Below are 144179 nucleotides of genomic sequence, written 5' to 3' on the forward strand. Positions count from 1 at the left end.
GCTCTGTCCAACAGCCTGGGGTCCCCATTGCAGCTTACACTTCACCGTCACAGCTTCACAAGTTAGCCCCTCAAGGCATCTCTTCATGAAATCTCCTGGCCTTGGTGCCTCCCCGCACCCCCATCCAGAACCTTGGTGCAAACCCCCATCAATTTGAGATTCCTGCATTCTGCATGATTTCAAGACCAGCATCATGTGGATGATGCCGAATTCTGATATCTGCTGGAGCTTCAGCCTAGTCTCCCTGAACCATCAAACACAGCCTCTGTCTGAATGTTTTCGAATGTTGTTGCATCATAACATTCTGGAGCTGTCAGTGAGTCGGGGGAGGGGGCTTGTCCTTCATGCCCACATTTGTCTTGTTCCATTTCGAAGTGTGTGGTTTCTCTTCAATGGTGTTTATCTCTCTAACAACTGCCCCTGCTGCTGCTAGCCACCTTGTCTGCCAATTTTAAGTAAACTCACTTTCCTGCTAACCTGCATGTAATTTTATACCTTTCCGATATATTTTTGCTTTGAATCCCCACCTGGAACTTGGCTAACAGCAGAGAGCAGCAACCATGCCACAGCCTGGATACTAGGCTGTCTTGAGATTTCCTTCACCAAACAACTTAATCAATTACTTTTGAATTTAGCACCATTCATGTTTTCAGGATATGGGCCAGAAGTAGTCAGACACTTTGACGTAACGTAACAAGAATGTCCTCTAGTCCGATTTCTGAGGGACTCCTTGTTTTTAGCTGAAATGCCCTAGGCCTGTCCTTCCTGATCTGTATTTCTATCATCATTCTGACCTTCTGAACTACCAGCACAAATGGCCCATTTGACCCCGTGCAAGGCTTTGACCCCAGCTTTCTAGGCTTCTCCAGTCTACAGCTTCATATTCTCCCACATTCCTCCCTCAAATCATCAGTTCAAAAGCCTACAAGCCCCACAGCCATGTTTATCACAGCATAAACACCATTTCTCAGTTAATTTCCTGAATTAGTTACTCTGCTCACTGTATGCTACTTACGACACCTGACTGAAGAAAGGATGTATTTTGGCTCACAGAAAATGTGAATAGAGCTGTCCATTATGGAGAGTGTGTGGTGGAGTTCATGGCCGCCGCAGTGTTGTTTCCGAAACTCTCCGAGCTGTAGCAGGCTGAGAAACAGACAGCGGAGGTCAGCTGGTAATCCTCCAGGCCCGGGTCTTCCAACCTCATGCTCAACAAATGCAAATAGAGCATCAGGTGAGGGTCAAGTGTTCACACTCTAGCTCATGGAGGACATATGACATCTGCAATACGACACATTAAATCTTTAATTGTTTTTATTTCTGGGCCTAGAGATATGGGGTACCACACTCTCTCCTGATGCTTGGCAGAGGCAGTAGGCTCAGCTCCCACTCAGTCGAGTGATCACAATAGGAAAGAACTGACACTCTATAGTGTGCTGAAGTGTTAAGCCCTCCTGTGCAGTGGCCTAAGTACTGTCAATGCTTTCCAGACATTCACGGTTGCCCACTTCTGATGGGTTTGTTGAAAGATAGGAACATCTGCACACACTACCCAATGCCTACCCTCAGTATACCATCTCTGCTTCATTTCAGAGGCCATTGTACCATATCTAGGGTGGCAAGGAATTGGAGACAATGTTGGGACAGGACAGATTACATTGGAAGTGGGGATTCTTCCCAAACAAATTGGATAACCTCCTCATGCTGCCCCTGAGACAAAGGGAGCTGCCTTGTGGCTGCCCAGGATGACATTCAGAAAAGCTTATATCATTTTTTAAAAACAATGTCAATAATCACAAAATCCTCCAGAAAAAAAGGGAAATGCTGATGCAATGCAGGGCACACACCCAGCATGCTGCCCTCATACCCCTCTGCTCTTCGTCTTACCACGTCCTGCTTAGCAGGAGTCTGGGGCTCCCCTCTGTCTCCTCCAAATGAAGCTCCTCTCGGCCTCAGCCTTTCCTGGGAGCTCTTCACACCAGAGGCTCCATTTCCTACCAAGCACATGGTCTTTCTTAGCTTCTTGGAGTCATCCTCACCACCTTTGTCTAGGCCCAGATGTGCCCACAGACGATTAGAATCTAATAGATTACTGTCCAGAGGTTAGTGACCAAGGGACACTGAGAGGTCTAGAAGGACGTGGAAGGACAGGATGGCGCAGTTGGTCTGAAGTACTTTTGTTCTATCTAAGGTACAGTGAGAGGACCACAAGAGTCACAAAGGCTAACTAAGGTTTTTATATAAAAAAAAAAAATCGATGTTTTTGCAGGGTTTTGTTCGATAAGCATCCTTACCCTGGGAGCTTTCTCTTCTGTGAGTCTTAGCCCTTAAGGCCAAAGGACCCAGGAGAAGGAAGCTAAGAAGCAGGGCGCTGGGCAGTAAGGATGAGGACCAAACTTCAGTAGATGGGTAGTATGGAACCTGATTTCTGAAACCATGGTGGAGCCATCACTGGCTCCTCAGGGTTTATACAACCTTCCCAGAAGGGGATGTGCAAAGAAGCTGGGTGGCTTCCAGAACACATCCCTTCATGGACCTTCTTAACCTGAATCCCAGAGAGGAGTCTCTCAGAAGTCAGGGGTATTCAAATCCACCAGGACGGAGTGATTCTTGTGACCGGGCCCTCACACTAGCCATGCATGCTGCATGCACTGGGACAGAAGGAGCGATAGGCTATGGGAAATGCTCTCAGTGGTTTGTAGTTCACAAGCACAAGTGTGCCCAGGAGCTGGAGAAAGCAGAGTGTGGCCCTCAGGGATGCTAGAGGTGGTGTTGTCAGAGGTCAGAGATCGGGAGAGTTAGCACTAGGAAGATGACTACACATTGAACCCCATTTTCACCTCAGAGGGTGCATTCTCCACCTCACAAGGATGTTACAAAAATTAAATGAGACTGTTTAGAGCAAAGACTCAGTTCAATGCATACTAGTCAACCTTAGGGTGGACCCTGAGCACCCATTTAACCATTTATGAGTTATTCATAAGCACCCACTCTAGGGTGTGAGAGAGCAGAGGCTGGGTATCTGTACCCCAACACGCTTCTAGTCACTTCGCAGTTTGTGTATCACACTCGCTTCCCAAATTTACTTGGAGGGCACATCCTCCAAGCAAAATCAAATTATTTTTCCTCTCATTTTCTTTTCCCTCTTCTGTTCCTTCCTTATTCCTCCCTTCATACTCCTTCCTTTTCTTCTTTATACCTCCTTCATGCCATCTATATCCAGCACAGACAAAACCTCACAGCCATTTGGTCCAATCTAAAAGCCACGCGGATTTGAAGGGCAGATCCTGCCCTCTCAGCCCTGGACATTTGTTGAGCATCTGCTGTCTGTGGCCCCACTATGGGCAGGGCTTGCACCATCTTTGATTCTGGAAGAGGCCAATGCCAGAAACTGGGAGAGGAGTGGGAACAGAGAGGGCTGTAGAGTCAGGAGGCAGGGGACTTCTCTTTAAGAACCAGCTAACTGTACAGTTTTCAAATTGGAAATCACCATGGAGGGCTTTGAGCATTCCCAAGTGGCAGCTGCAGAATATTAAGTTGGTTGTGGTGACATGTTTATTGTCCCAGGTACACAAGAAGCCTAGGCAAGAGGGTTGCTCAAATCCATGAGTTCAAGAGCAGATTTGACAACATAGCAATATGGCACAGGGGGACCCATCCCTGTGCAAAAAAAAAAAAAAAAAAAAAAAAAAAATCCAACAAATGATTCTGATCAACACAACGGCAAGTTTGGCTAGACTATGGCAAATCCCCTAGCATCAGGAATATCAGGAATAGTGGCCTATGTCTGTAATTTCAGGACTCAAGAGCCTGAGGCAGGATGTATTCTGATTTAGAAGCCAGCTTGGTCTACATAGGGAGTACCATGCCTGAACTACAAGAGTGAGAAAACTTCGTCTTAAAAAAAAAAAAAAAAAAAAGTACATCTGCTCTTTCCTGAAGACCCGAGTCCCAAGCCCACTAACCTTAAAAAACAACAACAACAACAACAAAGGAAACCCGTAAAGCCATGAGGCATAGTGATACCTGCCCCCCCCCCCAAAAAAAGGATTTGATTTTAAAATCCTGTCCTTGGAGAATTTTTCTCAGAATAGTACACCTGGGGCCACACTCTGAGAGCTGCTGATCAGGCCAAAGACCCTTGACTAGGCGGGAAAGCTGTGACTGAGCAAGGCCATGCTGCCTGTGTGAACTCGCCACTGCTTACCTACTTAGCCCTCTGCATGGCCTTGGACTTAACGCTGAAGTCTGAGGTCCATACTCATTCCACTCCTCGATCGCCTTTTCTTGCCTTGATCCTTTCAGCCTCAGCCCTGCGGATGAACTTCTCAGAACAGTAATTTTGAAGTAGAGTGGACTGAGGGCCACTGGGAAGCCGGCCCTTTAAATCCATCCACCCAACTCCCGGATGGAGGTTCTGTGTTATTCTTCCCCATTTCGTGTGGACTTTACCTGCGCAGAAGCAGACTGCACCCCGGCCTTTTCCAGCCTGTGGCAGTGCTGAGAATCGTCGGTCAGGGGATTCTGCTCCACAATACTGAGGGGATGGAAAGGCAGGAAAACCAGGGCCCATTGGACGTGGCAGGGGCTTTAAAAACAGAAAAATTTGTTTAGAAGAGAAGCCACTTCTGAGAATTTAGTCTTCTGAGATATTTGCAGAGATACCAGAGAGAGGATTGTTTCTGCTTAACAGTTACATGTTAAGCAAAAAAGTCAAACACGGCTGAAATGCTCATTTAATGAAATACTTCGTAGGTTTAAGGAGGTTGAAAGTGCTGTTTGTCCTGTCTGGGAAGGTCTCCAGGATCCACTATTGAGTTACAGCCAACTTCAGAGCTTGTATGTGTGTGCGCGTGTCTATACACACAGTAACACGGTATTTGCTTCCGTGCACGTCAGAGTTAGGAGGTTGCAAAGAAACAGTTGCGAAACCAGGACGGGTCTGCGGGAGGCGGAAGTCTCACCCTGCGGTCTGGGTGCCTTGTAAAAGGTGCCCCATCGCTTTTAAAGGGTGCCCGATCACAGGAGAGAGGCCCCTTGCCGGTTCCAAGCATAGCTTCTGCTGGGCTGCAGAAGGATAAACAGGTTCTCCCTTCCCCACTCCCCAGGGTCGGGTGTTGGGGAGGGCCCTTTCACTGGGTACATTTTTGGAAACTCTCAAAATGCATATTTGAACAGCCGTGGAGAGTGAGGCTGGGCCCGGGGAGTGAGGGCCGGGCTCCCATCGCATCGCCCAGTTATTTCAGCTGTCCCGTGGGTCCAGCATGCTCCACTAAGCGTGGCGACAATTTGGCCGGAATAAAAAGCAGCAGATTCAAGAACTCATGAGGGTGGGGGCTGGGGGGAAGGATGAAAAAGTAAGCTTTGGAGAACGATTTTCTTCCTACACTGTAAAAACTCGAATGGTTGTGGGCCTGGGGGTGGGCAGAGGGGCCAAACAACACCTTTGTCTCAAGCCATCCAGGCTTCAAGTCAGCCTTTCTGGCCTGCACGAACTATTGAGGCGTTTTCAGCCTTACATTCTGGCTTTCGGAGCTCATAATATCCGAATGAAAAGAACTGGAGGTTTAATTTAGAATTCGGACAAAAAGCCCAGACACATGCGCCTCTCTGAGAATGCTTGGCTGGGGGCTGGGAGAGGCAGAGAGTGACAGCACATGTCACTGGCCAAGGCACTAACGCTGTTTTGGAACTTTGATTGAGGGGATTCGTTCTGATTTTAACAAGTTTGCCAAAAAGACCTTCAGCTGGGCTGCATATGAGGCCCTGCTATTTTTAATATAAATGTAATGTTTTTAAATCCACCGGAGGTGTCCTGAACCAGATTTGGTCGTAAGCAGCTGTGCCGAAATTGTAAAATCTCACCCTGGTGTCTGGTTTAACATCTGGTAAGTCACAGAGACCAGTTTCAACTCTCCAATAGTAATTAAATGTTTTCTTTAAAAGAAAAAAAAAGCAGCCCAATCATATACGGCTGAATGCATTATTAGCAGAGTATTTTGATTCACAACAAGCAAGGGCAGGAAGAATCCAGTGAGAATTTTATAGGTAGTTGGGTACTTTTAGTTACTTTTTCTAAAGGTGTTGATCAAAATAAGTACATGTTACAAGGCAAAGCATCTTGGGATGGGGTGGGCATGGAGGAGCATTGAGAGACCGTAATTGCTACTGAGGAGAATTACCTCTTCTTTGATGTCAAGCCCTGGCTTTCTTTTTTGTTTCAGAAAAGAAGAAACTTCAAAAGCCGTAATTTCAAGACATTTAGTAGTCACTAATATAGGTAGTAACTTTAACTGTTCTTCAGTGTTGAGAAAGGAAAGTTTCAGGGTGAGAATGTGCTGGAAGGAGGGAGGGAGAATTCAAACATTTCTATATTTTCTTCCATCTCACATTTAAAATTTGAATAAATGACAATAAGCGCTGCTTTAAACAGAACCTGAAGGTGGCCCCTGCAGGGCTCATGTATGTCTCAGAGGAAGCAGTTCAGGCACTGTATTTGAAACATGATTCTATTTTGTGTTTCTTTACATCTCTTAATGGGATATGTTGAATAACTGGGTTATCCTAATGGCTTAATGATTCTGGAATCACCACTGGCCACAAAAATTGATAGATCTTATCAACCAACCTTTCTTCCCCCTGCTACTATGTCAGCAAGGTGGGACTAGTAATTTATGAAACACAAATTTCAGTTTGTTGATGGTTATTTATTTACTCCTTTGGTAGTCCTGACCAGAGTCAGGGACCGGGCTGGGACTTGCTGTGTAGACCAGGATGGTCTCAAACTCACAAGAGTTCTGCCTGCTTCTGCCTCCTGAATGCTGGGACTCTGTGGATTATTTGACAGTAACTTTTTCCTTTTATCAATTCTTGCTGAAGTATAATAAACATAAAGGCAAAAGGGCATGGACAATAACTATCTAGAGCTTGAATAATGTTTTGAAGTTGGCTACTTCCACTCCTTTTGAGACTATAACCCAGTGATTATTAATGGCTTTACAGAGTTGTGTAAAGATTGGCATAATCAAGTTTCAGAGGCTAATGACTTTCTAGTTATATGCTCTAAAAATAAAGGAACAGGTGAATTCCAAGAAGACTTTTGAAATAGAGTAAGTTCAGGGCCCAGCCTCAGTTGTCACACTGACTGTCTTAGTCCTTCATGGAAGAATTGAAGACTGTGGAGGTTGCTTGCATTCCATCACTATGGTCCCCCTCACTTTCCTTCTGGTGTGAAGAGGAAAGCTTAGGGATCTAGGCAAACAGGAAGATGCTCAGGCCAGTGTGAGTTCAGAAAGCGTGGATCTCAGAAGTCTAGCTCATGACATAAATGATAGAAGCGTACTCACTCTGAAACCAGTGAGAATGGACATCTGAACGAAGCAGATGTCTCGAGATTATCTAAGATTCAGAAAGCCCTGCTTACGGTGGTCGGGGGTGGGGATGACATGCCTAAGAAGAGCAGTTGTCCCCAAGGAAGGAGGGAGCTTTGTTGTTATTTTTGAAATATGGTCTGAGGATGACTAAAATTCACTATGTAGCCCAAGCTGGCTTTGACCTCACCGTGATCTTCCTGACTGCAAGGTTACAGGGTCGTTAGTGATGGATTTGTCTAGCATACTGTTCTCTTTTCTAGACCATGTTACTGCTGCTTTTCACCAAGTGGGGTGGCAGAGGCATACAGCTTCCGGGATCTGTTCCCAGAATGAAGAACATACAGAGATGGAAAGGAAGCCTCAATGATGTGATGGGCTGCTTTGAGCTCTAATGTGCTTCTGCTCACTTGCTGGGAGAGTATGGGTGCTGAATCATGCATCTGCTTCCCTGGCTGTTGACCTAAACGGTATTTGCCAACATACTATGATTTCAGGCTATCCTGAGAGCCAGATGCACCCCGGAATTGTTTTCACTTTTGACATGTGGACCACTGCCGTCTTCCTAAAGATGGACTTCAGAGCACGAGGTAGTGAGAAAACACCAAAAGGAGATCTGACCCTGGCAGAAGTCCTTGTCCATGTTATGTGGTAAGTCACTCATCCTTATAGGTCACTTAGCTTGAGAAAGAATGCAATGAAAATGCCCTTGTTGTGCATGGGTACATGGAATGTGCAAGGCAGACATTGTCAAGAGCTCTGGGTGTGTAAGAGCTCTGCTATCTATGAGGGTAGTTCCTCCCTGTCTCTCTGGGCTCTGAATTCAATTTCAATTCGTTTTATTTTACGTGTATGGGTATTTTGCTTGCGGGTATGGTTGTGCATCACATGTGAGTCTGGTGCTTTCAGAAGCCAGAGGAGGGCACCAATTCTCTGGAACTAGAGTTAACAGTTGTGAGCTGCCACATGCTGGGAAACAAACAGAAAGAGTAGCCAGTGCTCTTTACCAGTGAACATCTCTCCAGCCCCTCTCTGGCTCTTTCAACTCATCTAGGATGCTGGATTTTACCTGGACATTCTAGGACCTCTCCAGCAATTCCTCCCTGGGCTACTGGAAACTGTAAAGCTATCTGTCATTCAGAGAGGAAGACTCATCCGGAGTCCAGGCAGGCAGCTTACAAGGTCTGCTTCATGATTCTAGGATATGCTACCCACACTACAGCTCGAAGAAAGACTCAGAGGCAAAGCAGCTCTCCTAGCAAGAGAGGACTCAGTGCTTTCAGCCTAGGTTCCTCTCGGGTCTCTATTTAGGGCCCGCTGTCCTTTGAACCAGGCAAAGAAGGCAGTTGCTGTAGAGTGGTCCTCGAACGCTCTTTGTCTTTCTCTCTGATGCCAAACATTAACTGCTAGCTACAACAGGACCACCTGCAATGTGTTAGTCATTAAAAAGGTCACGTCACTAAACATTTTAAACTGTGAATAGCTTCAGATTAAATTAGGTGTAAAAAAAGTCATTTCCTCTCTGTGATAAACTCAGACACCTGCAGTAGGGCTCAAGTTTACCAGGGACATAAAGGGCCTCTCCCACTCACAGACCATTTGGAGATTAAAAAAAGGGAGGGGGCGCATTTTGTCGGCTATCTGTCTTCATCTGGCAATAGGACTCCTGGGCTTGAGAGCTGTGGGCACAGCTACTTGAGATGTTGTGACTGGTTAGATGGGAATTAAAACTGTCATTTGTGTTTACTTCACTGAGCAGTCTGTAACTTGTTGGAAGGGATCTAAGAATTCTCTTGCTTTCATTTCCCATGTTTTATCTCATTTTAATCTGTTACAGCATTCAGCATGTTATCAGCCCCCTAGATTGCTCGTGGCACCCATCCTGTGCAGAGGGAGGGCACCTGGAGGCTGGGATTGATTGGCATAGGTTGACCAGCTGTGGACTGGGTACTAGGTAAGCCGGGTGTCAGCTTTCAACTCTCAGTTTTCCCATCTCTCCCACTCCAGGCAACCTCAGAAAGCAAAGAAGTATTAGCAGCTCCACTGGACAGTGGAGAAGCTCAGGCATTGAGCCTCGGAGCCACTGATCTCAATGCTCCTGGGTGGAAATCTGGAAACCTCCTGTGAGCCCCAGTGTCCAGGTCTCCAGCCTCTCCAGCCTGGTCCACAGCTTCCTCTTCACACACACAGAAGTGCTTTCCCACTGCCCTCAGGATCTGCTCCTCACACAGAAGTCGGAGTGGGACGTTTCGAGACTTTCACTTGGGTTACATCACTTCCTGCGTAGAAACCAGGAGGTCTCATTGTAGTTAAAAATCCAAACTCCCTTCTTGACCTCATGCTTCTCCTCCTTCCCCACTTCCCTTTCCTCTTTCCAGCCAGTATACCCACTTTCTATTACTTGGCCCACCAAACCTGCTCTCTGCTTCAAAGGCTGTCCTCACAGGTGGGTGATGTGCTACTCCTGAAGGAGTCAACTCAAACAACATTGCAGCAGTAGCCTGCCTCTTTCTCACGCTCTGTGGTGGGCACCCTCGCCCTCTGTCTGTCATATTGTCCCCGGTAGCCTTCGAACTTGCTCGCTCACTAGGATGCCTTGCTCATTGTATGTTCTTCCCTAGGTTCAACACTTCTTCGGGGGAATTTGTCTTGATCTCTGCTGTACCCACGGTGCCCTCTTGGTGTCTTGTCTAAGGTTGGTACCTACTGAATGAAAGAATAAATGAACCAGTGTGCTACAGAGTTGAGTTCAGCCCGAGCGGCTCCATGTTGGGGAAACTTTTTGTAGCCTAACAACAAATGCCGTCACGTTAGCTACTGATACCAGGTACGTAGCAGGGATCACACCTGCTTTATAAGATGTCTGTTGAATTCTAAACATGACTATAAACATTCTGGAGGTATGCTCAAACCGGCCCCTTCCACACCCAGTTCTCACACATGGCACTATGTCCACCGCAGTCTTAACCTCTCCCTGCTGGGTCGTCAATATGCAGGTGAACCTCCATTCATAGACTGAAGGTTTCTCTGAGGACCTCCCAGCACAGTGTACCTGCCTATAAATGATCAGCCTTTCATTAATTGTGATTAAACACTTGACCGTTATAGCCTTTTGATTTAGAGAGACTAGTTTCTCTTCTCTCTCTCTCTCTCTCTCTCTCTCTCTCTCTCTCTCTCTTCTCTCCTAGTGTTTGCTATATATATGTAAGTGCTATAGGCTCACAGTGGATACTCAGTATGTGTTTTTTTTGCAACCAAACGTGGCTTCTCTTCCTTATTCTGGTTCCTGGTTTCAGAATATTTTAGTCCATCACAGTGGAGAGAATGGGACAGTGAAAACCTGCAGTAGCCTCTCTGCACACCAGCTGTAGACTAAGGTGGGGGGACAGGTTTATACTCTTCAAAAGCTCACCTCTAGGTTGTGTTCCTCCAGCCAGGCCCCACCCCCAAGAAGCTGTAGAAATTTAGGACACAGTGTCACCAGCTGGGAACAAGTGTTTAAACCACGAGCCTGTGGGGGCCATTTCAGACTCAAAAACACTATCAAAGTCATTGGGAACTCAGAAGGGGAATTGAGGAGAAAGGAAACATTTTCTAGTAATAGTAAGACAATCTACCTCAATTTTCACATAGCTTTGGTTAAAAACTAATCACTTGTATGGAAGCAACGTGAACTTCATTAATAGAAGAAACAGTCTGAGTTAACTGTGGCACAACCCTAGGATAGAATACTATCAGTTCTTGTAAAGAATGAGATAATTGCTTACTGACCTAAAAAGATTCCTTTTTTTTTTTTTTTTTTTTTTTTTTGGTGGTAGGGTTTTTTTGTTTTGTTTTGTTTGTTTGTTTGTCTGTTTTTGGAACCAGACACCAGCCCTGTGGCTTTACGTGTGCTACTCAAGCACTCTACACTGAGCTTGGTCCCTGGTTCTCCTATGGTGCAGTGTTGAATACAAGAGAAAAAACAAATGTCATCTGAAGTGTTTTATGTATGAACCTATTTGTATAAAACAAACATATTCATCAAGTAGAGAGAAATACAGGGAAAGATACACACCAGCTTATTAAAATATGTCATCACAGGCAAGTGAGAAAGATTGTGGTCGAAGCCAGTTATTAAATTTCCTCTCTGTGTACTTACCTTGATTTACTTGTTACAGTAAATGTACTGTTTTTGAATAGAAACACGTTACAAAGAACAGAATTCAGTACGGTGTAACTGGAACGGGCCACACAGTCCAGGCAGAGGACACTGTCGGGGTCCTCAGTGACTGGCGAGTTAACCTTCTTCTCTTGCTCCATATCCCCTGGTGGGCTCCGCTCTTGCTCACAAATCCAGTTATTAAGAATAGATGGCAGGCTGCTGGGGACTGACCCTAAGGCCACAGTCCAAGAAGAGAGCTCAGAGAGAGCCCGTTCCTTGGGGTGATTTATCACAATGCCGCTTTGTAAGACTGTAATATTGGCTGCAACATAAATTGTGCAATAGGGGAAGACTGAAAGAAATGATGACATACTCACTTGGAAATATTCCGAAAATGGGAGCATCTGGTACTTTATAATAGCCTGGAAAATGTTCATTAAAAAGCACAATATAAAAAAATCAGCTAAGTTCTGAAAGTACAAGGATATGAAAATGGTCAGTGTAACATGAATTTCTAAAGGTCTTGTAATAAAAATCATGGAGCCAGATACTGTGGTAAATGCTGAAAGATCATTGACAAAGGAACAAGCCACTGCCACGTCTCACCTCGCCAACTCCACGAATCCTCTGACTGAACACCTCTGAGTCCTCCGCTGAAAGTTCTCCAGCCAAAAAGGCTCTAGGCAAAAGGGCTCCAGCCGAAAAGGCTTTAGTTCCTGTCTCCTTGCACCTTAGGTACCTTTCTCTGCCTAGCCATATCACTTCCTTCTTAGTGCTGGGATTAAAGTCATGTGTGCTTCCCAAGAAAAGGCATGAGATCTCAAGTGCTGGGATTAAAGGTGTGTGATTCCCAAGTACTGGGATTAAAGATGTGTGCCACCACTGCCTGGCTGTTTCTCTCTTAGACTGAGTCAGTCTCATGTAGTCCAGGGTGGCCTTGAACTCACAGAGATCCAGACAGATCTCTGCCTCCTGAGTGCTGGGATTAAAGGTGTGTGCCACCACTGCCTGGCCTCTTCGTTTAATCTAGTGGCTTATTCTGCCCTCTGATCTTCTGGCAAATTTTATTAGGGTCCACAATATATCACCACAGGTCAGAAAAAATAGTGCTATAAAGAGATCTATCCAATAGATTAAAGCAATTTACAGTGGTACTTAGAACCCCTGGCATCAAAGACACAGATGGTAACTGGAATATGCCGTACTTCTGAGAAAAGCGCTTGCAAATGTGTGAAATGCTAAAGAACATCAGTTTTACATTTATCTTGTAACTATTTCAAAGGTTAATACTTTGGCCAATATTTTCAAATAACCGCACAGTATCAAGTCTTTGTCGCCTCCTCTCTCTACCAATTACATCTCAAGAAGGAGTCTGTGCACCTTGGGAAGAAAATGTGAAGGTTTTTGTTTGATTTGTAAACTTGGTCCATGTCTTGTGATGTCTCAGGGGAGGTGATCTCTATTAGTCCTAAATGTCACCAGTCAATGTAAAATCTAGATCAAGTTGTTGAAAAGTTTATTTAAAGGCAACTTTAAGAAGTTGGCCTATAGACAGTTGTAGGCAGAACACCGAGCTAAGAGTTGGAAGGCCTTATATGAATGTATGTATGTATGTATGTATGTATGTATGTATGTATGTATGTATGCATGTATGAATGTGTGCATCAATCCATCCATTCACTCACATGTATTATGTGCAAACCACTGGGCTGGCTGTGGGTATATAAACTTAGTAAAACAATCTGGCTTCTTCCATCAACAACAGTGTCTGAAGGACTGTGACTGAACAAAGGAATTTTGGGGTATGGAAGAAGGTAACTCCAATTCTCTTTAAAACAGTCTGTTGGACTCCAAAATAGAAGCACTCCTGAAAACACCAGCCTGCATCATGCTGGCTACTGGAAGTCAAAATCAGGCAGTGGCTGAAAACATGATTTATGGTGTTGAGTCAAGTCTCAGCCCCATCAGGAAGTGTGTGACTTGGGGCAAATTAATGAACCTCTGTAGGAATGATTTTTCATACTGGACTAAAGAGATAACAGCATTAGGAATCTCATCAGGCAAGAGCTGGGATCCCAGTAGAAGCTGCACATTCAGGCTTTGGTGGAAGACCTGATCCCGAATTCCAACTAAATAAACCCACAGGAGCTTTAGCACTATTAAAGAGCATCCTGACGTCAGCCATTCCAACTAGCGCAAGGTGGGCGTTAGGACACTGTTACGTAATATAGCAGTTCTCTATTTCAGCGCAGAATTTTTCTCTGCAAAGTTTGGACCTAGGTTCATAAATATGTCATCATGTTCCTGTTCATGGAATTCCTGAAACATTTCCGGACTGGCCTCTGGAGTGAGTTCTGTCCATGGGACTGTGGGTGTGTGAATAGTAGGGATCTTACTCATGTGGGAGCCTTTCTGCCCTCCCGTGATGTGACTCAAACTGAAGGGAGGTTGTGGGGCTTCTGTCTGCTCCCAGGGGCCCCTCCAGCCAGGGCTTCCTGACAGCATTGTGGTTTGAGCTGTCTTCGCAAATAACCACTCATTTCTCAACTGACGCCCTGGGTGGCTGCGTCCCGGCAGGGCTGTGGGAACAGTGCCTGTGGAGCAGAAAGAGGCAGGAAGAAGACCTGGCAGGGGAGGGAGGCAGCAAGGGCACCTACTGGGCAAAACTGGGATGATTCCTTTGTTTTCCAGCCCAGCAGGAGGTTGTCTCAGCTGCTCTGTGCCATCCTAGGTAGGTTCTATTCCAAGGAACTTCTGAATTCCTGTAGTCCTTCCTGCCTACCCTGATCACTGATCACCAGAGCTGTAAATGCACTTAGCAGCAGAAGGCTGTATTGAGTTCGAGATTCCCTGCAGGAATCAGTATTTGATCAAGCCCGATTTCATCCTCTACATATAGGAGAGGCTGAGATACGGTCAGATGAAGAGGTTTCTCTGCTTCTGCACACCTAGCATGAGCAGGAATCAGAGTCAAGTCCTGGCTGTAAAGGGTGGGGTGTAAGGTTTTTCTCTGTGAGGTACTGACTCCTGTTAAACCCTGAGTCATCAGCAGGGCTCCTGAGCCAAATGAGACCTGAGAGGGCATCTCCAAGGACTTGAGTTCAGAGAGGTTACCAGAGTTCTCCTGTTCTGTTGGTCTGAGTTGCAAACGAGGAGCCTCCTCCTTGGAATTGGCTTCTTGCCTAGCACGGGACAATAGGAATTTTATTATTTTGCTATCGAGACAGAGGATTTTCCATGGTGGCTTTCTCTGATCTTATCCAGAGGAGCACGGATGAGAAACAAGACAAGGAAAAGATGAATGGAAGAACAGGCCAGCACACCCCAACCCTGTGTCTCCTCCACCCCAGCTGTCCAGGATTGGTCCTACTGCGTCAAAGCTAGTTTTCAGCTCATCCCGGGCAGATAATTCCACCAGGACCATGGTTTCCTAAACTACGGATTCTCATTCTATATACGGTCACATAACTGAACATTGGAGTTGTGAAAAACTGGCCAACATTCAGACTTCTGGGTATATAATGACCAAAAATTCAAAACTAAGCAAGCAATGAATTTGACATGTTCTTGTCAGTGCTTATCCGTGTTGCATCACATGACTTTATGTCTTGGTCTGAACACATGGGTACACTTTGCTCTACACCAGTGGTTCTCAACCTTCCTAATATGACCCTTTAATATGGTACTTCATGTTGTGGTGGTGACCCTCAACCATAAAGTTATTTCATTGTTACTTTATAACTATAATTTTGCTACTGTTATGAAGTGTAAAGTAAGTATTTAATAATGCAGGATATCTGATATGTGATTCCCCATGGGGATCATGATTCACAGAGTGAGAACCACTACTCCACATAGTCATACACAGAATACCCAAAAGCACTACCTAAAAAACCTTGACTCAGATTCAAAATTATTGTGTGTTTTAAATTGCAGTGTTAGGGCTGGAGAGATGGCTCAGCGATTAAGAGCATGGGGCTGCTCTTCCAGAGGACCTGGGTTCAATTCCCAGCACCCCCATGGCAGTTCACAACTGTCTGTAACTCCAGTTCCAGGTGATCTGGCATCCTCACACAGATATGTAGGCAGAACCCCAATGCACATAAAATAAAAGTAAACAAATAAGAAAACTGCAGTGTTTTCACCATAAAAACTTTTCAGCCCTTATAGACATAATAGTTTAATCATGAAAAATGAAGACTAGCAACAAAACTTCCCAACCGTCCTTCCTTAGCACACACACATCAAATATGTCTGTTTTGGACTGTATTGTGTTAGAATGTTTGGTTTTCAAAACTGCCACTTGCGGTGTTGACTTGAGTGTCATAGAAAGTCCTTACATGGATTTTGGTTAGGATTAGTACAGGACTTCCAACAAGTTCCAAGATGGCCCTGAATTTACTTCTACCACTTTTTATTTTGTTTTTATGTGAAGCTGTAATCTCAGCATTGATGATTAGAAGCTCAAAGTATCCATGAGATCTGAAAATACTGAAGATATTCTACAGCCTACAATATCCAATATTCAGCCAAGGTTTAATTCTTTTTTTTTTTTTTTTTCTTTTTCAAGTCAGGGTTTCTCTGTGTAGTTTTGGTGCCTGTCCTGGATCTTGCTCTGTAGACCAGGCTGGCCTCAAACTCACAGAGATCCGCCTGCCTCTGCCTCCTGAGTGCTGAGATTAAAGGCGTGCGCCACCACTGCCTGGCTTCCAATGTTTAATTCTTATGAAAATAGACTCATCTATCCCTTTAATACAAAAATTTGCTTTTGTCTTTATTAAATGGTAAGACTATCTTTATATCAAAGACTGTTTTAAAATAAATCTCTTTGTGATTTATTAGCAGTGTATGTTTGATTTTTATAGCTATTTCATATACTTCTATATGTGAGGCCACATAAAATTTTTTGCACGAAAGGAGACATGAGTAGACAAAATTTAGGAAGCCCTGACCTAGCCAATCTTCATGTGAATATTCTCAAGGTCTATGGTCTAGCAGGTTCCCACATGCTCAAGATGGGTTTTGATTAAAGCTTTGGCCTCAGAAAACAGTAGGTCCAAAGCCACATGGGGGAGGACCAGGAGCAGGCCAGCCCAAGCTGACGAGAATTTAGGGTTACTTAAGTAGAAGCATTATCAGCCTTGGCGAGTGGTTCTGAAAAAGGATAGAAATTGGGGTACACATGCCCAGGAACCACCATTTTGGACTCCAAACTGTTTGGTGTGGGCCATTTGGGTGTGAGAAGTTAACTTGTGAGTGAGGTGAAGCTGGACTTGCTAAGAAACAACAAGAGAAAGGGAGACAAGGAATGGAAGAGCAGAGAGGAGACATCTATTGGTGAGGAAAGCCATTTGGCTGGAAGATGGGATGAAAACGGCTGGCAGACATGTTCTTCTAACTAGCCAGCTCAGAGGAACTGGAACGTTTAACAGTTAGCTTTAGGTTTTGTGTTGTGCTGTGAAGTGATGTCCCTGTTCAGAATCCCTCCCCATACGTGTGCAGGTGTGCATGTGTGTCTCTGTGTAAAATCTGTTGCATTTAGTTGCAGCTGTATGAGTGGCATTCGGGGGAAATCACGATAATGGGACGGAATAGCTTGTGGCATCAGATCGGAGCCTTTGGAGGATACTGAAGCCCTGTGGCTCTTCCCAGGAGTCTGAGTTGGGAGGACAAGGGTTGGGTCTCCACACCTCAATTCTATCCCACAATTCATTGTCAAAGGAGAGGCCATGAGCTTGGGTAAGGCCACTTTCTTTAGACAATGCCAATGTCTCTGCTGGGAGCTACCACTACCCAACATGCCTCAGAGCCAGGAGAATGAGGGCGTCCGTTTCTTACTGGAAGGTGGGGTCTGTCCCATGAGTTTAGGACACCTGTCACAGACCATGGAGAACTTGAGGGTGGCACCAGCCATGCCTTGCACGTTCTAAGTGCATGACCTGAACCCCTGCATGGGGTGCCCAGCTGTGAAGCTCCTCTCGGCAGGGGTTGATCTGGCTGGTAGCTGCAGTGTCCACTTGGCTGTGTGAAGAAGGAAACACAGAGAAGCCTCAAGCTGCCATGTCGCTTTCCAGAGCACAAGCTACCTTCTTTGCAGGTTGCTTCACCTTCAAGGTGCCTCTAACACAGTCTTGTGGAAAAGATTTGTCACCCCTAGGACCCCGTGTACACCTCAGGACTCAGCTCTGGGCATTCTCTTAACTCTGAGCCTTAGGTCTGTATGATTGGGGCCTCAACCTTGTGACACGTGGGCTGGAGAAACATCAGCAAACAGTCAACCTTAACCTTCCCGTCCAGAAGATGGCCGTGCACTGTTTTAAATATGAAATGTCCCCCACAGGCTCACGTGTTGGTCTTGGCCTCCACCTGGCGGCACTATTTGGTGAGGTGGGGCTCAGTTGGAGGGTGTAGTCCACTGGGGCCATGTCCCCCAGGACACAGTCTTGTCCTGGCCTCTTCCTTTATTTACTCTGCCAGCTTTATCATCACAACAAGGTGAAAACTTTTCTTAGCCATATGCTCACATTGCTATGGGGTTCTGCCCGAGTACATGAGGCCAGGCTACCATGAACTGAACTCCTTGAAACCAGGTTTGGAAAAAAAATCAACCCTCTTTCTTCCCTCCCTCCTTCTCTTCCTCCCTCCCTCCCTTCCTTCCTTCCTTTTTTTTTTCCTATTGTTCATGCCACTGTTCTGGTCACAGTGATGTGTAGTAACTAATGCACCACGTGGCCATGCTTCTCCCTCTGGGCAGCAGGTACGTGCAGAGCAGCACAGCCAAAGCCTACTGGAGTTTCTTCACCACCACCTTCTCCTTCTTCCCTGTACCACCACATGCAGCTTGTCCCGTGTGGTTGCCTCTGCCTTCCATGGCTGACCTATTTCTCCTCCTCAGCATCATGGAAGTCCCTTGAAGTCAGTGAAAATAAATGTTTCATTTGATTTTTTTCTTCTTTTTTACTAGCCAAATCCCAGGGTTTCTGGACCCTGTCTTTCAGTTCTTTCAAATAAAACTTGAAGCAAAGAATAATCCCCTCTACAAAACCTATCAGAGTTTCATTTTCTCAGCCTTTTAAAAATGTGTTCCAACTCCCGTTTGAGCCCCAGAGCCTATTAAAGGTGCACAGTAAGATGCAGTGTCCTGTCCTCACTCATACAGGTCCTCTGTGCCAGCTCACTGCCCATTAGGCTCCCCAGCTGCTTCCCAGTTTACTCCAGCTCATGATCGGAAATGTTTGTGATGTAAGCAGTGGATAAAGGTGGCCTTGTCTACTGCCTTCCTTTCCTGCTCTAGGAGGTGTAGAAGAAAATGGACTTCAGATTCAACAGCCCTGTAGGTCCCTCTTCACACCCTGAGAAGGAAGCTCAGCAAGGAGAGTCTTAGATGCGAGCTGCAGCATTACCCTTTCTGGGCTGCGTTAGAAACACGTGGCCTATAATTATAAAGGTTTGTATAAATTTACAATGTTTTTACCCAGGCAATGTTCTAAGGGATATTTATGTATAAATATGGGATGCATACATATTATACATATGTACATATGTATATGTATATATGCCTTTATATATTTATGGTGACTACTGTAACACGTATACATTATGCATGAATACTTAGACAATAGATATAAAAATAAATAACATAGTATATCAGAATAGATATGCAATATAGAAATGTTATGTATATAATTGTGTTCATTTACTCTTTTATAACAATCTTATAAGCTGTCTTAATTTTACAACTAAAATACTATATAAATGTTACATAATGATATAAATGTTATAGAATGATACAGATCACATAGTAAAGCCACTTAGAATGCTTAAACATCAATAATAAGTACGTTTTAATTCCTAAGAATCCTCTTTGGTAATTTTTGTGATGATTCCTATGTCTCAGATGAGAGCATGAGGCCAGAGGGCTGGGTTGTGTAGCTTGCCAAGGTCACTCAGCTGATGTGAGGAAGAATGGGAGCCGTCAAGCTCTAGAGCCTGGCTCCAGCTACCTGCGTATACCATCATACATTTTGTGAATACAAGCTATGAGTGTATGTATGTGGCTGAGCACACGCAGAAAAACTGGAGTAAAAAGGAGAAGGGGGCAGTGTGGTCAGCTGAACGAGGAGGCTTGGGATGCCCTGCTGCTGTGTGTCTGTCCTGTCTAGGAAAGAGCTGCTTCTGTTCTTGCTTCTTCATAGCAGAGGCCTGCACATGATTCTGAAGACAAACGTCTCAGTGGGTTCAGGCTTAGTACTCACCATTTTCTCCAGGAATCCAGAAATTGTGCAGAAAGTTCTAGAAATGATATCTTCTGGGTTTTGCATGGTGGGGATAAGCTATCTTCTGCTATGGTACTCCAGAAAGTGTCTGGTAGGCTAACAAAGATGTGTGTCATTAATTGGGTTGACATACTATGCAGTCAGGGCCTCATGTTTTTGATTTGGCTTTATTCTTGAAGCTGTGATTAGATGGCTGCATCTTCCATCTCCTGCTCTATGTCAAGTTGAAGCCTAAATCACACCTGCTGAGACACCCTGGAGGCACCAGATATGGACAGTGGACCGTAGTGCCTACCATGTCTCTTTCATTGCTCATTCCACTCCGGGTCACCTCATTTCAGTGTGACCTTTGGCACCTTCTTAAATTCCAGGTTGTGCAAATATTGGTTTAAAAATGTGTCATAGGCTTTAATGGGTTTGGAGGATGTCAGAGAAGGCATTATATTACAGTTAACCATGCTTAAAATGAACAGTAGGATCTCACTGTCTAGACTGCCCTGATTGGCCAGGAACTGTGTAGATCAAGCTGGCCTTGAACTTGCAGTGATCCTCCTACTTCTGCTTCCTGAGTGTTGGGATTGTAGGTGCAGGTCATCGTGGGTGGCCCTCACCCTTAGAAATTCTAAGTGTCTCGCACTGTTCCATCCTTTTCTCTGTTTACTTCACACACACCATGTCACCAGCTTCTCAGACCCTCTGCTCCCATTTCGGGAGATCAGGCAAGACCTTCTGAGCTCACACAGGCATTTGCCTTTTGCCAAGGAGTAATTTTTAAGAAGTAGATTCAGTACTCTCCTGTGAAGGAAGTCTGTTCCAACAATGTCAGGGCGCAAAACTGTAACCTGTAAAAGACGTAACACGGCAGAGCGGGTCACTGAGGCCAACTGAGATCAAAAGCAGTAGGGCAGAGCTGAACACCCTCCGATGGCTTCCAGGCAGACTGAAAATCGGGCTTCTTCTGTTGGCCAACCTGGCTCTACAGGTGCGGCTCCTGAAGCCTCCTCAACTTGTATTCCTTCCCTCTCTGGTCCGGTTCCTGATGTCACACGTTCTGTGCCCTCCCCACTTCTCGACACCCAGAGTACTCTTCTCCAGTAGTACTCTGCCCCTGGGCTGGCCCATCCTCATTCCTCAAGTCTCAGTGGTAGGCTGTCTCTCTCAGAAAGGTGTCCCCGACTGCATTGTCAGGAAGACAGCTCTGCCTTCTATCACCTGGAGGTCCTCTGTCTCCTGTCACCTCTTCTTCCCAGACTGGAAACTTGTATCTGTTTGTCCACCATCCTCCCAACTATAATACAAACATTTTGAGGGGAAGGGTCCCAGATGTCCTATCCCCCACCCTCTCCTTTCATAAGACAGAAACTCAGAGTAGATCCTGCACATAGGTGGTCCAGGGTGAGTGGATGTACTGAACAGGCCAGGGTGAGCGGATCTAAGTTTGTTTTCTTCTCTATGCATGTGTGCATGTCCCAGAAACACACACACGTTCTCTCTCATCCGCCATCTTATTCTGTTCATCTCAAAGTCTCCCTCCTGACCCCCCGCATCTAGAGACACCTCCATCCTGACCTCAGCTGCACCTCACTCAGCTTTGTCTCCTCTGGAGTTTTGCACGTCTAGATGAATGCTGCAGACTCTGCACTGTGTGTCCCCTGTCACTCTGTGCCACGTCTGTATTTTCATTATGGCTCGGTATTCCATGACCTTACCATGTTTTCTTCATTCTGTTGTCAGTTTACATGCTTTCTTTCTAGTTTGAGGTTGGTATACCTACACGCTGCCACCAACTTTTTCACACATATTTGGTGAGTACCTATGCTCAATACTGTTGTGCATATACTTAGATGTGGAGTTACTGAGTCAAAAAGGAAAAGAAAAGAGAGGAAGAAAGAAAGAAAGAAAGAAAGAAAGAAAGAAAGAAAGAAAGAAAGAAAGAAAGAGCCGGGCGGTGGTGGCGCACGCCTTTAATCCCAGCACTCGGGAGGCAGAGCCAGGAGGATCTCTGTGAGTTCGAGGCCAGCCTGGTCTACCAAGTGAGTTCCAGGAAAGGCGCAAAGCTACACAGAGAAACCCTGTCTCGAAAAACCAAAAAAAAAAAAAAAAAAAAAAAAAAAAAGAAAGAAAGAAAGAAAGAAAGAAAGAAAAAGAAAGAGAGAGAGAAGCCTGTGTTTGACTGTAGTACATGTGGTTGTGAATTTCCAACCAGCAGGATGTGACACTCCCGTGTTTGCCTTTGAATCCCTACCATGCAGGCATGTCGGGGGCTTTGAAGATGAAGGTACCTACTCTGTAATAAGATATCCACTCCGTGGAGCCTTTTTGTGGCTCCCACAGATAGTCCAGGCCCACAGCTCTGTCGTAAAGCTCTGTGCAGCCATGACTCCCATATGCTCCCTCCCACCACTTGACTTTTAGCTAGCTAGGCAAGCCCAGAGAGAGGCAAAACAATCACTGAAGACTTCATCTGTGTCGTGAGGGTGAAACCCATTATTATGAAAGCGTTAACCTCCCCTCTCCTGGGCAGAAATAGCTCCTTCTGTCAGGGGATGCCTTACTTAAAGAGCCCCGTGGTTTCAAAGAAATTGTGAAGTTTCAATGAGCCACCTACCCCCATTGGTCCCCACCATGCAACGGCTTTTATACTGTCCAACCTGTGGACTTGTGACCTACATCTCAAGTACTCATGGAAAATGTCCCATACCAAAAGCTGTCCCCAACCTGCTTTCCACATACAAGAAAAGATAGTTCCAAGCCAGCTAGAAGCTCTCCATGCTTCTCTGTAATTCGGAGATAGGAAGAACAAGGACCTGGCTTTTCCTTGAATTTTCTAAAAACTTTCATTTTTCACTGAAGGATGGAGACAGGTCCTCAGAGTAAGTTTCTTTGGGCAGGTGAGGTGTTCAATTACTAAGCCAAGAAATTCAGATCGGATCTATACATTTTATGCAACATGAAAGAGCCTCATGCCAGTGGCCTCCCATTATCCCCTGGGCTTACTGTTAGAGCTCTTTGCTAAGTCTTGCGTTGTTTCTCCCTCTCTGATAAGGGGTATCACTAAAGTTCCTCACATGGCTGGGTTGCTCCTCAATGGGATGAGGCCACCAGACTATGCTAGACAAGTTATGAGTAGAAGTAAGGTTATTTTGATCTTGGGATGGATCCTAGGCCCTCATGCAAACTAAGCTCATGTTCTACTCCTGACCCTTTCCAGATAGGAGCTGGCCTTTGTGGTCTCCAACCCTTTAGAGCTCATGCAGGTGGAGACAACAGTTCATTGTGGAGATGACAGAAAGGGGCTGCCTCTGACCATACGGAATGGCACTTCGTTGTTTTCTATCTTAGCCAGAGTCTCAGTCTATATTGTTGATCCAGTCTGTGGTTTACCCTCTCCCCTACATTTAAATATGTAAATATGTCCTTGCTTGCTGTATTTGAGCCTCTAAGTAACCAAAGCCTCAAGATAGGGGTTCTTTCAAAGAAGTTCTAACAAGGAATGGAAGATGCATCAGTTTGCATGGTGGAGACAGTTGGGGATGGGTGTTCTCAGGTGGTAATAGTAAGTAGCATGCATTTGATGAACTCACTACCGTGCAGTAAGTGGTCAGGAATTGACAAGTGACCAACATGTGAAAGGAGCCTGGTGTCATCTGGGCATGCTGGGCAAAGGACGGCATGAAGACTACATAGACTTGATGAGCAGAAGTGGAGGCACTGGGAAAGTCCAGGACTCGTTATTCACACCAGTCCTACAAGGTGGTTTCTCACTCAGCTAGCCACCTAGCAATAAACTGCCTTTTAGGCAGAGTAAGGCACAAAAGGGCAGGGAAAGATGAGCACCTCCAAACTATCGATCCTGTGTGTACCACACAGTCTTCCTGCACAGGATTGTGAGGGAGGAGAGGAAAGAAGGAAGCAGATGGAAGGGGAAGGAAGGGAGAGGGGGAAGGAGAAGACCATGTGGGGATGGAAAGGTATAGGAGAAACAGCCCATCAAACCCGCCCCCCCCCCCCAGTCTAATCGCCTTTGAAATCTAAGAAGGTTCCGTGTAAGAGATTCCTAGGAGGGGCTGAGTCTATGCCTTCCTTGCTCCCTGTTTGGTGCTCAGTGTAATGTTGGCGTGGAGGAAGTCATCAGGCAGCTGGTGAAAACGGATGAAGTATTCTTCACTGTTGAATTGACAGTCGAATTTTCCGGTCTTGTTCCAAAGCCTCCCGAAAGATCTCCCACGAATGTCCTGGTCTGGGAACAACCATTTTCTCCTGAGCCCGAATTTGTGGTGTACCTATGTCAGTATGTCAGTGAGCAGCATCATTTAGTGTTATAGCATCTATTGGCCAGATCTGGCCGAGTGCTACCTCAGGACATCAAGTGGTGATGTTGTGTGGCCACAGTTGTTGAGACCTTCCTCTGCCTTCCTGTGCACACTCACGGCCTCAGACGGAGCGAAGAGCACCTGAAGTCCCTGGGGTGGGTTATGTGGCTTCTAGTTCCAGGTCTATTCCATACTTTCCTTTCTTGCAACTTTTTATTTGCTTCTCTATAAAATAGGAAGTTAGGACGCCGTTTTTTAATAGACCTCCAAGTTGATGTTGCTCAGCACCATTAGATAGAGGCCCTTGCAGTTACTTTCAAAGGGGTAACCTTCAATGGTTCCTTCCAAACGGTTCTGTTGCTACCTGCTTCTCTCCCAGAAGGTATTTTTAGGTGTTAAATAGCTAAGTCTCAATCCCTGTCGCACTGAGATTCCCTCAGCAGCCATTCTACCTCACACAGGACTCTCCTGCTTCTTCTCTCATGGCTGCTGGGGCCCACTCCAGCCTTTGGCTGGCATCTTTGATGAAGCGGGATTCCTTTCGTCTTTTTAGCTCCTCTTCACGTGTCTTTACCATCAACTTAAAAAGGCTGGCATGGGGATTTCATTAAATAAGCTAACTTCTTAAAATTGTTTTGTGATATAGCTCCAAATTCCTTCGGTGTGTTTGTTAAACTCCAAGGCAATATTCTTGGCTCCTGTCAAACTCATGACTCCAATGCTTTGGGAATTCCAAGAAAGAAAAACCATACACACAGCCAAGTGGAGCCCCTGCTTTGTCCAAGAATACCCAGGACTGTGTGGTAGAAAGGGCAGGCGATAAATCCTTGCCAAATACTGAATAAATCTGAAAAGACAACACACTTGTTCACCTTTAGGGGTTTAGAGAGAGGTTTGTGATGAAAGAGACAAGGTTATCTTTTCTCCCACTTCTGCGTGGACCTCTGAAGACACCCACCTCCTTAATCTTTTCTTTCCTAAACGTGTTTGCCCTGACAGATAATTTCCAGAGTCACCTCAGATTTCAGGCAATCTCGAACCCTTTCATTTATCATTAAAGAGTCTTGCTCAGGGAAAGTTGAGATTAACCATACAGACAGAGGCTCTAGATTTCTTTCCCAGAATTCCAGTTTCCAGCCTTAGGCTCCTGATGGGAACTTTGGGCATGGTGCCCATCCCAGTGTCTTGAGCAGAAGTGCTGAGCACCCAAGATATGCAGTGTGAGGTCATGCCCTGGCAACATCCGAAATGGACCCTTCTGGAAAGCATCATGAAATTCATGACCAACTGTCATCATACACGAGAGGAGACGAGACTGAAAGTCAGAGCTTGTGGCACCTGCTTTAGTGTGGCTCCTGCTTTGGAGACTGGCTCCCTGATGATTATCCATGTTGCCTCCTTTGCCTAATATCTCTGTGCTCGAATCAAATATTGATATTTTGCAGGTGCTTCTCCTGTAACAATAACTGCAGTTCAAATTATGTTCCTGCATATGTCAGGTATAGTAAGTCTAATTTAATCTTCATTACACATGGCCATATTGCAATTATACATGCTACCCAAGTGTTAACACATATTTAAACCTGCTAGTCCTCTGTCACTGATTTACAAAGAGGTACCTGAAAAGAAGCAGATGTCATAATTACACGCTTATTCAGCTCATTTTAAACTAAGTCTCAAAGTAAATTACAGACGAGCCAGGCATGTCTTGAAATTAATGTAGTGGTAGGACACTAATGCTGTGATCCATTATGGTTTGTCAATGTGCCGTACTTCTGGAATGTGCGATAAAATTATATTAATACTCTACTAATGAGATTAATGAATATGAACATGCAGGAGAAGAATGGAGTCCTTTGTTCAACTATTGAAAAAATAACATATAGGTAATTAAAAAGAATTAATCAAACCATGTACAGCCTCATTTATATTAAATTAATTTGTCTGGTTTCATTTCTAATAATTAATCACTTTTTACACATTGCCAAGCACTTCAGGCAGATGAAGGCACTACTGAAGGAGTTGTGATTCAGAATATTTAGAGCGATCAAGGTGGTCCCTGTGGGTTCATATTAATTAAGGTTTAACAGTTTGGAAAATTGTAGCAATATTTTATGATTCATGTAATTAAACTCTGTAACAAAATGTCACAACTGCTAGTTACTTCTGCGCCTGTGATTTATATCTTTCCCCCCTTTGGAAAGGAAGCAGCTGAAAGGAAAGCTTAAAAACGCCGACACAGTCGATGGGAAAACAAGCTGGTGGGTTCAGTTTGGACCAAGGTCCTTCACCAGGGGCCAGGCGCACCCTTCTGCTTTCAAATTCCATCTTGGGGTTATGCAAATCAGGCGGAATCATTTGATCTGACATATGGTGAAGTCTCCAGGGTTACTTCTGTCACATTTGCTTGGATACAAACAAAAAAGCGAGAGCTGTGAACTTCCTTCCCAAACCGAAGGGGGTGGGTTGCCACTCCCAGGGATGGAGGCCCAAGTAGAGCCAGGACACAGATTTCCGGAGGGAAGGCTGCCGATACACCCAACACCGAATTGCTTGGTCCGTCTGCTTACAGCAATCCTAGACACCTTGTGCCAGGCCCTGAGTAGAAGGGTAGCCGTGACTGTCTCTGGTAGCATCTGACTGGGCATTTTTTGTCCAAGTGCCAGGGGACACTGAATCAGCAGGCTCTAACGATGCATGCTCCCATTATTCAGCTAACCAGACTTGTCCAGGATATGTATGCTGGCCTTTTCCTTTCTGCCTCTTCACAATCACTCCCCACTCATCTCCTGGAGTATGCTTTCCAGGATGGGAGTGTGGGGGTGTGGGACATCTCTGTCCCAGCCAGTGAACCATGCTGGACTCTGCCAGGCCTGTTGCCAGAAGAAGGAAGACCTACGAGAGGACAGGGCTGGTTGGGGTCCTTCCTTAGTGTCGTGCCCCTGCAGCCGCGCTCCCTCTCTGGTGACCACAGGCCCTGTGCAGCCTGTCCTACAGCTCCTTCCCTTATCCTTAGATGCCAATGGATCCTCACCACGTCTAGCTTCTGGGGGTCTCACCGTCCCTCATAGGTCTCTGCACCTCATTCTCTGCTCTATAAAACACCACCAGGAAAGTATCTTCATTAGAACGAAGTCAAGCCTGGACCCAGATGAAAGATTCCTGTTCAGCTGGCCTAGAGCGGGGCCCAGTGTCTGTATTTTGTTCTCTCTCTCTCTCTCTCTCTCTCTCTCTCTCTCTCTCTCTCTCTCTCTCTCTCTCTCTCATTACTCAAGGTAATCTCCCCCCCCCCCCCGGAAGACAGAGCTTCACTGGGAGCCGAAGAAGGCTAAGCAATCCTACCAATGCACTCAGCACGTTCCAGCTTCAGAGTTCTTTTAACTACATGGATTTGCTGCATCCTTATACCAACTGACTCTTCAAAACAGTGGCATCACCATTCTTGCATATAGACAAAGCAATTGAGGCAATAGAGGGCAAGCAACTTGCCAAGGTCATAGAGCAACTAACAAATCTAAGACTGTGTTCAGAATCTAGACTTTCAATCACCACACTAGGCTGCAAGCAAAAGGAAACTGAGCAAGCAACTAAGATATGTTTTTTCCCCAAGCCACTCCTTAGAAAAAACTGAAGTGTGAGCCTGTGTATTTCTTGATCTACACTTACATTTACTTGTGTGTTTACTCATTCCAAAACACTGTGAAGAATAGTTATTAAGTTGAAGGCCTTTACTGATATCAGACCCTTTCTACAGAACAGGAGAGGAAAACTGAAACAGGGGGCTGACCACCTGGCTCAGCAGCTAAGGGAGCTTGCTGCCTTCCCAGAGGTCTTCGGTTCAGTTCTCAGCACCCAGTTGGGGCTACTCACCGCTGCCTGTGACTCCAGTTCCGGGTGCTCTGGCGCTCTCTCCTGGCCTCCTTAGGCACCAGCATGAATGGGACACACATTCACTCAGACACACAGAGAAACATAATTAAAATGATTTTTAAAAAGAAAGACGAAATGTACAAAGTATATCCATAAACAGCTGAAATGGGACTATCACATGAATTGGGTATATTGTATTGAGGGACTCCTAGAAAGTAAGAATCCTTGCTAAGAGGAGCAGGGCTAAGTTTTACAATCAGTGGACATCTGAGATGACCCCCCAAAAAATGAAGTCCAATCATTAGAAAGCATGACACATGCTGGGCAGGGTGGTGCACACCTATATTTCTAGTGTTCTGAAGATAGAGGCGGGAGGATGGTGAGTTCAAGGCTAGCCTGGGCTACATAAAAACCAAGAAGGAAAGTATAGTATATGGTAAGATCTGACTAGATGGTTCCTAGGGCAGAAAGGCTGGGTAGAGGAGGAACACCATGCTATTAAGGATCACCTGTCCCAAAACGTTGTATTTCAAGTTATCTTTTTAATATAGAGGAGTCAAAACTGTTTTGACATAAGAGAATGCCATGGTCCCAGTGAGGCTAATAGAGTCGTTTCACCAACATGTAGAATTTGTATTGGAATAAGCCAAGGGTCCAGAGTCAGTGTCATCCTTCAAAAAGCTCTCATATTAGGTGAGAGATGACTTGAGGCAGAGGCCTCCATGTGCAGAGAAAGGGGCTGGCCATTGCTGAGCAATCTGACTGGATGGATTTGTCTCCTCTTTGGACCACGACATGGAGCCTGGCTATTAAACCTCCGGTGTGTGGTCTGTAACAGCGTGAGCTGCCTGACTCTGCCAGGGCATTTGGGAAGCTCTGCTCCCTCTCAGTCTACACTCAAATTGGATTAACTTGGAAATGAGAAAGACCATGCTTTTTTCATGTCTGGGAGCAGATGCTGGGAATTTTGGGGCTCCCATGGGAGAGTACCACTTCCCCCCAGCAGCAGCCACGGTGTTACATGTCTGTAAAAAGCACTAATTGGGAACACTTTGTTTTGCTTATTGAGTGTGTGAGCCCATTGTTCCGCCTCAGAACGAAACCCATCCACTTCCTTTGTGGGTACCAACTTTGTTCGTAAGTTGCCATGGCAGAGGGGCTACTAATAGGAAGAGATGCAAAGCCAGCTTACAGACAAATGATGATAAAGTGAAATCTTTACAAAATCATCAAAAAAACGAGGCAGGGCCACGTGAGCTGTCTCTCCAACATGACAGAGCTAAAGAATCTGCCAAGCTTCCAGCCCAAAGCGCCCATGCACATTTATGATTTAATTCCCATTTTGACATCAATCAACACATATTAATAACTTCAGTCAGAGAAAGGAAGGCCCTGGGTGTGCTTTAGGCTGACATACCTACATCGAAGAAGCGTGGCTTTGATTGCCAATTAAACTCCAACAAGCTCCACCTCCTGCACTCATCCACCCCATAACTTTGCCTCATATCTCAAAGGGCACTCAAGGGGCCCTGTCATAACTGGAGTTTGCTATATTATCTCAGAAGCTGACACCAATTTCATTAACCCAACCAAATCTGGTCTGTGGAATTATCAAGTCTTTTAGCTAGAAGATGGGTCCTTATGGGTCACTGGGTCCCATTCCCTTCCTCGCTGCCTGACAACGTCATGTGTACATTAGACAAAAATTTCAGTGCTGAGAAGGTGCACCAAGGCAACCTATGGGGTGTGCTAAAAAAAAAATCCATGGAGTTTAATTCAAAATCTCAGCTTAACTTCAAATAAATGTATGTGTGTGAATGTTAATATATGCATATATTTAACACCCACTCAGGACAATTTCCCCCTAGAGATTTTTGACAAAGACTGGAGATAACTAGTGGGGTATGTGCATGTAGTGGGTACAGGCTAGGGAGGAGGGGAAGCATCCTGCACTGTCAGGGAAGCTCCCACAATGAGGCTGGCCAGGCCACAGATGTGAACGGTGATGAGGGTGGGAGAGAGTGAGGCATCCATCCGTATAGCAAGACTCACAGAAACACCATGGCATTCTGCACAGTTTGAGGAACAATTCCCTTCCCCATGCTTGACAGAAAAATGCATGGTTCTCTTGAACCAAAAATGTGCTTTTCATTTAGTCCTTGCTCTGCTGCTTGGAAAGATGCAGATTTAGCTGAAGTTCGTCTAATGAGAAAAATTCTATCAAGTATGTGAAATAAATCTATGAAGTCACTTTTTGAAGTAGCATCTCTCCACCCAAATCCTTCGTTTCTTTCCACATCCCCTGTAGGCCAGAGTGTCCAATGCTTTCCATAGCGTTTTTTGTAAAAAAAAAAAAAAAAAAAAAAAAAGTCACAAGGTGAAAAATTAACAGCCACTTAGAAATTTTAAAAGATGGGAAAGGGCAGTAGGAAGAATAGAAGTGAGAGGAAGCCTCCTGAGTTTGAGAGCTTGGCCTCCAGGAAACAGAACATGGTTAGATGTGAATCTAGACAGGGATGAAGGGCTAGGTTTCTGTTTATCTGTTAGAGACTGGGTCTCACTATGTCGTCCAGTCTGCTTGAACTGAGTCCTAAGTGCTAGGATTCTAGGTGTGCACCATCTACAGAATTTCTAGGTTGGGTTTTTTACCAATCATTGACATCTAAGACTAACACGGTATTGGGAAATTTGTAGGCACCCTATAATCAATCCCTTATTGGAAAGAAGGGGGAAAAAAAAGAAAAGAAATAAGGGGAGGAAGGGGGAGGGGAGAAAGAAGGGGGTGAAGGAGAGAGCCTTCGGAGGGGATTCTCATAAAAAGGGGATTAGGAACAATAGGCGGACCTCCAGGAACACTCTTTGTCCCTTTTAGAAGCCACAGTTCTGAGGCAAACAAGGCAAGTGTCAGGGAAAACAAGCCTCCAGCACACTGTGAGGTGCCGCTCCCTCTTAAAGGCCTCCCGGCTTTGAGGCCTTGACTTCTGTTTATGTGGCTGAATTTCTTGCTGCCTCTTTAAGCTTACAACATGTTTTGGGGCTTTGCAACATGCAAGTCTGTTATTAGAGATTCTGTTGAATTATTCAGGGCTAAATCAAGATGCGACGACACCTTTTTTTGAGACAGAAAATTGGCAAACACTCTCTAAGATGCCTTACAGCCAGATTTAAAAAAAAAAAAAAAAAAAGCCTACAAATTCTGCTGCAGCTGGTGTATTTACCATGAAATTGATGATGATAAAAAAAAAAAACTGTTACCTGCATAAGAATGATACCTCACGTTTCTTTGTCTCTAGTGTCAGCACGGGCTTTCATCAACTAGAGTTGTGCACATCTAAGTCGAGACCCAAGGGGTTAATTCTCTTCCTTCGTAGCTTCTGAAACACAAACGGGATAATGTACCATCAATATTAGAAATCAACATTAAGTGAAAAGATCTCCCTCCCTTTGACTTTCATTACAGGCCCAAGAATATTGAAAACCACAGCGACCCAAGGGATTGTGTCAAAATACACTTGATACACATCAAAAAGAATTGCATCAGCAAGGCTGAAAGAATCAATTGTCTTCGCTTCCAAAATGCTGACCCCAAAGCAAACTGCAGTGAAGTTTCTGGAAAGCCTGGGAATACAGTGTAGGTGTGGCGCTCTCTAACTGGTCCTGCCTTGATAAAAACACAGAGACAAAGGTGCCTTCTGCAGGCTGATGAGCTATAGAGGGTGGAGGAAGCAGGTCCTTTGGACTAAGCTCCTTCATGGAACCTTTGAGCCAGTTTTCTGGCTCACTAGCCCCTCCTCCAAGTTATTCCTGCTACAGCCTGATCGGCCACATCACACCCAGATTCCCATACTGCATCTCGACCTCTAAGAGGATGTTATTAGGAGGTGGGGTGCTGGGGAAGTTAATTAGTTATGAAGGTTCTGCTTTTGTGAAATGTTTGAACACACTTATGGGAGACCCCAGAGAACCCTCTAGGGTTCTTCCATTTGATGCAGCAAGAAATAGGCCAACAACTCTACACTCTATAGACTAGGAAGCACGTCCTCACCTGACAGGGAATCCATTGGCTCTGACCTCCAGAATTGAGCCATAATTTCCGTGGTTTATGAGCCACTTCAACCATGCTTGGTGACAGAATCCAGGTGGACTGGCGTATCCCTTCCTGGGCAAGACTGGGCTTCAAGCTGAAGTGCTGAGAGTCACATATGTCAACAATAGATGCTGGTCAGCCATCAGCAACTGTAGGCTTCCTTCTTCCCAACTCTTGATGGAGATGTCAGCTAAAGGCTGCCTTGATGATTAAGGTATTTAGAGGTATTAATGGTGTATCTCTACTGTGAGGTCATGGCTGTCTTCAGCCCCTACAGTATGCATACACTCCAATACTGTTAGACCCATGCCCAAAGTTTTAAGGGTCTCCTCACACAGAAAGCATTTAAGATTCAAAACACAGTCATGTATCTGTTTCTATACTTCAGACGGGCTGAATTTGTGGCTGTAGAGTTGAGTGTCTTCATGTGTACAAAACGGAACTGTTTTTGAAATGAGAAGCTTTGAAAAGTAAGACAAAATTTGTCTGCACTCTTATTGCTCATTTTCATTTACTTCATTATCTGTCTAAACTTAGTAAATAACTGTACCTCCCCACCTCCTATATCATTTCCTAATGCCAGGAGAGGATTGCAGGGTGGGTACCCCTTATCAGTCTTTCCACAGTCTTAGAGAGCTATGTGTAAAGTTGCCCAGAGCGAGTCAACACCTCAGCCATCTGATCACACTGTGCTTATTTTTCTAGAGTCTGCAAGTGCTTAATTGTGCATTAATTTATAACCCATGCTCTAGTACTATTTATAAATTTGTTCATTACTATGTCGTTGAATTAGTTGTACCAGAAATCCAATTACAGTAGCCTAAGCAATAAGTTCATTTGTTCATGTAATGGTATGTTGAGAGGTAGGTAGTCCCGAGCTGGGCAGAGAATCACCAGTGGCTGACTAAGCTTTGTCTATCTTCTGGCCTCTATTTCTGGTAAATGGTTTTTATCTTCATATTCAAATTGAAGATACTATGATTTGGGGGAACGGAAGCAGCATTGCACCAAGAAAATGAAAGCCCCGAGAGCCAAAGAGGAGAAATGGCCGCTCTGCTCCATTTGGGAAAGGATGCTGTCTAGTTGTTTCCGCCCGTGTGTCCTTCAGCAGAGTTCTGTCATGTGGCCACCTCAGTCCACAGTGTAAACGGAAGGTATTTTTAAAAAGCCCCTGAACGTTGTCCTGTGATGACATTAGGATTCTAGTCATGAGGAATAAATGGAGGTAGATGCTGGGTGACGGAAAGCATTTACCATGTTATTTTCCTTGTGAATATTTCCTGTTCTGGGTCTGAGAAGGCATACCTGCCTGCTGCTTTCATCATTGCTTCCTTTCCACCTTTAATGGTACAATGCTGAACACCAAATAAAGAAAAAGGAGGACAAAAGCAAGAGAGGAAATCGGAAAATGAGGGAGGGAGGGAGAAGGACAAGAGGCGATGAATAGAGAAAGAAAAGGGAGAAGTGAAGAAAAGGTAAAATTAGTGAGTGGATGAAATGGTTGTATGCATTGATCCAAGTGTAGACCAAACACCGTCCACTACTTGATTTGCAAATAAAGTTTTATTGCTACACAGCCAAGCTTACTAGGTCTCTGGGTGCCTTGACAATAACATCCCAGAAGAGTAGCTGTGGAAGATGCACCCATTCCAGATCATAGCTGCAGACCTATCATTGACAGTTGGTTTCTTACGTGATAGATCGACATGAGAGTAAATAATGTGGCGATGTGGATGAGGAGGGACCACATGAGCTGGGTTCTTTCCTCTTGCCCACTTTTCCTGGGTCCCTGGCCTGGTCTTGGGCCTGCCTCCTCACCCAGCCCAGCCTACTCACAGTGGAGCAGCCATGAGAGCAGGTGTCCTGGGATTTATCTTAAAAAGAATATATTCATGTTGCCTTGAAGAGCCTCATCTCTCGGTAGGCCTTTGGTCAGATGGCTCAAAATAAAATAAGATGACAAGTTCACTAATCTCATTATGGTACTTGGAGGGCACTGGCTTTGCTGGCATTGCAGAGCTGGGCAAGAGGCAGGGCAGTCTGTCACCAAGGAGCTCAAGAGCCCATCCAGATTTTGCCGGCTAGAAGAGGAGGGGGTGTGGCCAGGGTTGTCCCTGCTACTCTGGGCTCTTTGGTCTTGAAGCAGGGCAGACTTCTGGAGGCAGATGGAGGTCCCAGCAGCTTACAGGGCCCTAGGGAACTGTTTTGGAAGAGGTCACTATGGCTCAGGCTTTCAGTTTCTCACCAGACCTGCAGGAGGCAAGCCCTAGGCAGATCTAAGCTGCATGGGGACACACAGGGCTACTTAATGACTTGAGCTCTCCTGCTGGGGTTTACTGGTCTCTTGCCTGCCTGGGTAGGAATGTCCCACTGGGTCTCAGACTCAGCCCTGCCCTTCTTTGCTTGTCCTTCACATTAAGGCTAAAAATTCAGATACATTTATTATTTAGATACATTTTCATTTGGAAACCAATGACAACAAGAACCGTGGCCACAGCCAGCAAACCTGCATGTCTGCCTTCCCATCCTGTTCACATCACCAGCTCCTCAACTCCGCCCGCCCCCCACCAAAGGGCAAAGGCCAGGCTGCACAAAATGCCAAAGCAGCGTTTTATAAATAAACCTGCGTCCAAACGGCTGTCATAAAACCCTGAACCCCACTCTGATTGAGACATTTGGACTAATTACCAGGGAGCAGCAATGACGGGCCTCTTCTAATGCTGTTTATTACCGACCCTCCTTATGGAGACTCCCTGGGGTTAGTTTCTGAAATAAAGATTTAATTTGAGGGTAAATCAGAACAACAAAAAATGTAGCTCATTGTAAACAATAGTATCCTCAGCCCAGCTGAGTCCATCAATATAAAAACAGAAGTCCTCCTCATCCTCCACGAACTGTAAACACGGTAAATGCTATTTATTGTGACTACATGTGTGTGGCCCAGCGTGAGTGAAATGGGGAATATTTTCGTGACTGAGAGACATAAACATCCACTACTGCCTCCATCATTCTTCCCATTTTAAAGTTATAAAATCCAAATATTAATTTTAATAGAAAAGTTGGGAAATTGGAGCCTGCAATGTGCACTGAAGTCATCAGAACCACACATGAGTCAGGAAGGGACGTCTGCATTCCCAGGAGATTAGAGGGCAAGCGGGGTCGAGACGTGCTCCGTGAAATATGACATATGTCATAAACAGAGGCTTAGGTCCCAGGGCTCCCTTCTCAAGGCAAGCCCTGCCCAGTGCTCTGTCGACGAAGGAGCGGTTTTCGGTGAACCTGCTGTCCCTCATAAGAGCCACTCTGACAACCTTTCATCTGGAACGTGAAAAAGAAGTGGTTCTCTTGTCACTGAGTACCAGTCACAGCTGGCTGGGGGACACCGGAGGAACACATGTGTTTGGGCTGTTCTGGAGACAGCTCTGAATTTGGAAAAGATCAGGTTCTAGACGAGATCAGGAGCAAGCCATTGCCAGCTGCCCATGTGTTCTCTAGTAGAACACATGATCACAGGGGTCTTGCTGCTTTGGGCTGAGGGTGGCTGTCCACATGTATCCTCACACCTCCAACTGCAAAAAGCACGTGGTTTAGTGAACCTCAGCATTGAAGGGGGTCATCATCACCTTGGAGCACCAGATAGACCCGGAAAGTTGGGGTTCTCAATCCACCGTGTGGCTAAGTCTAGCCTTGACTTTGAACAGATTGTTCTGTAGTTCATCATTCATCAACACCAGCCTTCTCTACCTTCCAACCTCCCAGGTTCTAGAACTGAAGAGATCGAGGTACACCAAAGCAGCCACAAGGGCAGAAGTTTCAGTGGGAGTCATTTTGCTCTCGCACCCGACTGGGACATTTCAGCCATCATAATGGTGGGCAAGCTTCACAAGTCGGGCTTAGAGATGCTACCAACCATCCCCAAAGTGCACAGGATAGCCCACAACAGACAACCCCAGATGACATCAGTGGCTGGTTGAAAATTCCTGCATTGCCACACAGAAATGAAGCACAGTCACTAATTCTCTTGACAGTTTTTAGTCTGCCATATGCAAGCAAGTGCATTTGATATTATTCTAAATGAACATGTGTTCTTGATACCATTATGTTCCCAAAGAGAGGCCATGGTTCTACCATTCAAGAATTTCCCCCCCACCACACTGCATACATCTGAATGAGCACTCCGTGTTTTACCTACTCCTATCCCAGGAACTCCACGGAATCTCAATGAAATAGCTTAGATGGCTACAGCAATGTTTAATGGCTATGAATATTTTTAATTAAAATGTGACTGGACTATCAGCCCAGTGGAAGGGAATGAGGACTCTGGAATGGAGGCTTCAAAGGATGCAAGAGGGTGTACTGAGGCAGAGTAGCCAGCAACTGACTGTGGGCACTTACCAGGGAAGGGGGATGTGGGTGGAAGCCCACTAACACCTGCTCTAAGCATCGAAGGCAAAAATGGGTGAGCTGACCACCAGATTTCATTCAACAATAGGAAAGCAGTTTGTGCCAAGCCCAATGTTTGCAATGCAGTTTGAATGGGGCATGGAGAGGTTTAAGAGAAAGGTCCACGAGCACATTTTAGCTGTGTCTGTGGAAAGGAACATATGCCCAAGCACATTTTAGCTATGTCTGTGGAAGGGAACATATGCCCTAAGGTGGGGCCTCCGTCCTGATAGATTTGGAATGTGACCTGCTCAAGGGTTTGATTGCTTTTCCCCATGTCAGATTTTATTACTGCCATCCATCTACATTCTACACTGAACACCGACAGAACCGTTACACTGTGCCGAGGCTTTGTTTAAAAATGTACTTGCACAATTCACTCTTTTCTTGCTTGCATTTATCCACGATCCTCTTTGAGTAAACTAAACGAGAGTTCTCAGGGTTACAAGAGAGGAGGCAGATATGGGATATGATAATGTCTAATATCTGCCGGCTGCAAGAGGAAATGAGTCATCGGGATAACATAAGCAATGATAACTCCGCTGAATATGACTAAGATGTTAAAAATAAGGTGTGTTTACAAGCAAATAAACTTCCTGAAGCCTCTGCTCTTCTCCAGGGAGATGTGAGAGGAACAGACCATGGCATCCCATCAATTCCAGTTTTCCACTTGTCACATGTGGTCGTGCTGGCTCGTTCTTGGTGGCCTTGTTCCAGGTACACAACCAAGGATATGCCCACTGCTGTGGGAGGATCTTGAGACAGACGCTGCAGGACAGTCTCATCACCGCTGCCCTTGGTTCTTGCTTTTCTACTAATTCCTAAAGATCCCAAGCCAAGCTTCCTTGAGGTACAAGGCTTCATTTATATTCATTAGCATTTGATTCTCCTTTCTGCGTCCTTCTCACCGTCTCATTATTGAATTTCAGGACACTACCAGTAATCCCTTACTCATCAGATCCTGCTAACTGATTAATGAAAACCTATGAAAGTACTCTGAACTTGAATGGCTGTGCTTTATAATGACTCAACATTTCTTCTACCCATAGCCAGAGCATAGTGAGGGTTTTTGTTCTTGAACCCCACAGCTGTAGAGGTGATGGGTAAAGACTTTGGACAGGAAGATTTCTGTCCATCTGGAATGTGGTAGTTTTCTCCCTACTGTGGATAGCCCTTTGGTATACGTCGCCACAGCTTGCTACATATGCAACCAAGGATATGCCCTGGGAGGATCTTGAGATGCTACAGGACAATCTCTATGACATAGAGGGTGGGAAGATGCAGGTGAGTACCAAAGACCACGTTGGAACCAGAGCCTTCAGCATGAGCATGTGAATGAAATGTGGCCTGTGAAATCTGGAGACGCTCTTAGGTGATGTTGGCTGACAGGTCACCCACTGGATTTGATTGGCTGAGGTCTGGATTTGTGGGTGTGGGACACTAGTGGAGAAGTAACTATAGAAACCTTTCCCTGGTATGTGACCTCAAAATCGATGGCATCTTCTATTTGTACATTACAGCTCAGGGAAAAACTAAAATTGCAGCAGGAGTGAAGCAGAAATCTATCTCTTGAACTCTAACGCAGCCAAAGTTTTCCCGCGTTTTGGAAATGTCTCACTCCCTGTATGGAATATCATAACGGTGGTAGCACCAAGAACGCTTTCTCTTTCCTGCAGTCTCCAGTGATGCAGCAACGCTCTCTTGCATTTCCAGGCACATTCATAAGGAATTGATTTCCACTTGGTTTGGGAAGCAGACTGACTGACGATGAAATGGACAATGTCCGTGGCTTCCCAGCTGGCTGTCACAGAAGACCTCACAGGAGGAGACAGGACTAACCACATGAAGCGGGCATCGTGAAAGGAATTTGAATACTAAAGATTTACTTGTTCTGGATCAATTCTAGTGTCATATAAAAGTCTGAAACGCCCTGATTCATAAATGTGGCCTCCGTGGACTTCTGTGACAGTCATCCTACCCTTTAAAAGGACTCTTTGGCTTCTACAAGCATCAAAGATCAACTATGTTTCATTTCTACCATCCCTTTACAGTCCTGAATTGCAGCAAATGCATACACATACCAAATAAGCAAATAAATGAATAAATAATCCAAAATACGTTGTGGGAAAAAATTCTCTACTTCCAAATAGTAAGGTGGGTGGGAATCCCACCACCAAGAAGTAGGCACAATATGCAGCTGGTGAGACACAGAAAAAACTTTTGTAGCACAACAGACTCCTTGCACACTTAAAGAACACAAGATAGGATTTCTTATCCCATTTTCTCTGCTTCCGAATTCAACCAGTAAACATGAGTATTTTCAGCTGAAACACCTGCAGTTCCTCTCTCACCAGCTCTTGTGGATGCCTCTCTTCCTGTCGTCTTCATTCAGGGACTGTGGCTTCGGCATGACAGCTGGGTATAAAGGATACCCCGAACTCAGAAAGTCCCTGTGGCAGTGGTAGGAAGACTGGTGACCGTAACGGCTCCTAGGCCCTTCTTCACAAAGCTCAGTAGTACTCAGCGTCAATGATGGGAAAGGATCTCAGGAAGGCTGAGCTGGGGCAGAAAACAACTTGTCAAACATGGCACCAGTCTAGACCCACAGGAGAATTCAATCTGTGTAGATTTCTTCTCTCTGATAAAATTTATGTGTTGTTATTACTACTATTAGCCATCATATGTCAGATACTGCCTGCTCTTTGTGCTTTTCATGGGTTATCTTTAGTACTAAAACAGCACCACTCTTTATATAAACATTTCTCCTTGACAAATGATGGCATTTGAACTATGAAGGTATAACTAACTAGCCTCCAACTACGTAAAGAATAATTTGGAGGACTAGGGCTTGAGCACGGACTGACAAATACGAAAACTTTCACTTTTAAAAGCTCAGGAACCTTTTAGTTTTAATATAGTGCTGGGGAGTCAACCCAGATCCTCACTCACACTGGGCAAGTGCTCTGCCACTTAGTGGAATCCCTAGTCCTTGCCTCATTTTATATCAATGAATATATATTTTCCCTCTTTTTAAAAGCAGTCAATCTATTTTTACATGCATTGGCTTTTGCCTGCATGTATGTATGTATGTCTGTGTGAGGGTGCCTGACATCCGGGAACTGGAGTTACAGACAGTATTGATCTGTGATGTGGGTGCTAGGAACTGAACCCGGGTCCTCTGGAAAAGCAGCCAGTGCTCTTAACCTCTAAGTCATCTCTCCAGCCTATATTTTTATTTTTGAAATTAAAACATAATCACATAATTTCCCCATTTCTTTTCCTTCCCTAACCCCTCCTGTGTATTTCCCTTGCACTCTCTCAAATTCATGGCCTCTTTTTCCTTAATTCTTATTACATACAAAGACACACACACACACACACACACACACACACACACACACACACACTACATATTCTCAAGTACATGAGATACGTACAACCTCTTAGTTCATATAATTATATATACATATATACTTAAGTATATATAAATACAACTTGTTCAGTTCATATAATGATCTCTCTATATATATATGCTATATATACTCTCTCTATACACTTTCTCTCTCTATATATATATATATATGTATATTTATCTATATATCTATCTATCATCTATCTGTCTATCTGTCTATCTATCTATAATCTATCTATATATCTATCTATTCATAACTGACTGGCATTAGATAACCAATTGGGGGCTTTTCCTTGGAGAAAACTATTTCCTCCACTCTCAGTATTCCTTAGTTTTTTGTAGCTTTGTGTGTGTGTGTGTGTGTGTGTGTGTGTGTGTGTGTGTATGTGTTTTTGTTTTTTTGTTTGGTGTGTGTGTGTGTATGTTTGGTGTGTGTGTGTATGTGTGTGTGTGTATGTTTGGTGTGTGTGTGTGTGTGTGTGTGTGTGTGTGTGTGTGTGTGTGTGGCGGGGCCCGTGACATTTTCTGTATCTGTGTCAGCATTGTCTATTAGTGTCTTCCTTCTTCAGGTCTTGTTTAGGCAGCCTTGTTGTTAAGACTTCATGGATGAAACTTCTCTGATGTTTCTAGGGTACAGTCTCACAGCACATTTCCTGTTCCTCCTCCTCTTCCAGTCTTCCTGTCCCCTCTTAGGGGTCCCTGAGCCTTAAGTGGAGGAGTTGTAGAGGTATTTGCTGGGGCTGGGCTCCACGGGCTCTCTTCAATTCATTTATAATAGAGTTTCTGGGGAAATTGAATTTTGAAAGCTAGTATAAAAACCCTAAAACCTTTTTCTATTTAGATTGATTTATTTTAGGTTTATAGTTGTTTTATCTTTGTGTATGTATGTTCATCAAATGCATGCCTGGTGTCCAAGGTGTTGGATCCTCTAGAACTGGAATTATGGACAGTTGTGAGTCAGGAATTGAACCTAAATCCTCTGCAAAAACAAGTGTTCTTAACTGTTGAGCTGTCTCTCCAGCCCTGTCTTTTTTCTATTTAGAAGGTAACTCTAAGGCATTGCTTCTGAAGAACTGGAGTATAAAATAAAGTCCCAATGGATTAGGAAGAAGGGAAAAGTACAAACAAGTACCACCAGTGCTTCCAGGAGATGGTTCGGTGGAACACGACCCCCATGGAGTCACAGCAGTGAGCAGAGGTCGACAGAGCTTGTCAGAACCCCTTTTGTCTGACTCAAAAGGAACTCAGGTAACAACCACACTGGAGAGAACAGGTGTGTGTCTAGGGATGGGCTTCAGTGACAGAGAACCTGCCTACCATGTGTGAGATCCTAGACTCCACACCCAGCAGAATAACAAATGGAACAGCCGCAGAGGGTAGAGAATTATAAAAATCCAGATGTTCTAAGGAAGCCACGAACACACTTAGAACGGAAGTAAAACTCCAGTGCTCCGACAGCAGCTCCAAGGGACATGGATGTGCACAGTATGGATCACCATGCACAGGGTCAAAAGTGACAGTGACCAAGACTATGCCTCCCCATTGCGGGGTTTAAAAATTCCGCGTGCCACATAAAATCAACCTACCAGCAAAGACCTAATGGTTTCTTCAAAGGACCAAAGGTAAGCTCTTCTCAAATTTCTTTGAAACTTTTAAAGCCCTGGGAAAATGTCACAAAATCTATAGCTATTGGAGAGTTCAAAGACAAGTGTAATGTAATACTTTTTTTTAATCCATCTGAGTTCTTTCATGAGGGGTGGGGGTAGGAAAGAGATGTTCTCTAATATGGAAGAGTTCAGAAGACAAGCTTCAAAGTGCTTTTCCCTTCTTGGGAGTATAACCCCAGAAGTCCAGAGACATACCCCAGTGAAGATGGGCAATGCATCAGCAGAGATACTGCAGCTGGAAGGGACCAGCGGATCTCCCCGTGGGATGGCAACTGAGCAGCTCCGCAGTCTCTATACAGCTGAGGGTGTTCTTCACTCTGGCGGGCCTGTGTTCCCCTGAGCTGCGCACACTCAGGCCCCTAGCTTCTCAGAACTTAATGTCCACTTCTCTGTTTTATACAGAGAAAAGCCAAAATTGAAGTCTCTCTTAAGGCATGATGTACACAGCATACAACTGGCTCATCCAAATGGATCAATCCAGTGGTTTTTAATGTTATCCACAGAGAAGTGTACTATCACCATGACTCACTTCCAGAACATTTTCATTTCCTCCAAAGAAAACCCCAAAGCGCTCACTCTTCAACTCCTCTTCCCAAGTCTCAGCTGCAGGCAGCTAACAGTCTGCATTCTGTGTGTCATGGCATCTTGCATCCGCTTCCCTCAACACGATGCGTTGAAGCAGTGTGGCATGTGTGCTCTCGAGCCAGTCTTCTGTCACCGTGGTGATGTGGACACACTGCATTTTGTTTATGTATTTGACAGTTGTGGGCATTTGGGGTTTTCCATACACAATGATTCTTGAGCAAGTGTTACTATTTATCAGAGCAGCATCTTGATATAAAGTCATCATCAAATTCCCCTTGTAGACAACCTCACTCAGGTAGGGCCCACCACTTGTGCAGATAACAGGCTTTAAAACTGGATAGAGGTACAAAGTCAGCGCAGCTGTTTGTAGTATAGATAACAACACTTTCGGTTTTATGTATTGCCGATGCTGCAAGAGATAGTCTATATTAAAGATTGCCTTGAAGACAAAAGGCACATTTTCACGACAGAGTGAGCTCTGTTATACTTATTATGAAAACAGAAGCTTTCCTCTGCACTGTCATTGACCCATCAGTGGAACAAATTGAATACCATGCAAACTTTACATTTCATCCTGCACTGTTTGTTTTTAAGAAACTGAATACAGAAAAGTGTAGCTAGCTAACCCAAGCTATAAAGCAGTACAGAAAATACACACATGTACATGGTCAAACATGCACCAGCTTCTTCAGCTCCTTGTGATACCCACCCGTGTCTGATATTTGAAATTTCCATCACATCCTGGGGCACTGTCCTTCTACCAAATCATAGAGAGTTGTGCAATCTTCCACCATCCATTCAGACATACAGAATCCATGTCGTTTTCAAGGAAAATGCCCTACCCACTGTGGAATTTATGCTTTTCTTAGCCTTTGAACTTGTGGAATTGTCTTGAGGTTTTACTAGATTTCTATGGTGTGTATTTTTAAAAAACACTCTGCCAATGCATCTGAGTGGTGTACACCCCCCCCCCCGTTTTTCTGTACAGCCTGCTGTTTACACTGTGTAATTTTGCATAGTGCAGTGACCCTTAGAAATAGGTATGTTGAATCCCAGCAGGATGCAGCTTTACATGGGCTACCTCCCAGAGACCAGGAAGAAATGGGTACTAAGAGAAGTCAGTCCAAGTCAGAACTTGTACTAAACCTGGGAAATGCTTCCCACTGTTTTCTTTCTTAATGCTTTTGCAAAACAAAATCGATTTTAGGAATAAAGCTCTCCTCTCGAAGTGCCCCGACAAAGTGGAAAGAGAACCTGTTCCCGAGACTTGCTGTCTTTCGGGTATTTGATTCTGATGAACCTGGGAACTGTAACTGGGCTGAGAAATAGAAGACATCAGTTTCGGGCAAAGCAGGAACCCCCTGCCTCTCCATCCACAACCTCTTCAGAGAGATATGATGCAGAGAATTGAGAAGGGTACTTTGCATGAGGAGAAGGTTTAATCAAAATTGAATGCAGAAATGGAAAGTGAACTACAGAGATACCGGGATGAATGGTGTGTAGGGACAGATATGCTGGAGACAAACCCCTAGTGGTTAGTGTCTGAGTGTACACTTTAGGTCAACACCAGCATTCCAATCCTGAACAAGCCGAGGGGACAGTGTAAAGCAGTTACAAGCCAGCAGGGAACCCACACAGTTTTTGTTTCTCACTGTGCACCAGGGCCTTCTAATTATCGCTGCTATCTGTGTGCTGTAAAATAGCTTATCAGTTGCTTCACTTTGCAGCATTTTGTCTAAAGCTCTTTACTGTCATAAATGCACTCAGCTGTCTGCCAACGTGAAATAATAAATAATTATTATGTGAGTGACTGATTTACTTGGAAAAAAACATGAAAGGCCTCTAAACCTGGAGTTTCTTGCTCCACATAATGTGCATGAAGGAAATGAGCGTCAGTAATCACTGTCAACACTCTCTTGTAACTAAGAATTGAATCATTTATCTGTCCAGCATGTGTAAATTATCATCATTGCACTCCTCAGGAATGCCTGATGGCAATTTGTGTTATAAAATAATAAGATATGAGGGCTTAATAGAAATCACTTCTTGTTGCTCTACTTGGGAACACTGGACTTTGGCGTTGGCAAGAGTCACATGACCTACCCATTCTGGTGCACCAGTCAGCTCTTTATCACAGACACCGTTGTTTATATATCTTTTCCTTACTTTCTCTAACCCATCTAAGAGCAAAGAGTTTACTCATTATATTTACCAGATGACCTTTCTCTACTTGCCTCAAGGATACTTTCCTTTATGACCAACAAAGATAATGCCAGGAGCAAATGAGTTCTAGGCATGAATAATTGTAAATGTTCTGACATCCTCTGGAAATATTATCGGAGCCCTAAGTTGCTCTATATCCATCATGTCTTCCGGTCTGACGTTAAACACTCAACAGCCGATGGAGTGTTCCCAGTTTCTTAGTTGACTTGACCTTGAATCTATATAGACTTTTGGACACTCTGGAGAAAAGGCTTTAGGAAAGAGATATGTACATCTGTGGAAGCGCTAGTGTGAGGTGTGACTTCATCTCTTTGTCCTTGTGGTGATTTTTTTGTGACTGAATATTCTGTGCAGAGGAGAAAAAAGTGTTTATTGACCAGACTAAAAGGGACTTTGCACTTTGGATCATAGGAAGGTTTCTTTAACAAGCTCAGAATGCCAGCTAGAGTCCAAGGGGTAGCCACTGGAGGTGTAGGACAGTGATCTGGAGGCTGAGGAGGCTGAGCACTTACTGAAGTTGCTCGAAGCAGTCTGCTCATTGCTGTAGATGCTATGTCCTGGAGCCAGAAAACTCAGGGAGCTTTAGGATGAAGTCCTTACCCTTGGGAAATGTAATTTGGTAGGTGACACGTGTTGGTCCACAGGTAATTTTTGCAAGGTAACAGTGATGCTTTCAAACAGTTTCCCTCACACCCAGGACTGGGCAGATGGCTCAACTGTGAGCCCATGCAAGCCTGAATACTGGAGTTTGCATCCCTAGAATGCACATTAAGAAGCCTTATGCAGCTGGGTGGTGGTGGCGCAGGCCTTTAATCCCAGCACTTGGGAGGCAGAGCCAGGCGGATCTGGCTGTTAGAGGCCAGCCTGGTCTACAGAGCAAGATCCAGGACAGGCACCAAAACTACACAAAGAAACCCTGCCTCGATAAAGAAAACAAACAAACAAAAGAAGCCTTGTGCAATGGTGAGTGTCTGCAATTCCAGCACCTGTATGTCATGGGAAGGAAGACAGGAGAGTCACTAGACACTTGAGGCCAGACAAACTGAAGTACACAGAACAGCAGCAGAGACAAGAGTGACCCTGCTTCAGCAAAGTGGAAGGCGAGAACCGGTTCTTGAACTTTGCCCTCTGACTTCCACACCCAGGTCATGGCATATGTAAGCTTGCACATGCATTCTGCCTCAGGAGTGTACAGAGAGACAGAGAGAGACAGAGAAAGAGAGAAACCATAAAAATTTAGTAAGTAAAATAAAATAAATCTTGCATATGCATGCTGCCATAGGAGTGTATGCACACAAAAAGTTAAATTCTGTTAAATCTGTACTCATGTAAAATCTCTATAGAACTTTCTTTATTGACCACAGGCTAGACACAACCTAATAATCCTTTATTTAATATACTGGAACATACCACAGACTTAGAATATCATGCTATGTTCAGAAGACACTCATTCATATAAACCACGTGTGCTCCCCGACTCCCGCCACCCATGTATTACTCTATTTAAACTTTCGGCTTTATTTCTATTTTCCTTTTTACCTTTTTTATTAATTCTTTCAGAAGTTCATATAATGTATTTTGATCATGGTCATCCCTCCCCCAGCTACTTCCAGATCCATTCCAAGATCATCCTACTCAACCAACTTGATGTTGTTGTTGTTGTTCTGACCCATTGAGTCCAATTTGTGTTGCCCCAGAACTCTTGGCGTTGGGGCTGCCTTAGAGCATGGTTGACCTACGAAGGATTGCATGCTTCAAGAAAACCGACTCTCCCCATCTCAACAGCTACCACATTCCAATAGCTCCTTAGTTAGGGGCAGGACTCGGTGCCCACCTTCACTGCTCCCTTGCTGGGAGTTTGTCTGGCTTGAGCTTGGGTATGTAGTCACATGGTGTGAGTTCATATGTGCAATTGCCCTGTTGTGTCTGAAAAGGAATGTCACTGTAGTCACCCACTGCCTCTGGCTCTTACAGTCTCTCTGCCCCCTTTTCCGCCACAATCCCTGAGCTTTGGGAGGGGGTGTGTGTGACATGTATGACAGAGGACTCTGTAGTTTCTCACTCTTTGCACTCTATCCAGTTGTGGGTCTCTGTGTGAATTGCTATACATTGCCAAAAGAAGCGTCTCTCTAATAAGGGCTGGAATATGCACTAGTCTATGGCTGTAGTGATCAATCATTAGGAGTCGTTCTAATAATGTGTCCAGTTAGCAGAATAATACTTCTGCCACATTATTTCCTTTTTTATTACATTGTACTTGGTTCACTTATCATAGTACATGCCATCTAATATACCATATAGTATGTATTTTGTCATATTTTGATTTTTTTTTTTTGAGACAGGGTTTCTCTGTGTAGCTTTTGTGCCTTTCCTGGGACTCACTTGGTAGTCCAGGCTGGCCTCGAACTCACAGAGATCCGCCTGGCTCTGCCTCCCGAGTGCTGGGATTAAAGGCGTGCACCACCACCGCCCAGCCATATTTTGATTTTCTGATTAAAATTGATCAGAATTGTCAACTTATCATTAAAATAAGTGAAAAATCAATTAGAGTTATTATTTGTCTGTCTTGTGCTGCATGTTCTTAGATGCTAAAAGGGGGTTGGTGTATAGAAGACATTAGTAGTATAATTTGGATGAATGGATATACTCACGTAGAATTATCCAAATGATATATTTTCAATAATTATTTGAAGTGATAAAAATATGTGTGAAGCACCTTCCTTTGTGGACTGAGTGTCACAGATGGACAGGTTTCACAGAGGACCTGAAGGAGGAGTGGTTGGAGACTGAGAAAACATGTCTTCTTTGGGACATACTGAGGTATATAGGTTTCTAAGTTGCGGGGAGGACTTAGCTGTGATACAAGCCCTTCAGGAAGCTTTAAAATATTTGGAACATTTTACCTATTAAGACTATTTTTAGGAACTATGATTAAACCTGTCAGGTGACCCAGTATGAGGCACTTCAAAGGAAGAAGAACGTGGTAGCAGACACCAAGGGGCTATGAAGATAACCTTTCCTTTGCGTGTCCCAGTGTGACTTAGAGTTAGACAGTGGCTTAGGGGTTATTAGAGATCTCAGGAGAAATGAGGAAACCTGTTCAGATCAAAGGAGGTACATGACGAGGTGATGATAAGGGGGCATGTATCTGGAGGAGAACCCACTGTAGACCTAAGAGAATATTCCAGAGGAAACACCCAGTGGCCACCTTCCTTTTAAAGTCCAAGCTCAGGAATCAAGTACGGGGCGAGCAAACAGAGTGCTGGCTAGAAACTGAAGGGAAGAGAGAAGCTCGTCGGACCTGGGATTTAATATGTGGTTTGGTGCAGAGGAAACGTGACTTTCATTGTCTCACCACTGCCCATTTGTCAAACCCTGAAAAGATTCACCCAGCCGGTTCTTCCTTGCATTGATCTGGGGCTCCGATGAGACTGTGTTCCTGCAGATAGGGAACAGCACCTGCAACATCCATTTAAAGTGTAGGTATACATTCAAATGCTCACAAGGGATAAGTGGCCATGGGCATAGGCAGGGGTAAGGAAAATACTCTTGACCAGTTCCCCTAAAGCACATCCTCCTTCTGTGTCCCACATCACTTCTGTGTCTGGGTCACTACTTTGGCAACTTGCTCACAGAAAACGATTTCTTCGCTTTAGAAAAGTCAAGTGTACCCAAACCATGACAAAATCCCTTTACTCTGGTTTCCATTGTGGGTTTTAAAAGGTGTACACCCAGTCACCAGAAGGTACTTTCTAGGCAACTCCAACTTGTAACCAGGAATGGTTAATGACGCAGTGTTTCTAGATCTTCTGAATGAAAATTCAAAGTGGCATTGAGAAGCTGGAGCATTAAAACTATTGACAGCCAGGTGAGGTTTGCCAGAGGCCTGAAAAGGCTAGTTCAATGTCCGTCCCCCCCAGTAGTTGTATAGTACATTGTATTTTAGGATCAAATTTAATAGATGAAAACATCTGCCAAAGTTTGACATTAATTTATGGTAAAATTCTCAAAAAACCAACACCAGAGGGGAGCTTAATAGAATGCAGCTATGAGAAGCCCTCCAGTCTACCAGAGAATGAGTGTTTGCTCCATCAGCCCAGGACATCAACCATCATCGCTCCTATCCAACTTTGTTCTGAAGGCCCTGGCAAATTCAGTAAGTCTAGAAAAAGAAATAGAGGGTGGGGTGATATTGTGTTCCCCAAAATATTGTGCACCCTAATAAACTTATCTGGGGTCAGAGAACAGAACAGCCATAATATTAAACATAGAGATTAGGCAGTGGTAGCACAAGCCTTCAATCCAGAGGTAGAGATCCGTTTGGATCTCTGTGAGTTCAAAGCCACACTGGAAATAGCCAGGCATGGTGACTCATGCCTTTTTATCCCAGGAAATGATGGCAGAAAGCAGAAAGGTATTTAAGGCGTGAGGACCAGGAACTAGAGCTGGTTAAGCTTTTAGGCTTTTGAGCAGCAGTTCAGCTGAGATCCATTTGGATGAGGACTCAGATGCTTCCAGTCTGAGGAAACAGAATCAGCTGAGGAACTGGCGAGGTGAGGAAGGTGTGGCTTGTTCTGCTTCTCTGATCTTCCAGCATTGACCCCCAGTACCTGGCTTCAAGTTTGATTTTATTAATAAGAACTTTTAAGATTCATGCTACATCAGAGCACTCAAATTGGAAAGAAAAACAAAACTATCCCGATTCAACAGACAATATGATACTCTACACCAGCAGTTCTCAACCTGTGGGTCAGGACCCTCTGGGGGCCACATATCAGATATCCTGCATATCAGATATTTACATTATAATTCATAACAGTAGCAAAATTACAGTTGTGAAGTAACAATGAAATAATTTTATGGTTGGGGGTCACCATAACATGAGCAACTGTATTAAAGGGTCGCAGCATTAGAAAGGTTGAGAAACAGTGCTCTACATGGAAAATCACAAGGAATCTATAAGAAAGGTCCTAGTACTAACTAACAAACAAATACGCCCAGCAAGATTGCAGGGGAAAAAAAAGATCAATATGCAGAAGTCAATTGTGTTCCTATATAGTAGCAGGGAATGAATATAAATAAAATGCTGAAAACATTATCGTCAATATCTCCCCCAAATGAGTCATGTCTACCAACTGAAGGACATGTGTATAGACTCTTTATACTAAGACATCTGGATGCACTCAGGAGACCCAGATGCTGGGACTGGAGAAATGGCTCAGTGCTTAAGAGCATGCATTGCTCTTGAAGATAACAGGATTTCTGTTCCCTTCATAGGCTTGACACCTCACGACCACCTGTAACTCCAGCTCTGGGGGACCCTGTTTCTGGCTTCTGGCCTCTGTGAGTACCTACATTTCCCCGTACATCCCCACAGACACACATATATGTGCACACACAAAATAAATAAAAATAATAAAATAGAATGTTTTTAATAAAAGAAGACCCCAGTGAGCTAACAGACTGCATGCATGGAGCTGTCTCTCATAGTTAAGATGTAGTGATCTATTAGCCCCACATTGACTCACAGGCTTAAGCGGACCAGTGGAAATCTCAGTGAGATTTCTTACACTCACACACCCTAGCAGATTCTGAAACATATAAGGAAGGCTTAGTGAGATATAAGAGTTGAGACAGCTTTAAATAAGCACGAAGTTGGAGGACTCACTATCCAGTTTTGACACACAGTAACACTGGTAAAAGGACAGACACAAAGGCCAGTAGAAAACCCAAAGCCCAGTGACAGGGCACAGAGGCGGCATCAACTAACTTTGAACTTTGGGTAAAATCCAATCACTCAACCAATGCTGCCGGAAAGAAGACATCCATGTGCCAAAGATTCATACAAATCCCCTCTACATCTCACATAAACACAAGCATTTGCAATGGGTACAGATCTACGTGGAAACACAAACAGATATAACCTGGTAAGGATCCCTGACCTGGAAACCCGGGGCCAGAAGGACTTCAGGGTTGGAAGAATTGCATGATAAGGTCTCTTACATGGAACCTGTGTCTAAACAAAAAACACACGTGTGCTTCACCTTTTACCCAAATATGGATGCTGAATGTGATTTCACAGAGTATTGTGAGGGTGCTTCCTTTCTGACTATAACTCTCCCCAAGATATCCATAGTGGGAATGTCCTCTTGTCACCGCTCAAAAATCTGTAGTTTGGAACATTCCAGGTTAGGCATGTTGAGCTTAAGCTATGGAACTCTTACAGGGGAACACAGAATGGACTCTTCCTGACTTTGGTTTAGGAATAGTATCTTTACTATTGGACATCAAACATGCAATACATGAAAGAAAAGGTTACCAGAGAAGAAATATTAGACTGGATCAAAATAAAACACATTTGCTCTGAGAACAACGCAACGAAGAGAAAAAGATGACAAGTGACAGGCCAGCAAAACACAAATTATAAAGTACATATGCCACAAGAGCGTGTGTCCACGTTATACAAAATACTCATAGAATACAACAGTAAAGAATTAATAGTCCCGCTTTAAAAGGAGGCAAGAGTCAAACAAACACTTCCCTGAAAAGGACCTACAGCAGCAAACAGACACTCAGAAAGAAGTTCAATGCCATTTGTCATTAGGGAAATACAAGTGAAAATTGGAAAAGTGTACTGAAAAGATATTAGAATGATTAAGATTGTTTAAATAACAGTATCGGGAATCTATGAGGGTACAGACAGGAGTTTCCACATGTTGCTGGTGGGAGTGCACAATGGCCTGGTTGCTCTGGAGAACACTTGTGTGGTCTCCACAATGGTTTGAATGAGAAACATCCCCTCCTAGGCTCCTGCACTTGAACAGTGGGTCCTCAGTTGGAGGTGCTGTTTGGGGAAGTTGTGCCAACTTGCTGGAGAAAGAATGTAACCGAGGTGGCCTTAAGGCGTTGGAGCTTCGCCTCACCTCCTGCTTCATCTCCCTCTGCTTCCTGTGTGAAGAAGTGTGATCCGCTACCTTCAGACTCCTGCTCATATATCACCTGTGGCTTTGCTGCCCTGTTATGGTGGACTCTATTCTTCATGGAACTTCATGGACACTGTCTCCTCTAAGTGCTTCTGATAACTGTATTTTATCAGAGAAACAGAAAAGTAGCTAATACGGCCTTTTACAAAGCTAAATGTGTACTCATTACATCTCCCAGCAATCCTGTTTCTGTGTATTCACGCTAAAAATATAAATAAAAAATGTGTGCAAAAAACAGTATTGAAATGTTTATTACTTATTCATAATTAACATCTCACTCCACCCTTGCTCCCCTAACAGAATACGCAAGGGTGGGTAATCTTTAAACAGCAGACATGTCTTGCCTCACATTCTGGAGACTAGAAGTCTGAGTTCAGGTCACACCAGTGTGGTGTCTCTGAAGGGCCTCTGCTTGTAGCAGGGTTCTCCTTGACAAGAGGAGAGAACAAAAAGAATACACACTGCCTCGAGCTTCCTGCACAAACCCCTCAGCCCATGTGTGGAGGAGCCGCCCAAAGGCCAGGCACATTCAAGGCTCCAACTCTTAATACTGTTACATTGGCAAACAACAGCTGAACTTGAGGACTAGTGCACTTGAACTGTAGAAATCATTTAAGAAGTCTAGAATGATCTGGTGTCATTGTTCAGTGGTAGCGTTTTTGCCTATCATGTTCTGAATGCCTTGGTCTCTACCTCTACAAGAAATAAGTAAATAAACTGGAAAGGGCCCCAAATATTCTTCAGTGGATGAACAGATAAACTGACTATGCAACACTGATGTAATGGAATACTACAGAACAATAACAAATACGTAATGCCCTATCCATACCAAGCATACATATATACACACAAAAGTGGTGTGTGTGTGTGTGTGTGTGTGTGTGTGTGTGTGTGTGTGTTAAGTGCATGCACATGTGTGTGCCCATAGGCTATTTTTTATTTTTCTGCCATCCAGAAAAAGGCAAAACATAGTCATGAGGGTCTTATTAACGGTTTGAGAATTTAGGAACAGTGGGAGTCAGGAGTTGAGGGACTTTAGTACAAAGAGGAACCATAGGAATCCATTGGGATTTCACGTCTCTGTATTCTGACTGTGACACTCACCTGGAGTCTACGCATGTGTCAAAGCTCATAGAACTATACACCAAAAGGGCGAATTAAGTAAGTTTACATAAACTTACAATACTAATAAGCTAACTTTTTAATAGAAGAAACGCTGAATCAAATTGTGGCAGAAGAGAAATCAGTTTGCAGTTACTGATGTGGCCAAACAGACTGTACCTAAGACTTCATTTGACCCAGTTTCTTCAAACAAGGCCCAGAGAGGGAAAAGAAATTGATTAGAGTCACACAGCTCTTCTACTGGGGAAGTCAGACCCCTAACTTCTGGGCCTCTATGGGATTTACTTCATGTAAGTTGTATGTGGAACTGTGTCCTAATATACCTAAACGAGACCTGTATGACTCCGGTACAAATTATTGAGGAAGAGAAAAGAAGGCAAGAAATTAGCCCCATGATAGAAGGGCAATCTCCTTAATGCTCAGCGTTTATAAGGAACATATTAAAAATATAACCTCAGCAAACCCTTCCAGTACAAGAAGGGGGACAACAGATATAGCATGATTTAACTGTTGACATAATTGTGTCCAAAAAAATTAGCAATGTTCCAGGGAAGGCTGTGGGCCCTGATGGTCCCCAGTAGACCCTTGTCCACACAGGGATGCTATTGATTTTGAAACAACCTCGCACATGATAAATGAGAGTATGCTTCGGAGAGGATTCGGTCACAAGAGCCCCCAGATCAATCAGCTTGTCAACAGGCAGACGAAATTCAATTTTTATTCTTAGTAACTCTTATTTGGTGGCAGACCATCGTTTCTGAGGAAATTGCTTCACAAAGGCCGAGGGGCAGGCGTGAGAACATGGAGAAAGATAATCTTTTCAAAGCATGCTCCCAGTGAAGACTTGGGGCTTAGGAACGGGGGACGGAAGTGTGGCTTGGTGACAGCAGTAACCACAGCCTACCTTCTTTGCCCAACAAAACTAAGCAGGGATAGTTTCCTTATTCCACACAGAGTGGGGTTTTCCTAAAACATCCAGGCCCCAGGCTTTTTAGAGGAGACTGGATGGCCCAAGATTAAGCTTAAAGGACTGTACTCTGCGATCTTACATCATACAAAATTGCAACTTCAACTGCAGGGTTTTTTTTAGAAGGTTGAGTGTCAATAATTTTATGTTGTTGAATCATGTAACTTTTGTCTTTTTTTGCCATGTCTTAAAAATATGAGACATTTTTTTTTTCATTTTTATAGCTCTTCAAACTCACCTAAGAAAACAAATCCAAAGGCCTAGGGATCTTGACTCCAGGGGCAGAATTCTCTGCCATTGTCCCTTCCTTTGCTGCAGGTGACTGAGACATCTGTGTAAGGAGCACACACCCGGAGGGTACATCAGCCCTCTGATGTTCTCATGGGCTGGTAGGGTGCACAGTCCAGAAGCAAATGGAAGCATGAACCGAGAAATTGTAAGTGTCCAAAGTAACACACAGCTGATGTTCAGAAAGAACACTGTGTCCTCAGCACGCCACAGAGACCTAAGGCAACACCAGGGATGCTGGACAGCCTGGGGGGGGGGGAGATTCTGTTCAATACCACCTGTGGGTGGGTGAAAGTCAGCAGGTAAAGAGGAGGCAGGGTGGAAAGTATTGCTGAGGAATAGCCATTTGCTTTGAGCATTACATGAACATGGCCACCATGAAACAAGGATTGCAATGACTCCTTTGTTATGGTTAAAAATAAATTAACAGAACAATATAGTGACCTAGGTCTGAGGTAACAGTCACTGGACTCTCTAGTAAGAGGAAGGCAGATCCCTGCCATTTTGATCTCAGGACCTTAGTTGCTTGTGGCTTGTGGTCCCAAGAGGTGCTAGAGCAGACAGGCCAAAAATGTTTAACAGAAAGCAGGATGCCATTGACATAGGTTTCATGAGCTCCTCATCTCTGCTGAGATGGGATGCTTCAGTGACACCGCTGCCTTTGAGTCATTCATAATTCTGTAAGTAACACCCCACTCATACTCCTGTAGGTAACCCCAATATCACATTGGTTCACCAGGCTGGACTTGTGGATAGAGTAGTTTCCTTCGTCTGACAATGTCCAACCTGGGGTGAATAGACATTTACTCTCACCTCCTCAAGAAGAGCTGCACAAAGCGTGTGATCACTCCAAAAGAACCAGTTACATAAAGGTGTTGGGACACACAGCTTGATGTGGTATGCAAAGGAAGGTCCACATGCTTAGGAATTAGAAAACGCGGAGAGAAATGCTATAATCAGTGAGCAGGCAGGTCTGTGTCCATCTGTAATGTTCAGATGCCTCTTCCACCTCAGGCCCCTGTGGGTGAAAGACCAAGTCTGAGACAAAGCTTTCCTGAGCACTCTCTTTCATTCAGACAAAGAAGATGAAAAACAGGGGCCAGAGGGGTGCTCTCTCAGACTGTTGGTACTGCTATACCAAAGCCACATCTTGGTTAATATATAGGAAATAGAAATTATTTCTTGTGGTTCTGGCTGATGTCACAGATCAAGGCATGGGCAGGATTAATGTCTGAAGAGGGCTTTGCTATGCATTTCCCAGATGTAGCCCCATCCTCTGGAGTGGATGAAGGCTGAGACCACACATGACAGAAGAGCAGAAGATTGGAAGGGTCTAAGATAGCTCCATCCAGGCTTCTTAAAGTCTCTATCTATTCATGAGTCAGAGAATTGTCTGAGTGTGAAATCCCCCACTCTTTCAGGCATTTGCTCAGGTCCCATCCGATGACGTTATGGAAGATTGTGGAAACCTTAGGAGGCGAGAGACCTAGATGGGAAGTAGGTTGTTGAGGTTATCCCCTCTTCCCATTTCCTGTCTCTGCTCCTGTACTGTGAGGTGGACATCCTCCCCCTGGACGTGTTGCAGTCTCTGGGATATCCTGCTTCAGCTCTGACCCAAAGTAGTGGAGCTAGGTATGTTTAGGCTGAAACCTCTGATGCTGTGAGCCAAGATGAATTTTCCATTAGCCTGTTTCTCAAGTATTGTGTTACAGAGATGGAAAAATCAAACCCAAGAGTTTTCTGACACAGTCAGTTCCCCAGAGCTAGTACCTGATAATCCCATCTCACAGAAGCTAAGTTCCAATGCATGAATGTCTACGACAGCAGCCACTCTGCAACTAAGTGCTAGTCTTCCTCCAGAAAGAATTCAGTCTAGGGATTCCATCCCAAGGGCTTCTGGTGTTTTCTCCCTTCAGTGGTTCATGCCTTAGCACCCAAAGCCAGATGCTCCACAGACTGGCCATGCTGTGCCCCTGCTCCACCCTCACTCCACATTGTGTTCAGTGCTCACTCATCAGGGTGAGGTGACCCAGGAGTCCCCATCAAGACACCAACAGATCCTATACTGGGGATCCCAGGTTGGGTGTATCTAGTTGTGAGGGGGATGGATGTGAAGAAGTCATCAGATATTTTCTTCACTTATTTCAGGTAAAAACAGAATATGAGGACAAAGGAATGCTTCCAGGAACCAACAGAGGGAGAAATAGTTCCCCGAATAGGAAGAGCCTGTTTGGACCATTTAGGAAAGAGGTATGTTCTGCTGACTGCAGTTGGGGAAATATAGTGAACTTGTAGAAACCAGCCACCGGCTAAGATCAACCTTCACCTGATTTCTTTGAGCCTCATGTAACACGGGCAGAGAAATTCCATCCCAAACATGCAGCTGATTCACATGAGACACAAGGCCCTGGATTGCTCTTCCAAGTCTTTTAATATCTCCTCTAGTTAATGGCATAGCACATGTATTTGGGGGTTTTCTTTGACTCATTTCCTAAGCTGTAGTAAAGTTCAAATTCCAACCCCCCTACTCAGTCTTCCAAGTGTGGGGATTGCTGTTAGATACCACTACACTGGCTTGAAATATCTTTTTCCCCTTAAGGTTCCATGATAAATCTTTCCAGAAAAGACAAATGTTATATTTTCTTATCATGATAGAAATGGTTCAAAACTGCACTGGTCAGATCAGTTTGAAGGAGGGGTAATGAAGAAATAAGTTATTTTCTGGATAACTTGATGAATATGCAAAGCTAAAATCACCTCTAATTTTTAATGTCACTTATTTTATAGAGAGTTTATAAGACAAAAACAAAACAAAACACACAAACAAAACACCAAAATATAACAAAACACATCCAGACAATGTGCCAAATTGCAAAAGTTATGAACAGTATCACCCTTATCTTTGCTTCCTCCTTTGGTGTCTATACACTGGCCCCCTGTGACCAAAATACCCATGGGGCAAGAGGCTAGCTGTCAGAGTCCTGCTATCCTAGGTCATATTCCAAGCACCTAGGATTCTGATGAGCCTTGATCAGTCATCCCCACACCAGATTCCTAGGCTCTGTTTCCTCCTGGGGGAGGTTATTATTTTTTTTCTAACATGAATGGTACCATCCAGAGTGCCCATCCCTATGCTAATCAGAGCTCAGGGGTGCCTCTGATTTTGATCTGACACAGTTCGAAGTGGAGATCTCAACATCTGTATTCACCAGCTCCTGATAACATGGGCAGAGGCTGGCATTGTGGGAGGAGGTGGGGGAGAGCTCCACAGGCTGGGGCTGAAGGCTCCCCCTGGAAGAATAGTACTTTGTACCGTGCAACTCAGGAATTGAGATATGTATTTGTCAAGGATAGCACACAAGTATGGTATGGTAGCTTGTTATGCATATTAAATACTTAAGCATGTGGTCCCTTTTCTGAGAGCATCACAGACTGTTATAGGTAACAGGTGAAGCTCCAGGGTCCAGGCTAGATCGTCCCTAACTGTTATTGGTGGCACAGCTATCTCCAAACACTGACAGTCACCAAACAAGAGTGGCTTATATACTTTTCTGCCTAGCTTCAAAATTTCATGTTAAAAATTCTACATACTCTCCTAAAGGCATTCAAGTACAGCGAGCATAGCTGGAAGATCTGATGATACATGTGGATAACTATTAACATACATGTATGGTGGACCCTCTATAACTATGTTGTTCAACATCTCTGAATTGCACTCACTTCAGATTGAAAGTATTCAGAAAAATGTATCTATATTGAATATGTACAAACTTACTTTCTTATAACCATTCCCTAAATAATATAGTATATCAACTATTTTAACAGGGTAATTATAAGCAGTCTAGGGGTGATTTAAAATACATGGACAGATGTGTAAATACTGCCTCACTAAATGCATGGTGCTTTGTACACTTTAGTATCTGTAGGGCAGAGTCCTAGAACCAGTATCCCAGGGATGGGGAGAGACAACTGTACTTAAGTCCTTGAGATATCATCTATGCTCCAAGGTTTTTTGCCTGAAGAAAGGGTCCATCCCCGGTTGAGTTCTTCAGTCACTAGCAGGCTTCAGGGTCAGGAGTGGGTAGCAACTGCACCATCAGCAACTTCATCACCTGACAATGGTTAGAGGTGATGAATAGAACACCTTGTATGATGAAGTGACACACAAAAGAACAGCATCAACAGTGCTCAGAGCCACTTCAAGATACGCGAGAAACTTCCAGATCTAGACAGACTTGGAAGAAAGATAATTGTGTCAGAGCTTCAGATTCATGTCTCACCCAGAGTCCAGTTTTCCCACTCCAAATTTTCCACAGTCTTTCTGTTCCAAATAGCAATGGAAGGATGGATGCTGGATGGCACAAAAGGAGAAAAGAAGTCACAAGAAACCTCCACCAACCCATAAACTTTGAGGAAATCCTACATTCTATTCCGGTTCTGTGGGAAATAGGCTACATATCTCATTTCAGGGCTCTGTTTCAACATGAAAAATGGCCTTCATTCTTTATCCATTAAACTATTAGTATGTCCTAGCATCATGGGTCTTAATAACATTTCCTTAAATAACTGTGAAAGCCTATTAGTTTTATTTATTCTAGAAAAAAAATGAAAAAGGGACATATAATATATTGGACTCAGGGATCAAGATAATTAAAATTGTAAATGTCAATAACAATATCTGACATTTCTTTTCAACAATAACCAATTATTTTAAGCATTCTCCCAATAGCTATTAAATTTATCCCCACAAACCTCATGTTTTCACATTCAGAATACCTACCAGAGATCATTTATCCCAGCCCCTTCCATTAGTCTTTGGATAAATATATATTTGGAACACAGTATGGTTTATGTTTGGTTTAATTGGAGTATCTTATTCCATGTTGAAGGCAATATTAAATTGCATTTAGGAAAGGGGATTGTTATATGTTAAAACCAGAAGAAAACTGTGCATCTGGAATATTTTAGTTGTGGGATACGTAATATCTTGTTCTTCCCCAAATTCTGCCGGCTGGAAACCAAACTGAACAATTTTAGGAAATGTTTCATCTTCTGTTGAAATTTGAGGCATAAACAGAGTGGATTGAAATTGCATGTGAGATACCAACATCTATGGGGACAAAGGGACTGGAGTGCTGTGATGTACTGGTTAGCCTTCCTATCGGTTTGATAGCATACCTGCTGGAACAGCTTCATGGGGCAAACATTTATGTTGGCTCATGCTTCAGAGAGCTCAGACCATAGTTACTTGCCTCATGCACTGGAGCAGAATGTTGGGGCACAAGCGTGTGTGACAGACAAAAATAGTTTGTTACGGGATCAACTACGAAGCAGAGGGAGAAGACTGGGAACCTGGGGTAACCTTTAAAGGTGCTTCTCCAGGAACCAACTTCCTCTAGCTTCAGTGACCCTAAAAAGAACACCACCCATTGGGGAACGAGCAGAGATGGAAAATATGAGCTGGCAGAAGGCACTTTAACCATTCAAACCAAAACGTGCTCCATATCTGAAGAGTCAGGGAGCAGATTTTGGAATAGGTGAGACCTTGAAGAAGTTTCTATTGAAAACAGCCCAGCCCGTGGTGGATGAGTACAAGGTGCAGGAACAACAGAGGCCATGTCCACTGTGCGGGACGATGCAACAACTCTGTGGCGGGGTGCAGGGCAGGCCCCTTTTGGCTATGCTTTTCCTGGTTAATGGTTGAGTAGAATATGTTTTGGGATCGCCACTAGTTTTATTTTCTATTGTTGTGATGAAGATCATGCACAAAACAACTAACCAAGGAAAGGGTTATTTTATCTTACAGTTCACAGTCTGTCACGAAGGACAGGCAAGGCAAGAATTCAAGCAGGCACCTGGAGGCAGGAACTAAAGCAGAGATCATGGTGGAATACTGCCTATTGGCTTGCTCAGCCTGCTTTCTTATACATCCAGGACCACCAGCTGTAACACGATTCTTAAAAGGTCTTATTAATAAAAAAAACAAAAACAAACCCAGAGTCAGATATTAGGGTGAACGCTGAAAGACCAGAGAGACAGACCAAGCCACTGCCAACCTCACCTCACCAACAGCTCAGTTGATCCTGTTTACACAAATCCTCAGACTGAAAGCCTCTAAGTCCTCACCCCTGAGGGTCTCAGTTGAACTGCTGCTTAGTTCCTGTCTCCTCATGCCTTATATACCATTCTCCACCCAGACATCTCACTTCCTGGGATTAAAGGCATGTGTGCTTTCCAAGCAAAGGCATGAGATCTCAAGTGCTGGGATTAAAGGCGTGTGCCACCACTGCTTGACTCTGTTCCCAGTGTGGCCTTGAACTCACAGAGATCCAGATGAATCTCTGCCTCCCAAGTGATAGGATTAAGGGTGTGTGCTACCACTGCCTGACCTCTGTGTCTAATCTAGTGGCTGGCTCTGTCCTCTGATCCCCAGATAAGTTTATTAGGGTACACAATATATTGGGGTGCACAATATATCACCACAACCAGCCCAGGGGTGGCATTACCAGTGGTATTTCACAGACTTGCCTACAGGCAAGCATGAGGGAAGCATTTCCTCATTGAAATCCTCTCTTCCTAGCTATGTCTAGCTTTGTGTCAAATTGACAAAAACAAGCTAGCACAGAGTCGTTGAGAGGTTGTATTAGCTTCTTTTCTGCTGCTGTAATAAAATAACCTGGCAAAAGCAACTTAGGGGAGAAAGGGTTTCTTTGGGTTTGTACTACCCGAGAGGATACAGACCATCATGGCAGGAAGTGTACTACCCGAGAGGATACAGACCATCATGGCAGGAAGTGTACTACCCGAGAGGATACAGACCATCATGGCAGGAAGTGTACTACCCGAGAGGATACAGACCATCATGGCAGGAAGTGTACTACCCGAGAGGATACAGACCATCATGGCAGGAAGTGTACTACCCGAGAGGATACAGACCATCATGGCAGGAAGTGTACTACCCGAGAGGATACAGACCATCACGGCAGGAAGTGTACTACCCGAGAGGATACAGACCATCATGGCAGGAAGTCACAACGATAGGACCAGGAAGCCATCTCTCTCCTTGCATTGTCAGCTGGGAAGCAGAAAGGACAAAGAGTTGGGTCAAGCTGTAAAACCTCAAAAGCTGCCCCCAGTGACACATTTCCTTCAGTAAAGTTTCACTGGTAGGGTTTTACAACCTCCTCAAACAATGTCACCAACCAGAGAGCAAGTGTTCGAAGCACATAGCCTCTGGGGATACTCCCCATTCAAACCCAAACAAAGCAAACACACTACAACAGCATTGTGGGACCAACTGTGGTCTCTCTCTTTGAACTGTGAGTTGAGCTTCCTCCGTCACAACACTATGATGCTTCAAGCCCAAAGCACAAGGACAATCAATCAGCCATTGAAACCACCAAAACTGTAGGAGAAAACCAACCTTCTCTCTTTTTGGTTGAGTATCTCAGGTACTTCATTCCAGTAACAGAACCTACTAACACGGTACACATGTTCTTATCCATGAGTTACCAGCACACTTGACTAGAATGTTAGCTCTCTAAACACATGGCACAATTTTTGTTCTTGTTAGTATTTCCAGAACTTGGTACAGTGCCTGGGGTACAGTGGATGCCACTCAGTATTCACTAGGTAAATGATGAAGGAATGAATGAGAGAGATTTTTATCTCAGGCATATCAAAGACTAAAATCTCAGCTGCAGTTTTTTTTTTTCTACAAAGCTAGCTCCTTTGAATGAAGTGTGGAAATTTTGAAGTATGTGATACTTCTCTGGGAGGAGCAGCTGGAGTAGTGTTCTAGAAGTTGGATGGAAGATTGTTCATATCCCCTTCTTTGGGGTTTCCACTAATGTCACATGACCAAGAGTGTCTGTTTCAAACATCAAAGAACTGATATTCATTTTAAAGTGCCTCTTAGAGTCAAAAAACTCCAAGAAAGAGGAAGCTAAATAAACCTAGAATAAGAAAGGAAGGAGGTGTCTACTCTCTCCTTGATGCAGTTTACCCAATGATGTGTACATTGCCTTGTCCTAATGATGACCTGGAACTGTGCCTTTCATCACACCCGTCTTCATTTTAAAAATAAAATGGCCTTCAAAGACACGAAGTCACTTATCCAGGATCATACTGTCTATTTGCAGCATCTGCTGACTCTGTGGCTATGGTGAAGAAATGGAAATATTTCCATGGTCACCTGATGATGTAAAGGCTGCCATGTTTAGGCTGAACTCAGTGGGGACTGAGGCAGAGCATGGAAGTTGTCCACAGTCAAAAGGAGAAAAGTGACATATGCATCATGCCACTTTCTGAACTTTCTGCTCCCATTTACCAGAGGACCCCAGCCCTCAGGCATGTCACCATCAACCAATAACGCTGGCTCACATTAAAATAAGTTCAGTGATGCCTTTAATAAAGAGACAACCTCCTAACTCCATGAACTTCCAAATCTTTGTGCTGTCTGAATAGGGACACAGTGACAATCACATACATGTTTGGGTATTGTCTTCCTCTCACTGAGGGGACCAAACATGCCTATAGCGACAGTTTTCCCAGAGGCCTGATGTTATGGTCAATCCTTGTACAATCTCTATATTCTGTCTCCTCTATCCTCTACTTCATACCCCTGTGGCCCTCCCTGGTGTAGGAACATAACTCATAAGAGAAATATTAACATTAGCTGTTTATCATGGAGCTTGCAAAACAGAAAAGCAATAAAAGTGTAGGCATGCTCACTCAATTACCGTTGAAATAGATATCACAAAAATTATTCAGTGTCAGAAATCTAATTTTGTATGATATTTCTATATATTTCCATTGCTAATTTTTCTTCCCTCCAGTATTAGTGAATTAATATGCTTCAAATGGCCCTGAAGCTACCCTGAAAAAAAATACTACTTATTTAGTTGAGCTCCCCAAATCCATTAGACAAATTTCCTTTACAGCAAAGTGTTGATGAATGAAATGTCTCATGCTAATGTAAGAATAATCAATTTAGAATGCTTATGACAATTAACAAAGCTGAAGATACGCCTTGAAGGCTCCATGCTTTGTCAGCCCTGATTTGGATTAAACTTGTGCTAATGGGATCATTTTTCTTCCAAAAGGTATTCTTTTTAGGCAGACCTATCAATTAATATGAATTATGCATGTATAAAAGTACTAATGTCATTAATTAGACAAATTAATTTTTATGATTCAGTGGGTAGACTAACACTAGATTATATGTGATAACTTTCCCCACGGCACAAGCAGATTTGAAGTGAATGAATAGTTTATATTTGTGTGCTTTCCACAGACTCCGTTGGGATTCATCAGGCCACCGTGGGTGGGAGATAGTTGAGATGCTGCAGATTCTTGATGTCTTATCGGCTGATGGGCCATCCCAGACCACAGAGCCCAGATTTCAATGGCAGGAAACTGCACAGCAATGCTGCTCAAGGCCAGGGCGAGGCTCTCAGACTGTGAGCGTCTATTCATTCTCTTCCCTCCGTACACATGCTCTTGTCCCAGAGAGGGGAACAGAAGAGAGGAGAGAGACAGAAGGAGGGAAAGGAAGGGGAAGGGGGGATGAGGCAGGGAGAAGGAAAAGGAAGGAAGAGAAAGGAAAAGGGAAGGTGAGGGTTATAAGTCCAGAAACGAAAGAGTGGACTGGAGGCCATTTTCCCAATACGGCTGCTATGGCTTATTAAAGCTGGTCAATAATTTTTTTCTTTTTCTGAAAAGAAAGCATGATTTTAAACACTCCATTTTTCTTAACCATTCTAAATATTAAAGTTCTTAGTCAGTCTTAAATACACTTGGTAACAAGTCCTTGGCAAACTGTAACTCATTCTTAGCTCACTAAGAGTGATTAACTAAGGGCTCTGATGCCCCTTGGTGTTGGTCACACTTGGCTGGTGTAGTATTATCTCCGTGCCCTGGGTCTGAGTCCTGACTCCCTCATCCAGAATTCACTACATTCCGTCACAACCCACGAAGCCTTTTCAGTTCTCTAAAGCATGGGATGATGAGCATCTTAGGTGGCCCAGGATTTGTGGGGTGAATTTCTATGGTCAGATGTGTGTGTGTGTGTGTGTGTGTGTGTGTGTGTGTGTGTGTGTCACTTCCACACTCCTGTTGAAACTGAATCCCAAATGCAATCACATTAAGAAATTGAGGCTTTAAAGGGAAGTTAAAGCATGTGGGCTCCTCTGATGGATGGGATTATAAGAGAGGCTTCTGGGGCAGGTGAGAGGCTCAGCAGCCAAAAGCTGTGGTGTACAAACCTGATGATCTGGGCTCAGTCCTCATAAATAACAATGAAAATAAAGAACAAATTCTCAAAAGTCGTTTTCTGACCTTCACACGTGTACTACAGCACACATGTGTCCACACTTGTACACGCACATCATACACACTCATATGTGTACATGTAGCAATAATAAATACAATTTAAACAAATAAAGCAGGTTTCTGAGAGTGGAAGGTGTAGCTCAGGGGTAAAGCCCCTGCCTCAGAAGTGTGAGATGATGCAGACAAATACAGCAAAACAAAACAAAACAAAACAAAACAAAACAAAACACTGCACAAATAAGAGCTCCCCCAAGCACCCAGCTTTTCACCCTGCCATCTTCTGCTGTGGAGGAGGCCGCAGCCAAGTCTCCCTTGGAAACAGGTGAGCTTCCTCTGCATTATCACCGCAATGAGCTGGACAGTCTCCTGAACTAAGAGGAACAAACTCCGCAGTCTACCATGTTTTGTTAAAGTAGCCCAAATATGCCAGACCTTTGCTCACCTTCCTTATCCATTCTGCACTGTGGCTTATGGGAACGCACAGTGGCCCCCGCCAGGAAATAAAGCCGAGATCACATTTACTCTTTCTGTTCCTCTTATCCTTTTGTCCCTGGTTTTGCAGGAACATGCATCACGGGTCTTATTTTAATTTTGCAGTAGGGATAAGGATGACATTGGTGACATGCCCTAGAGTCAATTCAATGAGTCCTATTTGGACAAGGCTAATAAAAATTACAGTAAGGAAAGGCAGTGTTCCAAAGTTGGACAAAAGTGATTAAAAGTTTCAAAGGGATCTTCCTGCTTGAGGTTCACACAGTTACTGACTGGAGTGTGGTAAGTTCCCCATCTATATGGATCACAACACAAAAACAACAAGTAGTCATTTAGTGACAGATGTGATGTAGACTAAAAACATAGGTATCACAGGCATGTGAAAGTGTGGGGGCCCACAGAGGCTCCCTAGTAAGACCTTACTCAAGGTCAGAGAATCTGAGCTTGCCTTACCCAGCAGGACGGCATGATGGGATGATTTGACCATGAGCATGGTTACCAGGTGTTTTGAAGGGTCTACTCTTGGCTTTACATTTTGCTTTGATCTTGAAAGGGGGAGGTCTTTTGCCTCTCCCCTTGGCAGTGTATAAAAATCCCATTAGAATAAATCTCGAGGCAACTGGGTGTTGATGCAGGGCCATCCCGAAGCTATTCTGTTTTTCTGTCTTTCTTATTATCTCTTTCTATCTAATACCTCCTCATTCCTCTCTCCTCCTCGCAAGAACCCTTTGACAGGTCAGAGCTGGACTCCGGCAGATTCCCACAGGAAGACATTCATCACATACTCTCAGTGTCCTTTCTTATAGTCCATAGAGTTTATGATGATCATGAAAAGCAAGTCCTTCTAGGATAGAGTTTTGGGTTCAAATCATGAATCAGCCTCATTCTAGCTGGTTGTCACTATTGTGGGACTCCCACATTGGAAAGCTTTGAGGCTTCAGTGAGATCGTGTATGAGTGACAGTATAATACATTACCTGTTCCTTTGTTAGCTGCAGAAAGGCTTCAAATGTAACAGAGGCTCTTAGAAGAAAGACTGCCTTTCTGGGAAAAGGCATTGCTGAGGAACTGAATGGATTCGACCTTCACTGGAAAGATGAGACACAGTACACAGCCCTCTGCTCAGTTCTGATTAGAATATAAACATGTTACTGTTGTAGGTAGGTTAGAGGATGCCAATGGAGCATGGCCACATTGTCTGGGTTCAAATCTTGTCTGGGTTCAAAAGTAACTAGACAAGAATAAGAAATGAAAGGCACCCACACAGAAAAGCAAGAAATGAAATCATTCCCGTTTGCTGATGGCATGACTTTTTAGTTCAATATGGTGATCTCATGGGAGAGTAAAATTGCTAATAATCTGGATAGTTCAGTGACAGTGGACTAAATCTTCAAGGAAATGGTTACTTAGCAACAGGCACATGCGTGTATGCATGCTTTCCTCCACTGGCATATACAATTTGGGGATTACTCAAACCCATAGGACCCTCACTTTTGTAATTAATCTAAATATAAAAAGTTTCTTGTGGTTTTTAAAGTGATAAGATAAACACTTTTTATCCATGACTCCAGAGAATCATGGATAGGACCAGCAATTTCCCTCTCCTCCTTCAGGGAGTACAGAGTGGTACCTCTGCTCCCTTCCTCAGCATCTTGAGGACATTACTACTTGGCAGGAAGATAAGGCACCTGCGCTAACACATGGACAACTTAGGATGGTGAGATCCTGTGCATGTGACCTCGTGCCTGGGCCATTTCCATACTCCAGCCAGCTTTATTGTTTTCTGGAAAACGTCAGAATCAAGGAGTGATTAAGACTGTGGTCTTTGCAAGTCTCAAACAAGACCCCAGCTTCATCATCTTTATGTAGTTGCTGGCAAGTAGCTTTATACTCCTTCTCCATCTGTGCAATGGGGATAGGGATGAGAGTCAAGTTCTTCTGATAGATGTATTGAGCAATGACTGTCTTGTATCAAAGCAGACTTCTGTAGGTTCTTGAGACCCACAGAACAAGCCAGCCTCTATTCCCAGCTCTCATGAATCTGCTCTTGCGTTCTAGTACAATATTGGGAGGATGAGATGATCCCTGTAGAAAGTCTAGCACTCTGCCTGTGACACAGCCACTCATCAAAGGCATTAAAGTTCACGGATGTTATTATTGATCACAACACTGCAGCTCTGAGCACATAACACCCTCACCCGCAGCCTCCCACTATTAGGACTCAATCACTCAAATCCAGGCTGACTTGTTCAAATGTTTTTTTTTTTTTTTTCAAAAGCTCCAAGGCTAAGTATTTGTTAGCCATTTCACCCTTCTCTGTACCTTCTCTGGTGATGGGACAATTTGAGGACCCCCTTAAGAACTTAATAGTAGGAGTTTCTTGTCTCCAAAGCGTTCGATGAGCTGTGTTCTAGGTGAAGAAATCATATATATCAAAGAAGACCCTCTTTCTCTGTCTTTGTCTCTGTATCTCTTCCCCTTCCTCCCTCCCTCCCTCCTTTTACCCTCCCTCCTTCCAGTCCCCCTCAACACCCTTGCTAGGAAAAACCTAGGAGTGCCATGCCTTGACACATCAACTAGGGTTCTTTGATTCCAACCGTCAGAAACGCACTCACTCCAGCAAACACGAAGCAGAGCGAATAGCAGTGAAAGATGGAACGGTTCCCACAAGTGGTTTTGCACAGCTGGGACAGTTGTGCTGCGACAAAGATCCTGCGGTCACAGCATCGGGTCTGTGTCTCCTCCTGTTTTCCCCTCAGATAAAGGTCGCATTTCCATCCATAGAATCCATCTATGTCTTCACATGTGGTAGAGTTGTTACCATGACAGATATCTTATTGTAGAGATATTCCAGACTTTTTTTCTGTTTTTACTATTGGTGGATATTAAAGTGGTTTCTAGCTTGTATAACTAGGGATACTGATGATGGCATTCATATTCACATTTTGTTTGTATCTTAGTGTGTTTGTTAGGTACATATCTATTAGTGGGATGTCTATTTTTTATTTTTATTTATTTTATTTATTTTTTGGTTTTTCGACAGGGTTTCTCCATGTAGTTTTGGTGACTGTTCTGGATCTTGCTCTGTAGACCAGGCTGGCCTCGAACTCACAGAGATCCACCTGGCTCTGCCTCCCGAGCGCTGGTACTAAAGGTGTGCGCCACCACCGCCCAGCTTATTAGTGGAATGTCTAATCTTAGTAGAGATTGCTAAAGAGTTGCCAAGAGTAATTGTATCAGCCACTGACATCCCAGTGCAGGAGAATAGCCTTGTGTATTACATCTACAAAATCTTCCAGAGTCATTAGGTGTTTCAATGTCAGCTACTCTAGTATATATAGACCAATCTCATTGTAGTTTTAATTTGCGTTGTTGCTCTGATGATGGTTGGGGTTCATTCTTGTGTTTGTGAGGTGACCTTTGGATTTTTCTCTTTCGCTAGGGTGCTTGTTAATTAAAACTCTTCTTATATGCTATGTGATCAGATTGTCCATGATACTGACCTGAAGTGCTTGACTGTTCCAAAGACTACCCTGTGTTATGGATGCATGGAATGCATGGATGGACAGGAGCATCTTCCCCCACATGTCCCATGCCTCCTTTTCTTAATTTAAAAACTCTTATCCATCAATCCTTTTGCCTTTAATGTTTGTGCTTTCTTGTGCATTTTAAACCCATCTTAGCTTATTCCAGAGTCATAAAATTATTCTGCTATAATATTTTCAGGAAAGTAGTCATTTAATTTTCTAGACCTAGGTCTATAATCAACCTGGAATGCATTCTTGCTCCATTATAAAAAAGAAACCAGTTGGGCACCACTTATTTTAAAATGTGGGAAGATGATATAGTGGGTAAAGCACCCATTGCCAAGCCTGATGACTAGAGCTCAGATGCCCAGATCCCATGGGGAGCTGGGTGCAGTGGGGTCCCATCTATAATCCAATCCAATCCCATGGGGAGACAGGAGAACCATTGGGAGCACATGGACCAGGGATCCTGGTCCACTCATCAGTGAGCAATGAGAAAGCCTATCTAGAACAATGAGGAAATCAAGGACCAATGGCCAAGGCTGCCTGTGACCTACACACAGACACACAGACACACACAGACACACAGACACACTTTTTCTACTGCACTGAAATTTCACATGTGCCTACTAATGTGGGTCTGCAATTTGTGTGTGGAGGGTGCTCAGTTCTGTCTTACTGTTTAATTATCTATGAATGAAAAAATTCTGAACTCTCTTAATTACTTTACTTCTATGGCAAGAGACCAGGAAGAATAAGTGCTTGAAATTTCAATAAGGTGGTGTTCCTTCACTTGATTGTTGCAATACACTATAAATTTTAAATTAGTTTGTCAATTTCTCCCAAAGAAAACTGTTGTATTTTTAAAATTCATATTGAATCAATTCTACAGATCAAGTAAGGGCACTTACATCTTTAATCTAGTTATTTTTCTAACTTATAAGCTTCATACATCCCCCCTTTACTTGAATTTCTTTAACTTGTTACAGTGTTTTTTTTAAGGTCTTACCAATCTTTTATTAGATTTGTTACTAAACATTTAATACGTTAAAGCGAATTTAAAAGGATACCTCCTAAAATTTTAATTTCTGAAGATTAAATTCAGTTTTATAATTGATCTGTAATATATGTCTGACATGTATAGACAAAATCACACCAACAATGTAGTCTTATTTAAACCTTTGCAATCTTGTGATTTATTTATTTATATTTTCATAATACTGGGGATGAATCCTCGGGGCCCGGTGCATGCTGGGCCAGCACTTCACAGCTGGGCTGCACCGGCCCTATAGGTGACTTCACTGCATTGTCAGACCCTTTAGTGCATCATGGAAACACACACAGAGCAGTGGGTATTCTTGACTTAACTTTTAAAAAAATTTGTTGTGTGTATTTGCGTGAATATGTGTGGATTACCTGCCACGGCGTGCTGGAGGTGAGAGGACAACTTCTGGGTGTTTGTTCTCTCCTTCTGCTCTGTGGGTCCTGGGGATGGAACTCAAGATGTCCGGTTTGGGGGAAAGCATCTTTTCCTGCAGAGCTATCCTGCCAGCCCATTCACTTATTTTTGATTCAGCGGTAAAGCTTTTAATGTTTTGCCATGACTGGGTAGATTTTTCTGTAGGAGATTTTTGCAAGATCAGGAAACTTATTCAAATAATGAACACCTTCTTTCTGGGAGATGTTGTTATAAGAGCTATTCATTTTATTATAAGAGCTATTACTTACAAAGTATATCTTACGAAAGCTATTAATTTTGTCTAATGCTTTTCTGTTTCTGAGATAGCTTGATCTTCTCTCTGCTTCATGGTTTTAACTTGTATTTTAATAATTTTAAATAGCAAATCCAGCTTGGTTTCATGAAATCACCTTATTGGGACATACAGTATTTTAAAATTTCATTAATTTTAATCTATTAGTATTTTTATGATTTCTCTTTCTCTAGGAGAGAAAATAATCAGATTGTCTGTTGTTTGAGTGACCTTTCATATTTAAGTGGTACAGTTAGAGGGCATTTCTCTTCCTATTTCCTGATGGAGTTTGTTGAAAATGACATTATTTATTTTTATTTCTTTAGTAAACATTAAAATTAGGCTGTGAAGCGGTATGGGCCTGGAGGTTGCCTCTTGGTGTATGTATGTGCTTGTGGGTGGGCTGGTTGATTTATAAGTAGACTTTTAATTATGTATAAATTTTTAGCAGACACATGACTCCTCCTATGTCCTGCTGTCACTTTTATTTAGTTAAGCTTTTCTATGATTTTTCTGATTCCAATTTTTAAATGTTTGAGCTTAGATTTACTGTTTAAAATTGGCACAATAACTACTTACTATCGTTTTATTCTCGGTACTGGTGATTAGTGACTGGTGTGCATGCATGTATGTGGCAGGTCCCCAGACCATGCTCAGACTCTGGTCTACTACAGTGGTTCTCAGCCTTCCTAATGCTGTGACCCTTTAATACAGTTCCTCATGTTGTGGGGACCCCCAACCATAAAAGTATTTCCATTGCTACTTCATAACTGTAATTTTGCTACTGTTATGAAATTGTAGTGTAAATACTTTTGGAGATAGAGGTTTGCTGAAGGGGTCTCAACCCACAGGCTGAGAACCACTGCACTAGAAGGCTTTGCAGCATTGAGAAAAATTGTCTGTTCATGCTTGTCATTTGTTACAGTGAAAGACGGTGCTAAAAAACTACACAGAGGAAATGTACAGGGGGCCAAGTCCAGGAGGAAGCCTGTGCACGTGTCAAGGTGGGGCTCATAGGAGACACCTCTTTCTGGTGTAGGGGTTTGAGTAAAAGCAAGCAGTTGAAGTCAGTCATGCAAACAGCTACCCAGCTATGCAGCTGCCCACAGTGATGACCCTGAAAATGAGACTTGGGTGAGCTTCCCCAGTAATGACCCTGACTGCCAGGCTCAGATGGACTTCCCCAGCAATTGTCCTGGCTGCCAGGTTCAGGAGGGCTTCCCCACTTGATAATATTTTGCATGTATTGTTAAGCGTAAGAGCTGGGACAATTAAATGCACTTGGGTGATTATACTGACTCAATTTATTCAGTTTCATAATATATTTTAACAGGGACATTCAGTCTGAATAAATCTAATGATATATTTGTTTGAAACTACAGTCTTTTTTTTCTATTTATCCAATAAGGTTTACATTCATTTTTTTCCTCTTCCATGTGGCCTATTTTTTTGATGTAATTTATTGGACTATCTCATGTTCTGTTAATTGCTGGATATCAATAGTATCATTGTGATAACCAGATATTACAATGTAAATCATTAATTTTGCTAGAGTACAATAAAAATTAGCATTGTCACTGATGTCTGATTAATGCAAAACTATAGAAAATTTTGTGTATTTATCTGCATTTAGCTACTGTCTTAGTTTATTTTCTGTTGCTGTGTTAAATACCATGACCAAAAGCAATTTGTGGAGGAAAGGGTTTATTTCAATGTTCAACTTACAGCTTGCAGTTCACCATGGAGGAAAGCCAAGGAAGAAATTCAAGAGAGGACCCCCATATCAGTCACTAATCAAGAAAATGCCCCCACAGACTTGCCTACAAAGCAATATGATGGAGATAATTCCTCAACTGAGATTTCTCTGTCCCAATATGTCCAGGTTCATGACAAGTCAACAAAAATTAACGAGCACACTAAGCATGAACCTTTATCTCTGTCTGTATTTAAACCTCTGAGACACCACTGTGTGGATACTGTTTAGATTTGTTGATATGTACCCCATTTGGTTGCTGGTGATTTCCATCATGCTTATGTTGCTGAACAAGCTAATGCCTTCCCTGTCCTCCTACACTGACCACTACACTAATTTTTGTTGTAGAGATCGACTGCTAAAGTACTATTTCATATTTTATTGGCCTGGAAGTGCCTCTTTCTTCCTTCACTTTTGAGGTGGTATTTTCACTTGTTATAGAATTGTAAGCTGGCAGATGTGTTCTTCCAGCAATTTAAATGTCTTCCTTTGTCTTCTGACTTCCATTGTGTTCATTGGGAATTTTCTGACAGTCTTGTTGCTTCTCTGCTGGTGATGTATCTTCAGTTCTCACCCCTTCCTCTGAATATCTGCCTCATACTCTCTCTTTGTTTCTGGTTCTACAGTGCTATTTTTTTCAGTTTTGGAGAATTGAGTCTGTGGCCTCTGCATATTCTAAGCAAGCACTCTACCCTACTATATCTCTAGCCTCTGGTTTTATAGCAGTGTTACTCAAGTATGCTTAAGCATATGTTTTTAATTTTTTTATTATATATTTACCTACTTTGGGGTTAAGAGCTTAATAATCTTCAGCATGATGATTTCTTCAGTTTTGCAGAAATTCTTGGTACTCTCTCTTAAATATTTTTGTTACATTGCTTCTGTCCTAAAGAGTAATGTGTCAAACACATATGCTAGACTTCCTATGTGTTACCCATTTCAGATGTCCTTCCATGTGAATGTGTTCTATTGACTTGTCTTCCTTTTCACTGATTCTTTCTCCAGCTCGATTTATCAGCAATTTCTCTACTGAGTACTTAGTTTTCATTATTTTGCAGTAACAGAATTTCCATTTGATTCTTTTAATGGAGATTCAGCTCTCTGGTGACACTTTTGCTCTGTTTTCTATTTTATTGAACATGATAATCACAATAATTTTTGAGTCTATATTTGGACATAACATATTGCAGAATAATCTTTTATATATGTTAAGATGTGTCTATGTGATTAGTTTAATAAAGGGCTGAATGGCCCATAGCCAGGCAGGAAGAGGTTAGGCGGGACTTCTGGGGACAGAGAGGTCTTGGGGAAGAAGAAAGGTTGAGTTGCCAGCTGGATGCAGAGAGAGCAAGACATGCAGGAGGAGAGGTAAAAGCCACGAGTTACATTGCAACATGTAGATGAACAGAAATAGGTTAATTTAAGTTATAAGAGCTACTGGGACAAGCCTAAGCTATAGGCTGAGCTTTCATTATTAATAAGTCTCCATGTCATTATTTGTGAGCAGGCTTTTCCTTTGGGAAAATATTAATTATGAAAGCTCTGCCTTAGCTTAGACTTGTTCCTAACTAGTTCTTATAACTTAAACTAACCCATATTTTTAAATCTCCCTCCTTCCTGAAGGAGAGTAAAGTTACCTTTACTCTGTATTGCCCATCCTGCTTCCTCCGAGTCTGGCTGGTGTCTCCCCCTTTCTTCTTCCCAGAGCCCTCTGTGTCCAGAAGTCCCACCTAACCTCTTCCTGACTAGCTAATGGCCATTTAGCTCTTTATTAAACCAATCACAGTGACACATCTTCACACAATGTAAAGAAATATTCCACAACAATAACAATATATAGAAACCACAGAAGTTCTGGATGATGTGACCCACATCCCTAGAGGTTCTGTTTCACCTTGGCAGGTGGAATGGCATCTCAGTCCAGTCCTGATCACAGCACACCAGAAGCTGAGTCAGCTTCTGGGCTGTCACCACACACAGGAGTTGACAGCCTGGTGAAAGCCAGGAAAGTTTACATAAATGCCTTCCCTACCTGGCGTCTCTCAAGCCCTGTTTTTGTTATTTTCACAGGGTCTCAATATGTAACTGAGGCTGACCTCCAACTTGGAATCCTCCTGCCTCTGCCTCCCGAGTGCTAAGATTACATGCACCACGTGCTTTGTCCCCCAACCTCCAATTTTATCTCCCCAAGTTCTGCCCGACATGTAAGACTCTGTGCTGATGACTGCAAACTGTCGACTCCCTCAACTAAATGGGTTTTGCCCCCCTAATACATCTGGTTTTAATGTCAGCTTGTCAGAAATTAAAATCACCTGAGTAGGGAGCTCTACCTGGAGAACTGTCCTGATTGCCTTAATTAACACAGGAGACCCACCCTGCTTGTGGGTTGCACTTTGGTCGCAGCCTATATAAAAAGGGCAAGGCTGAAGAAACATCATCTTACCTTTCTCTGGCTTTGTCTTTCCTCTTGTGGCCTAGGTGATTTACCCTGTGGCTCATGCTGCTGCTGATTCCTTCACTGACATCATAGCCAACGTTGTTTTCAAGATTTCCTCATGGACTAGGGGCCAGAGGCTCTCCAGGAACCTTCCAGGCTTCCAGAGCCAGATTGGAAGTGCTAAGGTACCTAGCCTTGTGGACTAAGTAACTACCAATTGTCAATCCCCACCACCTGTCCCTGCAGTGAGATGCAGCTACTGTGGAAGGACTCTGGCTGCTGGGGTACTCAGGCTCAAAGGCTGAGTAACTGCAGGGTTCTCAGGTCTCAGGAATGATTCTGCTATTGTTATTGTTTTAAACCTGACTTAATAAATTCAAGCACACAGACACACAGAGACACACACACAGACACAGACATACATACAAACACACAGAGACATACACACACACACAGACACAGACACAGACACAGACACACACACACACACACACACACACACACACACACGCATCTTAATGATTTTCTGACTAATGCATTGTTCTAAAGTCTGGCTGTCTTGCAAGTACTAAGTTTCAATTTTTATCTACCTAAGTACAGAAGGCTTTGATTAACTTCTTCCTGTAATTGACATTTTCTAAGCTGTCTTCAGTCTCAGTGGGGCACTGGCCCACCCCCCAGATACCACACCCCCAAATCCTTAATAGAACCATGCAGTGTTTGCATATATCATATTCTCACTCTCCTATAGGCTTACCAATGAAAATCGGAAGTGGATACGTTTATGTGTCACCATTAGGTACCCTTGACCACAAATGGTCAATCTCTTCTGGTTTTTATTTTTTGAAAACTCCATTGTATAATAGACCACATCCCAATTTGAATTATTAAAAGGTTCTTTCTGAATACCATTCAAAAATATTTATAATCGGTCTAACAGCAGACATAACTCACGATTCTTTACTTTCTAGAATTTACCTTAAGTAGTGACTTAAAGTAAACAGAATCATACTAGTGAAGAAAAATATTAGCTCAGTAATTGAGCTAAGCAGACATGTAAGGCCCTGGATTCCATTCTCAGACTGCTAGGGTACAGAAAAGGAGACCCACAGATGCAGGCTGCTCTTGGGTCAGTTTCTTGGCCTCACAAACCAGTTCTTGCGATTGTAATTATAGCTAATATATGGGAGGGATGGACAGGGATGAACAGATGTTGGAGCCAAATGAGAACATACAGAGCACAACGGTGTGGTATAAAACCCTGAGTTTATATGGTACAGCTGGCTGCTTCGCATGTTTTTTTTTATTATTATTTATTTACAAGGTGTGGCATCTGGCTTCTATTGTCATGCCTTGATTTGTCTTGTAGTTAATTCCCTTCTGATACAAAGGAGCATGGGAAATACTGTTGAGAACCTTAACTAAAAATTCTCCCTGAAAAAAAAAAAAAAGAAAGTGTTTGAGAATTAGAAAGAAGTGTGATCTGAGTTTCTATCAGAGGTAAACAGGTAGCATTTCCATTGCCTAGATCTCCAATCCAGCTGTTAGGCTCCTAGGGTTATTGAGAAAGTGGGGGTCCGTAAGCTGAGGTCCATTTTGCCTGTGCTGCCTTGTGCTGGTTGAGCTGGCTAATGGATATACCCCCACTGAGACACCACCGAAGTGGTGTGTATAGAGAAAGGCAGGAAGGTAGTCAATGTAGGGATACATGCCATTAACGAGGGTAAGAGTCAACCTGAAGAAGTACCCACCACGTGTTCTAAATGGGCCTCTTAAAACTGTCATTTCCTGGTGCTTTTCCCCTTGCTGCCCTGAACTCATCAGCACAGAACCACAGCAACTCAGTCAACATGGCTGCCTTTTGGAGCTAGCCACCAAAGCTCACAGACTTCCTCCAGCTAAGTGCTAACTGCATTTAGTGTTAGCTAGTTGATAAAACCTTTGGGGTGAGAAATCCACACACCTTTCTTTCTCATCAGTTTTCTAGTCCTTTTGCTTATCAACTTGAGAGACAGCAGAAGAACATTTGGGTTAAGCAAAAGGCTGTACATGCAGAGGGCTTTGGTTCAAATTCTCTACCTAGCAAACCATGATGATTCGGAGGGTAGATTAACATCAAAGAACCCCAGTTTCTTCACAATATCAGGGAAAACTACATTGACTCTCACAGTGTTGTTTAGTTGAAACAATAGTATGCCAAACATCGTGTTTACAAAGTGGCATCTGATCATTCTAATGTCTGCTTTTTAGGTCAGCTGTAAGAGAGCTACAGGTGTAAGCTTGCTCACACTGCTTATTTTCCAATAGGCTGTTCTCTAAACCATTGTTTTCCTCCTTGCTAATCCGGCTTCCAACTTCCAAACATTGTGCATCTCTTTCTGTGAGATTCTCCCTGTCCCTCTGCCCTCCTCCTGATGTTCCCACATCCGCTGGACCATTGCGGCTGAGTCTTCTTTTCAGGAACATCCCAGTAGAGCTTGCTCTAGGGCTTTGAGTGCATATGTACCTCTGCCCTGGTAAATCCAGATCCCACACCCACCATCTCTTGCCTTTGAATGTTGCATTCCAAGACAAAGGCAAGGTCTGTAAAGGTTGTAATGAGGGCATGGATGGAAGCGGTCGGCCTCCAGGACCCGAAGAGACCCCAGGCTGCTCCAGGATCTCATGCTTTGGGCAGAATTGTAGATTCTCATTGCCCATTCCCTTCTCCCCTCTTGCTGTGTCTGCCTTGCTGTTTTTAAGATTCCCAGTTCCTAGGTGCCTGGCATGTGGGATCCTGCAGCAGCCCACAACCTTTAGGAACTCAGCCCGCTTACCAGGAATGCTGCTTTTCCATAAAGGAAATATTTTCCAAGTCAATTAGAAGTGCCTGTGACCTACACCAATTTAGGAAATTAGCAAATGCTCCCTGTTCCTTCCCCAGACCATATTTTATTATTGGATTAATGTGCAAAAAGCCCCTATTTGGTAGCACCAAATATTTACTTTGGAGACATTCTCTGGTTTTATCAAGGATTTGCCTTGCACTGTCAACAAATTACTGCAGACTGCATAAAGATCTATGGAATTAAAGAAAATACACATGGGGCTAGCCCCATTTGGAAACATATATTTTGCATTTAGGGAGGGGAATCAGTGAAGAGTTGACATCCGGTCACCCACTGATATAGGTCTTGTGACCCTTTCTCATAAATAACATGGGAATTTTTATTTTCATTTCAAGCATATGGGCCACTTTAACAGTTCCAGCCAGATGTCTATGCCCAGAGTTCAATTTTAGGGCTTAGTTCTATATCATAAAAAGCTATTATAGTTCCTCCGCCGAGCCAGGTAAAACACAGTAAAGTGACAGGGCTGGTGGGACTGTGAAGGGCTATAGGAACGGTCAGGACGTTCCGAGAACAGCTTTCAGGAGCTACATAAATTTTCCACACTAGAGAAAATATTTGGAGGACGGAAGTGCAGCATTTATTGGGTTCATTCATGGATGCCTTCGGACAAGATGTGTTTGGACAAGAGGACAGATCAACCTGCTCTAAAAATAGGATACTTTTTGGTACCTATTCTAACTCCACTTGGTTTCATCTCTGAAATGGGAATCACTATGAAAACCATCCATTGGACCATTCAACACGGCAGTGCCTGGTGTGGTGGCTGGAAACATGATCAGGTCATGAGCTTCCATCCCTGCTGATGATAAAGTAACTTTCTGTAATTGTTGAGCGTCTCTCCGAATGCTTTCTGTTCTCCACTGCCGTGAGGCTTTGCACCACATCCTAGTCTGTGTCTGTGGTTAGGTGGGCAAAGTAATTGTCTTTTCACTATACCCTTTGTGCACATGTGCAGCCTTCTAGTCTCTACTCTGCTTCAAAGTGTTGCGTTGATATGTAAATCTAGTTTTGCTGATCTTCAGAGAACAATGATAACCCTTAACCTGCCATAACCAACCACACTTTTCTAACTTTTGACTCCAACTAGGCTTTCTTCTGGACCCCAGAATGTCTCCCACCACCTTTTCTTTCTACAGCTCAGCTGCTGTCCACACTATGCACTCTAGCTGAAATGTACTTGCTACACACACTGCTGGACCTAACATACCTGCTTCCTATCAGAACAGGTTGAAGTCCTCTTCCAGCACTAGTTACAGTTGGAATATTACATTTATGGGACGTTGTTATCTTAGCGAGTGTCCCTCTCGTTATAGAGATGCTCTATAAGAACCAGGGAGACATCTGGTCCCTGTCTTCTTGACATTGCACCAGCAGCACAGAGCAGTGCCTTCACATAGCTGACATCATAATGGATGTGTTGGGATGAGCATATGATTATCCCAAACATGAAGCCGTGAAGTAAAAGCAAATGGGCTTAACTCAGGAAAAAACTTGTTCATGGATGACAAAGAGAAAAACGGAGATTCTGATCTCAATTTTCCTCTGAGATAATTTTTCAAAGAATAAGATATTCTGATTGGGAAACTGCCAATTATCTTAGACAGATCTGAGTTGGAGGCCAAAGAAATAAAAGGACAGAAGTCCCCTTTTTGTCAGGATTTGTCAGATAACAAACCCACCATTAGGTTATAAAAATAAGAACAAAATGTGTTTCCTCGGAAGGAAGAGCCAAACCCTTGGCCATGACACCGCCCTCCCCCCCTCAACTGACTATGTGGGTTTATCCTCAACATAAAGCAGGACATGATCAAGATACTGAGTAAAAATCAGATCTACTAGAAACATCCTGTCAATTCCTCAGCAGTATACACTCTCCAGAGAGTCTTCTCTGCAGAGAATGTCACTTCTGCAGAATATTAAAGGCTGAAAACTTTGGGCCAGTCTGTCAGCAATCATCAAGTCATTTTACTAATGCATTCAGGGGTGGAACTCAGGATTGAACTGTGTCTTCATAGTTTCCAGATGCATCTTCCCCACACTGGATCCTGAATACCACATTGGAGCCACAGCATCTTAGGAAGAATATGACCCTTTCATGTGAAACTGGAATGGCCAACAGCTTCCTTGGGGGGCACTGATAAGAAATTACAACTCACTGTAGGGTTCCTGTGGTGATCTGCTGCCCCAACCCTTGGTGTCTTCAGATAGATCTCTCTCTTCGTTTTGTCCTAGGAGAGAACTGATTATACATGAGGAGAATGAAGTTTGTGGATGGTGTGCTTTGATTAAATGGAAATAACAAATTAACAATGAGAGAGAGAGAGAGAGAGAGAGAGAGAGAGAGAGAGAGAGAGAGAGAGAGAGAGAGAGAGAGAGAGACTATTGGAGTTCAGGTTGCTAATTCCCCAAACTCCCAGAATACTCTCTGTGGCTGTTACAAGGACTCAGCTGTGGGTCAGACACTTGCCCACGAGCTCCTTCAGTCTTCTGAACAAGTAAATGGAGGAGAATTCATTATCTTTACTCTACATACAAGGAAACCACGAGTGTACTGAATTTCAAAAGAAATATGTCCAGGGTCATCAGCTAATGAATCTCCTGCCAAGGCTGGTGTGAGTCTGAAGTCCATAGTGTCTCCTCTGCTGTTGTTCACAGGGAAACAGAAGCATAATGATTTCAGAAGCAGACACAATGAAGTTGAACAGTGGGTTTTTTTCCATAGTCCCATTCAGCCCAGTGAATCAAACCATGAACGTCAAAGAATGAGTGTGGCCAAGTTTCACTTCTAAAAGCAAAGGCAGTGAAGCCATGAAACTTCTACCTCACCAGCAAGCAGCTTCTTTAGGTTTATTTAGTTTATCTTAAGACAGACTTGTGACTTTGTGGAAAACAGGATTAGTAAGGAGGGATCTGGGGGCTATTTGGAAGGAAGGGGGATAAAGCAGGGCTGGAAGAGGCTTTAGTGGTTTGCTTGGTTGTCCAGACTTGGAAAGGATGGAGAGAGCTGATGTGGAAGCTGCATTGCTGAGATTGTGTTCCTGTGGACCAGAGAAGAAGTCTCCTTCCCAAGGGGAGAAGAAGCCTATTTGATGCTGGTTCCGTGCTCAGTGTGAGTTCGCAAGAATTACTGGCCCAATGAGAGATGGCCCATGGATACCTAGGTCTGAAGCTCTGGACCAGGCAGGAAAAGGTTGTCTGTGATGGAGTGAGGGAACTCCAGGACCTCTGTCCTCCTCTCCCCTCATAGGAACACAATGGTAACCAAGCGTGTATCTATACAGCGAGGCCACATTTTCTGAATCCTTGCCATTGGGTGGCCAGGTGACAATATTCTCATGCCTGGGATGTGACAGGCAGAAAAAGCCTTGCTCTGAAGATATGGGATGTTCTTCCTCTGCATTTACCATCTCCATGCTGACAGGAATCTGGGCAGTATTGAATCCTAGCATCATCCACGGCATGAGAATAGTTGCTGGGTATAGAGGAACAGTAATTTGAAAGGAATTTGGATCCATGCAGTCATACATGGAGCCAGACCTTGTTGTAAAGCAGCACTAATCATATGGTGTCTGGTTCACAAGAAGAAACAAAACCCTTCATGATGTGTGCCTCCTGATAGAGTGTGTGTGTGTGCGTGTGTGTGTGCGCGTGTGTGTGTGCCTGTGTGTGTGTGTGTGTTCCAGCAGCAAACTGTTACCCAACTAACACAGTGAGTTAACAGAGGCCCAGAGCTTTGTTCGTTTTCTGAAACTTACAATTTGTAATTATGTGTGTGAGGATGTCCTTGTGCACGCAGGTGCTCACAGAGGTCAAAGGAGGGTGTTGGATCCATGGAACTGGAGTTCCAAGTGGTTGTAAGAAGCTCAATATTTGTGCTGAAATTGAACTTGGGTTCCCTCAAGAGTAGTGCATGTTCTTAACCTCTGAGCCATCTGTCTAGCCCAGCTTTGCTCAACGTAAGCAGAAGCCCCATGGGCCAGAAATTTGTAAGCAATGTTAGAAACTATAGGCACTTCTCAAACAGATGCAAGTCCCATATATCTAGTCACACGTACCTAGCCCTACTTTTGGATCAAAACTTTTGTCTTGCTCTTTATCTAATGACCACATAACAGGTCATATGTCATTTATCTAAGAAATAGATTTTGTTCTCATACTTACGCAACCATTCAAACACAACCCCCAAATCTATGCTACACAGTATTAAAAATAATTTGTGCAATGTGGTTGTATGTTAATGTTACTCTGTAATGGATGCATTTTGTCAATTTCTTTGAAGTCATAGATATTAAATATATAAGGATGAAATAAATTTCTTCACAAACATAGAAACACATGCAGTCATAAAAATGCCAAGGAGTGAACATTGCATATATATAGTCTGGATCCATATCCATTTCTATGTGTCCTCTCATAATTCTCTCTCTGTGCCTCTGTGTGTGTGTGTCTGTCTGTCCATCTGTCCTTCTGTCCATCTGTCTGTCTGTCTGTCTCTCCCCCCCCCAGCTTTGCAGTAAAGAGGGATGTAAGCTTGTATATGTATAAAGCTTCTGGAGCATCGAGTAAGTGAAACAGTGAGAATTTAAAATTCATGATTGTGAAGTGAACATCTGGAATGCATTCAAGGAAGGGAACATTATGAATCGAGAACATTATTAATAGCTAGCATCTTGCAAGAAATGAATCAATTGACAACCTGTTTCCTAGATTCTTTTATGGCGGACTTTTTTTTTCCCAAGGAAAAATGCACAAGCCTGGGAACATGGTGGAGAGGGTGACTTGACTTACATCATCACCTCTCAGAGGGAAACTTCTTTAAAATGCTGATAATCTGTGTACAGTTCTTTCTTCCAACTTTACGTGTTGCTGAGGGAAGATCTTTGTACTTAACGTTAACGAGGAGCTTTTTCTTCACCAATGAAGTGGGATTTTCACACTTGTGCTTTGCAGTAGCGACTCTCAGCCCTGTGGTTTATTTTTGTAATAATTAATAAAGTGTCACACTCCCTGGCTTCTTCGCCTGGTCTGGAGAATAGCTTGCTACCACCTTCCCAGTGCTGCTATAGGAAGTGAAGTGACGGTACGTAAAAGCCTGGCTGCAGGAAGGAGAGCAGAGCACCATCCACATGTTTCAGCTGAGGACAACTGCATTCATGTAACTTCCATGGGCCACCAAATATGTGGTGCTATGAGGTTGGAGATGCTATTTATAGGTTGGTGTCAAATGCTTCAAGTGTCTGAATCAGTAAGAGAAGAACCATTCTTTTGCCTTACATTAGGCAAAAGGAAAGGAACTCACTTAGTTCCAAGGAACTTTGTGAATAAATAACCAAAGCAAAAGACCCTGTTTCGGTGGGAAGGGGTTATTTATTCATGAATAAACATGTGCTGAGTGGCAAAGGGTCTTCAGGTACTGTTCTTAGCACTGGTGATGTGGTTAAGGAGCAGATAGGTCCTACTAATAAGTGGAAGAAACTGATATGTACTTTTAGGGAGACCTTTGGTGACCTTCTAGACTCTAGTCACCTGAAGGATTCTTTATCCACCTCAAGGGGATCTAACTACAGTGCACCACACTCCCAGCCTGTCTTGGGGGCCACCACACACATACTGTGGTAACTCTCCACCATCCTTGAGGTGGTTGTCAACTTGTCAACTTGACAGGACACGCTTCTGGGTATGATCCTGAAGGATTATATTGATAGGTAAATTGAGGCAGGATGATGCGCCATTCCTTGGGCTGGGGTCCTAGACTTCATAAAAAGAAGGGAACTAGCCAAACACCCAGCATCCATCTCCCTCAGCTCCAGGATTGTGGATGCCATGTGACCGACTGCCCCAGACTCCTGCCACTGTGCCTGCCTCAACGTGGCATATCTGTGCCCTGGACTGTGTGCCAAAATAAACTTCCTTCCATAGGTGGCTTTTGTCAGGATATTTTGTCACAGTGATGTGACAAGTAACTAGAATAACCCTCTGTCTCATCATTACTTCCCTCAGCCACAGATGGGCCCTCTCATGTTCTTCTGCGTTCACTATGGACCTGACAATGTGTCCAGCAATCAGCGAGCCTGAGTTCTTTCCTCTTCTCAATGATCGCAATAATTAGTTGCATCATCTTACTTTTTTAAGTTGAAGTAAAAAAATATTTTACAAGGTTTTAAAATTTTCTTCTTGATTTTTTTGACTTTTAAAATTTTCTTCTTGATTTTTTTGACTTTTAAAATTTTCTTCTTGATTTTTTTGACAATTAAAATTAGCTATATGCAATGTATTGGAATCACACACACACACACACACACACACACACACACACACACACACACACACAATTATGGTTGGTTTTAATGTCAACTTGCCACAAATTATAATCACCTGAGTAGGGAGCCTCACCTGAAGAATTGTTCTGATTTCTTTGATTGATGTGGGAAGACTCACCCTGATTTTAGGTGGTATCTTCAGGTAGCAGCCTGGATTTTGAGAGGTATTTCAGAAGGAAGTTTGTCTTGACTGTTGCTCCTGTGGCCTCCCTCTGACAATTGAGTTAGCTTATTGCTGTTGCTGCTGATTCCTCCACTGATGGCAGAACCAGCCTCTCCATGCTTTTGTGGGATAGGGATAGTTTTCTCCAAGAACCCTCCGGCTTCTGGTGCCAGATTGGGACAACTGTGGCACTGTCCATGCGCTGAGCACCTGCAGGTCATCACCCTCCCTGCCAGTGAGAAACAGCGGTTCTGGGACTACTCAGACTGTTGAGGCAACTAGCCCCAAGACTGAGTGACTATTGGGTTCTTGCATCTCATGGGTGATTTGGCTGCTAATACTTCTAATACTTTTTAAAAGTTCACGTAATGTATTCAGATAGATAGATGGATGGATGACAGATATGAATATATATTATATATATATATATATATATATATATATATATATATCCACCCACTTGGTTCTGTTTCTCTAGAGAACTCTGACTAAAACATACCCATCACCCCCCCCCCATGCCCTGCCCATTTCTGCTGACCCTTTCTTCTCACCGACTATAGTCCCCTCCTATCAAGTTTTCCTGTTTGGGAGAGCAGTCTGTGCAGATGGCCACAGCTGTTACATGCTCTTTGCAATGGACCTATCACAGCTAGAAGGCAGTGTTCCATAGCACACTCTTCTCCATCCTGTGGCTCTTACAATCTTTTCACTCTCTTTTCTGTTATGTTCCCTGGACCTCAGTGGGTAATGGAGATGTCCTTTTCAGGACTGAGCACTCAACATTCATTATTAGCATTTTGACTAGCTTATGAGTCTCTGCATTAGCTGTCACCTACTGCCAAGAGAGGTTTCTCTGACTAAGGCTGAGAGCTGCACTCTTCTATGGTTATAAATATTTAGAAAGCAGTTTAAGTACATGTTCATTTAGCAAAACACCAGTGATAAATCCCCCTGTCCTCATGGACTGTGGCCTCCCTAGCCAAAAGATTTTGATCGGGTTTACAGAATCAGCCATGTACTCACTACTATAGAGCAGGCATCAAATCCAATCAGAAAGTGATTGGTTACCCCCAGAATAGTCGTGCCATGGTTGCACCAATGGGCATATATTGCCAGGAGGCTGATACTGTGGTACAAGTAGTCTACAGCTGGCTGAGGTTATTGATGAGTTTTGTCCCCTAGTAATCTACATACTACCTTCTGGTACAAAGAGTACTAGCCAAGAGGTGGGGGGCTCCCAGCTCAGTTCCAGCTTCATTTCTCTGTGTGCTTTATGCAAAGTACATGTTGTCTTCAGCAAGAGGGTCTGACTACTTAGGTCTTATCCTCATTTTACAAACCGAGGCAGACATATATGAGACATGAGAAAGAGTATGAGATGGCCAGCATGGTAGTACAAGCAGCTGGGCTCCTGAGTTCCTAGTATTTCTCTCATTCCACATTCATACCACTCCAGACCCTCCCACAACAGAGCAATCCCAAAGAACCATGTGTTTTCATGGCCCTTCATGAGAGCCCACCCTGGTTTTTCTTCTAAGCCACATGTGTTAGGTATTTTTGTATACCTATGACCATGACACATGAAAGAGGAAGTTGAAAGAGGAAAGATTTATTTTGGCTCATAATTTCAGAGACTTTGCTCCATGGCCACCTGGGATCATGGTGATTTAGGCCTAAGTGGAGGAGTTTCTCCACATCAATGAAGGACAAGAAGCAGAGAAACAAGTCATAGAAGAAGGGTCCAGGGTAAAAGAGCACTCCAAGGTCTTTCCTTCAGTGATTAACGTCTTTTTAGTAGCCCTTACCTCCTAGGGTTTCTAGACCCCTCCAGAATGGTACTACCATGTAGGGAACAACCATCCAACACAGGAGCTCATGGAGCATACCCCTTACAGAAACTACTACAGTATAAGAATCTCATACTACTGGGAGGGGGAGTCTTTATTGGAGCCAAGATCCAATGAGCATACGCCATCAAGGATTCATGCCATCACGTTAGGTTGCACAACAAAAAGGTCAACAAGAACCTGTGTATTTCCCAGAGAGTTGTCTAAATGAATGACCTGGACATGAGGCTCAAGGTGTCCTTCAAAGAGAAAGAATGGGTAACAGGAAAGAGCAAATATGAAGGTTTGGGGGGAGGGCGCTAATTTAACTAACATTTGATCACCATGTGCTGACTGGGAAAATAAGCTTTAGCACAACTATTTGAGTAGTTTGTGACTTTAGAGGAAGAAGCCAGGTGTTTATCAAACCAGGACTTCCATCATTGTGTGTTCGATAATCCTTTTTAATAATGTCATAAGCATTACTGTGCATAAAGTTCAAGCATACTGTGATAAATAAAGGACACCTCTTCTCACCCCTTGACCCATGGGGAAGCTGAGAAAAGAAAAGGAAATTGACAGAGACACTAGAACTAGTTTCCTGATTCCTCAGGGTCCTTGCGCATCATGGAAGTCACCTCAGAATGACTTCCCTCAGGCCAGTTCATCAGCCATAGTTTGAAAGCACCAGCACCTTGGCTCCAGGTCAAGTTAGAACAAAGGAGTCCATGAACATGTCTTCTGCACCTTCGTCAGTGGCCCCTTTAAATCTCAGAATGCAGAAAGTTCCAGCAAGTCCCTGTGAAGCACAGCATTACACGAACATGCTGCTTTAAGGCATTGCACAAGTTCTGGCAGCTAGACTTTTATCATTTGTACACATTAATGTACTTGGCAGTCACACAGAAGGGCTTTTAAATCTAATGGCTCAGACAATAACAAAGAAGTTTCCATGAGCATTTTCAAACGATGGGGCTGTGACCCTCTTAGGTACACCATGCTGCCTCATCCGTGGAGTATGCTGGAGCTGAGGTATGTGACGTATTCATGTGGTATGTCATTTTCAGGCTGTTTTTTCTGCCCGAGTTTAGAAGTAGAGGTCAATAAGTGAATAATGCATACAGCATTAGCTCCTAAAAATGTAAATTTGAGCGTGTGTGTGTGTGTGTGTGTGTGTGTGTGTGTGTGTGTGTGTGTGTGCTGTATCCATGTGTCCCCACCTGCTCATGTACCTCAGGCCAGCCCTGGGTTGAAATCAGCCAGTGGTATTCAGTTTCAGTAGAGCTGATCATGAGGGATCAGTTACTGTAGGGGGAGGACTTCCGGTGCTTTCATTATGCTCTTTTCTTCAGAAGCTCCAAAGTCACTTTTGTTCTTTGTTGGAAATGGTCAAGAAGGTTCCCCATTATGTACTTGAGTCTGTCTATCTATCTATCTATCTATCTATCTATCTATCTATCTATCTATCTATCTATCTATCTATCTATCATCTATCTATATCTATCATCTGTATCTATCATCTATCTATCTGTCTATCTGTCTATCTATCTATCATCTATCTATCTATCTATCTATCTATCTATCTATCTATCATCGATCATCGATCTATCTACCTACCTAATATATTTACACATACATTATATGTACACACGCTCAGGTCCATAGTACACACATAGAAAGCCAGGCATAGTAGTAGGTATCAGTAATGACAGTGCTCAAATGCAGTCAGAAGAGTCACTGCAGCTCAGTGCTCAGCTCGTCTTGCTGAACCGGTGAGCTACAACGTCAATGAGAGACCCTGACTCAAAAACTAAGGTGGAGAATGAACGAGTGAGGAAGACATTCAACACTGATCTCTGGGCTTTGCCTCCACAAATACACTGACACCCCAAATATGTGCACATGTACCAAACACACCCTTTCTGATTCTACACAAAACTAAAAGTCGATAAAGCAAATTAAGATGATTTCCATTCACTTTGGGTTTTATAAAAACATTTAGCTAATGTTTTAAATATCTATTACAGCAAATTTGTGAAAGCCACTCGGGTTGTCTATACATATTGAGGTGGTTTTTTTCTTTTCTTTTTCTTTGTTGTTCCTTCAGGGATGCATACACTCCATTTCCAGGTGATGCCATCCATGGTCCTCTTATCAGTGTCAATAATTCCATTTGGCAGGCAGCAGCTAATTCTTTTCATGTGCTAATGATTAATCAGACAAGCCTATTTACTAATGTATCAGAATGCATTAGAAACATAAGGTAACAGCGGACAGAACATCAATTCAAATATAAATGAACTACATTTCCATTGGATACCTATTGACTCATGTCACAGAATGAAGTAGAAAATGCAATTTACTTGTAAACCATTAAAATGAATGAAAATAGAATTTCAAACTCTATCTTCAAACATAACTTTATTGACTTGGCTCTGAGCCTTAAGGGAGGGTCTAACTAAGTTTAAAATATATAAATAACACACTAATTCATTTTGCCATAAAAGAGTTAGTATCCCACCAGCTAAATACGATGGAATTTACTGAAGTTGGAGCCAGTACAAAATAAAGCAAGGTCACAGAGTGTGATGTAGGACATAATAAAGTTCTCACATTGGGCTTTCTGAATTGAGCTCTCCTCTAACCTATTTTTGTCTAAAATCTGGTGTCGGTGCCTATGTCCCAAGGCATCTGAGCATATCTTACAAACCAAAAATGCCAAATGAAAGCCCTGGTAAGAGAGAAGCATAAAATGGAGGGAGTTGCCGGGCGGTGGTGGCGCACGCCTTTAATCCCAGCACTCGGGAGGCAGAGCCAGGCGGATCTCTGTGAGTTCAAGGCCAGCCTGGGCTACCAAGTGAGTCCCAGGAAAGGCGCAAAGCTACACAGAGAAACCCTGTCTCAAAAAACCAAAAAAAAAAAAAAAAAATAGAGGGCGTTAGGTGAGATACGTTTATAACAGCAATCTTTATACAGACAGAAAGAAAAAAAAAAAAAGACCCTGGAAAGCAGCAAGCTCTCCATCAGGACTACACTATCTGTAAGGTGATATTGTAAGATATTCAGAGGAATGTGACCAGCAGTTTAAGCACTGAAAAGGAGTGGAGCTCAAATCACTTTGTGAGATAATTATCTGTGTCACTAGTATCAAAATCTTGACTACCCATCTAGATGTGTGTGAAATGCAAAAGGTTTCTTGCAGATCTTCTCGAGTCCACTTGAACACAGCAAATCTGATGAGCTTGGGAGATGTCAAAGAAATAGAGTATTTTCTCCAGATTTGGGGTTTCTGCATCCTTAAGTTCAACCAAACAGGTATTGAAAAGATTGCTCAAAAATTTCATCCATACTGAATATGTGCTGACTTCTTCTTGTTCTCAAATAGCAAGATAAAACAATTGTTTTTTGGTTTTTGGTTTTTTTTTTTGTGTGTAGGGGGGGTGTCTTTGCATTGCATAGGTATTAGATGTATCAGGGATGATTGACGGGATATGAGAGGGTAGACTGTTACATGTAAACACTACACCTTCAAAAGGGAGGGACTTGACTTGAGCATCTGCAGATGAGGATGTCTGAGAGGGGGCTGGAGCCAATCTCCCACAGACACAGAGATGCTTGATCTGCTGATAGCCTCAGTTCTTGTTTGGATATAGGACAGCTAAATCTAGCCAGTGGCCAATGGCTTCTAAGTTGGAGACTTGAATATTTGCTGCGGTTTTTAAAACATGATCTTGAGAGAGCCCAGGGAAGACAGGACAGAGTAACTGGGGGGAATTCTAGCCCATCTGATTTCCTTTCCTTCAGACTAAATGTCAAGGTTCTGGTGTTTTGAGATGTCCAGCCACACTAGTATTTGCCAAAGCACACTGCCCACAGTTAGTGAGAAGAATTACACTGATGCTTTTTGTGACCCTCATGTTTCAGAAACTCAGTCTTAGCTTCTCTCCTAGCTGGTTGTCAATTCACAGATCAACAGCCCTGAAGAGTCCTGTGGTAAAGAAACCTCTAGAGAGACTGTTTGCCAGCATTTCTCAGGTTTAAATAGCCCCGGGGATGCTTCCTTCCCCTGAATAGGAAATCAGCATTCTGTGGAACTCCACTTTGGAAATATTAGTGATAGCCAGCATACTGGGAATAAAAAGCCACAGAACACGCAGATCCTTGTTTTAAAGGATCACAGGGAAGAACCCAGTGCTGTTAGATTTCAAAGGGAATGAATAGGTGCTCCTGTCTGTGTCCCTCAGAAGGTGGCTGTTTGCAGCATTTGTTCTTGATGATGAGACTCCATTTTCTCCTGAACCAGAACCCTGTCACCCCAAGTTATATTTATCATTCATGGCATTTCTGAATCTATGCTATTATTGCTATCTGGATTCTGTTGTCTTGTAAATTACCAACACCTTTGTACTGAGGCACCCGTGGCAAAAGGAACATAGCTGTAGGTACCCTGAAGAAGAAACAGTCTCCAGCACAAATGAAGGCACTCGGAGCACCTCTGTTCGGAGGTTGCTGCCGTTAGGAGCTAAACACCCAGAGCCGCCTCATCTGTTCCCTACAAACATGAAGATCTATCCGGCTTACTCACAGCATCAAATCCATCAGGAAAATGGTCAGAATGGTAAATTGGAAATAATCTGACCTTTGCTAATAATATAGCAATTTTGAAAGTGCAGTTTTAATCAAGGGGGACATTTTCCAGAATTTGACAGTCTTTTCCATCTCCCTGATACAGACTGCATTAAAAAAAAAAATTCCTGTCTAATGCTGCTTCTTAGGCGGTGTTCGATAGGAGCCTGTCTATAATGCAATGCACTCTCTTTATGTGATGTTTAGATATGAGATTGATCTTAGTGGACACCCTGGAGTTCTGAAAGTAGGATTATTGGATTTTGTGGCTTTCTCAGATGTCGAAGATCTTTAAACAGTGTCTTGCAAAGTTGCTACATTTCGTCTGTCTGTGAAACACTTATGAACTCATCAAAGAAGGTAGACTCCATGTTAATTATCCGGGTGGGCTGGGTTAGGGGGGGCAGACCCCTTTCTTCCCACCTTGAGCTAAGTGCCAGGACCAAGTCCACTTTCATACCTTGAAAAGAAAAATGAGTTCCTCCATCTGTGGATCAATAGGCCTTAACAGGAAGGCTGCTGACACAGGATGGGATCAGGAATTCAAAATAGCAGGAGGCACAAAAAGACCTGGCTGCTGATGCTGAAGTCTCCCGTTGCCTCGGGATAACTCTAATAGGCTTAGTATTTGGATGAATCAGATTGGAGCAATCAAATGATGCTTTGGCTTCATGGCTTATGCTTACATTTCAGAAAAGCAAGGACACCACGTGTTTCCTCTGATTTAGAAGGTCCTACCTTGGAAAGGACACTGTCACAGCCCACTCTCTGCCCATGCTTTCATCCCTGCTGTGAACATCAGCCATGTCTGACATCAGGTTTGCAAGCGAGCTGGCTATGATTGCCTAAGACTAGAGCAAGGGTTCTTGAGACATAGCCATCCGTGAATGAGGCCTCCACAAGCCAGGCTGGGCTCACCTAGTTGCCATTAAGTGACAACCCTCCTTCCCAGATCTGTTTCCAGGGGCTAAGACGTTAGCCAATCACCAAGCAGTGGGAAGAAGGACTAAAGTTTCACATTTTAGTTTTCCCTTCAAGTGCTTCTTTAAAACCAATGGTGTTTGTATTCATGTTTATATGCAAATATGGTATAAAATTATATCTGACATGGCACAATATCCAATCCATGCTCTTAGTTTCCATCTATGCAGCACAGGTTTTTGAACATTGTCATGGGGTCACTGTGTTGGCTCTGATATCTTTTCTTCAGTATCCAGAGGCAGCAAATTTTGCCTGATTTTCCACTCTCTTTAGATGTCTACTTTCATCTACACCCACAAGCCTTCTTCTCATCCCTTGTGCCTTGCACTTTGGACTCTTGAGGGCTGATGTAGGACTCCTTTTTTTTCTTTCTCTCCATTCTTGAAAAGTGAGTGCATTCAGCCTAGATGAATGAGTAGGCAAAGGCTCAAGAGGAAAAGGAACTACCTCACATGTCTTCAAGTTTCCCACCCCTTTGTCATAGCATTTCACAAGATGCCCTCTGAAATGCACAATTCTGGGGACAGTGGCCCTTGCATGTACTTTAAAGATCAGAAATAGTCTCAAGATAGAGGTTCCTGCTGGATGAACAGAACAGTGCTGGGAGATACTGACTACAGTACCAGGAGCTAGAGTGGGTGGATACTGGAGCCCCAACCCGTACCCAGAGGAGCATGGAAGCTTCATCTCATGCACAACGAAGTTGCTCTTGTGTGGTTTGTCTCAGTGATTGGCTTCTAAGCAAGGAGTAAGACCCCCTCCTGGGTTTCCAGAGGAAAAGAATTAGATTTAGGATTGAACATTCTGGGCCCAAGACTTGCTTAGCCCTTAGGGAGTGTGTGACATAGAGCAAGCAAGCATCCGTTATTCTGCAACCGCAGTCTTCCCACCCAGTACATGGAGACTGTCATCTCTTCACCAAACTGATAGCTCCATAATTGATCATGAACAGATAAATGTCTTAGAAATTATAATAAGTCTGGGGCTGGAGAAATGGCTTAGAGGTTAAGAGCACTGACTGCTCTTCCAGAGGTCCTGAGTTCAATTCCCAGCAACCACGTGGTGGCTCACAACCATCTGTAATGAGGCTATGACCTCTTCTGGTCATACATGCTGTATACATAATAAATAAATAAATCTTAAAAAAAAAAAAAAGAAATTATAATAAGTCATTCTGTCTTCAAAGTTCTCATCCAGGAAGAACTATCAGAAGAATCAACATTATGTGGAGAAAGGGAACAGAGCCACACCTGCAGACAGAAAGGAAGTGGCTGCCAATCTCTCCATTCAGCCTCCAGGTGGGGTCTGGTATCCACACCATGCTCCAGGTTTTCAGAAATGTAGCATGGAGTCAGGGAAAGGAGGTGTCCCCTGCAGCATCCTCGTCCTTGAACAAAACACAAAAGTCACTTTAAATCTGCTTCCTGAATGTGTTTCCACACTGCTTTGTTCCTACAGAGAGGGATATAATTTAGACTGAGCCAGGCAAGTGCCTACATTTCCTATGCATGCCACAGCTGTACCTCCAAACGGGAGTCAGGCTTCCGCAGAAACAGTAGCAATGCTGTTACAAGGACAGCACTCTCTACTCCACCCCCCATTAGAGCAATGGACTGTGTGTACAGCCTGGAAACCAGCATTTTGAATAACCATGCATACTAAAATATAGAGGCTGGAGTTTGAGGCTGGTGATAATAACAACTGTAAATTTTTGAGGTCATTAAACCATCTTTCCATGTGGGAAGGCATCCCAAGTGTCAGATGTCCATTTATATATTGCATTGTCTCCATCTCCAACGTACACATGAAAAGCGGAACTCACAAAGGCAAATCATTTCTTCAGGTTTACTCAGGGCACAAGCACGCATACCCTGATCTATTCAAGCAAACACACCCCACCCCACCTCCGGGCAACACACAGAAGGAAACACACGAATGTGTGGTGTCCTTATCCTAGGCAGGATCTACCCCAAGTTCGAAGCTCACTGTGCAGGCGATTCAGGCTCTGCACAGAGGCAAGGCTTCCCTTTCTTTTATTCCATGATGTTTTGCTGCTTGAGATGCATTTGGGATGTTTAATTTATACCCCCTGATCATAAAGTGATCACATCACGAAGAAGGCTGCAGTGTTGATTTATAAGATCGTTGTCTGTGTCTGTTAATTAGAGAAATATCATTTGGCTTCCTACGGAAGAAAAACAATAAATTATAGAGGAGGAGGGAGAGGCAATTGGCCCCTAAACCTATGTGAGTTCCTAGTCTTGAATCTTATTTATGATCCTAACTGATTTTACTCCATTTATATCAACAACCATTAGAAAAAAAAATGTGGCTTCAGGCTGATGAGGAAGGAGGAGAAAGAAACCAGAAAGGCAGGAGAATAAATGCAGAAACAATGTCTATGTGCCTGTTGGTACATAAAACTCTCTTCTGATGGGAGAAATGACAGGACCCAGGTGCTGAAGAGCTTAATACAGAATTGCAAACACGCCATGAGCTATAAAAAAAATAGGTCTATAGGACCACAAGAGGCTTCTGGGAAATAGTGAGTTCAAGGTTAAGGCTGAATGAACTCGACTAAGACAGGAAATGAGTTCCAGGAAGAAGAGAGAGCCACATAGAAGGTGGGGACAAGGAAGGAGAAGAGTGAATTCGAAGAACTGAAAGGTGTGGGTACATAGCACGGGTTGGGGAAGCTGGACCCATTCAGAGGCCACAGGCCACCTTACCTGGGAGCTTGTATCCAAGAGCTGAGAGAGGTTACCTCAAGATTTAAAGCTCAGGCCTGTGTGCTATGGTTGACTTTGCATTTTAAGAGATCGTTGTTTTTGTTTGTTTGTTTGTTTTGTTGTTGTTGTTTATCTTGAAAAGGCTTTGAGTTTTCTGTGCTCAAAAATATTCCCAAATCAAGCCAGACACAGTGGCACAAGGCTGTAATCCCAGGACAATGGAGGCAGAAGGATCTTGAGTTTGCTGCTAGTATAGACTACATAGTGAGACATTGTCTCAGGGTGAAGGAGTGGGGAGCTAAAGAAGAGAACCAGTGGAGAGCCAGTGTGGGAAGGTCTGTTGTGGAACTGCACTGAAACACTATAAGATGGACATGAAGAAGGTGAACAGCAAGGAAGGCCTTTATTCTGAGGCTTTGGGGAGTCCCTTTCTGGTGGCATTTGCATAGAGGGGACCAAGGGTTTGCAGAATCCCTGGGTTAGAAGACAAGGCTGAGACAGAAATGCTCGATGGCCAGTGTTCATGCTGAGTGCAGGTGACTCCCAGGGTTCTTTCTTGAGGTTTTAGAAAGATGTTCCTGTAGTGTAGACATGGTGCCCTCCCTGGACATCTTCACAGAACCTTTCAAACAGAATCTCTGAGAGAAGGAGGCAAAGACAGAAAAAGGTAACATGGGCAGGGCTGTCCCCATGAGGTCAGGTGGGGGCACAATCCTGGAAACACTCAGAAAGCAGCAGAAAAGACAGCTAATGTCTCAGAGTTTTGGTGAAGCCATGAGGGAAGAGGGAGGAAGGTCTTCTGGAACCATCTACTGAGAAGACCCTGTGCCATGGGGGTAAGGACGCTTAGGCTGTTTCTTCCTACAGAGGAATAATATGTGGCTTCTGATACATTCTTAGGCATGGTGGTGTCATTTCCTTAACTCACATCCTTCTAGAAACTTCTTATAGGGTGCTGAGCGTGAAAAAACATCACAAAAAATGAAACTACCTCAGTCCATCTTGAGAACCCAGGGTGGGGATGGAGATGGAAGTTTTACCAACCTTATTTGACCTAAAGCAACTTCTTTAAAGGCTCCAAAGCACAAGGAACTGAGGCCCAGCCTCACTGGATTTGAGATGCTCAGGTGTGAGGCTCTGTGCCATCCTGGCTCCCAGAGAAAGCCATCTGCCCAGTGCCTCAGGATTAGGTTTCCTTGACTGAAGTCTTGCTTCTGAGGAAGGCACAGCCCCTCCCCCGCCATCCCCATCTCCCTCCCCCAGCAGGGCCCTCTGGCCCAGCACAGCAGCCACACTTCCCTGAATTCTTGGTTTTTGTTTGTATTTGGCTACAATGCCAAAATCACCATAGAGTATGTTCTCACTGATCAGAAAGAGACAGAGAGCAAGGTGACCTGATGGTGGTTTTTGTCGTCTAGTTTTAAGTAGCTTTACCAATGCACTAGTGATCTCTGGACTCTGATCAGACTCCTCCTCCTCACTCGAGCTGTAAGGACCTCTTGCCCCCCTTCCTGAATCTCAGTGGAACAACCATAAACCATGCTGTACTGATTATACACACCACCACCACCACCACCACCATGCATGATACTCACTCAGCTCCTCCACTGGCTCCATTTAGAGCCTCTGACCGGAAGTGGGGAAATACAACATCCAAGAAGAAGACTTGATTTGCGTGGCACCGTTTTGTATTGTTCATGCTTTCCTTGCAGACACCCATTCCGAGCATCTCAAGCCTCACACCACAGGGGAGAGCTCTTTGGATGCTTTGGCACCCAGTCCCAGTGCTTGGTGCTTCCCACCTGACAGATGCTTAGTGTGTGCTGTACAATCGCACAGAGACATTTCGATACTGTATACACTATCTTGGGACATGCTGAAGCTGGAAGCTGCCCCATCCTTTGACAGAGCTTTTATAACAGGGAACTTGAACAAAATGGAATGCAAGCACGTTGTGATAGACCGCCACAGGGGGTCCCATTGCACTCCACCCCTTGGTGCCCATCCCTCGTATTCCATTCTCAGGGAGCCTCCATCTTGGCCACGTGTGTCCAACTTGTGAGACAAACAATAATGAGTGTGAGGCAAGCAGAGCTTTGGTGAGCACAACAGAATGTAAGGTGAGCCACACAAATGTCCAATTCTCCAATAGCTACGTTTCAAAAGCAAACATGGAAGGTTTATTTTAATAGTATATAGTATTTCATCGCAATATTTCAATATCTCACAAACATTTAACATTCTATTGGTGTTATTTTATCTCTTAATTTTTGTGCTGTGTTTTCAAACCTGGTACGTACATGTTACAATTAGAGTGCTCGTGCATTTCGATTTGGACTAGACTCCTCCACTCCTGGCCTGCCGCACTCTGTCAGCAGTAGTCTTGGGCCTGGGGCATGTTGTTGGAGCATGTTCTCTTAGGACGTCGCACGCAGCCCAGCCCAGCCCTATGAATCCACCCCAAGGAGGAGGAGGAGACACAACTGCTCTCACTGCTGAGCTCCCCCAGGCGTGCTGATACCGCTTCCTGCTATCTGTGGAATTTGGATTCTGCAACTACAGTGGAACCATGTTGGCTGAGGCCACACAGAACAGAGATGTCCTCTTGCTTCCGAGCACTGCTCCAACTGTTTAATGCTGTTGCTAGTTTAAGCCATCTGATCACCTGGTGGCTTGTTCCGTGGCAACATGCAACCCAAACAGGTGTCGTCTAGGACACAGGTGGATGCAGCATGAAGGATTTTCTTCTCTCCCTGAAGCACTTGTTTATTTTCCTGTTGACTACACTACATGCTCTATTGTGGCTGACAGAAGGCCCAAAAGTGAGGACCATGGCCACCGTCTGTGGGGCCCTCAGAACTTGCTTGGAAGACCTTGACGGAAGACCCTGAGCTTGGTGACACTATTGCCCACAAGCATAGAGCCAGGGCTCCAATCTTGGCCTTACTACTAATTTGCAAGGGGGTATCAGCCAATCCAGATCTCATCTCAGCATCTTTTTTCAGAAGTGTTCCATGAGGATTAAGGAGATGAGTTCATTCCAGAGGAAAGGAAGCATAGGCAGAGATGTTAAAACACCAGGAAATAAACAAACAGGTGGAAATGAACGAAACCAATGACGAAGGTAAATACCACAGCACATGGGGTGGAGGTGGTTAAACCCAAGAATCCACCTGTGTAGGTGATGGAATCACCTGAGCAAACACGAGGACCTGGTGGAGCAGGATGCAGAAGCCTAATGCTCTGTGAGCACTTACTATATTCCAAGGAGCATGCAGGAGAGGGAGTCTATTTGCATTTGTATAGTTACCAAGGCAACACAATGATCCTTCCAAGTGGGCAAAGTTAGGTTAGAACTCAACAAAGAAATCGGATACCAAGTCATTCAGAAGAGAATGGAATAGGAGAGAAAATGAGGAGACTGCCTTTAAAGAAAATTCTGTTCAGCTGGGCGGTGATGGGTCACCCCTTTAATCCCAGCACCTCAGAAGTGGAGGCAGGCAGATCTCTGTGAGCCTGGTCTACAGAGTGAGGTCCAGGACAACCAGTTACACAGAGAAACCCTGTCTCAAAAATCCAAAAATTTAAAAAGAGTAACATTCTGTTCAACAGATGAGTGAGGGAAAAAACAAACAAACAAACAAACCAGAAATTGGGCTCTGGGAAAATGGAGGCAGGAGATAGGGCAAGAGACTTGTGTGATATTTTAGAGAGGAAGGAGGAGAAAGGGGAGGGTACATTAAAAAGGAGAAAGAAAAAAAGAGAAGAAACATATGAGTAACAGTGTTAGTAGACCCAGCACCCGCAGGGCCAGCAGAGCCTGCTGTAAGGGTGTGTGACAGAACGGTTCCTTTTGTCCCTGTACTTAGAAGGCTGGAGTTTAGAAAGGCCCGATGCTCAGCTTGGTCTCAGCTGCTGTCTCCACTTCATCCAAGAGCCCTAGGCTTGGGCCCCACATTCTGATACAGGATGCTCAGGGGTGAGGACATTCCTCTAAAGCACATGGAGATCACTGTGTCATGTGATCTCAAGTCCACAAGACGATGGATGGAAATGAGAATTATGAACAGACGAGAAAGACCCACAACCAAGGCTGGAGAAGTAGCAGAAATAAGCCTGGCAGGACGAGAGAGGAATAGTACACATCTCCTCTGAGCACAGCCCTCATGGGATTCCTGTCTACACACACACACACACACACACACACACACACACACACACACACACACCTTTAAAGCATCTATTGATCCAGTCATTCATTTATCTAGTGTTTTATTAATGCTCTGAGAATGCCAGGTACCAAGACATCTTAAGGAATTAACAAAAATAAGTAAGCTCAGGCCTTCCTTTGGGAATCTCTCAGTTAGTGGTCTCAAGAAGCAAGGTGCTTCAAACATACAATTAAAGAAAGAAACTGTTGCACAAAAGACCAAGAGGCCCTCTCCTCTGGGCCTGAGTGGTGGGTGGAAGATAGAGAGTTGAGGCCGGGCTTCTTACTTTTCTCTCTTCATTTATGTTGCAAGCAACTCCACTTCTGAGCGTCTCAAAACACAGCCGTCCTTCTTAGCTAGTGGGACCCCCTTACTCCCTGCTAGATTGCAACATCTCTTTCCCTCAAACTCTAGAGGCCAGGGAGGGACCCCTCAGCTCACCACACACAGGCATTCCAGACATTCTTTGATTGAGATGTGAGGAGAAGGCATGGTGTGAAGAGAGAACCAAGTGTAAATCCCACTACAGGCAGAAGGAATCAAGATGGCGGCTCTACTGAAACTCTAGAACCAGGACTAGAGAAGCCCTTCCTGGGGGGGAAAAAGCCAAATCAAAGGAAAACAGACCATTCCATCCTCCATAGCATTCCTAGAAGTTGTGGTAAGAGACTCCATGAAAGGGTCGGCCTCTCTGTTATAACTCCTGCCTCCCCATGCCTTCATAAACACTGTTTCATGAAGGTTACAGTTTTACGTGATTCCTAAGCTGCCAAAAATGTACAGTGCACACAGACAGCCCCCCTGTTCCAACATGTTTTATAAACATAACAAGCTAGAGCAGCCACCCCAGATGTTTTCACAACTTATTTTTTTTCATAATTTAAAATCTGTTCGACCTGATGTTTTTTGCTCCGTGTGCATTTCAACTGTAAAAAAGGAAACTGAAATATTATTCATGTGGTGCTATGCTGTTACACCTAATTTCTTCTCAAGTTCACACTAAACTGAAACGTCTCTAGGAACCTTAAAAAAGGCAACAGCCGAGAAAGTGAGGAAATATGTCAAGGGCTTGTAAATAAACAGCTGGCTCCCAACATATGGATTTTCTTCTATATTTTTCAGGTGCCACAATCCCCCATCCGTATCTGCCAGCCCTGCAGCACACGGCATAACTCAACTGTAATTGATAATGTAAGGGCAGATGGAGGGGACTGTCAGCTCCTCCCTTGAGTCTCCGGGGACTCGGCAGAAATCAAAGCAGATGGCCCAATTGCATCTTCTTTATGTGTTGCTGCAAGCTTCTCTGTCTGTGGGATAATGGATCATTATGGCCTGCTGTGTACAAACACCAATATGCTTTTAAATCTGGTTCTCAGGCTTATGAAAAAGCACTATATTTCATATTAATTTGTGGCGCTGCACTTAACAAGGTCCACTGTTGTTAATTTACGATTTGGAAGGGGTGGGAAGGAGAAGTTCCCATGCAGCTCTCTGCCGTGGTACCTCCCCTCCCCCAGCCTGGCTTTCTGGACCCCTCAACTAGCCCTGCCTCTCCTCCAAGCCAGTGGTGATCAAGCACAGTGGTCACAGAAGGCTCAGTGCGAGCTGATAGGGAGCTAATTCTGTGCCCAACCTGCTCTGACAGAGCTTCCAAGGGCAAGAGCTCACTAAGACGCTAAGTAGTCAGACGGCTTGCCAAGGACACATGGGTATTTGCTTTGAATGGGCCATTTCTGTTCTGTTATTAAACACTGCAGCATGCCTGCTACATGCTAGGAAGTGTTCCCTGGATAGAGAGGGGCCGAGGAGATATGAATGACCTCAGTCTCTAGCATCCTGTGGCTGTAGAAAACTCAATGGAAAGTTCCTGAAGAATATGCTTGGGCTACCCCCAGACTGCCATCAAACATGGAAACAGAGTAAGTATGTTCTGCTCAGAGATTGAGAAGTAAAAGACCCAGGGGCCAACAAGGACTTGGCCAGGTGACAAACTACGCAGGAGATGTTGGGGCCTAGTGTGTTTTCATGCCATGGGGTGGAGAAACTTAGGGAAATATGTGAACTGGATGGAGAAAGTATTCCATTCCTCTGCTCTTGGCTGGGGGCCTGCCTGCTCCCCTTGGTCCCATTACCAAGAGTCTTCAGGCCAGCTGCGTACACAGTCTTTTCCCTATGATGCTAGTAACCAATGGCTCAAAGAAGGAGATATCACTCAAGTGACCATGGCATCTGGCGGGTAGCAAGACCCTGGGCAGGGACCCACTGCTTGATGAAAGGGATTTGTGGGAGGTCAGGAAGCTGAGGAGGTAGCTGTGCCAGTCAGAATAAACCTTCCCGCTGGCTAGGGACAGCAGAGGTTACAGGTGTGTCGTTCTTGCTTTGGGTATTAAAAGTTTGTCTGTCATCTCATTTTTCCCCTTATATAGCACCCCAAAGTTCCCAAGGCCAAATAAACATTAAATGTCTAGAAAAGAACCATAGGCTTATCTTACATGGCTCCCTATAGCTTGACTTCAGAAGGTTCTAGAAACATTCTTCTTTCATGTTTTATATCTCATAATTTAAGACAATGGAATGAAAATAGCAATGACTGACATAATGTGGATGATGGGAACTGTAGGCTTGAGGTATGGCTCCGTGGAGCCATGTGTGCTAAATATACACTATACACAAGTTGGCCTTAGGTTCTGTCCTAAATGTGATTAACAAAGAAAAAGGTAGGAAATGCTATACATAAAGTTGGGTTTTTAGCATCTCCTAAATTTTCAGATCTGACAAGGCAGAGATGTGTCACTGTGGCAACTGTCACTGAGAACTGAGGACAATAAGGACTTCTTACTGGCTACTTACTGCCTACGAGGATGTCATCTAGAACCATCCATCGGGGATGGCTTCCATTTCACTTGGCTCTAGGAGTTACAATTCCCTGAGGGGGGTAAAAGGCCACCTGAGCACCACAAAGCTAAAGCTTGTTCATCAACCTTCAGATGGTAAATAACACAAACAGTGTTCTTCATTCAGATCAAGCACGAGAGGAAAAGAAGCCCCCACATGACAACCCCTAAGTGCATTTTTATCTGACTAACAGGAAGTAATTATATGTCAGCCATAAGTGAGATGCAGTACCTCTCAGCCATCACTTCAGTGGTTAAAGATTTTGATTCTGTTCTGATGAAGGGCAGAATAGTTTATGGCTTGTCATAAAGGAAGCTTGAGCTATGATTGTACCCAGTTGTCCAGAACCAGGGCCATGTGTAGGCTTTTTCCAGAATTGCAGCTCTAGAAAAGACTGGAAGAAATCTGGTTCATTTAGTAGGTCAGACAACAGCAGGAGAAATAAGATCCAACACTTAAGGTTCCCAGGACTTTCGAACCCTTTCCCAAAACATGCACACTCCCCTCCAGTGATGACAGCAACTTGTGGTACCCAGCTGTCCTTACCTTCTCTGTCCATTCACATACAGAACAAAAGCCAGAGGCATCTCAGCAGGTCTGTGTTGTGCATACAGCATCCCATTCGCCTCTTGAGGGTTCAAAATTTATTAATTCACTCACCCCTTAATTTGTTCAACTTATATGTAGGGCATGCTCACTATGAGGCACCAGCCTCCTGCCAGGTCAACTACTTTGTTGTTGTTTAATGGTGACAATAAATGTACCTGATTTTAATATTTGTTTCTAGATGGACGTTTTAGTCACTTTCTCCTCCCATTACCCAACCCTAGCTTTGGAAATAAGGAAACATGCATCTTTCTGCCTGAAGCAGTAGGAAATGCATCTGCAACTAAGGAGGATGCTAGAAGTGTGGTATAAAGGCAAATTTGGGGACCTTCTTATGGACTTCTAAGAGAATGGAGCCACTGTAGCCTGGCTGCCTTAAGGCAAGGGTTGGCTGGCCTGGTTATCTTCCAGGTTGTAGCATCGGCTTTATAGCTCTCACAGCCGCATGTGGTGAGCACAGCCTGTAGGGCCAGATGGACCTGAGTTCAAATTTTGGGTGTGTTCTAATTAACCTGCTGTGCCATCTTGGGTTTCTCTGGATATTTAACCATCCCTTGAACAAACTCCAATTATCACCCTTCAAGTTATTTATACAAAACAAGGTAAGGCTGCAAGCAGGCCTTGAATACAGAACACAGTACAGGCTGCGTGTGACCATGCCCCATCTTTATGGGCAGACTCATTGGTCCTTAGTCCCCAATACGCACTGCACTCTGAGATGCTTAGAACCAAGTGATTTCTTTGATGGCCAATCCACCATTTCCACCAGGATTGCAAACGCACTTCCAATGCCTTTCTCCAAACAAACATGGGTCTAATTTTTTTCCTCCTGAAATTGAAGGATTTTTTTTTAAGAAATCCAAAAGAAAGCACAGGAGACCAGGGCTCAGTTTGTACTGTGGAGGTGTTCTCTCTCTGAGGGAAAAAAAAAAAAAAAAAAAAAGACAAGCTCTGAATTACAGCATTCTTTAGCTTGTGGGACGAGTCCAAGTCACCAAAGTTGGAGTTGGGGGTTTCCTGATGTTGAGGCTGTAGGTCTTTACAGTAAGCTGACCTTTGAATCTGCACACTTCACCCTGGGGCCAGGGGAAGCCTGAATCCTCCTCATACTGTGGCTGAAGGGATAGCCACTGGTGCTTTGTGAAAATTGGGCTGAGTTTGCTAGAGAATCAGGACTGAGAGGTTGTGCCACATGCACAGCAGGATACTGCCACTACCTGCCTGCGATGCCATACACCGGACATGTTTTGAACTTAAATGGGAACCTTAAATGCACAAAACCTCTCAAATACCACATGCAAGGAATTTCTCCCTTACTGTTGATGAGGAACTAGGCCAGAATGCTAAAGCACAGAATGCTAAAGCACATTCTATCCCAAAGGAGGGGGATAGAATTAGATTGGAGGCCTCTTGTGAGCTCAGGTATTCATCCTGAAAGTGCTGACAATGACCATTTTGTGAGGCATGTGTTGGCAAGGCATCCAGCATGATTATCGATTAGCAAATTGGATATGCACAGTTTATCAACCAATAACAGCAATAGCAGGTGGATAATAGATTGAGCGTGCCTGACCACGTTTAGGGCTCCAGGTATGGCATCAAATATTATGCTTGCTTTATCCCACTTGTTGCCCATCTTCAGCCTAAGGTTGGCAATATTATAGATTAGGAAACTGGCCTAGAAATATCAAATGATTTCCTCAGATTCAAACCAGGTCGTTGAATCCCTGAGCCCTGAAACAAGATGCTACAGTGAGAGTGGTCATTTCTCATGGTTATTAGAACTAGGATGCAGCTGTCACCCCTCCACCCCACACACGCACCACCCCCACTCAGGCAGTGGACCCTGCGTGTGCTCCCTTCACAATGTCTCTTAAGAACCAAATTACAAACTCTGCTTGAGAAATCCTGACACTGGGGACTCACCACTTGAACAGAAAGATAACAGAACTCCAACCCTTACCTTCCTTGAGTGACTTTAGAGGTTTTTGTGTGCTCAGAAAATATCAAAGAATACAGAACTGGGGGAAGTCATAAATTAGAAGAAACTAGGGAAAATACCAACAGAATCAGTGTGGGATCCTGGATTGGACCACAGAGGAGAAACAGAACCCCTAGGAGAGACTGGGGAGATCCCAGTAAGGCCTTGCTAGTATTGAGACCCTGTGAACTTCATCCTGGGCTCATCATTCATTGCACTACAGTTATTAAAGATGTAAGCACTTACGGGAGTATACAGAAACTTGTCTTTTCAACCTTCAGAAGTAGAAAATGAGTTTAAGTGAAAAGTCTAGGAAACAAAAGGAAGTTGGATGCAGCTGAAAAAAGGAGAGGGTTTTCTCTAAAAGGAGAGGGGACACCTAGGTAGAGTGTCTAGGGTTTGCTCTGTGCAGGAGAAAAGAGGAGGCATCAGCAAGCAGCCAGGAGGCCTCCCTGCAAGAACATGCAGTTGTTCCCAGAACTCAGAAGTTTCCCACGCTCAACACTCCCTGACTACCCCAGGCTTAGCCTCGGCTTCCTTATGACATGACTTTTATACTTCAAGCCTCAGCAAATCTGAGTAGTATTAAGAACCCAGGGCTTGGTGGCAAACCTCTCCCTAGCAGAGGAAGCGTTGAGCTGCGTTTTGGAATTAAGACAACCCTCCAAGAACTAATACTGAGTCACTCACCAGGGAGGCAGGACCCTAACCCAGGTCAATATGATACCTGTTTATGCTCCATGAGAGAGTATCAGTGAATACATGAGTGGGTGAGTAGATGACCAGAAACCAGTCCTTTGGACCTAACAAATTCAACAATTCAATGTTTGATTGAACTTGCCTTTGAAAATAGTTTCATTATACACATATAGTATTTCATATATTATATATATACATCTCATATATATATGAAATACTTTATATGAAATTGTTTGAAATTGACTATGAAATTAACATTAGAGTGGAATTGTAAGGGTTGAATATTTTTGCAACTTATCATACCTCTATGTTATGATGCTCTGGTAAAAGTGGACTATTGGCAGGGCTCCTGACATCCTCTGTAAAGAAAATGTGGGAGTGAGTTTACTTGTTTAGTCTTAAACTCTCTCCTTTTAAAGGTCAGATCAGGAGGCTGAAGAGTTGGACTGGACAGGTAGTTAAGAAACATTGTTGCTCTTGCAGAGGACTTGGATTTGTTTCCCAGAACCCAGGTGGTGACTTATAACCATCTGTAACTTTGGTTCCAGGGTTTCCAATGCTTCCTCTGGTGTTTTCAGGTACCGGGCACACATGTAGTGTGTAAATGTATATACATATGTAGAACCAAAAGCAAAAAGACAAAATACTCATATATATAAAATAAATTTAAAAAAATCTGCTCCCATTTCCTTCCCAAATCTTCCTTTTCCTGTGTCACATGTTTGTTGTTTCTCTCTCTCTCTCTCTCTCTCTCTCTCTCTCTCTCTCTCTCTCTCTCTCTCTCTCTCTCTCTCTCTCCCCTGCACGAATATTTCATAAAACCAGCAACTAGCCACCTGTCTATCATCATTGTGGTACCCACAAGGTTCACAAGGTTGAACATGGGTTCTCAATGAACATTGGCCAAATACTTACTTTTCTCCTAAATGAAGTTCTATACAAGTCACAAGGTGCTGTTGCAGAGCTTGTCTGTGTCTCCCAAGAGTCTAGTCAGACACCTAGAAATTGAGGCAAGGAAAGATGAGGGGAGTTCACATAGCCCAACATCAAGAAGTTCCAACCTCCCACTATGACTGCACCATTCCTCAAATCATAGAAAGTCACCAAAGCCGAGACCCAGACTTCCAGCCCCTCCCCATCCCCAGCAGGCCCTTAGCTGAGTAGGTATCAGTGGCAGCCGGACCTTGCCCCCACCCTCTCAGTGTGTGTGAACAAGCTGAGCTAGTTTGCTTGTCCTTGTCACATACAAGAGTACCTTGCCTTTCTTAATAAGCTCTTCTGTGTCAGGATGCTTTCAGAAAGAACATCATAACAATGCCAGGACACTAGGGATTGAATGTTGCTTCTCTCTGGCTATAGAGCTCTTTTTCCCTTAACTCTGCCTCATTGTCTGTCCTTGAGCTCAATAGAAATTATTAAAGCAATCTTTCTTGCAGATGAATTGGTACGGAAGCAATGACTTTAATAGACAGGAATCTTTTCTTCCTTTTCAAGTCAACTGATAGAATGGTCATTTACTTAACAGGCACCAATTCCATCCTTTCTGAGTAGAGGGTCAGGATATCGCTTGAAGACATCTTAGATCAGAAGATAATGCAGCAGCACCCTCAATATGAAAAGGACTGTGGGTTGAAGAGACACTGTCACCACTGGGAAATCCTCCTGAGCGTAGATGCGACCGGCCTCCCTTGAACACTCCTCACTGGGGCCAACACCCAAAGCTGGGCTTCCATTACTTGACACAATATGAGATTTTTAAATCAACACAGACTCTAAATTTTTCATCTCTCTAAAGCTGCGTGGTTCCATATGTGTTGTTGCATGACTTTTGTTCCATATTCCTGTGAGATCAGTTATTGTCTTCTATGCATCATTGGGAAAACAAATTTGAATCACTGAAATGGCTTGCCTAAATTTGAAGGGGAGGGTCCCGGATGGATGAGGTTTCTGGGTGTCCTGAGAACACGGGCTCTGGAGTGAGACTGTTTACATAGGTGTTCTTAGTCCTCTGTGAGCTGTGTGATCTAGGACCAGTTATCATTGGTACTCAACAGTTTCCTGTCAGGGAGCTGGGAAGGGTATAGTACCTAGCTCAAATCTGACAGCACCCTTGAGGGCTCAGTTGAGCATGTGAACCATGGTGTGTGAAACAGGGGCGGGGGCTCTCCCTTTCCTTGCTATCATGTCAGTGCAAAACAGGGGTCACCATCTCTGGGTACATTCAGACATAGACTTAATAGTCTCTAGGAGTCCCCACAATATGATCATCTGAGGGTCCTCTACTGCTACCTGAGTGCTTTTGTTCTATTGCTAAGCGTAAGAAAATGAGAATGGAGTCAGCCTGGCATGGTGAGACACATCTACACTCCGCACACTCCAACTGATCAAAGAGGATCTGGAGTCCTGGGCCAGTCTGAGCTACTCAGTGAGACCATCACAACACAAACAAAAGAAAAGAAAAAGAGAAGTTTCTTTCTGTACTGGTTCTTCCATCTCACTCTTATAAGGGTGCATCCCCTCGCTTAAAATTACATCTTATATATTTATTTTATGTGTTCATGCATATGTATGATGTGGGCATATATGTGAGCACTTTGACATGTATGCATGGAGGTCAGTAAACAATATTTGGGAATCAGTGCTTTTTATTTTAACTATGTGGGCTCCAGGGATCAAGCTTAGATCCTCAGGCTCAGCAGTAAGCTTCTTTACCCACTGAACCATCTTCTCCACCCAAGATTGCCTCATTTAATAATGTTTGCCTGCTAACTCAGAAACATAACTCTCTGAATATTCAAAGATATTTCTTTTCAGAGACTTCTTTCCCCAGAAAAGCAAAAGCAGTTTAACTCTCTTAGGGAAAAACAAAAACAAAAACAGAGAAAAGTGTGTTTAGCATCCAATCCCAACTAGGCTCTGCATTTGTAGGATTCCCAAGGGCAGGCAGCTACACTCTGCAAGCTGCTCTGTGGCACACATGCTGAGTGAATGTTACAGTCTCACAGAGCTGTAACATGGCGCCATATGACTCCAGAGTGACCTCTCTAACTCCCTGCTGTTTGTGTTTCCCTGTTGGACAGTTGACAACAGCTGTCTCCAAGGGTACTTCTGAATAGTCATGGTCTTCAGCAGTCTTCAATGCCTAGCCTTCAGGAGAGGCCTTCATCCATCTCTATACAGTTTGGACTTTAATAAGAACTCCCAGGTGATATGTTCCATGGTTCTGAAGTGCTTTTCTACTGAGAAGTTCCAAATCCATCACCTGGGAGTTCTTATTAAAATCCAAACTGTATAGAGATGCATGAAGGCTAGCCATCTCCTTTCCCAGGCCTTTCCTAAGGCCCAGAAAGGTCTCCATCACTCTAACCACTATGGTGAAATGGACTAAAGAAGCAGGAGGTGTGGCTGGGTAAGGCCACACCAGGAATCCAACACTAACAAATAAGATGTACTGGTTTTTCATTTTCTAATGTAAATTCTAGAAAGGAGCCAGGGAAGCAGGGCTAGGGGGTTGAGTGAGCAAATTGGACATAATCAGAATCAGATTCAAGGTAAACTATTCATGGTTAATAGGGTCAGCCACCCAAGCAGCAGCTAGACCTGGAATTTTCCACCCTCATTCCACAAGCATTCACTAGAGCACACGTGTGTGTTCATGGGTCAGGCAGCAAACAGTGCCCAAGAAGGAACAGAAGTCACTTAGCCATTTCCTCCCCCAAAGTGTGGCCTCTCAGCTGCAATACCCCGGATATGTGGGTAGTCTACACCAAAGGGATGGTGACAATATCAGCAATAAAATAATACCCTCCCTCCATCAGCATCCACTAACAGTGTGGAGTCCTGCAAAAAGGACTTGAGTTAAGCATATGATAAGACTCAGGAAGTGTTCACAGCAATATTTTTGAAATAAATAACTGCTCTCTCCCTCCCTTCCTCTTTCTGAGATACACAGAATCTGGCTACACAGACCAGACAACTGACTTTGAACACCTCATCCTCCTGACGAAGCCTCTCAGGTACTGGGATCACAGGTGTGCAGTACCAAGGCCTGGCTGCTTATTCTCCATTTTAGAACTAAGAGAATTTAGAGCCTAGGAAGTCAAGACATGAACTTGAAGGAGACTACTAACCTGGGCTTGAAGATTCTACACCCAAACTTGTCATGCACTGGATTAACATACATTTAAAATACTTTAAAAAAAACTATTTTTAACTTGATTTTCATCTCTTCTGCATGTGCCTCATGTGTTACCTATAACTTTCAGATATTAGCATCCCTACAAAAGACAGGGAGGATAAAATCAAAGGCAGCCCAGATCACTACCAAAAGCATAAACAGAAAAGCAAAGAAGGATATATGGGTCCAGCCCCTCTCTGGCTTCCTGTTATTGGCCCTACCCCAGTGCCCATCATATCTGCCTGGGAAGTCAGGAAAGAAAGGGTTAGTGTGTAAAAGCACCATTCTCAAGGTTTCACCAAGTTCATGAACACCTTATATGGGGTGGCTTCAGCTCTGGGCTGGGAAAAAGACAGAGAGGGAGGAAGAACAGGAAGAAAGTGTCGGCATGGTCTCCTAGATCCCTATTCTCTGCCCAGGCCTAGCACCTGAGAAGCACCCATGTCACAGCTGGAATATGGAGTGCTCTCTGCAGGTTCCGATGTTAAACACCTGAACAACTGCATCTGCTGGAATTATTTTAGAAGGTGCTGGAAACTTAAGAAGTTGGGGTCTAGCTGAGGAAGTGGGTCACTCAGAGGATGTCTTTGGGGGCCATATCTTGCCTAGCCCTGTCCATTCTTCTCTCTCTCTCTCTCTCTCTCTCTCTCTCTCTCTCTCTCTCTCTCTCTCTCTGCTTCCTGCCCTCATGAGGTAAGCAGCCTCGACCACAGGCTCCCACCATGATGTGACTGCTTTGTCTCAGGCTCAAAGCCATGAGTGTAGCCACACTTGGACTAAAGCCTTTGAAATGCAGACTCACAAAGAAGACTTTCTTTAAGTCATTTCAGGTGAGACGACACGAAGAAGCTAAAAGACAATCCTGTCGCCACACAGCTCGCACCTGGGTGGCCTCAGACAGCTCATCTTACATTCGCCCGTCCATCCCCCAAAGTTAATATAAAACCTTCTCGCTCGGCTGTATTACGCTTCTCCGTGGAAATGAAGAGGTTCTGTTTGAACACTGTCATGATGGCAAAGGCTCTTTCTTTAAACTCCATCAGGGTGCTCTCATGCTGGAGCTGCAGTGGAATTCTTGCAACTCAAAGCCACAGCAGAATGCATGCAGAGAAAGACAAAGGAAAAGCGCCAGAAGAAGTAGAGATGACATTTTTTTAAATTAATAAGATGCCAGATTTTAAATTAGACTGCACAATAGAACTTTAAATGCTGGAAACTCGGACAAAGGGGAACCAAGTACAGCATATATTGAAAGAAATGTATTTTATTTATTTTCTGCTGAATGAAAGCAGCTGTCAGGTACCTTCTCAGGAAAAAGCCTGCCTCCATCTGTGGTGATATTGTGTTGCCCAAAATATTGTGTACCATAATAAACTTATCTGGGGTCAGAGAACAAAACAGCCACTAGGTATAGAGGCCAGAAAATGGTGGCACACACACCTTTAATCCTAGCACTCCAAAGGCAGCAATCCATCTGGATCTCTGTGAGTTCAAAGCCACACTGGAAACAGCTAGGCATGATGACACACGCCTTTAACCCCAGGAAGTGATAGCAGGAAGCAGAACGGTATATAAGATGTGAGGATCAGGAACTAGGGCCTGGTTAAGCTTTTAGGATTTGAGCAGCAGTTCAGCTGAGATTCAATCTGGAGGCTTCCAGTCTGAGGAAACAGGATCAGTTGAGGAATTGGCCAGGTGAGGTGGCTGTGGCTTGTTCTGCTTCTCTGATCTTCCAGCGTTCACCCCAATACCTGGCTCCGGGTTTGTTTTTATTAATAAGATCTTTTAAGATTCCTGCTGCATCCATCTTGAGTCAGAGGTTGTTACCCCCTAGCCAACAGAAACAGCCCATCATGCTTCATTAGGAGGCAGGTCTTGAACTGAGTAACATTTCGCAGGGCTGGATATCTTAAACAGGGCAGTGCCATAAACATATCCGTCATCCCTATGTCTGATTAAGGTAGTCAGATGCCTCTTGAGGTTCCAAACAGGAGATTGGGAAGCAGTTGCCAAAGAAGTCATGACTTTGGTCTTTAGAAGGGCTACTTCATGCATCAACATGCATATGAGTTTACACTCTGGTGGAAAGCTGGGTGGAAATCTTGCCTCCTCCACTTGCAAAACTCTGCAATGATTAACAGTTCTTTTCAGTTTTCTTTAAAACATATATCTATTTATTTTTATTCATGTGTATGTGTGTATGCCTGCATGTGTTTATATGCATCATGTGCATGCAGGTGACACCAGGAGCCAGGGGAGGGCATTGAAACTGGAGTTACAGGCAGTAACGAGATGCCTACTGTAGGTCCTGGGAGCTAAATTTTCTGCAAGAGCAGTAAGAGCTCTTAACTGCTGAGCCATCTCTCCAGGCCCCTTTGAATTTTCAGTTTTCGGATCTGTCAAGGTGGGTGTACTAAGAAAACCCGTCTCTCAAGACTGTTCTGCAAAGCTCTATAGACAACGGCTAGCATAGACCAAATGCTTACAATGGTTAGGGGTTGTTAGCTTAACCGTGTCATCCAGGTGTGGATAGCGAAGGTTTGAAAAGGACTGAGTCTTCCTGAATGAAGCAGGTCAGGGAGTTACTTTCAGGACTGCTCACAGAGCCCTCCTGTGTTGCACTTCAGACACCTCACTGTTCAGGTGTCAGTCCCTGCTCGGGTCTCAAACTTAGGGATGCAGGAAGAGAAGCTCAGGGAAGCAGAGTGGCCCGCCGCCTTGTATCGCATCTTCCCAATACAATAACAGACAGGGTCTAGATTCACACTTGTTTGTCCCATGGCTCACTGGGGATTCCACCATATCATGCTGCCTGGAAAAAGAGATTTCTAGAAAACAATGGTCAATTTCCAAGTTGAGGTCCCCTGTGTCAGCATTGAGAACAAAAACCCAATGGGATCTAAGGAAAATCTCACTTGGACAGAGAGGTTTTTTGCTGGGTCGAAGAAAACAGAGAACAGCTTTCTGCCAACAAGACCCTCTCTGCCTGGCCTCCTCCAAGGCTTGATTTTGATGTTGAATAATGCATGCTTGCCCTTGAATGCTAAGAGTGATGGGAACTGCACTCACTGGTCCAAGGCAGGGAAAGATACACAATTCTCAAGCAGAGCCTCTTATCAGCTCCATTGAAGTTAAGAAAGCAAGAGGAAGAAATGACAAAAACAGAAGACCCATCAATCTCTTCTTGACACCGGTCAGCCTGGCTGCAGGGACAGCTTGGCGGCTGTATTTCGGCTCCAGAAGCTGAGCACTCTCCTGGAGCCCAGCAGTAGTGATAAGGAAGGATGAGGTGTGAGCCTGGCTGACTCTGGCACACAGCTCTTCTGTTTGGTTTTCTGCACCTTTAACTTATTTCTAAATGCCTCTGAGTTTCCTGGTCCCTAAGCCGAGCCATTTCACAGATTGTCTCAAACCGCTTCTCCTTTCTCAAATTCTCCAGTCCCTATAAGCAGCAAATTGCCAGGGCAGAAGGAATGTTTCAAGTACACTCACCCTTCATTCCTCTATCAATTCTAGGCTGTTGTTACCAGGTGTCCAAAAGTTGTTATTTGCGTGCGTGCGTGCGTGCGTGCGTGCGTGCGTGTGTGTGTGTGTTGAATGAAAGTAAATGATTAGACAAAATTTAAATAGCTAGACTGGGAAATTTTATCCTTTGGACATAATTTTCTGAGTGCCATGATTAATATAGAATTTTTTTTTGCCTGTTTTGGTCTTCAAAATTTTATGGCACCCAGTGTTACTTTTCTTGGCCTCTATCTGACAATCAAAAGCCAACTTTAGGATAATAGAATGGCTTCATTCATTCATTCATTCATTCATTCAGCAAGCTGTTGGGCATCTGCTGGGTATCTAACTAGAGGGGTCTAGAAATTCCAAGAGGTCTTAAACATGGTCTATCATGATTGAGACAATATAGCAAAGTCTTTGAACACATAATGAGTTTTAGAATCAAGCAGGGCTCAGGCCAGGCCCTTCTGAAGCTATTCACAAACTCTCTGACTCAGGGCGATTTATTTTGCCTTTCTCTGCCTTAGATTACACTTTTATAAAATGGGCACACTACTATCTGCTGCCTGTAGAGCGAGTAAGGATTATATGAGTTAATAACACCAAGCACTTAGCACAAGATCTGGGACACAAGAACCAAGCAATAAATAACAGCTGTTACTGCAAGCTTCAAGAACATTTTGAGTTGATGGCTGGGCCAAGCGTGGCAAATGGCTGTTTTGTTTGATTATTTTTGCAGAGGGCAGATCCCCCACATGCTGATGAGTTTTGAGGCAGCCAGGGGACAGAGAACAGACGCCCGCCTGGTTCTCTGTGGAGTGTGAAGCTGAGCAGTTGTGCAGCCTGCCAGCCTCCAGCTCCAGGCTTGGCAATGAACCTAAGGAATATTCCAGCATCACAGAAAAAGACCCCATTTCCTTCCTGAATCAAAGAAAATGCTACATCCTTTAGCAGTCCAAACCATCTCAGCAACTCCCAGGGTGGTTTGGACATCCCACCAAGAAGGGGATGTATTTCCAAGTTCCAGCCAGAGTTTGCCCAACTCAGTAAGGCAGTCCCAGACCCTGCCCAAGCAAAGGAGTTCAGCAGAGCTGAACAGGCCTTCGGGCAGATTAGGCTGGGACAAGATGGAAAAATCATCACCAGGAAAATCCCAGATTCAAGACGCCCTGTCACTGTAGTGAGGAGGACACTTACCAGAGGGGACTACACTGGTTCCCTTGCTGCAGTGGGAGCACTGTCCATGTGGATGCTGGCACAGAAGGTTTTGTCATTTGGACCATAATAAAATCCACTTCCTGAACTCCATTCACCTCTGGGTTGTGGCTGGACCATGCTGTCTGTGCAGATGCTCCTACCCCGTGCAGAGCCCAGCGCACACCTGCAGCAGGAGCCGTTTGGAGGAGCTGCCCAAGACCCCAGGAAATGCTCACAGGTATTAATGAAAACTGTTCTTGGCCACCTTGAAGGGCAGAGGGGTGCTCCTGCTAGGGCAGGGGCTTAACATTGGCTGCATGCTGGAATTCCCCAAGAGCCTTTACACTCCTGATGCCAGCCTTTGACCAGACCAATTAAACTAGCACTCTGGGGGAGGGACCCAGGCTTCGTACTGGTTTATAGGTTAGCCAAATGACTCCAGTGTGTGATCAAGTTTAAGAATTAGTTTCTAAGGCAGGAGCAAATGCAAGCCGAGACTCCAAGGGGTTTCCTTACTTTCCTCCCTCTCTTCCTTGGTTCCTTTCTGCCCCTTCCTTCTTCCCGTCTTCCCATTCTCTTTTCTCGCTATTTACTGATGAACTGTACTCTACTTAGAGCTGCTGGTCTATAGTTAGATGGTTCTTAATTACAAATTCTGTCTTTACTGCTACTAATTACGAGACCGGAGGCAAGTTATTCAGCTTCTCTGAAGCTCAGCTTTCTTATTTTGTATATTGGGGGTGAATACTAGTATTTACTCTGAGAATCTATATGAGGATTAAATATCACAGATGAATTGTTCAATATGATACTAAGTGATTAGTATTTGATCAGTAAGTGTAACACCACTTTATTCTAATTATTATGGTAATTATTTGCCAGGGGCTGTGTTAGATGTTGGTACTAGAAACAGGAGAGTGTGTAGGTGAGGTATGAGCTCTCTCGTTACCAATTCTTTTTTCACTCCCTAAACTGTGAGGCAGGACAGGACAGACGAGATTTCTCTAGCCATTGGGTCCTGAGCATTCCCAGTGTCGGGTCTAGTCGAGGCGTACCATGCACACACAGGGCACCGGCTGCAGAAAAGCGGAGCACTGAGCACGGTTCTGGGACAGGCCTCCCACCTGAAGACTGCGTGATGAAACGGCACCAATATTTTGCAGTTGGAGACTCTGAGGCTCGGCATAGGTAAGCTTTTCATGCAGGATGGCACCGGTGGAGGTAAAACTTAAGCGACGTAAGCATTGCTCTGCTGAAGTCGGGTGTGCTTGGGAGTGACTCGGGCCAGAGAAAGAAGGAAGCTGTTCTTCAACCGTAAATTCTGCCTCCGGGGAAGGACAAACTCCAGTGAGCGGGTCACAGAACCAAGGAACCAGGTCAAACCTGAGAAGAACGGTGAGAGGGTAAAGATGGAAGTGTTTGGGCGAACGTGGGTATGGGGGAACATACGAGGAATATATGAGTGCTGAGTGGGCAGTGATTTGTTTAAAGGGTGCTGGGGAAAATGGAATGGTCTCAATCTGTGGCAAGCCTGTCCGATAGTGTTGATATGACTCAGTTTCCCTGTCTGCGCTTGATCTTTGCCAAAAGGCTGAGAAACAACAGTGTCTCTGTCCGAACAATGAAGTTATATCACCAGTAGAGGTTGTTTAAAATTAAGTAGAAATTTGCTGACTTTAAATCACTGGAGGGGTAAGCAAGCAAGGCCCCTGTTTAAATGGCTTAGTTAAAATGACTTGTGTTAATTTTGTGAGTAGTGGACTCTATCTTGCACAGTTTGTAAAGGTCTTCATTTCTGTAAGGGACACTTGGGAACCATCACAAGAAGCTAGGACATTTGAATACTCTAGTATGGAGGTCTGGATTTTGTTCAAGTCCTGGCTAATATGAAGGCCCTACAACTTACAATAGTCACTCCGGTTCTCAATTGCTGATCTACAAAATGGAGCTAAGAACTCATCTGGCTAATAGGCTGTGGGTGAGATGTCCCCACGCCCAATAAATGCCCAACAGGCACTTCATGCAGACTCAATGCTGGAGAGCCTGCCCACTGTCCTGAGCGCCAAGAGAGCCGCCACAGGTTCAGGAATTGCTCCTTTCAGTCTGGCTCTGCAGCCTCCAAAGTCCCTGCTGCAGCCAAGTCAACTTTCCCTCTTCTGCCAGAGCTGGCTACTTGTTATTTGTTTGGTAGGGTATTTGTTTCCCAATATTGTTACCGAGTAGGACAGCTCTATCAATGAGGTCTGCTGCTTTATGGGTTGCTAATTGCTGGGGCATAATTGCTGCAACATTGCTTGGCGCTTCTGTAATTCTCTGCAGCCAATCAAGGTGGCTGCTTCTCTAATTATAGCACTGCACATTCTCTGTCACCTGGGTCCAAACACTCAGTGTGACATGTACTAGAGCTCTTTCCAGGGCTTGCACAGGAAAGAGCTTAACTGGAGAGAGAAAGCCATTCTGAAAAATGACAGGCTGTGTCATTTTATAGTTGCACATGGATACACAATGGAATTCTTAATAATCACGGCAAGGTGCATATTTTCTTAAAGTGGGTCCTACAATCAGTCTCAAATTCAACTCAAGCTCTAAATGAAATGTGTTGGTACTTGTAATGATTACAGTTCTGAGGCCCAGGCAGACCCAAGGTGTCTTTGCAGAATATTCAAGGCTGGACTGACCGTATCCCCCTCCTTCTAGCATCGAGACCATTATTGTGCTTAAATGTTTTATGATGCTTATAATCCACCTGTATTTCCCTCCACAAGTCAGGAAATGAAAATAATCAATCCACTAGAACGACTGTAAGTTCTGATAGGTTCAAAGTAGTGCTATACACAGCTGGTAAAAGAATTACCAGTGATAAAACAGTGACTTTATTTAATGACATAATTCCCACTTTTTTTAAACAGCAAAATCCAAAGTTGTGACTTACTCTATGCCCCAAGTGTCTGGCACTACCCATCTCCAGCCTCTCACTGGGTCACGGCCCCGTCACTGGCTTCTGTGTTCCTCCAGCAACTAAAATCATTCCCAACTCATCCTCTCCCTGTTTTTCTCTCTGGCACCTTTCCCTTCCAGGGTTCACACCTGGCAGCGTCTGTATGATGAGCATGCCCAGAATGTCGAAATTCTCTGTGAATCATCGCTTTTATTCTGAACAGCCATCACCACAATCTGATGTTATCTTAATTTGCTCCTTGCGGCCTCTTTCTCCACAAGGTAACACATCTATGGCACCTCGCTCAACCCGCTACATGCAGCACCTGTAACAAAGACAACCCATTATAGGCACCCATGGAACAGTTATTTGATAGAAGACAGCAATGAATGAACACACAATCCATGCTTCTTTATTCCAGTCTTTGTCCAGGTGCTCTTGCTTAAATTATGATACTCATCTATCCACAGGCGCCCTAGCCCATATCATCATGATGTCTGTCTCCACAAAACTTACATGTTTTTGTCCTAATTTCCAGGAGCTAAAAATGAGACTCTACAGGTAGGCACAGAGGTGCTTGTCTCGGTTCCTTGCACTAGGAAGGCTGGGGTAGAAAAACCACGGATTTGAGGCTAGTTTGAGTAATGTGGTGAGACCCTAGTAAGATCAAATGTCAAAAATAAAGAACGTGTGATAAGCAATTGTTAGAATATTTAAAAAAGAATTGAATTTAAAGGAGAGCCTTGGTGTGGGCCCTAGCTCAATATGATGTAGGTCCTTATGTGGGAAAGAAATTGCAATCTAGGAACACACGTAGCAAGACCATGTGTAGGCACAGAAAGAAGACCTGGTTCTGTAAGTCACATGATATGAATCCTGCAGGCATGTTGGGCTTGAACTTCCAGCCACCATATCTGGTTTTACGCTTTGGAAAACAAATACACTCTCCGCCTGGACGCCACTGCACCTCACTTGGCTAGCAGTAGAACCCTGCTTTGTGCAAACGCTAGCGTTCTGCAGCGGTGTGGCCACATGACTAAAGATCTATAAGCAAAGGGGAAGGAGACACAATGAGGCTGGAAAAGAGGCAGCCCTCTCCACCATGCCTGCCAACACAAAGGAGTGCCTTTGACACTCTGTTACAATTCCCACTTGGCAATGAGTTGCATTGTTTTACTAGGCAGGCTTAGTCCAGTTCTTTAGGGGACGTTTTTGATGGCAGATGGGTCCTCTATGCTGGGAGAAGGGTACAGTACGGTTTTGCAAGCGAGTCTATTTCAAACATTCCCTGGGAGTTAGACTTGAGCAATTTTGTTCCTATCATATACGGCAAGGACTCCCCTTCTGCCTCATTGAGTTCTTTGCTCCCAGAACGGAAAGCTCAGTCCTGTGCACCTGAATCATCCTTTGATTACAAGACAATTTAAAATGATATAGAGGATGATTCCTGAAACCCCACCCATTGTTTTTCAAGTGATATTTATACATTCTGAGTTCCCTGAAATAAAACAAGAAATTAGCTTTGGGACTAACATACTCAACTGCACAGTATAGCCAGACATTATACCAACTGGACAGCAGAGAACAAGCCCAAAGCTCCAAAATCAAGCAAATAAACCAAATAACAACAAACCCATAGAGTACTAATATTACTGAAAAACAAAACTGTCTTTATTTCATGGATGTGGCTCTCCAAAATCCTAAAGCACTTTAAAATCTAGAGAGATTGCTTAAAGTTGTGTTTGAACTATTCAATGTCTTTCTTTTTCTTACTTAAAACTTTTTTTATTGGAAAATAAACACATCCCAAAAGAAGTTTTTTCTTTTTTTTAAAAAAAAGAGAGTAGAGCTTAATGCATTCTGAATGTGTGATCAACTACACCTCAGATTCTGACAAACTCTGTTGTGATCTTCAGCTTTTTCTTACTAAGGCAAAATACTAGAGAAAACCACTTAAGAAGAAGACATTTATTTTAGCTCACAGTGTTGGTTTTAAATGCAGCACTTTTACTCTGTGAGGAAAGGTCAAGAGGCACAACAAAACCCAGTATCAGAGCTTTATTAGGAGGAAGGGGGGGACAGAAGAGAGAGTGGCCAGGCTGATGGAAAGACAGGTGAGGAGAAGGAAGAAAGGGCCTGGGAGGAGGAGAAAGCAGAAGAGAGAGGAGGAGTCTGTGACCGACATTTTAAGGATTCCCCTACACATGCACATGTGGGCTTACGTAGGTACACCATGCATACTCAGTTTGCATGATCACACTGTGAACATTGTGCAATCACACAGTGCATAGATAACGTAGGACAAAGACTCCTTACTTGGCTACTGAACTGCACATGTGCGGTCATAAAACTGGAGGAGTGGCTGGAATCCTAACACACAGTTCAAGAGTTTTCCAACTGTGGTCACTTGGCCTTGTTTTTGTGGGCATGTGGTAGTTAGTACATCCTGGTGGGGATGTATGGCAGAGGAAAAGCTGATAGATGCTGAGATCAGGAAGAACCAGGATCCTAAGATCCCCTTGAGTGCATACCAGCAATGACCTAAAGACTTCCCAGCGGGCCCCACCTCTTAAAGTCCCACCACCTTCCAGGACAAAGCCTTCAGTGCGTAACCTTTGGGGGACATTTCAGACCCAAACTATAACACTCAACTATCTTCTGCCACTGCAACCATCTTTTTGACCCTTACAGGATCCCATCCATGCTTTCCTGTTCACTGCTGCCCGTGTATCTTCATACACTGTGGCTTAATTTAGCCAGCTTAAAATAAATATTCAATAAATAAAATTATGCTGTGTTTGTCCCTTTGATGTCTACTTTCTTTCTCTGAAATTTGAGATCCCAATACATTGGGTTAGCTATGATTTCAATATGATATAGTATCCAATTGAATAAACACTTGGGCTTATTGTTTTCCTATGCATAAGCTCAGGGGTGAAGTGGCAGGTTTATTGTCTGTCTCCCCCTACCCCGCTTCTGTGTGTGTGTGTGTGTGTGTGTGTGTGTGTGTGTGTGTGTGTGAAAGATACAAGTATGTGCATGCTCTATGAAGGTCAGACATTAACTCCAGTTTCCTCCATTGTAGATGTAACAGTCTTATTATGGGTACCAAATATAGATGTAATAGTCCTATTATATAAGAAACACAGAGCCAAATGCAGAGTTAAAAGCTCAAGAGGTCAGAGCAGTAGCTAAGAGCTGATACTAAAACCCTTTCTTACCCTTCGCTGCCGCTGCCATCCTTCCCCTCCGAAAGAGAGCTACTTCCTGTGTATCTGTCTTTTTATTGACTTTCTATTCTGCCTTCTCATTGGTTGTAAACCCAACCACATGACCTCCTCCAGGTCTTTATGGTTGGTATTGAAATTAAAGGCATGTGTCTCCATGCTGGTGGTGTCCTTGAACACAGAGATCTGCCTGTCATGTGATCAGGATTAAGGGCATGTGCCACCACTGCCAGACTTTTGCTATGGCTTGTTATTAGCTCTGACCCCCCCTCCGTAACTTTTTTTGTTAACATACAAATAAAATCACATTTCAGCACAAATAAAACATCACCATACTCCATTGTTCTCTACTTTGCTTTTGGGGACAGGGTTTCCCCACTTACCCTGAAGCTTACCCTTTCAGATAAGATGGCTGGCCAGCCAGCACCAGGGATCCTCCTGTCCCTACCTACCCAGTTCTGGAGTTACAGGTATGTTCCATCACACTCAGCTCGTGCCCAGACATGGGGCAAGAATTTACACCCAAAACCTGGGAAAGCTTTAAAAAAGGGTTCTAAAATGGAGCCAAGAGCAGCTTCCTAGTTGTGTCTCCCAGGAAAGCTGTGATACAGAGACACCACAGCCTGCAGGCTTGAGCTACAGTATGGTGGGTTCATGGTGCATGGGCTTGAGTACAGCATGGTGGATTCCTGCCACTGTACACAGTGGTGTCTTTGAGCCACACAGCACACCGTGTGGTGGATTTAGCTTTTGCTAGTAAAAAAAAAAAAAAAAAAAAAAAAAAAAAAAAAAAAAAAGGGTTTTGGGCTACACGCTGCTGGATGGAAACATAGACCCACTTCCTCCCAGAGTCGGCAGAGAACATGGTTTCCCAGAGCTGGTGGTAAATGTAGTTCTGCCATGTTGGAAAGCTGATATGGGTGGAGCCAGGAGCCAAAGCTGGCACTTCAGGCCTAGTCATGCTGCAGTTTAAAGCAACAGATTCACAAAAAGACAGATTCAGATTAAATAAACCTCTAAATGGTTTACAGTGTGTGTAAAAATGTACGTAGGCTTGGAAGTGAAAGGAAAATGAGTATAGACAGTTATATAAAGAAATAGAAAGTTTTAAAAAATAAAGTCTTTAAAGAGAAAGTAAAGGTAATATAAAAAATAAGCCACATAAAGATGGATATTAAACAGAGAGTCTGGATTATATTGTGTTTGGGATTTTTAATTGCAGAAGAACATTTGATTGTAAAAGCTGCTAAGTTAAACCAATATGTATATTTTAAAGGTATTTTGACTTCAAAATTTGGATCTATGGATATGTTGCTTTGGAAAGGAGGCTCTGCTTTTGTTTCCACAGAAAGCAAGAGGCTATGGATTTGTTCCAGGTTAAGATGGATCAGAGTTCATCAAGCCAGACCTCCTGAACCTTAACAGATGGTACCTATCAACAAAGGTTATAGCCAAGACTTGAACATTATCTCAAATTTTCTCAAGATTCCCATAAGACTACCAGCACCTTCTGTCAACGGGAAGTAGCTTAAAAAACTATGCCCACACTCCCAAAAATGGATTATAGATGTTTGTCTTTGTTTAGATTGTTGGTTGCAAATTGTTATTGGTCATAGTCAACCTCTTTCTAAAAGAATAAGGGAATATATGATATAGAAATGTAGGATATAGATATGATAGGATAAAAGGGTCGATTATTGAATCTACTTTTAAAGAGCAACAACTTATTTGAAATGTTTTACATTGCTATGGATCTTAGTTTACTGATAAAAATTTAAAGTTAATTTTGTTATATTGGATGTATTATTTCTATTCTTGTTTAAGGTATTGTGTTTATGTAACTCATTTAAATTGTAATGGATAATTAGGAAATACAGATTAATAATTAGTCATCTATGATAATCAAACTTATAGTCATGTTAGTTAACTTTTTTTAGGTATACATAGATACATTTCAATTAGATAGGTAATCTTTAAACACTTCAAAGATGTACAGAATATGGCATTTAGTATGTTTTAAGAACTTGGAATTTTCTGGACAATGAGACAAGTCTCCTAGCAGTACCAATTACTTCAAGGAAAATAATGGGCATTGAAGAAACTCATTATGGAGTTTGCTTTCTTTATGGCAAAAGTTAGCCATTTGGGCAAGAAACTGTTTTTGCCTAGACTGATTGACAAAATGTTGTATAAACTAGACATGCAGGACCCATAGGAAGGTGATCTCTGAACTTTACAAGACAAGATGGTCCTTCAGGTTCCTGCTTCACAGAGGAGACTGCCAGACATTCTATAGGACACAAGGAAAAGTGACTGAGAGACTAGACCTGCCTAGAGGCTGAAGATGGATGCACCAACATTGCAGAGGAACTTTGGATGACTGTCCAGGCAGCCATCTGTCTTTGTCATTTCTAGAAGTTTGGAAGTTGCTTACAATGCATTTCCTATTTACTTAAGTAATATTATATCCTTCTGAGGTCTTTGATATAGTTGAAGACTAGATAGTTATCATTACAGTTTTCCTTGTTTATGATAAATAAGATAGATATGAAACCTTAGACTCACAAATATAGGATAGATAGGATATCTTCTTTAATTTTGCCAAATACAAATAGACTAGATATTATAACCATAATTCTTGCTTGATAACTGTTTTATTATATGTAATTTTACTATGTTAAAGTTAAAACCTTCCTGTTGAATAAAAAGGAAAGGGGGAATGATGGGTGATGTTCTTCTGTATGCTATGAATATATGTTGCTCTGATTGGTTGATAAATAAAGCTCTTTGGCCAGTAGTGAGGCAGAATAGGGTTAGGCAGGACATTCCAACTTGAGAGGAGGAAAGAGAAAGGAGAACAGAGGAGTCTCTGCCAGCTGCCCATGAGAAGCAAGATGTAAAGATACCAGTAAGCCATGAGCCACATGGCAAAGTATAAATGGATTAATTTAGATGTAAGAGCTATCTAGGGAGAAGCCTGAGCCATTAGGCCATATAGTTTGTAATTAATATAAGCCTCTATGTGTTCAGTTGAGTCTGAGAGGCTGCAGGACCATGGGGCCGCAAGAGCCGGGCAGGACCTGGAAAACTTCTGGCTACACTCTGCTTTCACATGGATGCTAGGGATCTGAACTAGTGTTCTTGGACTTATATTGGAAGTACTTTATCACTGAACAATCTCCCAAGCCTGTCTCTGTGTTTAAAGCAGTGCTGGATTAAAGAGCTAATGTGATGGGCAATCTTACTGGAAAGGAAATCTCCATTCCACCCTAGCAAGTTCCTGAATGCCGCCCCACTTGTCACAAACCAGGCACAAATTTCTGCAGCCTGCTTCCTGCAATATCCATTAGCCTAGATGTCCTAGAGACAGTAGCCTCTTCCCTCACACTTTTGGACCATTTGCTTATTCATTCAACAAATATTGTCAAGTTGTTCTGGGTATCAAGGAACAAGGCCCTATTCATGGTCCTGGGAGTCTAGCAGATATTCCAGTATACCTGGGGCAAGACAGATTATCTGTGGATATTTCCGTGTCAGTCAATCATCAGAAAGTAGTAATTAGTTCTCATTCACTCCATGGCTAGCTTCTTCTAGGAACTCTCATCTTTAAGTTTTTAAGTCTCAAAATCACCTGCCAAGGTAACTTGAGAAGTTCATGGGATGACCTTTGTAACATGTTAATTTTTACAACAGCCACTTCAAAACTTGTGCTGGAATATTGTGCACAATAGCCTAAGACTGAGTAATCCAAACACCTATCAAGAGATGAATGAGCAATCCAAATGCAAGATAGTCACACAATGGAATGTTGTTTAGTAATAAAGAAAGGCATCAACTACTGACAGGCCACCAAGATGAAGTTTAAAACATCACACTCAGTAACAGGTTTTCAAACCAAAATATCAGTGCCAGGTATGACCGAGAGTAGTTGGCCGGCAGACACAGAAGCTCCCAAAGCAACACAGGCTGTTGTCATCTCTCTTAGTTGCCCGCCAGAACTAGACAGTGAGGCTGAAGACACCACCCACTCAGAATACAGCACACAAAGAAGCCAAGCTGGTAGCTTCCTCCCTGCCAGCTACGTTCATGTCAAAAGGTGCTTTGCAGGTTGTTAGGGAGCAAAGGTCATCAATACTCACACCCAGCTGTAGACACTGCATGGTACAGTATTAAACTGTCTAGCAAGATATCCTCATTGGTACAATAGGGGAGTGAATGTTCTAGGGGCAACCAACTACTTCCTGATTAGATTTGAGGACCACTCTATGGGAGAGAATGTGTGCCTGACCTTGTAGAATTGGTCAGAAGACTACGGCTAGGGTGTTCACAGGTCCCATGGGGGAATCCATTGCAGGTGCTTTGCCCAATGAGCATGTCATTAGACTGCCTTCTAAATATTCAAGTTTTTATTCCTGGACCAATAAGGTCTTAGTCATAAAAGACCCTTTTGGGTGGGTGACAGCCAAAATGTGAACACATAACTGGTCAAAGCACTGAGAATAAGTGACTGTTGAGGGCTTGGCTCCAAAGAAGATGTTTTTGTCACCCCCTCCGAGGCCAAGAGACATCATGGATGAGGCAGAGGAAGAGCTGCAAGAACTGAAGAATGGGGAAGGCGTGGGGGAGCTTGCTGTTTTCTCAATATGACATAACTTGGCAACCCTGAACACACACCAGTTGTGACTGCCTATGCGGGGCCTGAAAGAGAGAGGTGGGGAAGGAGGGAGGAGGAAGTAAGTGAGGAAGGAAAGGAGAGGCATAAGAATAGGAGGAAGACTGCCTGGGAAGAAGGATATTAGCAGGAATGGGAGGGGATGAGAGAGGTCCTGGGGAGAGTGTAATCACAGTGCGTTATATGCAAGTATGATGTCAAGTTTTAATTAATTAAATATATAATGTTCAGTGAAAGAAGCCAGATTCAAATGACCTTATGATTCCAACTCTAAATGTCTATGGCAAGCAAGTTGGTGGACACGAAGATGGACATGAAGAGCAGCTGCCAGTACCAGTGGCCCTTCTGAGCCAACAGAAATGCTCTGGAATGAGATCATGGCTATCATCCCACAACTCTGTAAATTTGCTAAAAAGCACCTAATTTTGTATTTACAACTGGTGAGTCTTAGGCTAGTCATAGTATATCTTGATAAAGCCGAGTAGGTAGCTTTCAAAAACATCTGCATGAAATGTTTCCATCTATAATTTTAAATTAATTTTGGAAGGGGGATTTTGAAATGATCACAATATCCCATGGTTTTAACGGACATCTAAGTGTAGATATTTGTGGATACATAATATAACAAATCAGGCTATTTGACACACACATTGCCTCTAGTATACATTTGGGGCTTCATACTGCCTGAGGGATCTGAAGTGTACAAGTGACTAACATGGGGGCCAAGTGCAAGACCTTAGACTGTCTGACAGGCAGGGAAACAGAGTCACTGTCCTGGAGAGGTAGAACCTTTGTTCTAGCATGGAGCCCTGTTCCCAGCATCCTGCACTTTTATAATAAAGGCTGGCATTTTCTAAATGCAGATCCCAGCTTCTCAGTCCCCCACTCCCTGAATGTACCTGTCTCCATGTCTAGGATTCCTGGGCCACACTGGAGTTTGGGGGGTGGCTTCAGGTGGAGATTTTGTCAAAGATAAATGGCCAGGCCCAGCAAGCAGCCCTGAGCTGAGGATACCCAGGATGTGGTACCATGAATCAGCCATGTTCCCCCAGGAGAGGCAGTCTGCTTATTACCCTCAACCTTGTCATCGATTGCAACATACAGACATCAAGCCTGGGCCCGCAGGCAGCCAAGCAGAGGTTTTCAATTTATCTGCAGCAAGTTGAATCCTGGAAACTGCAGAGTAGAAGCAGAGCCACTCTGGACGGGGAGGGGCAGGTTATAAGCCACTGTTCTTGGAGCACCGAAGATCAAGGCCATCTGAATGGTCTTGTGATTTCAGCCCCGAGACATCTCCATACCACTGCACTCACAGAGCCAAGCTGAGGCCCAACAAATGCTTGTCAATTACTGAGGAAATGAATTACAATAGAACGATGATATTTCACACAGGGATTTAACTCATTTTGAAACATTTCATGCAGATGTTTTTAAAAGCTTCCTTCTTGCCCTTATTGAGATATACTATCAATAAAAAAAATGATAAATGAATGAGTCACACTACACTGCTTACAGAAAAATATCTAACAGGATATTGTTTCTTCAGTATGGGCGCATTTTATTATGCTTTCCATGTATATAACTTTGATAATACTCATAGATATGTTACCAAAATATCACCTCTTTCAGGCAGTTTGTGTAATTTTCTTCCTTTATCTTCTAATTTGTCTGTGCTGTGAACTTGTTTCTGAACAAGTGAATCGTCAGAATTGAAGAGTGAAGCTTGTTGCTATCTCCTCTGCCCAACTCCCATGGTGCTTAGAGAGCTAGCACAAGGAGTCCCCAAGGTCTGTGGGTGTCATTTCCTTGGCCTGCAATTGTCCCAAGCATGAGAGACACTGAGAGAAGTCAGCATCTAAACAAGAGTCAGCATGGTGGACCTTGGTGTTCCTGGGGGGGCTGGGTCCAGAATCCCCATGGATACCAAACTTCAGGGATGCTCATGGACCTTACATAACATTGTGAAGTAGCTGTATAACCCTAGGTACTTCCTGCTTCCTTCCTTCCTTCCTCCCTCCCTCCCTCCCTCCCTTCCTCCTTTCCTTCCTCTCTTCCTTCCTGCTTGCCTCCCTCTCTCTCTCCCTCCCTCCCTTCCTTCCTTGGGCTTATAAAATCCGAATGCAGTGCAAATGTTTCGTGAATGATGCATTATATTGTTGGGAGGACAGGGACAAAGAAAACAAGTTTGAACATGTTCAGTGAGATGCAATCTCTTCCTAGATAATTTCCATCTGATTGGTTGCCTCCATAGAACCTTTATATACCGAGAGAGGCCCAAGTGACTTACTTGGAATTTTCCGTTCTCAGTCAGATCAAGTGGGATTCTATCAGGCCTGCAGTTTAGTTCCTGAGAGTTTGTGACCACTTCCCTCAATGATGGACATGTTGTTCTAGGTATCACCATGCTGCACATCACAAACTCTGCCCAGGGGATGAATGTCTGCCAGTCTTCTCATTTGGATCCTGGAAGTTAGTTTCTCCTCCTGGAATGCTCCCTGCAAGGAGTCTAGGGCCACACACAGCCAGCTTGTTAGACTCTCAGCTGCCGACATCACTTTGTGTTTCAGCTGGTACTACCAGCGGGACCAGTGGGGCCAGTGGGGCCAGTGGAGCCAGTGGGGCCAGTGGGGCCAGTGGGGCCAGTGCAGCTCAGGAGGGTCCTCATGCTGCTAGTGGGTGAATGCATGAGAGCCAGTGACTCTGCACACCATGGAGCAGCCTGCTTCTGCACTTAGGACAGACTGTAGCATAGATGTCCAAGTGAAGGACACGGACACACACACACACACACACACACACACATACACACACATACACACACATTTTCTTCCTTCCTCCCTTCCTTCCTTCCTTTCTCTCTCCCTTCCTTCCTTCTTCCCTTCCTTTCTTTCTGAAATGAAGCCTCACAGGGTCCTTATGTAACTCACACTGTCTTTGAACTTGCAAGCCTTTTGCCCACGCATTGGAGTGCTGGGATTAAAGGCGTGCACCAGGATGTCCACCTCCATGATTCTTAAAACAGTGACTAAGCTGGAAGAAGGAGAGCATCTGGACCCCTGAACCTCAAACTTAAAAGGGAACCAGAAGTGCTGGGTGGCCACCTATCCCAGATTCCTGGGTTGCAGAATATTTAACTATGCAAAGATGTGCTGCATTTGTTTAACTATGCAAAGATGTGTTGCATTTGTTTAATTATGTAAAGATGTGTTGCATTTGTTTAATTATGTAAATATGTGTTGCTGTTTTACCTTGCCTGGCTAAGGCACCTGATTGGTCTAGTAAAAAGCTGAACAGTCAATAATGAGGGAAGAAATATAGGCAGAACTTCCAGGCAGGGAAAATAAGTAGGAGGAGGAATTTAGGCTCGAAGAAGAAAGACAAGAAAGAAGAAAGAAAAGGAAATGACAGGGAGGCCACAGGGGTCAGACAGACAGACATGGAGGAAGCAGGAAACTAGGGCATACAGAATAAAAGAAAGATAAAAAAATCCCAAGGCAAAATGTAGATGAATAGATGCAGGTTGAATTAAGTTCAAAGAGCTAGTGGGACAAGTCTAAGCTAAGGCCGAGCATTCATAATTAATGGTAAGTCTCCGTGTCTTTGTTTGGGAGCTGGTTGGCAGCCCAAAGAAAATGCCAGCTACAGTCCTGTTCAATTACCAGAGTCCCGGTGTGGAAGGTTGTGGACATCACCCTGGTTCTACTGTCCCTAGAGGTGGAGGTCGCTCCTCCTTCAGCAGAATGACACCAGAAAGTTCACACCCACGTTATAACCAGACCAAAATGCCAGATTAGGTAAGAAGCTACATCCAAATGCCCAACTTTACACAAGAAAGGGTATTTCTTTCTTAAAGTTTGCTTTGTTTTTAAATCAGCATACACAGTGTCTTAGTTAGGGTTTTTATTGCAGTGAAGAAACACTAGGACCGTGGAAACTCTTATTAAAAAAAAAAAGAAAACATTTAATTGGGATGGCTCACTTACAGTTTTAGGGGTTCAGTCCATTATCATCATGATAGGGAGCATGGTGGCATGCAGGCAGACATGGTGCTGGAGCTGAACGTGCTATATCTTGCTAGGCAGGCAATAGCAAGTCCACTGACATCACACTGAGGGGAGCTTGAACAAAAGAAACCTCAAAGCCCACCTTTACAATGACACACTTCCTCCAGCAAGGCCACACCTCCTAATAGTGCCACTCCCTTTGGGGACCACTTTCTTTCCAATCACCACATTCCACTCCATGGCCCCCAAAGGCTTATAGTCATATCATAATGCAAAAAAGGAAAAACATTAAGTCCAACTTCAAAAGTCCCCATAGTCTATAGCAGCCTCCAACTTGTTTCAAAGTCCAAAGTCTCTTCTGAGATGAACAGCAATCTCTTAACTGTAATCTCTCTGTAAAAATCAAAAAGCAGATCACATACTTCCAGCATACAATGGCACAGGGTATACATCACCATTGCAAATGCAAGGACGGGAACATAGTGAGGAAATACTGGACAAAACAAGACTGAACACCAGCTGGGCAAAGTCCAAACTCTGCAGCTCCATGTCTGATGTCAAAATGCTCTTCAGATCTCCAACTCCGTTTCTGCTTTGTTGACTGCAACAAACTTCTTTCTCTTGGGCTGTTTTCACTCCCTGTTATCAACTCTCCTTGGCAGGTATCCCACAACTCTGACATCTCTAACATCTTGGGTTCTCTAAGGCAATCCAGGCTTCCACTTCACAACTTCATGCAATGACCTCTCTACTAGGCCTCCATTCAGGAACACCCCTGACACATGCCTGGCCTCAGTGGCTTTATTCCATAACTCTTTTCTTCTGTCTTTAACTCTAAAGCCAGAACCATGTGGCCAAAGCTGCCAAGTTCTGCTGCTTACTGGGGCTGGAACATGGCCCTTACCTGGCGAAACTGGATCTCTAGACTGGGTGGCCTTAAACTCAGAGATCCGCCAGCCTCAGCCTTCCCAGTGCTGGGATTAAAGATGTGCCCCCACCACACCCGGGTCTAAGCTTTCCTTTAGTTCCTTTTCACAAGTTGGAAATTTAGCTGGGTGGGATCTTGCCCTGAGATCACCACTCACTTTATTCCATTTCTTAATCCATTTATCTTCTTGAACACAGAATATAGCTCTATTCCACTTCCTTGTGCTTTTTCTCAAAATTTTCATTTTTTAATTTACTCTGCTCAACTTGTTCCTTTTCATTATAAATCTTCATTATAGTTACCATTAAAAAAACCACAAAACCTACTAGGCTGTTTTGAGATTTCTTTTGCCAGTTGAATTAATCCAAAACTCTTTATTTTAGCTTCAGGAAGATTCTTTGGACAAGGGCAAAAGGCAGCCACTTTCTTCACCAAAATATCACAAGAAGGATCTCTAGACAACATATTAAAATTCTTCTCCTCTGAAACCTCTTGAATGAGACCCCTGACAGTTCAAAATACTCTTAGCACCACTGTCTTCCATGCTCCTACTAGTATGTCCCATTAAGCAGTGCCCAAAGCAGTTCACTGCTTTCATAACCCAAAGTACCAAAGTCCAAATTCCTCCAAACAAACACATGGTCAGGCCTACCACAGCAACACTCCAGTCTCTGGTACCAACTTCTGTCTTAGTTAAGATTTTTATTTCCCTGAAGAGACACCATGACCGTGGCAACTCTTATAAGGAAAATATTTAGTTGGGGTGGCTCACTTACAGTTTCAGAGGTTTAGTTCATTATCATCATGGTGGGGAGCATGGTGACATGCAGGCAGACATGGTGCTGGAGGAGTAACTAACTGAGAGTCCTTCTTGCAGGCGACAGGAAGTCAACTGAGACACTGTGGTACCCTGAGCATGGGAATCCTCAAAACTCACCCTGACAGTGACACACTTCCTCCAATAATCACTCTAAAGCTACACCTCCTAATAGTGTCACTCCCTGTGAGATTATGGAAGACAATTACATTCAACACATAGTAACCAGTTTCTTATGGCTTTTCAACCTAATTAGTCTGGGTCCCCCCCTCCCACTGCACTCCTATATCTCTTCCCTATATGTCTCTCATATATGTCTACCCACACTTTCTGCTCATATCTTTTCCCCTCCAATATTTTGTTTTCTATGATCATGTTCTATTACCCTGCTCTGTTCCCTTTCTAGTTTACTGACTTCATCCACCTCTCCCCGACCCCAACACGTTACAAGTCATGATCTGCACATGACAGGACAGGAGGTGTCTGTCTTTCTGAGACTGGGTTACCTTATTTACATAATATTTTTCTGAATTTTTTGTAATCTCATTCAGAAAAGATAAAAGACTTTCAAGGCAGTCTGTTGATGGCTGGGTAGCACAGAATGGAGCAGCATTCAAGTGGCTTTGGTCTTGTGGCATTTCCATGTCATCCCTTACATGACCTGTGGCAGAGAAAGAAAAGCTCAGTGGCCATTTCAATGACCACTATCAATGGCCAAAGCAAATTGCATGGTTATGCCTGACTTCAGGAGGCAGGAAACAAATGTGACTTCCCCAGTGCTCAAAGATGGAGATCCTTCTGCTAACACTCATCTCTACAGTGCTGACAACCATGTGTTCTTTCTTATCTCACTGACTCTTCAGAGAAGTACAGAGCACACACCATCTAACAGTTGACCAAAATGCAACACATTTACTTTTTTATCATTTCAATCATAGCATTGTGATTGCTGCCTCATTCAAGATTTAAAACATAAAAGATAGTCTAAAATGTGGCAACACACAATAAGCATATGTGAACATAGGAATATTCTAAGGAAAGACCACGTTGTTCCCTTTAATTGTGTTGCACCAATATTAATTTCCAGGGTTTGATAATTCCAACTCAGCTCTTAATACTGGGGCAGTTGGGTGAATGATGTGAGGGAATTTTCTGTGCTATATTTGAAAACTTTATTTGTGAATGTTATATGCATTTCAGAACCAAAAGACAAAAAGATAACCAGAGACAATTCTGCATCCAGGCCCTTTGTCTTAGATCTGCTGTAAATGTCTTGCATGAGCAGTGGGAGAAGATGTCTAAATGAAGTGAACTTTTGCCAGAAACACTGGAAATCTGATGAACGTGCTGGTAAGATGGCTGCACAAACTCACCTGCCTGTCTCTACCTTCATTCTCCATGGAAACAGATGAAATCTCCTTGTCAAAAGTCAGAATAAAGGCTCCTCAAGCCCCCCTTGAATGCCCTTCATGAAGGTAATAAGTGGGAGCCAGGTGAATTGCTACATACTTCCCTTTAAATTCTTGGGCTCCAGTGACAGACCAAGGCTCTCATCTGTCACCAAACTGTTCCAGGCAGACCCATTACTTTAGTACCACAATAAAATGAAGGACGTTGGGATAATCTGTCAAGGAAAAGCAGCTGCGAGTCGCATCATGCACCAGAGGCTGTCTGCATTTGCCCAGAACGTTTAAAAATCTCTGCCCCAGCTCTTCTCCCCAAAGTCCTTATTTTGCCCAATAAAATAAATTTAAAGTACATAAATGTATATTAAAAATATCTAAGCAAACACTTGCAGCTAAATAATGCTTGCCCAGATGCGCCTACAATTTTTTTTATCGTTAGACATGTTTCCCATTCTTCCAAGTAAATATTTCACTGAAAATGCTCCCCAAGCAGTTGTTATCTGGATATCCTCACAATGGAATATTCTGCGCTCTACACACATAAATACTGTAAATAACCAGGCACCTTCCCGAAGAGACCACTGACTATCTACAGTTTACAAAGGGCTCTCGATGGCACGGTGGGCAAAGAGCCAGAGCTGCTGACCAGGCTGGGATCCAGAATCCAGGTGACAGTTTTTTCCCATGAAGTCCCTGGAGCCTGAGCCAGAGTGCTTCCTACAGAATTGATTAGTGTGTTTCACTCAAGGAAACTGTGCCATGCGAGAAGGAGTCAAATCTGAGGTCACACAGACTCTCTTCTTAAAGGCTCTTTCTTACAGTTTTGTGACTTCAAACAAGTGAACATAAACACCAAGTCTTTGATGAGAAATGATGGTAAGAATTGTGGCCCGTGAGTGTGGCATGGCCAGTTGCCTAGTAACACCCTGTTTGACAAGAGACACATTGACTAGCTGGTCCAGGATGCTCCATATGGCTATGACAAACCCTCTAAAGAGTTGTCCTCTATCATAAAGACCTGATGTCTACCATTCAGAGTGGTCCTGTGCTCCATCTGATTGTCATTCTATCGTACTCTGTAGAAGCACTTCCTATACTCAGGGTACATAAGATCCACATGTGAAAATGATTTGGAAAACCCTGGTCCCCAAGTCTCACTCACAGAATTTCATAGGCATTTCTCCAGCAAGTTCCAAGGTAGTGTAGACCCCATTTCAAAAACTTCTGCTCCAGAGTAGGAGCCTCTAAACCTTTTCTGTAAAGTCAAATTAGTCAATATGACAGACTGTGCAGGCCGTACAATTCTATTTCAGTCACTCAACTCTGCCACGGTCCCACAAAGAAGCCATGGGACACATATACCATGTTTCAATAAAACTTTATTGATGGACACTGAATAGTCTTCTTCTGATTTTTCTCTAACTTTAAAATGCAAGAACTGTTCTTGGCTATTGAGCTACAGGAAGCGGTTCCTCTTCCTCTGTTTCCAAGTGGAATGAGCCAATCAGTGCATCATCACACCATGTCGAGTCCACCAACACTGGTCTAGCCACGGAGGCCTCGAAGCACCTCCTTCTCCTGTCTCCCCGCTTCAGCCAGCCCTTCTCTCAGCTCCATGTCTGCTGTTTTTTTTATAGCTTTGCACAAATTTGTCTCTGTGGTGAATTTACAGCATGCACTGCTTGTCTGAACTATTTAAAGGCACAGTATTCTCGACTGCCTCATAAAGCTTTCCTATTCTGTGTGTTTTATTTCTCAGTTTGAGGGCTTTCTATGAAATCAGCAGCTAGGCGGAAGGAAATCATTTGCATACTTGGCCCCATCCACCTGGAATTCCTTAATTTTAGGGATTAGCAAAATGAGTCTAATAAAACGTGGAGGCCCTTGTTAATCATGGCCATAAAGCCCCTTCATTACCCATTCCTGGTGCCCAATCTGGGGACACACATCAGGAAATCCACATTGTACAGGTCAGTTATTTCAAATTTTATGAACTGATTTGTAATTTTACGTGACACAGTTTGTGCTTTTAGTGTTTCTGAAAGTTAAATGATTCTTTCGTGCCCATCCCATTTTTCAAGAAGTCACCTTTCCAGGGTATCACAGAAATGCCCCACAGGTGATGGCATAAGGAGTAGGAGATGTGTTGTTGCAAGCCTGGCGAAAAAGCTGGACTCTTAGAAGCTGCATCTGTGTTACTTGAGATGAGCTTGATGCAGCTAGTTGAGGCTAACAGTGCTTCTGTGCTCTCCCTCCAGAACTTTCTAGATGCTTCTCAGAACTTCCTAATCCTCCTCATTCCCTTGCTACAGCACAGAAGAAATACCATTCCCCAGTCTCCTACACTTTGGAAAATCTGATGAAGGTCATGTCAACCATGCAGCTGTCAAGGGTACTGTTCTGGAAGTTCCAGGAACTCCCCCATCACTGACTGCTAATGAGTTCCCAGTTAGCCCAGGGTTCCACATGCAACTCCTTACAGAGTTTGCCCATAGACAGGTCCTACAGAAGTAGACAGTTTCCCTGATTAGTGTTGAAAATAAAACAAAACTCCTCTGTGAAAATGCCCCAGATTGTTCTCCCAAAAATAACTAGCTGGTCACTCACCCTAAGAACACAGTGCCCGCAGATGCCTGAAGTCAGCCCTTGCGATCCGGATCCTTCTGAAAGTGAGTAGTACATGCCGGAATGCTGTTTACAGGAAATGAGCAATTTATTTTATTATCCAAATTCTAGACCCTTTTACTATGCCTCCCAAGAAGATGTCTGATTTAGAAAATTGCAGAGGAGAGCTTGGGAGAAGATGAGGGGCACTGAAGAATTTTTACCACCACAAAGGTCAGATTGGGGAAAAAGGGAACTGTAGATAGCTTGATCAAAGACCCATATTATACAGTTAGGAGTGAAAGAAAGACCGAGCTGAAGTGGTAAGATACAAGATGAATTCCCTGGAGGTAATGGGCTTGTGTGCCCTTTGTTTGTGATCAATGCACATACACATACATACTGACAAACGTAGAATGTACTTCTAAGACATTGCTGGCGGTAGCCAGTGGGAGCGAGCATGCTCTTTGCATCTTGCTCTTTCTGGTCTGTTCACATCTTTTAACTGAGCTCATACAACCTTTACTGTTTGGACCACTAGATTTTGTGTGAATGGCAAATTTTTTATTACAATTACCTATATTTTAGTCAGCAAATACTAAAAAAAAAAAAAATCTAATTCTCTTGATGGCTCTTTTTAAGTCTCTCATTTTCAAAAACAATTATTACATGTATTTATTGGGGTATGCACATGCCACAGTGCGCATGTACTAGTCAGAGGACAACTTGTGGGAATCAGTTCTGTCCTTCCATCTGTGTGCCCTAGGGGCAGACTGACATCATAAGCCTTGATGGTAAGCACCTTTAGTGATGGCGCCATCTTGCCATTTTATAAGTTCCTCATTTTAAGAGAAGACAGAGGCACACTAATTTATACTTACAGGGAATTTCAGTAAGTAGCAAGTGATGTTTTTACACATTTACTAACATGAAATTGTATCAGGAACACATTTATAGAGGCATTAGCTTCCAGGAGCATCCGAGTTGCTAAGCCAAACTGTACTGAGGACTCTCTTGGCAATTCACTGGGCTTCTGTCTTCACTTATCAGACAGGAACAGCTTCATAAAATGTGGGGGAAAAAGTCAAACACCAAAGCAGGCAGCCAGGACCTGCCTGGGTTGTAAGGAGAGCAGGTGGTCTCCGTGGCACGCCTTGCTATTTGAGGCCACACTCCTCTCTCTCTCTCTCTCTCTCTCTCTCTCTCTCTCTCTCTCTCTCTCTCTCTCTCTCTCTCTCTTCTTCGGAGACATGATCTCACTTTGTAGCCCAGCTTAGTCTCCAGTTTCTGATGATCCCCCTGCCTCAGCCTTTTGAGTACTGGGATTGGAGCTCTAATTCACCACATGCAGCTTCCCCTAGCACCCCTAAAGTGCCTGACTAGGAAAAAGAGACCAGTGAGACCTTTCAGCCTTCACCCCTCTGAGCGGAGGAACATGGGGAGCTGGAGAGAAGAGGGGTGGCATGGCTTCTCCCAGTTAACCCAGTTAGTCAGAGAAGATGCTCCCAGAGTTTAGTCCTCTCTGTACTGAGGACCACAGGGAGCCTAGCTGGCTAGCTTGCTGGCTTTGCTTATGTCATCTAAGCAATCCATCATGTATAAGAGAAGTAATAGGTCCTGAAAGAAGGAAGCAGTGAGGATTGATTCTGGTGGAATTCAAGCATTTTTGTTCATTTCTTCCCCTTAGACTCTGGGGCATAGAAGTGAAGTGGTTTAGTAAGGGCGTGGGGTAAGCTGGGACCAAGGCCCAGCTCAACCAGAGACTGTGGCTGTTTTTCCTACTGTTTGTAAAATAGGAGTGATGGACTGTCACTTGCTATAAAAACATGAATACAAAAAGCCCAACATGTGTGCATATCCCAACACATGGCACGTCACTTCTGACTAAACTGGTATCTGTTTAATGCTAAGGAAAACCTCTATCTAAGCTGGATATTATTTCCAAGACTGCTTGAGTCCACAGCCCACACCTGGCCTCTCCATATCAACAAGCCTTTTAAACCACTACATGGATCTGGAAAACTACTTACTTCAAACTCTTCTGAGCAAATACAGAGATTTTGAAAGTTTGGAACCCATTGATTATATCAAGACAAAATAGAAGGACATTGGAGAGATGGCTCATCAATTAAGAGCATTTTGCAAAGGACCCTGGTTCTGTTCCCAGCATCCATACCAGGTGACTTACAACCATCTGCAACTCCAGGAGATCCAATGCCCTCTTCTGAAATCTGTGGGAACCAACATACAGGCAATATACATCATGCAGGTGTGCACATGCAGGCGTGCCCCCCCACACACAAATAATAAATACAAATCTTAACAAAAAGAGAGGGAGATTCTGTGCAGAAAAAATGGAGGGCTAGAGAATCAAGGTTCCGAGCCTTACGTGTGCATGAATCAGTGCTACCCACACTCAGCACACACTGGATCCTTAGATTTCTATAAGTGAGAGGTTGACGTTGGTATGAAGAACAAACCAAGAATGGCCAGAACCACTGACTGCAGAGATACGTGACTTTTAGGGAGTGAAGGAAAGAGAACGTTCCCTGGAATGTTCCACCCAACACTACAGTTTTGATGAGGAGGTTCCTGACTTGAGAGAAATAACAAGCACCCAATTGCTGAAGGACTGTGAAACCTTCAAGACACAGGGTCTAGCTGGGAGTCTTGGGGCTACAGGGACTGGGCTTCAGGGTCATAGACTGGCCCCCCTTCTGGCGTGAGCTCTTTGCCTCCTATCTGTTGAATGAGGTATTCCAGCCTCACACTCTATCCCCCTCAGAGCCATGCCTTCTCCTCCATGATTGGGCCGTAGTACCTCAGACAGCAGTGAGGAAAGTAGCCCTTCCTCTCTTAGCTTGTCTTGTCAGGCATTCCCTCACAGCCAGAGTAAAGTAGCTAACACACGCACCCATCCCCTCCGATGCATCAAGTTAGCGAAACACTCTGGCCCGATCAGTTAGAACCTATCCGCAATTATATACAGTTGTAGCCTTGAAGGTCTGAAATTTTAAGTAATTTTTCCCTTTCTTCTCTCATATCCTACCCACTTTGAGTCAAGAAGAGAAAATTGATGTCTACATCCATCCCCATCTCAGCTAAAGACAAGTCCCAGGTCTGGTTGTCTATCTGTGTTCACAGACCATCGGCCAACGAACTGTAAACCACTATGTGGAAAGTGAGGCAGACACTATTCCCTCAGTCCTAAGGCCCCAAGATGGAGCGTAGTGGCTGTATACAAACCTACCCTCTCGACTACAACACATACCTAACACATACCTGAGATGCCAACCTCCCTCTCAGTTACCCTCACTAGCCACACCTGTCCTTTGACCAAGAGACTGAGTTCTCAATGGGAAAGAGACAAGTGGCATGTGCCCCTAGGAAGGTTCACATTCTCCCCATGTCCCTCTTGTCCCTACATGACTCTTGCCCTTCCAACTCTACCAGATGGAAATCTGCAGGGATATCTGTGGACACCAAGTGCCAGAAACATCAGATAGAATGATATGTGGGCAGAAGTGGTGGGCTGGGATGGTGGCTTTTGATTGTGGTCCAGTGGTCTTTTAGATATTTTGCTCTGGCTCAGGTGGCTGATGCTCTTGTATTATCTCATGGTCATAATAGGGCCACTGCATCTCTACCGGGTAGTTGGAGAACAAGAAATGTCAAATTCCACACATTTGGTAGTAGATCTTTACAAATTTGCTTATTCTGATCTTTCAGAACAGAGTTGACTGTGTTTGACTGAGGAAAAAACATTCCCCAGACTCATTAACCAACCTAAGCTCACATCCCAGCTTCCTGTAAGGTGTGAAACTTCAGTGACTGCTCACATGGAGAGTCACACAGGACCACCTGATCCCAGGTTAGCACTCTAAATGGAGTAAAAAAAAAAAAAAAAAAAAAAAAAAAAAAAAAAAAAGGCGCTGCTTCTGATCTGGGGACTCAGATGACTCAGTCTCAAAAAGATCTTACTCAAGTAAGGCAGGGTGGTACATGCTTGTATTGCCGTACTTGGAAAGCTGAGGCAGGAGGATGGTGACTAGGATTGCCAGACTAAGGATATGTAGTGAGTACTTTCCTCAAAGGAGATAAGTTGGAGGGGGGGGTAGATGAGGAGGGGGAGGGGAGAGGAGGAGAGGAGAAGAAGCTGAAGTTGATAATGGGGACTTGGGGTGTGGTAGAGGCATACCCTGAAGCTAATTTCAAATCTAATAGCAACATCAGTCATCATGGAAACGAGCATGATTTGCTTTTATTAAACTTGGATATTCAGAGTTCTTTCTTATTTCCTTTTTGAATCAAAAAATCAATACCATGCTATGTTTTAGCCTAAAGAAGAGGTCGTGAACAATTCAATTTTAGTAGCTCAGTCAATCACATGAGGCTTCTGGCTAGTGGTGCTGTGTGGATTAGATTTTGCCTTGCTTTTAGAGCTTGCACTGGGGGCCCAAGACTCTTTTCTGTTCTCTACATTGTTTCCCAAATGGCAACAGTACCTGACCTGACCATAAAGGACAAGCAAGGTAACAGGTAATGGAGATATTGTAATGAGATAATGTACTAGTTGTGGGAGCCCACAAAGGTTTTCTAGTGAGACCTGAGCTTGCTTTACACAGCAGGGCTGCATTAGGGGATGGCTTGACCACGTGCATGGGCACCAGGTGTCTGAAATGGTCTACACTTGGCTGTGCTGGGGGAGGTCTTCACCCCTTGGCATTTCTTTAAAAGCCATTTGGTAAAGACAGAAGGGGCTGGTGGGTTTGGGCCCAAGCCCTCCCGAGCTATTCTGTGTTTCTAACTGTCTCTCTCCCCTGTATTTCTGTCTACATACTTCTCATTTCTCCCTCCTCAAGAGTACCCTGGGGGATAAAGAGGAAGCTGGTCTCCCTCAACTAGTCAGAAAGCTCATATCAGTGAAAGCCTGTTAAGTACCAGTCTTAATGTGTCATGCTTTGGGTACAATTGTAATCAACCTACACTGTAGTAGACCCTTAGGATAGAAGGAATGGGGCTGAAGAGATGGCTCGGTGGTTAAGAGCATTTATTGTTCTTGCAGAAGACTTGAATTTGGCTCCCAGCATCTATATCGTGTGGCTCACCCCACCCTGTAACTTCAGCTGCAGAGGATTCAATGCACTCTTCTCGCGTTTGAGGAAATCTGATTGGTGTGCACACACCCCCACACAAATATACACTTACACATAATTTTTTAAGGTCTTTTTAAAAGGAATATGGAGGGAAAGCTTGTCGCTCCTGCAGGTGAGCGAGCTTCCTGTGTTCAAAGCAGAGATATGCCTGTCTGGTTGCTAGTTATGCCACTGAGTCTATATTGCATCTCATGTCTCTGTGATCACATGCCTGGGTCACCTCAAAGCTCACTACTGATAGGAGATGCACATGTGACTTTGAAGATGGACCCAGTGAAGAGTTTGGATTAAAGTATGGTATTTGTTCTGTTGCCATGAGGAAGCACCGTATTCTGTTCTGTGAAAAACACAGAGATCTGCAGCTCAGCTCAAAGTACAGCTTGAAATAGCAGTCCCAGGACAGACATCACACAGACACAAGCAAGCAAACAAAATGCACCACGCCTCCCAGCTGTCATCCCTGCCGCAGGTGACGCAGTCACCCAGGGACACTGTTAGAGACTTCCTTTAAAAGATTTTGATTCTGAATCGCTTGGAGAGGCTTGACTAGTTCTAGCTTTTGTAGGAGCAGCTGAGTGGAGAGAATGCCAGGTGTTGCCAAGTGGCTCTCCTGTGGACTGTATTTGCCCCTCCCATCAAGTGTCTGTTCTCCAGAGGGGCATAGCTATTTACACAGCCCTTACATGCACGAAAGTGCCATCTCCAGAGCTCACTGCTCAAGCACCTCCTGACTTTAACCCCATTGAGAGCCATAGGGAAAATATCTAGGTAAGATTTCCTTAGGGCTCTTGAAGTAAAATACCAACCAGGTCTATCAACAGGCATGTCTTCTCGGACTTCAGATGAGTCCAGTACCCTCGGGGTATATGCAGAGATTATGGAATGTGTGGCTTTTCTGAATAAAGGAAACCATAGAAGCTTTCATTTTGTTTTGCTTTTAATACTATAATAATATAATTAAAGGAAAATACTTGCTCTTTGCCTTCTCCAAGCAAGAGACCTGGGATGTGTTTCATAATGAGGACGAAACCCACCTAACTAATGTGTGGTCCACATGCCCAGGGACACAGATGCCGTGTTACAATCCCACAGGAACTACTTAATTTAGGAATTGATTGGATGCAGTCAGGTAGAGAGTGTGGCTGCTTGCTTTTCACACTTGAACACGAGGGATAGAAAACATCCACAAAGGGGAATTACTCTGTAGATAGTACCAGACATAATATTTGTTAAAGAAATACATGTCTCTCAAAGTCAGGCAGAAGTTGAAGCTCTGCATGGCATTTGATGCAGCAATCTCACTTCTGGGAAACTGTCTAAAGGAAACCATTTGAGAAGTACATAAAGCTCTTTGGAGCCCTGTGATTATCATGCAAAGTCCAGGCAGTACTGCCAGACTGTGGGTGACGTCATCTTAGACTTTCCAGACAATGCTGAACATTAACTGGAGTCGTATGGCTGAATCTAGAGAAAGGGAGACTCTAGATGCTGTAAAGAAACTTGTCTGTGGTTTCATCTGTTCCGACAAGTCATTCACTCACCAATATCTACATTCATCCTCAGTGTACATGTAGAATTCCTGCTTGCAGTGTATGTGTAGGAAAATTCCAGATTGCGGCCCCACGTTCTTGCCACAGCGAACCGTGTTGCTTGGTCTATTTCATTGTCTGGGAAGGTTATACTGACAACTAGATTCTGTTGCCTACACCCTTGAGGGATTCTATTCACCAGGCCAGTCAACGGGCACACCAGAGTGGAGTGTAACCAGGGAACAATCTAAGACGTAATAAATACATAGATCCATTCAGCTGGGCTGCCATAATCAAGTACCACACTAGGCAGCTTAAGCAGCATACATCTCTCATCTCACAATTGCAGAGTCTAGAATTCCAGAGTCTAGTTGACAGCTGATTCTTTCTGATAGCTATGAGGGGAGAACCTGGTCCCCCTCTGTGAGGGAACCCCCTCTCCCTTCGGAGTCAGCCCGAAGACTCGTCAAGGATTCTTCCCTCTTCATGTCCTGTTATACCATTCATTGTATGAATTGTATGAAGGTATCTGTGTCCAGATGTCCCATTTCCATAGGATTGGGTCCTCCTTAACTCTTTAATTTTATGACTTCTGTCAAGACCTTATCTCCGATAAGGTCTGACTCTTATAATATGGATGTTTGGATTTTAACATATTACTTGGGGAGGGAATAATTAAACCCATAATGGTGGCTTCAGCTACTCTAATATAGTGGTTTTCAACCTTCCTAATGCTGAGATCCTTTAATACAGTTCCCCATGTTGTGGTGACTCCCAGCCATAGAATTATTTTATTGGTGCTTCATAACTGTAATTTTTCTATGTTATGAATCATAATGTAAGTATCTGATACGCTGGCTATCTGATACACTACCCCTGCACACAGTGTGTAAAAAGATGGATCAGGAACACGACTCAGTGGGTAAATACCTGCTCTGCAAGCATGAGGGCCTGATGCTGAATCACATAAAAACAAAGGCATGGTTCTGTCTGTGCCTGTAACCCCAATGCTGGCTTTGGGGACGTAGACAGGAGGGTCACTAGGACTTAGCTGGTTGCTAGCCTAAGTTCACTGAGAGATCTTGTCTCAAGGAAATAAGGCAGAGAGTAATGGGCATACATGGGCATGTACCCTCCAATGCACATGTGTATGAATACCACACATACATACATACATACATATATACATACATACATACATACATACATACATACATTTAAAAGGAAGGGAATGCTAAGCCAGCTCCCAGCTCCCATGGGTTTTCAATGTTTTTGAAACTTGTTCCATTCAGGACTCACTATAGCTAGGCAGGGTACCACATACCTGTCAACCAGCACTGGAGAAGCAGAAGCACAGAGACTCTTTAAGTTTGAGCCAGCCTGTGCTACTTAGTGAGCACTAGGCCAAGCAAGGCTATAGGTCTGCCCAACGAGATGCTGTCTCACTGCAAATGAGCGCCCAAGGAGGCACAAAGGTGACAGCCCAGGGGCTCCAGCAAAGCCATGTTAGCCCCAAGAAAGCACTGTTGCCGTGGAGGACATTTGCTTTGTTTTGGGAGCTGTGTGGGCTGCCCTTGTCTTCACATACAAAACACAGGCAGCTTGGCAGCTTTGGGTGGGAGGGCCCTGGGTGTGAGGAGCAGATCTTGACAAAAAGGAGAGTGATTCCAGGAGAATGCCCCTGTTTGGTTTTGGCCCTTAAAGAGAACAAAGCCTGGGGCTGACAATACTTCGTTTAGTGAATGCTATCAGACTCCATAGTCATCTTCATCAGGGGATGCACAAGAGGAAACAGGGGTGGTGACATGGACTTTTTCTTAGTTTGCACACTCTTCCAGTGTTTCTTGTGACACCAATTTCTAACTGTTTCATCTGCCACCGAAAGTTCCTGAATATGGCTCCACCCAACGCAATGCACAGAAGGACTGAGTATCCTCAATGGCACCCACTGTCATTGGCCTTTTCTTTTCTCTAAGATGCTGAGAATGTGAGGCTAAGATCCATTTTGTTAATTATTTTCCTCTCATCTGTTCCTCTTTGCAGCAGATGGGATTGAACCCGGGAACTTGGCAAGTGCGTCCCCACCAAGATGCATACCTAACCCAATGCTAAACTATTTACTAGGAAGGTTGTACCACTCTCCTGTCTCTGAGACCCTCTGCACCAGACAAGCAAGGTAAGATGGAAGCCAGGATGCTAGGTGAATGGGAGAGTGGGGTAGACATGGCCTTTGGAAGCGGAAAAGGCACAAGGGCGTGAATGGAGATAGGAAGACTCTCCTCCTCCTACACCAGGGCATCTTCCTTCTGATGAGACTTGTGCCACCCCGTGCCTGAAGCAGGAGCGTGGGTTTCTGCTGTCAGGCATGTTCCATTCAGCCATGTGGGAAGTGTTCCCTTAACAAGCTGTTCATGCCAGAATCCGGAAAGAAGTTGATATTGAAAAAATTGCTGATTCAGAAGTTGAGAGAAGACAACACAATCACCAAAACAATTAGATAATTAAGCACAAACATCCTTCCTGGTTAACGCTAGACCAGCCTGTTGCCCAGCCTGGAATCTGTCAGAGGATTTGAATCTCTTGTGTGTTTCATCTTTTAAATTTCCCTCACTGCATCTTTCCTTTGATTCTGGCTGGTTTTCTGCCACTCAGCCTTATTCTGTCCACACCACTGCCTTCCTCCTTTGACTAGTACAAAATTAAACACATGCATTTTTAAAAAATGAACTGGCTAAGCCTGTACCTGAGTGGTAGATCACTTCTCAGCATGCACAAGGTTCCAGACTCTCTCCCCAGCTCTGCGAAATAAATTATTAATGTAAAATAAATGTCTTTATCAGATAAAAAAAATCACAGCTTCATTTCCCTGTCTGCTCAAGGCAAAATCTTGTGTCAGTCCTCTCCTGATGCTGTCACTGTCTCCACCAAACTACCAGCTTCTTTCTCTCCCAAGCGTTTGGTATCCATCCCATGCCCCCCACCCCTACCTCTAACCTTCTCCATCTCCCCAGCCTTCTTGTGCCCCCTACTCACACTGCAGGGCAACCAGAGAGATCCCAGATCTCCCTAAAGATCCGATTTCTGTTTCCACCCTGGCTCGACACCCTGCCTCTCAGGATGCAGAAAGATCTCATGCATTCAAGGAACGGGGGAGAGGATGTATAGACAGGGAAGAGAGAGCATTATCCCCAAGCAGGCCAGCTGTGGAGAAGGCAAGCAGCTTGACAGGACGGGGACTTTCATGTGGCAGAAAAGAGGAAGATGAAAGAGACTGGCGTCTCCGTCCCTGCCTCCTTCCCCTGGCTCCTCTGTAGGAAAATTAGGTCCTGCAGTAATCATATTCATTGTAGCCATTTCCATACACATCCTGGTTTATAAGATCCCCAGAGGAAGGTAATTAGCACATTCTGTTCTTCATTCCGTGTTCCTTTCCTTCCTGCTAGAGCTGGAGCCAATGTGTCCCACGGCTAGGATCTTGTCCCTACTCTCTCCAAGATATGTGATTTGTGGCTTCCCAGAGTCTTAACTGCTGTCACCTAGAAGCTGACTGCTATCCTCACTCAGACCCCTCTCTCTGTTTTAGTAGCGCCCTCCACTACTGCCTCTCTCCTGTGTCTGCCGCATTCTCAGCCGGAGTTCAAGCCAAGCATGGCCCCTGCCTTTGCTTCGCTTCCCAAAGGTGAATCATCCAAGCTAAGAGGACAGGGACAGAGAGAAGGGGGTGATAAGGGAAGCTGGACACTAAGCTGAGTAAAACAAAAGTCAGACAACTCATGCCAGTGGGTTCCAAAAACAAAAGCCAGCATTTCCCAGAATCTCCCCCCCCCCCCCAGCACACCGTCATCACTCCCCCATCCCTAAGAATGAATAGGAAGAATCTGCCCTGAGGTCAGGCCTTGGGAACTTGACTTTGAGCTCTTGGGTTACAGAGGCTAAGGTTTATTCTAGGACATGTCTCAGAAGCTGGCTTGACTGTAAATATATCTGTGAACACGGTACAGACTACATTTCCAAGATTTTAAGATGAGCCTTTGTTTTTTGCCTTTCA

The sequence above is a fragment of the Peromyscus eremicus genome, chromosome 5 (assembly GCF_949786415.1).
Source record: "Peromyscus eremicus chromosome 5, PerEre_H2_v1, whole genome shotgun sequence".
Classification (NCBI taxonomy): domain Eukaryota; kingdom Metazoa; phylum Chordata; class Mammalia; order Rodentia; family Cricetidae; genus Peromyscus; species Peromyscus eremicus.